The 111,808-nt window shown below is 38.2% G+C and overlaps 6 protein-coding genes and 1 long non-coding RNA gene across 12 annotated transcripts; 5 read left to right on the top strand and 2 right to left on the bottom strand.

Moving 5' to 3' along the window:
- Nucleotides 1–323: 323 nt before the first annotated feature.
- On the top strand, nucleotides 324–13,461 carry LOC103155855 (rho-related GTP-binding protein RhoE). Its single transcript, XM_007577730.2, has 5 exons — nucleotides 324–636; nucleotides 840–927; nucleotides 9,447–9,556; nucleotides 10,670–10,804; nucleotides 11,130–13,461. Exons 1-5 carry the CDS (start codon nucleotides 364–366, stop codon nucleotides 11,376–11,378), a joined length of 855 nt encoding a protein of 284 aa, XP_007577792.1. The 5' UTR covers nucleotides 324–363; the 3' UTR covers nucleotides 11,379–13,461.
- Nucleotides 13,462–15,978: 2,517 nt separating this feature from the next.
- LOC103155854 (uncharacterized) lies at nucleotides 15,979–21,454 on the top strand. Its single transcript, XR_001659544.1, has 3 exons — nucleotides 15,979–16,019; nucleotides 20,761–20,854; nucleotides 21,383–21,454. It is a non-coding gene; the product is annotated as an uncharacterized LOC103155854 (long non-coding RNA).
- A 26,893-nt stretch (nucleotides 21,455–48,347) lies between these two features.
- On the top strand, nucleotides 48,348–51,988 carry mmadhca (metabolism of cobalamin associated Da). Its single transcript, XM_007577729.2, has 8 exons — nucleotides 48,348–48,435; nucleotides 48,871–48,909; nucleotides 49,109–49,250; nucleotides 49,323–49,540; nucleotides 50,357–50,462; nucleotides 50,748–50,869; nucleotides 50,943–51,029; nucleotides 51,431–51,988. Exons 2-8 carry the CDS (start codon nucleotides 48,898–48,900, stop codon nucleotides 51,647–51,649), a joined length of 906 nt encoding a protein of 301 aa, XP_007577791.1. The 5' UTR covers nucleotides 48,348–48,435; nucleotides 48,871–48,897; the 3' UTR covers nucleotides 51,650–51,988.
- Nucleotides 51,989–52,469: 481 nt separating this feature from the next.
- Nucleotides 52,470–59,327, bottom strand: LOC103155851 (ly6/PLAUR domain-containing protein 6-like). 2 transcript variants are annotated; one of them, XM_016663865.1, is made up of 5 exons: nucleotides 59,209–59,327; nucleotides 54,588–54,742; nucleotides 53,807–53,929; nucleotides 53,542–53,672; nucleotides 52,470–53,003 (listed from the first exon to the last, which is right to left on the bottom strand). In XM_016663865.1, the coding sequence occupies exons 2-5, from the start codon at nucleotides 54,706–54,708 to the stop codon at nucleotides 52,815–52,817; spliced, it is 564 nt and encodes a 187-aa protein (XP_016519351.1). In that variant the 5' UTR covers nucleotides 54,709–54,742; nucleotides 59,209–59,327; the 3' UTR covers nucleotides 52,470–52,814. The 2 variants fall into 2 exon arrangements, with proteins under 2 accessions (XP_016519351.1, XP_007577789.1); XM_007577727.2 differs by having other exon boundaries at nucleotides 53,807–53,905; nucleotides 59,209–59,320.
- Nucleotides 59,328–61,268: 1,941 nt separating this feature from the next.
- On the top strand, nucleotides 61,269–77,086 carry LOC103155850 (paraspeckle component 1). 3 transcript variants are annotated; one of them, XM_007577724.2, is made up of 11 exons: nucleotides 61,269–61,770; nucleotides 62,612–62,761; nucleotides 62,860–63,011; nucleotides 63,834–63,929; nucleotides 64,013–64,209; nucleotides 64,290–64,374; nucleotides 64,616–64,736; nucleotides 67,594–67,651; nucleotides 70,106–70,242; nucleotides 75,358–75,400; nucleotides 76,456–77,086. In XM_007577724.2, exons 1-10 carry the CDS (start codon nucleotides 61,387–61,389, stop codon nucleotides 75,379–75,381), a joined length of 1,404 nt encoding a protein of 467 aa, XP_007577786.1. In that variant the 5' UTR covers nucleotides 61,269–61,386; the 3' UTR covers nucleotides 75,382–75,400; nucleotides 76,456–77,086. The 3 variants fall into 3 exon arrangements, with proteins under 3 accessions (XP_007577786.1, XP_007577788.1, XP_007577785.1); XM_007577723.2 differs by lacking the exons at nucleotides 75,358–75,400; nucleotides 76,456–77,086 and adding an exon at nucleotides 71,665–72,898 and having other exon boundaries at nucleotides 61,270–61,770; XM_007577726.2 differs by lacking the exons at nucleotides 67,594–67,651; nucleotides 70,106–70,242.
- Nucleotides 77,087–78,186: 1,100 nt separating this feature from the next.
- On the top strand, nucleotides 78,187–103,559 carry LOC103155848 (rho GTPase-activating protein 20). Of its 3 annotated transcripts, XM_007577721.2 has the most exons (17): nucleotides 84,607–85,783; nucleotides 88,743–88,927; nucleotides 92,298–92,383; nucleotides 94,615–94,788; nucleotides 94,869–95,018; nucleotides 96,115–96,156; nucleotides 96,247–96,331; nucleotides 96,409–96,486; nucleotides 96,622–96,688; nucleotides 97,399–97,596; nucleotides 97,677–97,849; nucleotides 98,500–98,664; nucleotides 98,976–99,088; nucleotides 99,156–99,348; nucleotides 99,585–99,699; nucleotides 100,586–101,136; nucleotides 102,231–103,559. In XM_007577721.2, exons 2-17 carry the CDS (start codon nucleotides 88,853–88,855, stop codon nucleotides 102,888–102,890), a joined length of 2,925 nt encoding a protein of 974 aa, XP_007577783.1. In that variant the 5' UTR covers nucleotides 84,607–85,783; nucleotides 88,743–88,852; the 3' UTR covers nucleotides 102,891–103,559. The 3 variants fall into 3 exon arrangements, with proteins under 3 accessions (XP_016519366.1, XP_007577783.1, XP_016519367.1); XM_016663880.1 differs by lacking the exons at nucleotides 84,607–85,783; nucleotides 88,743–88,927 and adding an exon at nucleotides 78,187–78,541; XM_016663881.1 differs by lacking the exons at nucleotides 84,607–85,783; nucleotides 88,743–88,927; nucleotides 92,298–92,383 and adding an exon at nucleotides 93,017–93,104.
- A 22-nt stretch (nucleotides 103,560–103,581) lies between these two features.
- Nucleotides 103,582–109,968, bottom strand: LOC103155849 (adrenodoxin). The gene is made up of 4 exons (XM_007577722.2): nucleotides 109,422–109,968; nucleotides 105,354–105,478; nucleotides 105,143–105,272; nucleotides 103,582–104,034 (listed from the first exon to the last, which is right to left on the bottom strand). The coding sequence occupies exons 1-4, from the start codon at nucleotides 109,553–109,555 to the stop codon at nucleotides 103,926–103,928; spliced, it is 498 nt and encodes a 165-aa protein (XP_007577784.1). The 5' UTR covers nucleotides 109,556–109,968; the 3' UTR covers nucleotides 103,582–103,925.
- Between the last annotated feature and the right edge of the window lie 1,840 nt (nucleotides 109,969–111,808).

Here is a 111,808-nt window from a genome sequence, read left to right as displayed (position 1 = left end):
GTTATTTATTAACTGATTAAGTCGTGGTTTAGATTGTTCTTGAAAAACTAATCAGTCACGGCTGATTAGTGGGTGAACTCACGGCTGCACAGTGAACCCATTGATTTTTTACAGCAGACAGCCGCTCCCCTCTCTTGCAGGTACTGCGTACCCCCGCTAGATCTTTTAGGGGTACGCAGTACCCTGCCGTTCCCCCTTACTTTCATCCCTGGATATTTTATTAGTTACCTTGTGTGATCCAAATGGGGGCGCTTTCCCGGCGGACTGCGGTGCGGAGGCAGCCGGCTGGAGGAGAAGGAGGAGGAGGAGGAGGAGGAGGAGAGCCCCTGCTATTGGCTCCTGCCTCCTTATAAATACAGCCAAATGGCATTTACCGGCACAGAGCAAGGCGGAGACAGCAGAGGAGACAGGGACAGCAGTACTGGGAGTCACCCACTCTACGTCTCAACAGTCAGGACTGGACTCGTTTTTGGACCTGGTCGATCAATGAAGGAGAGACGGCCGTGTCAGAAGTCCTCTCTGAAATCCGGCATGGATCCCAGTCAGAGTGTGAAGTGTAAGATCGTGGTGGTGGGGGACAGCCAGTGTGGGAAGACCGCGCTGCTTCACGTGTTCGCCAAGGACTGCTTCCCTGAGGTGAGACCCGCAGCAGCATGCGTGACCCCCGTTTAACACCGCACACAGGGCAAACTTAGCGCATTGTGTGTTGCATGCATCTGTAGTTTTAGTTTGACTTTAAAACATTGGAGTCAGTGAAGCGCTGGTTTTCTTTGAAGTCTAAATCCCAGCAGGCGTCCTCTCTCAAACATCCACTCTGCGTGTTTCTTCCCCCACTCTAGAGCTACGTCCCCACGGTGTTTGAAAACTACACGGCCAGTTTTGAGATCGAAACGCAGCGGATCGAGCTCAGCTTGTGGGACACGTCAGGTAATCGGCATCTGCTCTCTGTTTTGTCTCTGAGGACATGTCCCAACATGCCGGGGGACTTGAGCCCTGCTGTGTCTGTCCACCCACCCAAACGCCTGCGTGGATTAACGGGGAAGCGGGGGCGGGGTGTTTCCAGTAGATGTGGAGTGGTTACCGGCATCAAAGTATTTGATTTAAATAATGATAATAATGATAATAATAATAATAATAATAATGATGATAATAATAATAATAATAATAATAAATTACAGTTTCAAAACGCATTCTCAGTGAGAGACTCAGATTTTCTTATGGAGTGAAGAAAAAAAACAGTCCTGCCCCACCTGTTGCTGCCCACTGCTGGCCAGCTGTCTGAAAGAAGGCTAGTACACGTTCAGTTTCCATAAAAGGGGATAAAGATGACATTAGCTTTTGATCCATTTAAAAGCAGTTGCATATTGTTTCATTTGGAGGTGTCAACCATTCTTAATTATATTATGTGGCCCCCATTTCTAATGTTGCCCTGGGCAACTGCCACTGAGACTTAGAAGCTGAACTGTGGGTGACATAATCCAGTGGTTAGCTAGCTGTGTACTACAACTAAATAAGATTGATATTATTTTGTTTTTGTTTTTCTGGTAAATAGTTACAGTGTTTCTTTACAAACACAAAAATCTCTCTGTTGGGTCTGGAGTTGGGCCTTCCTTACCTTTTGCTGCACACTGCTGGTGAGCTGCCTGAAAGAAGGCGTTGGAGGAAAAATTGGACTGCTTGATAATATTTGCATCCATCACTCTTATCAAGCTAATACAGAGTAGCTAGCTTAGCTAAATAACCCACAAACATCTGCTTCCTTGTACGAAAATAAAAATAATTTATGACTGAAGTAAGAATAATTATTGCCCTTTTGATTTCCCAAATAGATTAATTTGGAAATGTTATACCAGCTATTATTTAAAAAATACATGTTTTTTAATTTTACACTGAAAAACATGAACGTTTTTTGCTTAAAAAATATTCATGTTTTCATGCATGACTCTTACTTGCATGTAAGAGTCATGCATTGTTTATGAGAAATTAAATGATGCTGACCCAGTTGTTTCAGTTTTACAAAGTCTTTTTAGTTTATAAACTAAATCCTTGAGTAAAACTGTCATGTTTCACAATATTGACACACATTTCAAATGCTAAAAAATGATCAAATTGCTTTATTTTAAAACAGATAAGCAATAATTATGCTATTGCTGCTAACATATTGTCGCTGAGATTAGCAAGGTAATGAGGATGATTATTTGCTCACTGTATACCTTGACTAAAAGAAACATTTTATGATGTTTACAGTGGCTAAACTGCAAATTTTTCTAAAGAAGTGTAGTTTCCACATCTTGGTTGTTTGGTGATACAGCTACATTGGCGTCCTTGTGAGTGTAGCAGCTGTGCTTCAGCCAGCTGACTGGTAGTGTGCAGCATCCCAAGGGAAATGTGGATCTACTCTCTGCCTCCATCGTCTGAGAGATGATGGGAATGCTGTGACGTCTGAATGGTTTAGCGGTTTTGAAACCTCTGCACTTTGATTCCAGAATCAGGAGGTGTTTGCACAATGTCAGATTAGAAACCTTCATACCAACCTCGCCTTTTATCTACCGGGAAACATCTGTGACTGTTTAATCCAGGGGAAATTTCTGGAAGATTCCCAGCTGAGCCACACTAAATCATAAACTTAAAAACACAAACTGAACAAGCCTCAAATTCATACATCTGGTGAACACATTCTGGAAATTCCTCCCACACTTCCCGTTTTTTTCTTCTTCTTTTTTTTTATTCGAGTTACACAATACATCCTCTCCACCCCTCAATCATCCTTTTTTATTCTCCTGTATAGTTGAACTTTGAGCGTGTAAACAAAACACTCTTTGCATCCATCGATGCGCGATTGGAGAAAACGGGCAAAGCGGGGAGGTGTGATTGAGGGCGTATGTTGAAAACGTCCAAGCATTTGGTCTGTGTGGGAGTGCTGGGCGGGGACAAGCAGACAGCCAGCTGTTGCGGGTCTCTGGGCCTGGAATTCCAAAGCGACGTCTGAATAACTTTAGAGAATTCAACTTGAAATGTTTTCATTTCCTGGAAAGAGGCAGAACCTGAAAAAACACCCGTAGACCCTGACTGTGTACATCTGGGAAGCAAAAGCAGCATCTCAAGTCGACTTTTTTGCTTTTCTGCCTGTTGCTTTATTAGAGACAAAAAATGAGAGACTTTAATTTTGGATGAGAAACCAGGAAATCAAGCTTGTGTGCGCGCTGTGGAAGTAAAAAGGGTGAAGAAATGAGATCCGTCCAGAGCAAGAGTTTTGGTTTATTACACTGTTGGCCGGCTGCCCCGAGTCATTTCTCTTTTTCTCTCTGCTTCATAAAACAGAAAGGAGTGAAGGAGGAAGGAGGGGGTATGTTTCCTATTAGATCAGTGGGGTTTAGATGGAGCAAGATACCTCTACCCTGCCCCCCTACATTCAGCCCTAGCCCCCACCCAACACCCAACGCGCGCACTTCCAGTGACCGATTGATGGAGCTTTCAGCTTGACTGGTCCCTTTGTAGAGACACCCATAGGCCACAGCCAATCCAATCGATCTCTTATCTCCTGAGGTGAGCTGGGAAGGGAGGATGGGGACGGGTTGGTGTTGGTGTGGTGCAGCCCCCTAAACCCCCGATCACGCTCTCCGACAAAGCCCAGCATGCAGACACGAGGACTAAGTCATATAAACACACCTCCACATGCGAAGACGCTCTTTGTTCTGTGAGTGGCTTAATGAGCTGCCTGGAGTGTGTTTTAGTGCGAGTGTTTGAAAAGGGAGGGTGATGGGTGTAATTTGGGTCATTAAGGTAAATTCCTGCCAGTTGCGCAGCTTTCCATTTGCCCCCCTTCGCATCCCAACCTCCTCCTTAACACACCCACCCAGCTTGTCTGAGCTAGCTTTGGCTTTCCACTCCCAGGGTGAGGTCTGTAGGGTTTCGGCGGACGCTTTGATGCTTCTCATTTCTTTCAGCGGCTGAGGAAGTGGTTTACATTGTCTGTCTGCCAGTGGGTCTGAATGAGCAGCAGAGGTGTTTGAGAGGATGAAATAGACGGTGGGGGGAACCTGGGAGGCCTGAGGTCTGACTTCAGTTTATGAAGGAGAAATGATCAAAGGTAGCATCCCAGAACAATCTGCAGCTCCCATAAAGAGCGACAATTACCCTTGACTGCACAATGTTTGGGTTAGAAAGTTTCTGAAAATGACAACTTGACGCACCTTGGAACAATTTGAGAATCATAGCAGGTGGCTACGATTACGGTTTGTGATCCGCCAATCAAAAGTTTTACTTTATTGAACGTAGTGAAAGTAAAGTTTAGGATCAATCAGAAAGGTCAGCTATATGTTTGCAACAACTTGGGTGTTTCCTGCTAGCCTTCCTGTTACCTCCTGAAAGTCTAGTTCTCTCTTGCAGCCTGAATGAACTGCAACACGTTACTGAAAAAACACTTGACCGATGATGAAATAAAGTAATTTGAACAAGCTACAAGTTACAAATCAGTTTCTGTATTTCTATCAGGGCGGCTGCACAATATGGCTGCTAAATATGGTAATAACAATGTCTGTTACAATAAACGTAAATGTTTTCCTTAATCTCTTCTTGTTTCCATCATTAACTTTCTGTTTGAAATAAACTTGCAGACAAGAGGGATTGGATACAAAGAAAACCTCAGTTAAACATGAAGTCTGCTAAGAAAATTGCTGTCAGACTCGGAAGCCCAATTGGAGCATCTTTGATCATTTTTGTTTGAAATTCTTGCGATGTCGCCAGTGTTGCAATATGATAAACAAACTCATGGCTTAGCTCTGTTTACGCTGAATTCACTAGTAGCCTGGTCTATTTTGCCATTTGCTGAGAGTAATCAGGGTGTTTGCTTTGAAAGCAGCTGCTTGTTTCATTTGGCGACGACAAACTGACTGAACACTTTGTAGCTGCAGACGGCAAAATCCAAAGAACCAGTTTCAAAATGTGTTTACATTACTACAGTTACTACTCATTAACAGTTTTTGGGTGGAAAGTGTCAAAATAATTGACTGAAAGTTACTGTTGTATTTTTTTTAAATCTAGTGTTTGTGTGTCCCTTTTCTAAAGCCTCCCTGGGCATCTGCCCACATGCCCAATCTCATAAATCATATCAAGTCATGTGACTTATTATTTATAAGACGACGTTGATGAAAGCAGCTTTATGTTGTATTTAAGAGAAACTATAAAGTATCTTAAGTTTACAGGAATCAGATGAACACAACACTGAAGAGGTGACGTTCATGCTGTCATGTCAGCAAATCAAACGGAGTCTATTTGTAGCGTTTGGTGCATCTGTTGCCCGGACAGCTTAGTGTGGGACTGTTTCTTGCCCCTGTTAAGCTCCTCGCTGCACGCTGCCACCTCCTTTCCTCCCGCCAGCCACCGTTGGTTCTCCTCACATTTCTGGGCTCAGCAAATTGGAGCCGCATGTCTGGCATTCCTGAGACTAAAGGTTTCTACTTCCTCCTCTACAAAGGCGGCTATTGTACCCGGCCAGTGAAAGAGAAGTGCCATGGATCACTAAAAGCCCCACCTCGTTTCCAGGGAGGAGGGGGAAATTGAATCATGGTGGAATCTGGCTGACCGGTGATGTGATGGGGGGGATAGTGTGTCAGCTGAAACGCGGGGATCCTAGGAGAGATTACTCCACTTCCTGTCGGCTAATGTCACGGAAAGATTCTCTGTGTGATGTTACACCTTGACATTAAAATCTGTCGGGTCTTTGGATTCTTGGCTCTGGGTGTCTGTGAATCCTGCCAGTGCAGTAATAAGAAACACAGGACTGCCTTGCAGGCTGTTTCTTCTTTTCCTACTTCTTTCTTGAAAGCATTTGTCATGAAACATTCACATGTTGTTAATTTGGTGCAATGCCAGAATACGATGGTATTTTTGGCACACTAGGGATTAAAAACAGTTCTATAAGAACACCTATTTGGGTTTTGGAATAGAAAAAGGAGGTTCTCATGTCATAGATTGGGATTGAAACTAATAAATTATTTAGTAATCGAATATTTTTGATTAATCAGCTAAATAAATCTGCATATTCTACATATTTTTCATTTAACCACTTCAGCTTTTTTTATGCAATGTTTGCCTAAATTGCAATAACACAGCAGTACTCTAGTGTACTGCTCTAGTGATCATTTGTACATTAAATGACAATTTTCCTGGATTAAACAATTAATAACTGGACTGCAAAGGTGCTAAATAAGAGTTTTGTTTTTTGCAGAATTTAAACCAGATTAAACTAAAACTTGAATTCTGAGTAAAACGTACTTAAAAGTTGTTTTTAGTAACACAAAATGTATATAATTAATGTCGTAATTACAGCTTTGTTCTTCCAGCAAAAAAATATTTTTGATCCAGGTAGTGATTAATTGATTACTAAATTAATTGACAATTATTTCAATATTTGATTAATATGAGTCCTAATCTTAAAAAGCCCATAGAGAAATTAACCCTAAACATACCACATCTATGGTAATGTACGGTGGTGGCAGCATCATGTGGTGTGGATTTTTTTGTTCAGCTGGAACAGTGAAGCTGGTTAGATTTGATGTGAACTGGAAGAAAACATATTGGCTGAGAAAACAGAAACAAGACAAAATGTTCCAGGGGTGCACATACTTCTGGAAAGCACCAAGTGAACTAAACTTGATGAAAGATGCATTAAAATCCCCAAGTGTTGCTTTTAGACGCTGTGCATTAGAGCCATACCTGCTCACACTGAGCACCTCCCTCAATGGCTGCATTTACGGCGGCAGATGTCTCCGTAACCACAGCAACCGCACAAGGTACTGGCTGAGGTTACGCCAGTTTAATTTGCTTCTTGTCCTTGGTGTGTTAGTTAGCGAGGAGCTACGTGTGCGCGCTGCAGCAATACGAGTTGGGCCGCTGTTTGCTGTTTCCACAGGTGGCCCCACAGGGCTCAGCGCCTTTTTCCAATCACCATCCTGTCAGTTCTGCACAGCTATGTTAGCTATGCGCTAAAATGGCAGACCTGCTGCCAGACTTCCAGCCTGTCGGCTGCATCTGGCTTGTTTCACATCTGTATGTGAGATAAAGCAAAAATGTAATCTGAAAGATGAGTATTTAAAAGAAAAGCCTCATCCTGAAGAACATGTGAGTTTGAATATTGCATGAAGAGACTCTGGTTTGCTTTGCAGCATTAGGTGGAGCCTCTTGTCCCCGCCGCTGTGGAAAACAGTCGGCTCCTAATGAGGACCACAGTGGAAGTTTGGCCACCTAGCATCTGTTTTCTCTTGTGTGGTTAGTTGTGCACAACAGGATTGCGTTGCTGTGAGGAAAACGTGTGGAAAAGGACCGAATGGGGGAAGAGGGTTAGGGTCCTCGTCACCCTTCCAGATTTAGAGATCCTGTGGGAGAACAATGACAGGAGCTAATTACGCTGCGACGGTCACCAGGTTGCGGTGCGTCGTCAGTGGGATTGCCTTTTATCTTCCCAGCTGGCAGAAAGATGACCCCAAACTAGTTTATGATGCCGCGCTGCATACTTCAGCATTCCACATGTTTTTCCGCTCATGTTGTGCTGCACTTAAAATGTTTTAATAGAGTAATCTGGAGTTTAATGTGCAGACATATTCACAGAAACCCACTCGGATGCCTCAGGACCTCACGCTCTGCACCCGGCAGCTTTGATATGCGACTCCTTTATGTGGCCTGATGAGAAATATTCAAATCATTGTAAAATGTCAGCTGACTCCACAGCTTACCCTTTGGTTGGAAGGTCTTTATTTTTCCACTGATTTTGTCCGAGACTGAGAGAAAAAAAGACTCAATGCAGTCTGGTTCTGATTGTCAGTGATGGCTGATGGGTTCTAGTTGGGACAATTTAGGTTTCTCATGAAGAAAAATGGAAAATAAAGATATGTGTTTTTTTGTCTGTAGTACCCAATTGCTGTTAAAAAATACAGAACTTGTTTGTAAATTTTAATCCATAATGTCAATTAGCAAATGTTTGCTAATAAGTGTGGACCCGTGGAAAGAAATTTAGCTTTAAATTTAAAAATCTCAACCACACTGTCTGCTTTTGGAGTTTATGAATGCCTTCATTTAACATTACAAACACAGAATAACAAATTTTAAAAATCTTGAATATCCCTACTGACCTGCTGGTAAAACTGTTAACCGTTACCTTGTTGTTTCTACTCCCATTTCTAGCTTTTAAAAACAGTAATTTTGTGAAATACTGTATATAAACTGAAGTATTTTTGTGTTTGCATGACTGGTGCAGAATAACTATTTTTATCCTGGAGTTTGGTTCTTGCTTTTTGCCATTGATGATGCATTTTAGCATCTGTAGTGTTCAAACTGTTTGTTAGCAAACAGGCTAATGCTTAATTTGACAATCTGACTCCAGAACTAGAGTATTACTACTTCAATGACTACTTCATTGACTACATAATAACTTTATTTATTGTGAATGTTGTTCAGAAGCTAGCACAAATGAGTTTTGGTGAAATGCTAAATATCTGTTTTAGATACATTTGTGATGCATTTGCTAACTTTCAGGTTAGCGTTGACAAAAAAGTTAGCAAGCCTAGATGGATTTTTGTTGATTTATTTCTTGTTTGCTGTTTTGTTTTTCTTTCTTGGGCTTACTGCGCTTGTAATATTAAAAAGGCTAAAACGCTCAAGTCTTAGCCCTTTTAAAATCTGTTCTTTAGAAAGGTCCAGTAAAGACATACATAAATAAATCAGTGTCAAGTCCAGGTTATACACAAGAAGTGGAAGCAGAAACAGAATATCCGTGTTTTTGCACACATCAGCTTTATTTGAAAGCGTTGTTTGAAACGGTGTCTCCCCTTATCCCACTGTTTAGATTCGGGACCGTATCCCTCCCAGAATGCAGAAGTTTGTTTTTCTGCATTTGATGGAGCATTCCTGCCGTTTCCTCACAGCAATATTCAGGAAGAAAAAAAGATCCCAGGGGAATCTTGAGTTACCAAAAACAAAATTCCCAGGATTCTTGGCAGCTTGGTGCCTGTGGTCATCTCTTGTTGTCATGTGATCTTGACCCACCTTAACTTCTCGGTCGTCCCTCCTCCCGTCCTCGCTCTTCCTCGCCAGAAATGTTTCAGTCTGGCTGAGAGATGGGCGTCTCCTTACACATGGTTTTAATTTAACAAAGACATTTCCTCACTCCAAACTTCTCAGTTTCTATACCTCTTTTTTTCTTTTCATCTGGTACTCAGCACATTTTTCTACTAATGCACTATTTGTTTTTCTCCTTGTTGCTATGGATTATGGCTGAATTGCAATTATGACATGGTGTCAAGTTTTTATGCAGAGATTTCGCCTTGTTTGTACACATATCTGCAGATTTTGTTAAAGCCTTTAAGTGTTTTAAGACCACAACATCTAAACTACTCATAATCTAAAGAGTATTTGAGAAATGACAAATCAGATTTGTCCTTGTGTTTCAGGATCTCCGTACTACGACAACGTGAGGCCCTTGTCCTACCCAGACTCGGACGCAGTCCTCATCTGTTTCGACATCAGCCGTCCCGAAACCCTCGACAGCGTATTAAAAAAGGTACGCCGCCGCTTTCCTCAAACTTAACCTGAAGAGTCTGGGTGTAATAAACCGGTCTTACGATGAGGCTCAACAAAACCAAGCGTCTGCATTCACAAGGCATTACTTCACATCATGAGATCAGATGTGGCTACAAATAAAGACAAGGTGAAGTCTCTCAAGAGACTCAAATGTTGCTTAAACACCAGCAGCTCCCAAGAGGTTGCTTAGTGGTCAACCTCTGACTCTTTTCCCTGCTGACTACCATGTGTCGTCTGGTCCGATCTTCTGGAAAGCAACTTTGTCCGGTCTGGTCTGGTGCAAAGCCAGTCACATTTTTCTAAAATTGTTAACATTGCATGACAAAACCGAGACACAGCTTGATGCTTCCCAGTCATCTGTGCGCTTCCACTGATGGCAAGCTCATTTTGAATAATTGAGGTCACGCGTCAAGGTCCGCCAGTGTTCCACGTCTTGTTTATTTGGCTTAAAGTAAGAATGTGGAATGTAATCCCCCCCTGAGGGGATGAAAACCGAAAAGCAAAACCTCAGTTCTCAGTGCTAGTTTAGGGTCTAAAAATGCAGATTAAAATCTCTTATCTCAACATAAAATAGCTTTAAAAAAAAGCAAAAAAACAACAACAATTTATGGGACTTGTTTGTCAGATGTTGTACCTCAAGACTTCAGCATTTAGTCAAGTGATGATTGCATTGTGTAAAACAACTTCCTCTTCACGTGTTAATGAACTTGATCCTCTGACCCTCTGGTCAGTCGGCCCTGAAGCACATTAGCCCCAGATTACGACCCAAACCGATCAGAGCATTTATTGTTCAGGAGGAAACGTGGGGATTATTTGTAGCTCCGTTCCCAGGTTCAAAGCATTGGGGGCTCCAGGAAGTGCCGGTTTTAACCTTCGTACCAGAGAGACCAGCTGACTGTGGGGCTTGAACTCATGGGATTTCTAGTCAGGACGTTCTGACCTGCATGAGCAAAGGTGTTTTTATACTCAAGTTGACCACAGTTGTGGTTAAATCACAAGTTTTAAACTTGAGACTACAGAGGAAATCGGTCAAGTGATCTGGGGGGAGATTGATTAAAATACTCTGTGATCTCAAAGTGTTTGTCTTCTGCAGTGGAAAGGGGAGATCCAGGAGTTTTGTCCCAACACGAAGATGCTGTTAGTTGGCTGCAAGTCGGACCTGCGCACCGACCTTGGTACCCTAGTAGAGCTGTCCAACCATCGACAAACCCCAGTTTCCTATGACCAGGTATTCAGCGTTTTATTATCTTTCCTATTCCTGCACTAGATGAAAACCATACAGGAGTTTTTACCAGCCTTTCTGCCGTATTTGATTGTTAAATATTAATAATACTATAATTAGAGGTGATGTCACACAGTGAGAGAGAGACAGTCTCTGTTACACAGCTCTGCAGTTTAACAGAATATTACTGTTATTTGAAAAGACGGACAAAATTATTTCAGAATTGACACTACTAGCATTTAGCATGGTTAGCATTGCTAGCAAGTCGGACCTGCTAGCAATGCTAACCACATGCTGGGAGAGGTCATGCTGAAACCTTTTTTCTTCCCAGGGCTCCAACATGGCCAAGCAGATCTCAGCGCCTTACATCGAGTGTTCGGCCCAGCAGTCGGAAAACAGCGTCAGGGACATTTTCCACGTAGCCACGCTGGCCTGCATCAACAAGAACAGCAAAAACGCCAAACGAAGCAAGACTGTGCGTGCCAACAAGAGGATTTCACACATGCCCAGTCGGCCTGACCTGGCAGCCGTCTCCACGGATCTCCGGAAGGACAAAGCCAAAAGTTGCTCGGTCATGTGACTTGTCAGACTGCGGTGGGAGGGGGGTATCAGACTAAAGAAAATGAGGACAGCGCATTAGTGCAAGCAGGGAGCTTAGGGGCAAAGCCCTGTCCTGCATGCTAAAAAACCCCTATTTGTCTGGAAAGGGGTTTTTTATAAGCTTCAATTCGTATAAGTGTTACTGGAATATTCTGCTCCAATGAGAACTCGTTGAGTAATTGCGTCCCAGTCGATGTACCCCCACCTCAGCTACCACCAGTCCCACCAGAGGAGGAAGCTATCAGTCAGCTGGCTATCAGTTCTGGGAGGAGACCCGCTTCCTCTGAGGACAGAGCGGATGCAGTCAAGGCTTTCCTCACCAACAGGAAATGAGCAGGAGGAGTGATGTCATTAAGAGACCATCACATTTAAAGGGTTTTAGAACATGCAATCTTTCGACTGGGAGCCAAAGCTACGGCAAGCTGTGGCCTATGAAGGTAAAGAAAAAAAAAAGTGCAGGGTCAAAGACTTAAGGCTTTCAACTCATCACTGTGGTTTGGAACTGATTCACTTTTACCTCTGCTCCTGTTACTGTCTGTGTGTGTGCAGAGGAGTCCCTGTTTCTGATACTGTTGTTGGTTAAATGTGAAGTTGTTGGTGTGCAACTGCATCTTTGTTTCTATTCTGATTCTGTTGGTTTCATCCTCACTCTTCCGATGGTTGCATTCAGTCACCTCAACCAACAGTTTCTGAAGTAAGACTGAAGATTTTAAACCTTTGAACCATAGGTTCACCACTATGTAGCAAGAGAAAACTGAAAGTATTGTGCAAAAATCTCAACTTCCTGGAGTTTAGCTTAACCCACAGGTTCTACATGTTCAAAACTTTGAAATTGCTAATGGGTTCAAACTGTTCATAATCAGCAAATCTCAAACTGTAAAATCCAAACAGGAATTTCTTTGTGGATTTTATTCCAGGCTTAAATTTGTAAGCAGTAAAATTTTCTCAGCCTTTTAGTCATTAAGCTAATGTGTTTTAACTCACTCATTAGCTAATTTAGGCTTCATGACAATATGGGTGCTGCAGCCAACAGTCTGCCGAGTTGGTTAGCATCTTATTTCAGATTGTTTTCCCAGTATAATCTACTTGACCATTGCTCAAAAATAAAATATTCTTGTCTGTATATTTGAATCTAGAACTGCATTATCTAATTAGCTCATTTGATTTTACTCCAAACTCGAATTCAGACAAAAAAAAAAACTACAAGCCAAAATGGAGGAAGGAGTTGTAGCCATGTAGATGTGTTGAACCGCTGAACCTTAATCCAAAAATATAAAGGTGAGCCCAACAATTCTTGAGTGGCAAAAGTCCATTAGCATGTTTACCAATGAGTTAATTAGCTAGTTAGCTGACTTGTTAGCTACAGTTGAATTTCAGCAAACTGTTCATGTGCCTGAGGGATTCCTCTAAATGGCATAATGCAAATAATGGCTCCTGATTACAACTGATAGGATTTTGGAGTGTTAGCCGTTAGCTAGCATCTGCCAATGTTCATCAGTTAGCCACTGTGAGTTAAGTTTTTTTATTTTGAATATATTTTGCAATATGTTTCATTTGGAACTAGGAAGGTTAGACTGTTTCCAGGCAGTAACAACCTGTTAGCCTTTAAGCTAATTAGCTAGTTGGCTCACTCATTAGCCAACTAGTCCATTTCAGCAGTTCTCCACTGTAAGTGTACAGCCAAATCTGTTGGGATGTTAGCTGCCTAGCTAACATTTATTAGCTGGTATCATTTCCTACTCAAACATGACTCAAATAATTTGATAATTTGTACTTTTTTTGTTTGGATGGTCTGAAATATTTGCTGTCAATTATTGTTAAAGGCATTGATGCACTTTTAATTGAAGTCACTGCCATAAAAATTAGCTTTTTCTCATCAGTGCTGTCTCATTCTGCAGCACTTTGCCCAAACTCTTATCCTCATGTTCCAGCCTGTCCTATCTGTGTACGCTCATGTTTTCTTGAATGTTGTCACCTTCAAAATGTCTTTTGCCAATGTTGTTGCCACGATATTTATTGAATTATATATTTTCCCTTTTAGAATAAATAAAATGAATTAAAATTCTCTCTTGTGTTTATTTGGAAGTAACTGAAATGGTAATGGACTTGTCTAGATTGATGGTGTTTTAATATCAACAGATGTACGTAAAGTACATTGATTTTTCTTGTGTATGTACATAGTAGAAAGTGTTGTGTAATGGAAAAAAAATGCATTTGTATTCAGTGGATTTGACATTGAGAGAGACAAGCCTGTCTCTTTTTATTGTTCTGTTTATTTCAGAGGATTTCATTTAGAACAAGCTGTTTAAAAATTATCGGTTTTGTGAGCTGAAAGAAAACTAAACACCAAGCTTTGACTTGAATTCATGGCAAAGCTAGATTGGCTGTAAATCAGATGGCATAACAAATCTGAAGCAAAGTACTTGAATTGGTTTATACAGCGCTCTATTTTGCTCGTCAGTGTTAACATAAACCTCTTCAGAGTGACAACTGTTTCCTTTCAGAAAAACAAGCTGAACTTGAGTCCTTGACGGTCAAGACGTCACTGTGAAAAGCAGGTTTTGTCGCTGCTGCTTGGAACAAATAGTTCTCTGTGAGTGAGACTGAATAGTCTTGTCTACTTATAAGGCTAAAGTATCACTAGACGCAGACGGTTTCGTACAAGTCCTGGTAAATTCCCGGGGGCTACCGAGCATGGAAACTGCTTTTGCTCACCCAGCAATCCTATAAATCACTCAGTGACTTCATCACATGCATAAGGAGTGAGATGCATTGGCTTGTCAGTGGCAGGAAAACAGGTCTGTCAGGTGAAAAATAAACGTGGGTAATAAAAGACACACAACTCTTCACCTTATGACGGCAAGCATGAAGCATTTATCCAGGTAATTTGCACTAGGTTGTGATTCTAGTCATGTTGGCAAAGTTTTCCCTACTTTTCAAAGTGATGTCATTCCACTGAACTGATCTTGGTACAGCTTAAAGAAAAAGTTTATTATTGTGAAAAATATGCCTTCAAATCAAAACTCCTATATTTCTTGACTGAAATGAAGCCCATTAGCATAAACTTGTTGAAAGGTAATAAAGTATACTTTTCACCACTATAAAGTGTGGGTGAGGGTGAAGTAGAAACATCTGGCAGAGGGCCCAGTTCAAGGGATCTTCAACTCACACCTCCAGGAGAGTTTGCCTCATGTACCAAGGGAGTTTGGAGACATGGAGTCTGTATGGCCAGGACTACAGACCCATGCAATAGAAGAAATACTTTCTGGATATCCTTAAGTTGCTCCCATATTCTCAGTTAAGGAGGCAGAGTCTGAAAATTCTGGGAATGGGAGTCCATTAGCAAACCAAGGTACTCCCCAATGGCAGAGCTTAAGAAATGAACAGGATTCGACTGGAGAGGAGGTGTATTGGCTAACTCTTTGGTAACATATGAGGGACTGTGTGTGAGCCACTACCTGGAAATGTCAGTGTCTTCTAGTGTCTCAACCTCCCTGGGTGCTGGAAGAGGCTCCAATTGATTGCTTAATCTCAATGCAGAGTAAGTTTGGTTGTCTATCCTACAAGTGTTTCGTAAATCTGAAGGTTTACTACTGGATCCCCTGAAGCATTTGCAGTTCCAAGGTTACTGTAAGGATTGTTAAGTTCTTGCATAACCAATGAACTCTAGGAAAAACATTGGAGTTGCGTGTCAATCAGTGTCTGGATTGCCCTTGGGTGTGTACAGTTCATCAATGTCAAGGATGATAGTCATTATTTTAGTATCTTCAGTCCATGACCTTCAGTGTGGCATGAAGCAAGTTTGACGTGATCAGGATGGGAAAATGAAGAAAAGAGCAGCTGCTTACGTCGTTTGGGCCTCCTGGACTCCACACTTTTGAGGTTTTCTTGCCACATTCCACTGGGTTTCAATTAGTTATTTTAAGATTTTGCTCAAAATTGTATGTGTCAAAATGTTTTCCATTTTGGTAAACCCTTAAGAAAGGATCACACTTTTCGACCAACTCATGCAGATGATTTGTTTTCCTGTCTTTCCTAAAGAAATGTTTTTATCCTACGCATCTATATATAGACTTTTTGTGATTCTTGCAAAGGAAAATAGCCATGCAGCAATAAAGTCTTCAGTTTTGCCCTGACTTTATTAGTTTTTAACCTGATCCAGATAATGTAACAAGTAAGGAATGTTCCAAAAGCACAGTTCCTGAGCACAGCTCTAATCCCACAAACTCCCCACGGGTGGACGGGGCTGGCAGAAAATCAGCGTATATCAACTCTGCAGTCCGCCCTGTCCGGTTCTCTATATGTCCCATAACTCCTCGTTTTGCTCAGACATTTCGTATACATATGAGAGGGGGGTGAAATGAGCTAATGCTCCGTCTGCAGATGTGCTGTGGGTAATTTCAACTGTTCTCCTAAGGTTGTCCTTTAATACATTGCAGGTGTTTGGTGTGTTTTTCAGCAGATGACAGCGTTGGAAGGCAGTTTTAACTAGATATGCTTCTTTACCGTTGGAAGAAAAACTATATAAAAAATGTAGAACTTTTTATTGTAATATTTTCAACTTTTCAACTACGTCACTGAATCATTCGAGGCGCCATGATGGACGCTGGAAGTGAGGGAGGTGAGTACTGAACAGAGCGACTGAAATTGTCTTCCAAAGTTGTTTTTGTCAGTTTATTCATGACTTCTACTTGTTCGAGTCGAGATAATTTGTCTGTGAACGTAACACACCTGGTTGGGGCTCATATAAACGCGGTATTTACCAAAGTTGGAAGCAGCTAGTTTAGCAACCGACCCATTCCTGCTCTGACGTGTTTGTCAAATTACAGACTTTGCCTGAATTCACACCACATGATTTATGTCACTGTGTCATAAACAGCGTTTCCCCTTACACAAGAGCAGCCTTAAAAAGACGAGATGCTAACCAGTTATTTCTATTTTATGCTAGGCTACATCACGGTGCGGCCTTGTCTCCATGGTTACGGTTAGAGGTATGGCGCGATTCTTCTCCATGATGCGATATTTGATATCTTTCTGATCATAATTACATATAAACTGTATGTCAATCTTTTTACCTTGTAAAAAGCATTAGATTACACCGAGGGCTGGCAGTCATTATGATTGACTGCTGCTGTCCATTATCTCTCCAAAAATAAAAAGACAAGTTTGGTTTGCATCCTTGTCTGTTTATGGAGCCGACTGCAGAAACTATGACTATTTTTAAAGTGAAATCAACTAAATAGAAACATTAAGTTACAGATATCTGATTTTAGATTTCCTTTAAATCGGTTGTTTTGACAGCATAGGTCACCTGCAAAGGGTGAATATTTGACATAAACTGGTCATCAGGATCAAGTTAAAAAGTCACCACAACAAAAACTCATTCAGCTCCAACAGACTTTTGTAAAAATGTAATTAAATCCTCCCTCATTGCTCATTGCTGACAGCCATGGAGAAAAGGACAGGTCTCATTAACCTTTGACCTTCAAAACCTAATTAGCTCACATCTAGAGTCAGCAGCCTGGGATTTACTATCAAGCTATTTATAGTTGTTTTAATTTTTAAAGCTAACTATTGTTATCCACGGTAGATTGAACAGGACTGTTAAAAGCTTGGGAAATTGTTTTACAGGCTTTACAAACGTATCGTTCCCCTAATTCACATTTATGCACCGATTTGTATAAGTTTAATACACAAAATCCCAATAAAATACATTAAAGTTGAAACAGTAACTCTTATGCAACACTCTTGTTTCTTCCTCCATAGCAATCATCTGCCTGGATAAATTTATTACAGCGTCACAGAGCTGCTGGAACGGCTGTGCACTTTCGGTGTTGTTTAATTTAAACTCCAAGTGTGAAACTGGGTGTTGCAGTCATGACTCAGAGACGAACACAGCGGTGACATTTATGCGTGAGAAATGTGACAAGAAGCCACTCCCATTTGGGGCTCGTGAAAAGGTTGAGTTTTCATGGAGCTTCAGGCTTTGGCAGCTCATCCCCATAATGCAGAAATAATTTGAAGGGAATCTCGTTTTTATTTTTCTTTGTTTTCACCTGCCTGCCTGTAATCTGACAAGTGGATGCTATAGAGTGTGGCTGGAAGGCTCTTAACTTTATTTTTTTTACTATAAGCTGCTAAAATCACAAGTTTTAGTCATTTGGAAGCCTTATTTAACAGCATTTTAAACCGTTTTTGGTTTTTGATAAATAGTTTTAATATTAAACCAAAGATTTTCTACTGCAAAGCAGAATAAATTTCCTAATCTGTCAGCGGTAACCAGCTTACAGAGGGAAGGCGTTATCCATCACCATCGTTCCAGGGCAACAAAGTTGCTTTTTTCATCTTGTTTAAGAAATAAATTTCTTTTTAAATGAACCGTTAAGGCAGAACCAGCAACTCCATGTAGCCCGAATGACAATCTATCAACAGCATATTGCTTTTTATGTTCGCAATCCACTCTCCGATATTAGACCGGGTGAAGCAGAGGTCGAGGTGGAAGTGAGTTCAGCTCAATGAATCAGAAGATTCTCACACTTTTTAGGGAGCAGAGTCTAAATCTGGCGACCTCCTCCTTCCCTTCCTTCCTTCCCCCCAATCTTCCTGCATGACCAACTGGGACGGACATAAACTGGGAGTGTAAGATCAATAGGTCTAAGCTGGTGGCTCATTGTTTCCTCCTCTGTCCTCCTGCCTCAGACAATCAGTCATGCTCAGCTGTAACATACAGACAGACTCAATGTGAAACAATAGAGGGTTTTTTTCTCGTCTTTGGGGAAAAAAACAGCATTGGACTGAAGCCGAAGGTCTTGAGAAAAGAGGATGAAGAGAGCGGACGGCTTGGTTTTAATTCATTTTGAACATAAAAGAGGTTAAATGCAAAACAAAGAACACAGAAGAGATTAAAACTGTAGCATTGCCACTTTTTGATATGATGGCATTCTGCCCAGGGTGGCATGGCCTTGGGGGTATCACATGGCAAAAAAAAGTTAAATATCTAGATAGATGATGCTACACTGAACAGAAATTTGCTTGGAAATCTTGAGAACTAGTGCTAACTCTTACTCAGATAGTATGCCATTTTTAAAGAAATGAGAACTTCAGCTAAACTGACACTATGATGCAAAATAAAACTTGGTTACCACTGGCAACAGCTTTGATTTTCTGATTTTCTTTGGCTCAAAACTAAACTTTGAAACACTTTTCTACACTATTTTGGATGCCAAATTAGATAAGCTCTTCCAGTCCATCTTTCATGACGAGTAAATAAATGTTTACATGCAGGATCAGCTGAGAGAGCCCGACTTCGACTCCTCACAAACACTGCAGATGTATTGCAGGCTAATGCGGATAGCATGAGTTATTTTAACCCTTTCTTGGTCAATCTGGCGGTCGATTCTTTAGCTTGACCTCGAATCAAATGGATGCTCCAACAGTGATCCCGAACACATCCAAGCTAGTTTTGGACTGGATAAAGCATTTGTGAGGAAGGGAAGGCAGTCTATTCCACTCAGTTTGGGAACATTGTGTTGTCTAAAAGTAATTATCTGAAAAGTGGAAATCTTAAGACAGATTTGAGTAGCTCTGGCTGACAGTTCTTCCTTTTTTTTCCCCTCCATCTTGCAGTTATTAAAACTTTCCATCCTGAACCTTTCATGGCTGAATGAAGCTGGAATCTGAACATCAATAAGATTTTTCTCATAGAAATGCATTTACATGCAGGACTTTGTAGTCTATTCTAGGTCATTAAGCCTTATATTTTTTTGTTTTTGGTGGGTGGGGGGTTAATTCAGTAAGGCTTGGCTCCTTCCACTGCCGTCAGCTCATATTTCAACAAAACCGTAAACTTGTTGGTCCGGTGCCTCACTCCATTGGGTATTGTGTTTGGAGCGGGAGTGTGAGAGCAGAAAAAAGCGCTTTTCATTTCGCTCCTTGGTGGAATTTTTCTGTGGTGAAAGTTCCTGACTCATGTTTTAATGGGTGCAGAGTTAGCCAACGAGATGAAGAGCGCCAGGGTTTCTGCTTTTGCAGCTTTGGCTTTACTATCACAATCATTTTGAGTTTCTTTTACATTTCAGGGAAGCGAGATTCCTTTAGTTTGTTTGGTTATTTCCACTTTCCACTTTCTTTCTGTTCTGGTTTGCCATATGGCCTTTCCAGACCCCCGACCTCCAGCATTTCTCCTCTCCTTTCCATCTGCTCCCAGCCTTGCTCTTGTTGGTTTGGGGCCTAACGTTGACTGATTTGGCATATGTTTTAACATGTCAGGAGAGTCCCAGTCGCCTGCTTCAGCTACATCTGCTTAATAGCAGCCACATTTTGCAATGGTCTTCGGGAAACACGGATGAGTTCATTTTTGTGGTCCGTCGACAGTAAATAAGCTTGTCAGTTACCCTCCAACAGATGTGGCTGGAACCAAAAGAAGAGTTTATTTATACTTTTTGGTTGTGAATAAATCTAATGCTTACAATTACAAAGAGATTTTTTATTGCTGTGTTTGACTTGCGCAGTGCGCTAAAGCAAAATATGACAGTTCATTGAAAGACGTAATATATGTTAGGCTGACGTGGACAAGTTGTAACAACAACATCTCTTTCTCATGACAGAAATATATAACCGTTTGAAAATTTTTCATGATTTTCTGTTTTGACACAGTGAAGAGTGAGAGCTCCAGTTGGAGCTGCAGAAATGCAAATGTCTATTAAAATGTCTATCAAAAATACTAAACTATCCCAATATAGGGACATCTAGCCCAATTAAGTAAAAAAACAAACAAAAAAAACTTTTAAGCATGGTGATGGACAGATCGAGGACACCCTGTAAGAATAATCTCCTTTGATAATAATAATAATTAATAAAATAGGCCAACTTGGTAGGATAAAAAAAAACACCTTTTGAGAATGATAGTATTTTTTCCAAATCAGTTTCTTTCACTAAAAAGCTTTTAAAACTTCAACAAAAACTGCAGGTTTGTGTCTGTGTCTGGTGAAGGTTTTGGTTAAAACATGTTTGTTCTTCATTCAGTTGGTAGAAAATCCAGAATTTTTATTCAAGTGAGAGTAGAGATACTTCTTAATAAAATGATGCAGGTAAAAGTAAAAAGTAATTTTTTCAAAAAAGTTACTCAAGTAAATGTAATTGAGTAAATGCAACTAGTTACTACACAACTCTGTAGTCTATTAGTGCTTAAATGTCCTGAAGCAGTGAATGCCTCAGGTGTTGCCTTAATTAGGCTAATGAGCTTCACCTGTGGAGCTGCTGGGTGATACAGAGAAAGACAGAGTAGAGGAACTGGTCCACACTCCACACCAGCTGGTGGCAGTAATGCACCATTTTTTATTTTTTATTTTTTTTGTCAACAGCCATAAAACATCAAAGAAGAAGAATAGGATGGAGGAAAGTAGCGTCTACCGAGAGATCCCTGAACTGGAAACCGCAGCCTTTGCGCTGCACTCGGTGGGTAATTTAACAGAGCTGTTTATTTATGGGGGAATTTTTCTGCCATAATTCGAGAGCACACTTATTCAGTCAGCATTAAAACGATGCTTCATTAACCAGACTACCAACACACAAAAAATCACAATCAAAGCCGTCATAACTTTATTACCCTGTGAAAATAAGTCAGAAATAATCCAAATAGTTTTAATGTATTTATTTCTTTTCTTTCTTTCCTTATGGCTTAGACGGGATGGAAAGCCCATGTTTTGCTTTTGTATTTTGCACATAAGTTTGTGATTCCAAAGAAAAAGATATAAAACTTCAGATATCTCACAAATGAGATATTAACATACATGGAAAAACCTTATGTAGTAGCAGGAAGACTTTCAGTTCTCAATTATGCAGCTTGAACTGACTAGTACGTTATTAAGAGGTAATGCAAAATCAACGTGTCCTCTAGGGGGCTCTGTTCACTTCAAATAAAATGTTATATAAGGTTATGAAATTAATATTAAATGCATAAATGCAACTATATTTCTCAATTAGGTGAAGTCTTGGTGGACTGGTACGTTAACTTTGGATCAGAGAGCCTTCACTAATCATGAATGCTAAGGTGAGTTGTTTTTTTCTTTTTTACAGTTAACAATGTAGCTCTATGTGTTACCATAAAATATGAAAAAAGGTAATTCTTGAGTTGCCAATAAAACGTTTGAATCAATAGTCTGCCGACTTTGGTGTAGAAAAAACAGTGAACGTATCAAGATGTTAACAATTAACTAACCAATAGCCGCTAACAATGCTACAATTGGCCTCCGCTTTAGAGCTTCAAGGGCTTTAAATTAAAATGCTGCTTTCAAGTGGGCCAATTTTGCCAACTCTGTTGCTATGGGTAGTTAGGTATCTGCTATTAGAGGAGATAATGGATGTAAAAGCACATAATGTTCGCTATTCTTAACTAGCAGAGTGCTGCTGTTGGCCTCTGACTCATCCTTAAGTACTCACAGGATGCCCAGTCCTGGAAGAAAAGTCACTCCCAGCTGCAGTACAAACTCTTTCCTTGAATTTGCTTGGTTGTTGTATTAAACTTAACTAAAAATAACTTAAAATGCATTTAGATTCATAAAACTTGTATCAGTTTGGGCAGAGCTTTTGTTTTTCCTCGAATACTGTAGAAAATCTTCCTGTCTCAGTTTTGTAAATCTCTCATGATGACGGTAAGACTTAAGAAAACCATACGGTGGCATCTAAACATGCAGCACTGACTGAATGGCCAATTGGAGAAACTAAAAGATGCAAATTTGGCACAGCAGGACCAATTTGTGGTGTTTGACTCACCACCGCTTTCCCCTCATCTGACCGTCTTTTAACAGCAGTTTCTCCTCCAGGCTTTACCCTCATTAACCTCAGTCATCACTGCTTCCTGTCAGCCAGCCCCAGACTTGGCTCTGGCACACACACTTGGGTCACAGCTAATCCAAATTCCACCCAATCTTAGCAAAATCTGCACAGCGGAGCCCACTGAATGCAAAACACAAGAGAAACTAGAGCACCAAAAAAAAAATCATTTCTCTTTATGTGTGTTTGTGTGAGAAGGAGACACAAAATGCGACTCCCCCTCCTGCTGAGTGTGTTTACTTCACCAGTAACAAAAAAGCACCCAGGACTCCCACCTGCCCTGATTATCATGAATCAGCTCTGGATGAGCCTGGCATCCCTCCCACCGTGGCACTGATGCTGCGATGAGCCAAAGACTCTTATCACTTACCAGCCGCCGCCGTGGCGCATTTGTTTTGCTAAACCACAACTTCATTTGCATTGAAATTAATTAAAAGATAGTACTTTGAACCGTTTGCATTGTTGTCCTCCAAAGAGTTGGATTTTCCTCCGGAGGAATGAAAGTTATTTGTAAATGTAAGGAATTTCTCAGTTTTTTCAAGTCTGGATAAGAAGGGAAAAGTAAAACGGTATAAAACCGGGCTTCATTCTTTCTGATTCCTGTAACTATTTACCAAAACTTCCTTCCATCTGTTGGTCCTTCCATCACTTTTATTTTCTATTTATTAACCAATTTATTCACCTTTCTTATCTTTCTGTTGGTCTATCCATTAGTTTTTCCATTGACTCACTAGTCATTAATCAGTTCATCCATTTCAAAATCTGTTGTTTCTGTTGATCATATTGGATAAAATAAACTGAGTTAATGTTTTTGTCACAGCATCGTCTTATAAATGCACATTTATAAGGTTTCTCACACCTAATAATTACCTCCTTAACCAAACTTTCATTTGGTACCTCTCCTGTTTCAAGCAATTAAACTGCAATTACAACCCTGCAGTGCCTGTCTGGTAATGGACTGTGATGCATTCAGAGAAATTAGCTCAGCAGAGAGTCTTCCAAAGATTGATTGTGTGTGAAGGTGGAGGAGCAAAGAAGTGAAGGATAAATCTTTTTTAATCAAAACTGAGCAGACTTAGAAGCATATATTAGTATAATTTCACTGGCTTGTTACTAATAAATCTTAATATGCTCACTTTGTCTTATTTTACATCGATTTTGTGAGATTGTGTGAAAATTTGGAAACTTTTGTTTTTAAATTTGGGATTGCCTTATTTCAAAAATAATTAAAACTCTACTAACTTCAGTAAGTCTGTGGTGAACATGTCCCAAGGTGAAACTGCGTTTTTACTGCGATCAGAGGTCTGGTTTCCATCAGATGAAAAATCAAAATGGCGATTGAAAAATCCAAATTTAAGCAAAAATAAAAACCCATGTAGCCAAATCTTGACCTTTCATTGAACTCTGAGCCACCACCAAAGAAGAAAAGTCAGCTGTTAACATCACTGCCAAGAGACGATCATGTATGATTTTAGCTGCAAGAAATAATGACTAATGTAGTAAGGTTGTTTTATGATGGGTAATATCTTCTTATTACAGTAATTACTGCTTACAATGGTCAAATACACAATTATTGTCCTTCCAGTACATTTAAAAGCTTAGAAAAAGTCAAATCAACATGAAATAATTTTTTTACCTATATAATGTTGCAGCTCTGCTGCTGTAACATCAACATTTATCCACAATACTGGAGGAGAAATGAAACCAGTTGAATGTTAAAGTTTTGACTTGTTTCCACGTCTGCTCTACTAAGTCAACCCTAATAATTATTATATTGTTTAGAGCTTCTATAAATATTTGTAATCAGATCGTGCTGCCAGTGTTTGAAAGATGTAGCAGCTTTGATTATATTATTCCTTATTAATAATAACAGTGGATTTTTCCACTTGTTTTCATCTGTATTTGTTCTGCAATAAACATTTAACTAATAAAACTCCTTCATTGGTGAGACGGAGAACAGGCACAAGGGGAGGAGCAAAGCAGAGTTGATGTGTAAATATTGGATGACATCATTGCATTTGCCTTCATCTTAGTCTTGATGAAAGGAGTGACAGTGGTGAGATTGGCTTTTTTTGATGTGAGATTGACTCAAAAAGAATAAAGATAATAGAAAATGTACCAATGTTCAACAGATTTTTCTGTTTAAAAAGGATACGGGAAAGAAAAATATTTTATTCATATATAGGTCCTATAATTTGCATCACTATTTAGCCAGACAAAATATATTAAACAGTTTTAACACTAGATAAGAACACCTTTAAATAATCTAATCTGTAATCATGGATTGTAGGGTTAGGGTTAGATTTAGCACACTATTTGATTAAAAACATCTTAGTAAATGAAGAATAACTGTTTACTTTATAATTGGACATGATGGTGAATAAAATGTAATTGAACATCTGGAGCAAACGGCTGTCTCAGACTTGCTACTTAAACTAAATAAAGGTCATTGTTGGTGGCAAGCTGCAGACAAAAATCTTAAAAATCCCCCATTTTTCCAGTGTAAAGATGAGAGTTGGGTTCATCAGGTTGTGCAGACTTGTCTTATCAGCTGCATGCAGCCTGCATGCTCTTTACCTATCAGTCATCTCCGAGCAATGCCACAGATCGAGGACGGATCACAGATGGAAGACGGCGCAGCAGCACTATTATTAGAAGCCTCCTCGGAAACATTCACTAGAGAGCAGCCAGCAGCGTGCTGAGTTCAGAGTGCATGTTTTACCTTAGCTTCCCCCAGACCCGATAAAATCAGTCTGCTGTGAAAGGATTTATTCATTTCAAGGTGAAATCACAAGAATGCTGCACTCCTTCCTGAGTGCGAGCGTACGCCTCAGTCGATGTACAGAGACAAAAGTGTAAAAGCCACTGGGAGGGGAAAGAAACAAGGTTCTTCTTTTAAGTGGCAACACAAAGGAGCGAAGCCGCCGCAGCAGCAGCGTGAAAAGATTTCTTTACTTTAAAGCCAGTCGAATGGCTTTACAGCTTTTAAAACGTAATTTATTTTATGAGCAGAAATCCTTGCCATTAAATTGTAGAAATATACAGGAGAAAACCGAGTTTGCTTAGAAACCTTGGTCTTTATTTATGAGGGAATGAAGTTCTAAAACTGTGAAAAAGTGAGTCTGAGTCCCGCCTAGCGCAGGAATCCTACACAGCCGCCAGTTTTCTCCCTAAAGGGCTCCGCAGCCAAAAGCAATTAAATCTCAATGAGGTTACGAACAACTCAAAGTCCCAACGAGGTGGGGGCCCAAAAAGTGAAACTAAATTGAACGAGAGGGGGAGACTTACCCCCACTGCCAATCTCCCGGGATTTCCCCAACCATCTGGAAAATTTTAAAATGCTTCAGCCAACATCATTTAATCAGGTTTTTCTTCTAAAGCAAAAATGTAGCACTAAAAAAAGATCTTCCACAAACAGTGGATGGCAACTGAAAAGTACATTTCAGGTTTGAAAGCTTACATTTGGGCGTTTAATCTTAAATTTCTCGGATTTTGAAGCCACGCTGAGTCTGACAGAAATACAGGGGAAGGAGAATGCCATTTCCAGCTCTTGAGTCACTCTGTACACAGAATTTGCCTTAATTCCTACATTTCTTGCGACTGCACTCATTAAAATTTAAGTAGTTATTTCTCTGTTCCATTTGTGGCTGCCAGCATTTTAATGGTGTTATATTGTCACACAGTAAAAAGGCCCCTGAAGAGCTTCTTGGTCTAGTGCCAGTGAAGTAGAAACGCATGAACATAAAGTAACCTGCTTTTATTAGCAAATAATCATGCGGTTGAAGTGCTCTGGCAGGGCATAATGCAAAGAAAGTAGTGGAGCAAGCCATAAGTTACTTACTGACTGTTTAAGTTGACTTTAATTTGCAACCAGTATGACTTTACTTGGAAAATTACCATTGGGAAAACCCATCAGTATTTGTAAAATGTGCATTTTGGGCAGAGGAAGAAATAAAGTAATGCTTCTTTGGACCCTAAATCGTTGACCCAACCTGAAACTAAATAAGTTTGAAAACTTTCTTCTGGTTCGTCCTACAATATGAGGTCTGCAGCTCCAGATGGTTAGTTATGTCGATCACCTCGACGCCTGGTAAATCCTCAAGATTTTATGACAAGTCTTTTCTTACTGAGACAATATGGATCATAAATATGCGCACATTTCTTTTTAGATAAATTGTTTGTTCCAGCCCATGTAGAGCATTAGCTACTCACTGTGATCCATTTTGACCCGGAGAAATCTACTTCCGGATCTCCATCTGAATTTCGCGCGTCATCCAGGTCACGTGTCTGCAACCCAACACTAGTCTTTGTTTTTGTGTTTTAACACTCTTTTGTAAAATCTAGCAGTTTTGTTTGCTCACATGTTTAAAATATTCCCTCAGAATACAAAAGGTTTGCTGACACCTTTTGTTTTTGTATCCAAGCAACACAAAAGCTTGTGGCTATAGACGGAGAGCAATACCTTGGGCATTGTTTACTAAAATGATTGATTCACTGAAATGTGTTTACCTGCTTTTCCTTTTTGTCTGTATCGGTGAGACATCAATAGATAAATGACAAAGACTTAATAACCGGCAATATTCAAGATGACAAACATTCAAAACAAGAAATATTTTCCTAAGAGATTTGTCAAGGGCAAATTTGTATTGCTTCACTATTCTTTGTGCACAGAAAAAAAAAACTTTTCACAGGTCCAACTGCATAAAACACCAAAAAGCTGCACCTCTAGATAATTAATAATGGATCAAAGTGTACCATGTAACCCGGCAGCCATCCATGTTGGCTCCACATTGATCTCTGCTGACATTGTGTACAAGAGGAGCACTGACTCATGACCTTGAGGTTGGGATCAAACAAAATAAAATCTCTTTCAGCCGCTCGCTCTGTTGTGTTGGACAGGGATGGATGGATTTTAATGGTTACATCTCACCTGTAATTGATTCATGTCAACAACAGAGTCCAACAAACAGGTGAAGATAAAACCAAGAGGTCACATTGGACGGCAAGGCAAATTAATCGGCTTAGGAGACATTAAGGCACAGGAAAGGTTTGCATTAATTGAAATATCACAGCAAAAGATGAGACATCTGCACTGAATCCCTTTGAAAATCTGATGGTTATTCCACCAAATATTGATTTCTGAACTCTTCCTGAGTTAAAACGTTAGTATTGTTCTTTCTAAATAAATATGAACTTGTTTGAGGTATGAAATCATTATATCTGCTTCCTTATTATTTTGACCATTTCTCATTTTCTGCAAATACTACATTTTTGCTTTGAATTTCGGAGACATGTTGTCAGTAGTTCATAGAATAAAAGAACGATGTTCATTTTATTCAAACATAAACCTATAAAAAGTAAAATCAGAGAAACTAATCTTAATTTTTTGCAGAGCTGTATTGATAACTAAGTTCTGCAAGAATAAACTGATAAGTCTAGGATGATCATTGTTTCTCATCTTTATCCAAAAAAAAAAAAAAAAACTAAGAGATTTAAAGCATAAAAGTTAAATTTAATATTTAAGTCTGCTCCTGGCCAACCACAAAATATATTTAAGTCTTAATTAAACTCATGGCTTTATTTGCAAAATGTACGCTTTTACAAGAAGTTAATTTATGGATTCAATGACTGCTGGAATGTATGTCATATAGCATGATCCTATTAGGGAATTATGCTGCAGAGTTGTGAACTGAGCTGGAACAGCTGGACGCAGGAAGTCCTGTTCCGCTCCTCTCTTTCCGTACGTCTTTCCTCTCAGCTTGGCGTGACGCTGCTGGGGTTCAAAAGAGAAGCAGAGGAAGAGGAAGAAGTAAGGAAATACAAGAGATACTTACTGGGGGCAAGAGGAGGGCTGAGCTCTCTAAACATCCTGGAAACCAGTTTCCTTTCAGGATTCAGTTGACATCTGCTTCACAATCTCAGATTTCAAGATATTTAATGCACCATGGGACACGTTAAAGCACTTTCCTCACTGAGGCTGAACAATGCTTTTTATTAGTGGTTATATCTCTGTTTATTTAAAAAAAGAAGAAATAATGAAACCCAGAGTATATATCCCAGTCGGATCATGAAGTATTGATCAGGTGGGTTGAGTCTGGAGATAAAAGAATAATGCTATATGCTTAGATTTGACAGGCAGAACGCCGATCAATATTAGCTTTTCATTTCTTCTCCTTTTCATCTTTTTTACAGTGAGAATTGAAGCCTCAGTTTGAAAGGTAATGACTAGGACAGAGTTTAAAAACTCCTAGGGATAAACGCACGATTATACAATTTCAACAAAGTAATTTTTTTAAAAATTTGGCAAATAGTTTGCACCTGTTGAACAATAAGTTACATTTTCACAAAACTAGGCTGGTTTAGGAATCTGTTTCTTTTCTCAGTTAATGAAATCATAATTTAAAGCAACATTTTTATTCACTCTGGTTTTCTTTGGGTGACATAAATGCAGAAATGAATAAGATTTGTTAGCTTATTTACTTCAAGACTCCAAACAAAAACAATTTGATTTGTCTTGACACAAATCAACCTTTTTTAAAAATTATTTAACGCTGTCACTTGTTTTAAAACAATAAAAAAAGAAATTACTGTATAATGTTACCAACATGCGACAGATTTATAGAGTCAAGCTAGGGAAATAAAAAAAGTAATATTTCAACTTTATTCTCGTAACACTATGATTTTATTTTTGTAATTTTATTTCCTTAGCACAGCTTTAATATGCCATCGTACCAGAAGATGTTGAAGCATGCCATTTTTACTTGAAGATGACTTTAGGATAATCAAGTTAAATCCAACTTAAGCATTTCCTTGTGAACATTTAGAGCACAAACAAGATGGCAGCTGCCTTATGTAACATTTTAATTCATCTCCTGGTTAAGAAGCCTCCTTGTCAGCTTGGATGCTTTGATATCAGTCCAGCTTGATGCGTTGGTTCTTATCTCCTGTGTTTTCTTTCTGCTGGCTTCCTACTCGCTCTGAAAGCCGGGGGACAGCATCGGGAGTCTATTTAGAGGCTTGCAGCAAGCACAGCGGCAGTCAGATGCTTCTTTCAAGTGATTCCCGATGGAATGGCAGCGTGCAAACTCGCTGACATGTTGGGAAAAGTGTGCTATAGCAGGGATGAATAAGCGAAACGTCACAAGTTTGGCTTGAGTTCATGCGTTTCATGTGTTTATGAACTTGTGTGAAGCTGCTTCTTATTACACTGCTTTTATTTGCATCATCTATACCCAGCTTTCATAGGTTAGGTATACTGGGCTAAGAATAACCCAGTATTGTTCTTACTGTTCATAAATTACGCCTCTGCCTTAATGTTGACTGCCAGAGGTCACTCTGATGGAATCAGCAGCTATGAAGCGATGCAATAAGCCGGAGTCTGCTTTGGACCGCTGACCAGAATTGTTCTTACTCAGCACATAAAATATAATACTCTGTTCTCACAACCATGAAAGAAAATCAATGTTAATATCGCATGCACTTTAAACAGCTGCTTACTTCACAGTTCAGCTGCACAAGGCAGTGAAGTTTGTCATAATTTCAGTTGAACTATTGAGGATGCAAAGTTTGTTGTCTTTCTCCTGGTGTGATGTTTTTATGCAGTCTCCTTAAATACGTTTTAGTAAAAGCACTTCATAACTTTTCAGAGATTTAAAAAAAAATCTCTCTTTTTGCAGCTCTATTAAAACCCAAACAACCCAAATATGTCAACATTTTTATTCTCAAACCTTCTGCATACAATGTGTTGCAGGAATGTCAGTGGCGCTTGTATAATGAAGAGCAACAATAAAGGCCTACAAATAGTCAGAATGTGTATTTGAGGAAGAATCCCATACAACTTGAGCAAACTGGCTGATTTAAACCTGAAATCCTTAACACAAGTGACTCACTGACAGTAGCACAAAATGCAAAAATCACTGCGAGTTGCTGCGGCTTCACTTTTTCGAGTGTAAGACAATTTTTCCACGCTGGTAGAGACCCAGAAATGTCACATCTGGGACGGGGTTTATAGACGACTTATCTTTTCAAATACCGAGGCTGAAGACTTCAGTGGTTGTTTTTTTTTTTTCTTTTTCTTCCACTACAATATAGATTTGCTTGTCACATTGTGTAAACATGACGTGCTCCTCTCCGCGAACAGAGACAGCGATGCACACGCAGTCTTGTTTGCACTCTGCACACGTGGAAACACACACGCACACTTTGCCCTCTGGTTGTTGCAGGCAATGTCACTGGAAGGACCCGAGGTGTTTGTGTATGTGTTTGTATGTGTGAGAAGATGAACTGTTTTTCTTCACGTGACACTGGATGACAGTGAAAAACATGTTTGGAGCCGCATATTCTGATGCATTTATGTTTGTGTGAATAACCAGGGCAAGGAAGGATGTTGGGGCCCATTTTTAGACTGTAGGATTAGAAAATGGATGTCAAGGTTGAGCAAAATGGAAAGAGCAAATGTAGAAACATAAATTGACAATTTATTTTCTCACACGATCCACCTTTCAAAAGAAAATCACCAGAAACGGTTTAAACCCTCAGAGCCCTAAGTTTCAAATCTTGGATATTTTTGTTTATTTTAATTGTACGCAGTTCGTTAAATGTTCTGTGAGTAAATATATATTTGCCAATTTCTCCATAACTACTGGAACCTGTAATATCTAGCAGTTATTTTCACAATTTACCATCTATTAAGAGTGTTTCATCAGATTAAACCAAAGAAACACATGCTCCCTGCAATGGCGCCAGTGAAATTACCGTAATAACCCGATATTGGCTGGAAAGCGCAACGTCTTCCCTTTTGGAAACCGTTGGAATTTTTTCAAAGTGTGGCAGAGTTACGGTACTGCAAATTTGGCTTGTAAAACTTGTCGCTGCCGATATGTTTGGTCTAGATCTTCCCACAACCTGGAAAGGGTGAATATTAATGCAATAGTTGGTGTTCTAGAAAACAAAATGGCGAATACTTTTTATAAGCTCTTTAAAAACCATTTGTCCTTGACAACTCCAAAATTCACTTTGGAGATCAATGAAGACAATAACAAAAACTTGTCATTTAATATAATATCCAAATTGAACATGATCCTCTGGCTTCACTCTCTTTCTGTTCATGATAAAAGCAAACAGATTGACGCTTCTGGCTCTTTGTGGTTTCGTTATTTACTTCCAGGCTGTCAAAAAGGAAATCAGCTTTTCTTGTTCCAGGCAAAGAGTAGTGGCTTAACAAAGGCAAGCTGCATATCTCTCAAATGCAGAATTGTCTGGATTAAATCAGAGAGCAGGGTTTGCCTCAGTGTGTGTGTGTGCGTGCGTGCGTGCGTGCGTGCGTGCGTGCGTGCGTGTGTGTGTCAGCCTTAAGCACCTTTATGGATCCTGACATAGAGCATGTCAGCTAATGTAACTGAGCCAGCAGATTGGCTGAGTCACCGGTGGAACAGGTGCTGTGGAGGAGTGGATCGTTTTACATTACGATGGTTTTTACTTCCAGAGTTTAGACATCTGCAGCTCTTTATTAATGCTCTGCTCTGCTTTATGTAAACCCAATACGTCGATGAAACACAGGTCTTTTAATTGGCTTACAAGAGTTTTTACGGGGAAATAGTTTTCAGGAAGTTTTACAAATAAGAAAAAATTGGAGCGACCTTTTCCACCAGTTAACACTGCAAGTTTTCTGTGGTGTATCAGCTTTCCACTTCTGAGTGAAAGTTTTAACTATTTGTACTCAAACACAATCAGATTGAATGGAAAGTGTCCAGTGTTCGGTGTTTGGGCACTAGGGCAGTCACTCATCCAGCGGCCCATCGTATTTATGAGTTAAAAAATGTTTCAAGTTGACAGGAAATTTGAAACTATCACTTGATAACTGGGTGTCATTAAAACACCAACTATAAAGTATTAAAAAAAGCAAACATTTCTTAAAAATAAGCAATGCTTAGCAATGCATAGGCAAACATATTTGCGAAAATGAGTGGTTCAATATTTAAAGAGAGCACAAACTTTATTTTTTTGGACCAGGAATGCAGAAAAATGCCAAATGTGATGCCAGAGTTAGCTTAGCTTGCATTAGCTTAGCCTAGCTTAACCGTACTAGTCGAATTTTTGGTGGCTCTTTTGTAAGATTTATGCAGATGTTTGTTTTTATTTAGTTTTACATCAATACCAGAGTTGAGCAAGTGTTTCTTATATAAATTATTATTTTTTTAAACTCTTAAGGCAAGAATTTGTTAGCCTTTTATATGAAATACAGCATTTATTTTTTTCCCAGACACGACTCAACGACGTGAATTAACACCTTTTGCAAAGCGATATTGCTGTACCACCAGCCTGTGAGCTATCTGAATGTAACCATCAGAAAAATAAGCAGCCGCCCTCTGGTGACCCATAAAGCAGTGACTGGGTAGCTGCGAAGGTGCCAGATGTGGACAGGTGTTGCCATGGCTGTTTATTTCCCCCCCGAGCAGGTGGTTGAAGGCAGCGCGGTGACAGGCCCCAGTAGGGGCCGATACTGTTGATGCGAGTGGACAGAGTGTCACTGCAAGGCACTGTGGTCTCTACAGCCTGCTGTCACATCCTGTGACACTCACGCTGCAAAGCAGAGATGTCTTTGAGAGATTGTGAAAACAACATGCATAGCATAGCAGTATTTCCTCCCAGTGAAGCTAGCGCCCAAAGTTAGCAGAAGGATGATCGATTATTTATTGTTTACAGTGCAGTATTCACAACCATAAATGAATTTAGAGGCATTTAATCAGATAGAGCAACACAAAATAGTGCTGAATTGTGAGATATAAGGAAATAGTTTTCAACGCTATCAAAATTTGAGAAATGTGCCAAATTATTTTAGTTAGCCTCCTCATTCATTGTAGAACACTCTTTAGTCTTTTGAGCATGTATTCTTCTAGTTTGTTGTGTCTGCTAAATTATATTCTGCCCACTTTTCTCTGCAGAATTGTTCAATTTCAGTTAGACTGAATGTAGAGCAAGTGAACTCTTTACTATTTAAATGACGTCTGAGGGCAACTTCTAACACTTATTTCTGGGTGTGAACATTAAGGTGAACTCGGAGTTTCACACAACACTGTAAAAATGTCCAAGAAGTTGAAATATAATCTTTTTTATGTCAAATATTTTTTTTACATTCTTGCAAATTTCTACACATTTGTTAGCTGCTATCTAGTTCCTTTCAAAAAATTACAGTACTGTTTACAGAGCTGCTTTTTAGCCCCGTGTGGCTTTTAAGCAATAAGACTGAATATGTACAAAATGACACTGAATATTCATGACTGACTGGATTCATATGTGCATAAAAACCCCGACAATGGCTTTCACTCATATGTCGTATAATGCTTTTAATTTACCATGTCTTCTTCGATTTCTATGTCTGTGGATAAGAAAATGGCAAAGTCGCCTTGAGCAATTGATTGCTTTTTGGCTTCCCACTGATTTAATGAAACATGAGTTGTGTTTCTCTCTCTCAGCCTCCTTTGTTTCCGCCCCTTTAAGGAGAAGTGTCGCAGGGAGCCAGAGATTAAATGAACAGTGGCATATTCCCCCAGGAAGCTGAAAATGATATCTCACTGAGCCGCTCTGCAGACTCTGTAAAACCCCGATAGGGCTTCTTTTTCTCTAAATTAATTTCATCCGTTCAGATATAATTTAGGGAAACATGCTGGTTTATTGCACCACAAGAACCTGAAGCAATCCCTTTTATGTTATTGGTTTATAAATTAATTAATGGCGTTTCATTTGCATTGGTAAGGTAAATTTGCTGCTCCGTTGTCACTCTATGCAGGAGTTGCACAAAGGCCTCAGGGTGTCACCATAGCACTGTCAACAAAATAGCTTCAGCCACTGTGTTAAGCGACATCTCAAAAAATCAAACTCACAATGACAAATTCTGAGCCGACATGTTAGATATTGAACCAATCTGCACTAATTAGGTAGTTTGTAGCAATGAATCCCAGTGTTCATGCTACTACCAGTCAGCGGTTTCTATAGGAGTGTGTCAAGGAGGTGTGTTTAAGAAAGACAATTTCTGGTCACTGTCGTCACTAATCAACGGATTATGGTTTAATGTCAGCGATGCCTGAAGCTATTTGAGGCACTGCAATATGAGGAAGAGGCCAAGGAGCAATGCACAGCGCTAATGAGGTCTGACTGAGAAAACCCATTTGGCAAGTGATAATGAACAAAACTGTAATCATCAAAGATGTAGGAACATCATTTTCATAAAAAAAAGAAACTGTTGTTGAACAAGATGCAAATGGATAGAAATATAATTAATTTGCTTCAAACAAATTAACTCTTTCTGTCAATCTACAACAAACTTATAGCAGTAGAGTGATTTAAGGATCTTGACATCATACAGATGTAGGCAGACGTTGCCTGCCTGAGTGGAGAGACTCATCAGTGGACGCCTGGTGTTTGAGCCTTGGCTCAAAAATCAATGCAAAAAAAAGCAAAGCAGTCTTCTCCAGTTGGATTAACCACCTGCAATATCACAAATGTCAAGTGAAATTTTGAACCAGACAATTCATTGCATCATAGTCACTAATTTATCACTGGAACTGGTGGCAAAATAACAGGAGCTGGTGTATGAGGTTAAGGGATCGGGCATCTCTAGTCCAATCTCTAGGGCTATCTCTCATACTAAGGCTAATTCTAATCCCCAGGGCTATCTCTAGTCCAATTCCTAGGGCTAATCCCAATCTGTGGGGCTATGTCAAGTTCTGGTGCTAATCTCAATCCCGAGGGATATCTCTAGCCCAATCCCCAGGGCTAATCCCAACACCTAGAACAATATCTTAGGTTTTGAGATTCTGAATACCTTCTCTCTGAAACAGAACACATAAAAACATTTAAAATTAGAAATACAACATTTCTCCCAACACAGGCTAACCCAGTAGGTGCTGAAATGGAGACTTAGGAATGGATTTGTTGTTGTCCTTATATAGTTGAAATGAGGTCATCCACCCAAGGCATCAATCAGCTTCTGCTGTGATATAAGCTTGCCATACCCTTTAAAAGAGAGGAGGAAAAAAATAAATACAAGAGCTCAGCAGCATGGAGAGGTCATTACTGTCTTGTGCAAGGTCACCAAAATGCCACTGGGTAATTGAGTGAAGCCCGTCTGGAAAAGGAGCTTCACCTCCATCTGTCGAGGGGACAGTGACTCAGAGCTATTTTATATCTGTGCTGGGTTTAGTTAGCAGGGAACAGTCCTACTTTTCTCACCCCTTATTTTGGGCGCTCAGCAAAAACACACATGCCAACAGCGGGGCGACACAAATGGAAGTTATCTGCTGTGAGGGACGGTGCGACCAGATGCAGCTGCTTCTCTCACTTACCCTCGTTGCCCTGCCAGGCTACAAAGGAAAGCACTCTCGCAGGAATCACAGCGCCTTCGCTGTCGCACTAAGTGCATCTGCAGGAAAATGAATTCACGTTATTTGCTCGTTACCTGAAGGCACAGAACTGCTGATGGCAGGCCTTTCTACTCTGGTGGAGCCTTTCAATTCCATCAGTGCCTTGTCACAGCCAATCCAGCTGCTTCTTCTGATAGCTTTCTTTCATTTCTGTCTCTGCGCATTGGTTTGTTTTCAAAAAGCCGTTGGCTCTCGACTGTCTTGTTAGTCCCGTGCGTCCTTGACCCTCATTTCCAGCTGCTGATGCGTTGTGTACGCATGTGAACAAGCTACTAGGGGTGACTTTGTGCGTTCAGAGTAAAAGGTTAGTTGGTTTTTTATTAGCTTTACTGAGCTCTGGAAGAAAGCAGCTGAGTTCTGGTTGGCTGGGAGCAACTTCAGAGGATGAAGGAGCGGTGGAGTGAATTCCTACATTTGTGGCAACAATCATTCAAGGTTTCTCAGATAATTGCACAGATTCGTCACATCGAGAAGCTTGGGTTGCTTTACTCAGAGGAGGGGAGGTATTCACTGTCTCTAATAAAGCAAACGTCTCCAGAGGGAAGAAAAAGAGAAAATGTCTGGTTTCTGCTTAGTTTTCTTTCTGCCAGTTGGAGGAAAATCTTGGCGTTTGCTAAATTATTATTTGAATAGTTTATTTTGAGACAGGACAGCTGATAGCAATCACTTTTATTTAATTTTTGCCAAGTACACAATTTTAAATTCGTTTAAGGCAGGCAAAAAAGTCAAAAGATCCCATTTAAAATGAAAATAGTTGTGGTCAAAATTATTCAAACCCTAATTAGGCTTATTGGCTAAATATACAAACATTGTTTTATAAGGTTAGGTGACAATCGCTATAAACTTCAAATGTTTTATTAATTTCTTTAAACCTTTTGGGGGGACATGCTAATGTTTTTTGGATCATTAATCTGCTCGTTAACCTGTGTGCCCTTTTAGGCTTAAGGTCACCGACTGACGGTCAGACGTTCTCCTTCAGGCTGTTTTGATAGAAAACATGATTTATGTTTCCTTCCTTGTCTGATTTATGATGTTTTTGTAAATGCTGTACGCACACATTCACAAATATTTATTCTTTTAGCTTTAATGCTCTAAGTGACTTTGCTGGTCAACGTTTTCTCCATGAAAACATTTTAAACTGCTTTTTAAAATATACTCTTAAGTTATTTTTGCCTAATATTAAAGGTGGTTGTGTTATCTGAATCAGGGGCGTCAAAACTCATTTTTGTTTTGGGTCAAATCAAGATCATGAATCCTCTTAAAGGGCCAGTTGTTCAAGGATGTATTGATCAAATCTGTTCACAAACTATTTAACTATCAATGAATCCTTAAAATTAAATAATATTATTGAACATCTTTTCAGTCCCTCCAGGATTTTGGGATTTTTTGCAATAAAAATCAAAGTGTTTGTGGTACTAATTTGGAAATATTTGCGCTTATTTATGACGATAAATGCAACTTTTTATATAGATTATGGATTATAATCTGACATGGCTGAGGCAGCTGTTTAGTACAAGTAAGAAAGTTTTTGACAATTTTTACTCCCAATTATGTATTAGCATAAAAAATTTGTTGATTTCAGGTTAATTTACACCATAATTGAACTGAATAACTGAAGGGACTGAACGATGTAATTTGGCAGTAAACAGATAAAAACTGCAGTGATTTGATTGAAAACATAATATTTAAGCACACTGACACATTAATGAGTGACAAAAAAGTAAAGCAGACCAGATTTGACTGGTTTCATTGGATATTTTGAACAGTTTGAAAAGCTGGCTGCCTTGCAGAAAGCTTTGCCTCACATGTGGATAATAAAGGAAACCTGAAGGCTTGTGTTGCGTTTTTGTCCTTCACCCTCTCCACCCTTCAGCACCCAGAGCCCGGCCCGGCCTAAAGGCTTTGTAATGTGCTGTCAGAACCTATTCATCTTTGTCAAGATGCCCCCCACTCCTGCAGCATCAGCGCACATAAAGACGGCTGGGTTTGGTTCTGTTCGACTTGATTTCTTCCATCCTTCTTCTTGAATTGTGTTTTGTCTTGCATATTTTTCATTTATATTGAAAAATTTGTTGACCTTCTGCCAAGATCCAGAAGGTGTTTTTTAAAAGTTAAAGTAGATATAAATATTCCATAAAACATCTTTACAGATGCAAGAAAAAATATTCTTGAGTTAAGAAACTGCAATCTCAAACATAAGCTTGTAGTGAGTGAAATTCAACAAATATATCAGAAATCCTGTTTATCTTTATTATCTATATATATTTTCTTCATTTCCAGAAAACATGTGTTGCAGCCTGTTTCTAAATCTACATCACAATCCTCCCAGAAAATGTAAAAATGCCATTGGAGGTTAACCTTTGACCTACTTCCCTTTTGCAACCAAATAGGTCTGCGTTCCCAACGGCAACAAAAGAAACCAGGATACAAAAGCAGGACTGTCTGTGGAGCATATTACTGAATGAAGAGATGGATATTTAATCTCAGCTTTTGTTCAAACACAAAACTCTCAAAGATGAGAAAAACCTGGATTTGTTGAGTGGAAACTCCAAATGAGATTTTATGTGACACAGCAGTGCGTCGCTGAAACAGAAGGGAAGACGTAAAATTAAACTTAAATTAAACCACCAGGATTTCAATGGGTTAATTTATAAGTTAGCAGCTCTTACAGGGAAGAGGTTGTTTACCTTCCTCACCCTTCAAGGATTTTTGCTTCCCTTGGGAATTGAAAAAAGCCCAACAGACCTTCAGGTCACCATGGTTCAGTCGTCTCTATTCACTTATTTGGTCCTTTTATGGCAGATATGAAACAATAAAGCGTGATTAAGCAGTTCGCTGCATCTCTTAACCGAATGTTCAGAGTTCTGCACTTTCCTGCTTTTCTATGATAAAATAGATTTTATCAGGGCGATGACTGCATCCACCTTGAGATTACGATCAGCTGGCGCCTTTTCACGGTAACGATTTGGATCTTCCTGTCCAATTTGGACTCAGCTATGAGATTATTGCAGCTTGAGAGAAAGCAGAGGATGGAAGAGATTGGTGAGGAAAGATTAAAGGTATTGATTGGCAGATAGGCAGTGGTGAGGTGGCGATTGATTGAGCAAACAGCCGATTTCTGACCTAGAGGTAGATTGACCAGTGGATCAATAGCTGTAATCCATTGAGAGATATAAGATATTTAAATTACAACTCCAAATTTTTCTTTTTTTATAGATTAGATGTGTCTGTGTTTGAAGTCCATAAATATTTTTAAAACTTTTTCTTATTGTTTGGGATAGTTTATATTTTTTTTAACAAAGGCACAAAAACTGAGAGAAAATCATCTGTAAATGTAAAAATCACTGTAAAACAATACATTTAATACAGTTGCAAACCTAAACCTTTGTTGCAAACATAAACTCATTCCTCAACCTTGATTGTTTCCTTCTGTTTTTGATTTGTGTTGCTAAATCTTTTTCTTCTCCTATTTAATTTAGCAACTTTCACCCTCTTCTGATATACGAGGATCTTGGTGGAGTAAGAATCCTCTCCACATCCTTATACTGTGTGAAACTAGAGCTACATTTGACATATTCCAGGTAGAAATGTGATTTCTTTTAAGGAAACTGTTTCAGCAAATCATAAGTTCTGCAGAGAGGATCATATCTGCAGACCCCACACATCCTGGATGTATATGTATATATAAGTACATGTTTGAGTAAAATGAACATTGTTCTTTTATTCTTTGAACTACTGACAGCATGTTTCTGAAATTCCAAGCTAAAATGTTATTTATTTGGTCAAAATAACGAAAAAGGTGAAGCGCTTTCAGGGCTCAAATAATGCAAAGAAAACAAGTTTATATTAAGAAACAACAATACTAATGTTTTAACTCAGGAAGAGTTCAGAATCAATATTTGGTGGAAAATCTCTCATTTTTGTCAGAGCTGTATTTGTTGCGGTTTTTCATTTTAGAAATGCTCCAAAGTGTCAGAGGCAGCTATCTGCTTTAAAACACAGCGAAAAGGTCAATAGTGATTTATTTATGTTCGCTGGTTTTGAGTTTTGTAGATTTTTTAACTGTAAAAGATGAAAACATGTTTCAGTAATGGAGAGGAGCTGCTACAGATGCAGATTGTTTTTATTGGCTCTCCTTCCTTTTACCAGTACACCTTTATTTTATTTGGTGATTGGGACACAGTGCCTATGGATTATTCTGACCTTTGAAATGGTGGGTGAATCAATACGGTAAAGGATATAGTGCATCTCCGTTTGTATTAATTAGCCTAGGGAAAAAACACCTCTACGTTAGCTTTATGTGGACTTACCAGAACATTTCTGAATCGTATGCAACCCATGATCAAACCAGACGACCTTCCTTACCTCTGCATGGCTAACAGCTGCAGGGATTTTAAACGGAAGCATGCTTTGCTGACAGTAACATGACCAGATCAGGGATAACCCACCAAATTAGGTCAGTCCTGGTCGGATCATCGCCCACGTCTGATTGAACGAGGCCAGCACGCTCACCTTGTCCGGCGCAAACGATATAGAAACAATTCTGTTCGCTACGCCGGCACCCAGCCAGGAAATGAAACCAGGCGACACCAGAGGGGAAGAGCTGCAGGTTTTATGGAAAACACCAAACTCAGTGAAGTGTGGCCGTGTTTTGGTTTGTAGAACAAGTCATCAGACAAATTAAAAAAAAAATACATGATTGGACTTAATCATTCTGGTGAAAAATGTTTTGTGAAGGAAAATGTTTAATATTTTTTTAACAAAACTCTTAATTTTAATTGCACTAAGATGGAGAAAGATCCTTACAAAAGTCAAAGTTTGCACATAAACGCTGTTACCTAAATGCTTTTTGTTTAAACAGAAATGTACAATTATTACTTCTTCTGCAAAAATAATATATACTATTCTACTACTTATATATAATTATTCTGAAGAATATTTCTTCTTTTAAAAGTAGCAGAAAAACATCAAACCGGTGATTTAATCAGTCTGCTTTGGTAACTAGCCTGCAGCTAGATGCTGAACAGCTGCATCTCCTAACCTGATAATTAGTTTTAAGCTGTTTATTTCTTTTTCCTAACATGGTTACTGATAAAGGAGACCCTTCATGTCAGGTTTGAAAGAAAAAAAGTCAAATTAAAGAGAAAATATAAACATATTTCTGTCTTACCATGTGCTATATTTACAACAAAATGAGATAAAATGTATAGATAAATATCCATTAGATGTTTCCTTTGACCTGAAATTGCAAAGACGTTTTTTAAGCAGCAACCTTGTCCTTTGAGACAAATCTTGCCCTTTTGGTTCTGTATTTTGGTCGGCGGCATCAAGCCACATCTGCCCTGGGCTTCGTGATGTGTGTGTGTAAGTCACAGAAATACCTCCACATGTCTGTTCAGATAATCTGCTTTCTTGTTTAAGGATGGTGGGCACATTTACTGGGAGGGTCATCCAAAATGTTAATAGTTTTAACACTACCAGCTTGGTGTGTTAAAACTATTCCCTACCACATTTGTGGTAGGGAAACCTCAGATGTTATACATCGATAAAATCTGGATGCTAACGTGCTAGCCACATTATTTAGCATAAATTAGTGGGAAACTGCCTCTTGACCAAAGTGGTCTGTCTGTTACGCCTTTTTATAAAACATTCATTAGTTTATTATTTCAAAATGTTTGACATTCCATAGTGCAGATTAATTGCATTATCTATTTTGACCTAAAAAATGCAGAATTACGAGTGAAAAGATGTTAGTTTGTGTGTGCTAACACACTAGCACATGCTGGTGCTAGTTTGTGTTAGCATGTGTTAGCATCACAAACACATGCTAGTTTGTGTGGACTAACACAAACTAGCATGTGTTAGTTTGTGTTAGCCCATCACATAAAATTAAATCAAAATATGTTTTGTTTTACAAGCAAAAACTTGTAATGTTTTAGCTTGTAATGTAAATAAAATAAAGTCCAAGAGGTGTGAAAACTTTAGCATGACAGCTTTGATTGTTAAAGTAGGTCACAAAGCCGAAGAGGCAGCTTCATGAACAAATCGATACCAGTTAGGCTTCATACTATCAACCTGCCTTGAGCTCCCTGTTGTTTCCCCCAGAAAATGGTTTTTATTGGAGAACTTTAAGTGAGATTCATGTTTCATTCCACAGCGGCATTGTCCACTGAGATTAGCCAACACATTACCTTCAGGCTTTGAGTGTAAAAAAACCAAAAAAAAAACCTCTTAGATGTGACACTCCCTATAATTTTCCCCAGTTTTCCAGAGGAGAAATGGAAAATGAAAGCACAGGTTAGCGGGGCATTAAGAGCCGTGGCATCGCAATCTCTGCGCCACACAGCTGTCACCGCGCCGCCGCCGCCGCGTGTCGTTCGGCCCGAGGCTGTGGGAAACTGGGAGGAGATCATCTTGTTGCATCTGGCTGAAACAATGGTGCACATTCTCCTTTTGACAGACACTTTTCTGTGTCCATGTTTCCAAGATGTCTGTCTTTATTTTCACATAGCAGGGGGTGCAGATTTCTAATTCCACTCCTTTATTCCCTGACACGTTATTATGCAAATATATGCTAATTAGATTCGTCCCCTTCTTGTATATTTTCCAGGTTATCTACTGTCTTTCGGCCGGTTCCAGTCCATATCTGAACACAACATATTTTTGTTTAATAGAATATGATGCTATTTATGTTTTTTCCTCAGTAAGACAAAGCCAGACGTGGATTAAGTTTGCTCAATTAGAAAGGCATTTTCTTCTGTCAAATTAATCTCTCTTGTGGGAGTAAATCTTTAAAGTATTTAATAACATGACTAAATATTGTCTTATTTGATTGACATTTTAAAATATGCCTTAAAAATTTATTATTTTACAAGAGTGAATATTTTTTTCTGTATAAAGTTATTTTTTAAACCTGGTGTATTTAGAGCATGAAATAACTGAAATATAATTTTAGTTACATTTGAAGAACCTTATTGTCTTAATTTTTAGATGAATATTTGGTTTCTAAAAAAGTTTAAAAACAAAATAGTTTTTTTTTTTAACTACAAATTATTTGGTGTAATAAGAAATATTTTGTAAAATATTTTGGGTAACAAAGTAACATTTCAAGACAAAATATTAGTTTGAATAAATTAAAAAGTAACTCATAATCAAATATTCTCTAATCATTTTCTAGCATTTCTTATCATCTTCAAGTTTTTGGATATTAAGGTTCTATTGTAACTATTCCACCTAAAAATATATATAAGAAATATCTGTGAAAATCAAAAATGTTTTTTTATACTGATATTTTAATGTTATGTAAAACAAGTTATTGTTTTCTGTTGCTAATTCAAAAGGAGTGGTTATGCAGCCTAAGTTTTCTTTGATATTAAAATGTGTTTGATTTGAAACGTCAAAGTAATGAAGCAAGAAAATCATGAAAACAGAGTATTAAACATTTTTTAGGTTTTCGGAGAGCTGTCCTTGACTAAGCTGCACATTGTGCAGCTGCAAACTTTGGCAACGTTTTGCCTGAACTCAGAAATGTCACTCTAACTTCCCTCTGGTGGCTCAGAAGTGATGAATGCTGACTCACATACACAAAAATGTCCTTCCAGGGCTGCCATATGAACGTACAAGATGACACAGATTTTAATGGCACGAATATTTTTATAGGTTTACTGCAGCAATCTGTCAGCAGACAGGAGTGATGTTGGTGTTTTTTAAATGTTAAGCCTAATCCTGGAAAAGGCAAATATTCCCTTACAGAGCAAAATAGGTTATAAACGACCTTCTTGTTTTGCTTCCCTGACCTTCAGAATTTCATCTGGTGAGACAAAAAAAGCTAATTTTTGCTTTTTTACTTTGACTGTAGTTCATTTTCTATCTCTAGGGTAGCCTAATAATTGGTTTACTGTTTTTTATGTTGCATATATTGCCTTTTTTTTTTTTTTTTTTTTTAGAGAGGAGTTGAAATTCAAGATTTATATTTGGAGAAAAATTTCAAACAATTCCTCTTAAGAATTGTTTACATTTCTGTTAATCATAGGTTTCCCCCAGAAAACTTGCTAAGGTCAGTGGCTCATCGTGTTTTTGAGTTAAAAAATTAGAAATTATCACATGATAATTATGTGTTATTTGAATATTAGAAGATTAATAACTGAACACCAACTAAAAAGTCTTAAAAATGCAAACATTAAAAAAAAAACTTTAATAAATAAGCAATGCTTAGCCTGGTGGGGCACAAGTAAAGCCTGGTGGCCCGCCAGGCTTATAATACACTGGGTGAAACCCTGAAAAACCAAATAAAATACAAGTTTGACGGTTTGCAAAGACATTTTAGAAGCTTAGCTACTTGTTCTGAAACATTACAAAAGCCTTCAACCCAACTTCTGTAATGTTGAAATTGATTGCAAATAATAAAAAAAAGTTTTAGAAGAACATTTAAGTAGTTTTAGCAGGTTTTCTTTAGTGTTTTCTCCTTATTTAATAGTAAGGATTTGTCTCAGTGGTGCTGGTTTTCTTCTAGGCTATAAAGTTTTTTCGGATGAGCAGGCAATTAAGAGGAGAAAGCAAAGGAAAAATTGTCTCTCCCAGAAAGCATGCTGATTTTTTTAAATCTCTTGCTGGTATTGTGAGGAGTGGATGTGTAATTATATGTTTATTTATAGTTGCTGTTCCAGGACAAACAGCAATGAGAATAATTTCCAAAGAAGAATGCTTTTAGAGCACATTGTTCTCATGATGTGTGAAATGATGGGGACTCCACGTGTTGGAGTATTCTCTTCTTCTAACAATGTGGTAATTATCCGCCTCATAATTACATCTCTCTTGAATTTAAAAAAAGTTGCAGTTTTTCCAGCTCTGACGTCGGTCTGATCAAATGGAGACTAAATGTTAGACTTAACCACCAATCGCCGGCAGAGCATCGGTTGGTGCTGCGGCCCGATTCCCGGGGCGTTCTGCAGAATTTAATGCGCTGAGCGCATCAGCACGCTCCCTCACACACACACACACACACATCAACTGCTACCTCATTAGAGGCTGCAGCCCTGAGGCTGGCGGATGGGGAAAGGCCTAATTGCACAGCTCAGCAGCACCAACAGCGCTGGGAGCGTTTTGGAAAAGACATCAACAAATGAGCATCAGGTGCAAACACCTACACTGGTTTTCTGTCGTTTCTGACCCTCCCTGGGACTGCTGTTGACTCCATGGTTAGCAGATGGTAAATTTTAGGTGTTTCTTTAAAAAGTAGTTTATATCTCCTCACTTTGTATAAATCCTGATTTGTTGGTCCCAGAGGCTAAAGCTACTGACTAGTCTGTGAATCGCCACAACCAAAGTGAACTCCAGTCTCAAAAATGTTATCGCCTCATATGAAATGTTTTTTCTAAATTTTTAAACCGTCATCTTTGCGTTGGGAAGTTATTTCGACGGAAGTCAATGATTACTTACACAAGAAAATGAAAGTAGAAGGTTGTGTCTGTGTGTTCATGCAAACATTTCTGATTGGGGTGATGAACAAGTTTAGATAGTGTAAAAATCATACTGGCTGATTATCTCCTGCCATTGCTCTTGTAAATAATCTATAGGTGTGTTTCCATTGATCATGTAATTGTGCAAATTGGAACTACAGCAATAAATTTACCCAATGGAAAAAAACATGTTTTATGATAAACTTTTTGCGTTAGGTTGAGTTGGTTTTCTGACTGTATAAATTAGTGTATTTCACAAAACTGCAACAGAAACACATTTTTCGCATCACGTGTCATGTGATCTACAACTGGATGTTACTACTGGCAGAAATGACAAAGAAGACGACAGGAAGTATTAGAGAATAATGCTGCTGCAGGTTTTTTAATGACTTACTGTGCAAACAAACTGATTAGCATATGATACTTATTGCTAAAAGTTTGTTTACTTCAATACAGAGACAAAAAAGTAACCAACTGGATTTAGCCACATACTTGTGACTAAATCCAGTTAGTTACTTTTTTGTCTCAAAAAGTACAACCAAGACTGAAGGTATGTTGCATTTGTACTTGCAAGTTACATTAGTTACATTTCAGAGTATGTTTTTTTTATTTTTACCAACCTCAATGGCAAAATAAAATACTTTTGCTTGCACTCCAAATGGCTCTAAAATGATCTTTCTTTTGTTTTTTGTTTTTGCATTGTGGCAGCCTCCAAACTTCTCCACTTGGGCAAAAAGATAAATCTCCAACATCAATAAAAAACAAATTAAGGAAAAGTTTAGCATCGTCTTTGTTTTGTCCCAGGTTGAGAGGATGCATGGCTTTGTAAACATAAAAATCTGGTAAGAATGGTCTCTTGGATAACCCAGATGTGGTGAGGGGTGAGTAAAATCCCCACACCGGTTGAGTGGATGGAAAACAGACCCCTAATAGCCTTCAGACTGCCACTGGTCGGGACTGGAGAGCTGTTAACGGTGCGCTTGTGGTTCAAAATGTGTGAGATGTGAGGTTGGTTTTTCTGACAGAGGTTAAAATGGCAAAAGAAAATTGCTGATTCCCGGCCAAGAGTCTGTACGAGCTGACAGGGCAGCAATAAAAAGACCTCAACTGACTCGTGGTTTTGTCTGGAGGTCTCTCACAATAAACCCGACTCTGCTGTCCAGGGAGCCGGGCTTCACAGACACAATCAGAACCAGAGACTGGGCCATATTTTACACCAGACTCCATGTGAAATAGCAGAGAAGTTACATGTACTTGAGTAGGTTTTTTGAAAAAATTTACTTTCAGGAGTATCTTTATTACATTGTACTTTTTACTTTTTACTTGAGTAATTTTATCATGAAGTATTTCTACTTTTACTTGAGTAAAATTTCTGGAATTTCTTCCCTCTGAATGAAAAACAAACATGTTTAAACCTAAAATACACCACACATAGACACACACCTGCAGTTTTTGTTAGTTTTATAAGTTTTTATAGATTTAGAAAAACTTTCTTTTGCCTGATTTTATTTTTTGTTGCTTATATAAATTATTGTCATTTTCATCCTTAAAATATAAAAATTTCCACTTCCTTTCACTTCAAAATTACACATTTCCTTGTTTGATGAGCTCATAAAATCCCAATAAAACACATTAACCTTTGTAGTAAAGGTTTTATTCACCCACCAGAAAAGCCAGTCTGCCTCCAAACGTCTCTTTCTTGAGCCCCAGCTGGCTGGCACACATCAATTGAACTACATCCTCTCTCTCCTCCTGATCTGGTTAGTAAAAGGTGGACCATGAACCAACACTGTTGCACAGATTTCACATTTGGTTGTTTGGATGACGGGACTTTTTATGGCAAAACCAACTTGTCAAATCTCACCTTAAACTCTTAAGTCTCTACCTTCAAATTAGCCCACAGCCTGAGGTAAAGAGATGATTTTCCAGCTCCTTATGTCTGCTTGTACACATCCATCTCTGTGTGTGTGTTTTTGTGTGTGTGTGTGTGTGTGTGTTATGTACGTCCCACAGGGGCTCCATCCAGGGTGGATGCTTTAACAAATGATCCTGTGGGAGTCTTACTGACAGCCAAGTTCTCCACTCGTACGGTTTGCTACCATGTGAGTGAAGCATTTTGGTTTGGGGTGAGCTCCAAATGCATATCCTGTTAGCTGAGAGAAAGTGTCAATCAGTCTGTCTGGGTCAGTTAAAGGCTTCTGTTGACGTCAGCAACTAACTAGCTTTGCTTGTCCTTCAGCGGCCCTGACAGAAAACAGGAGGGATGTTTCTGTTTCTTTTTCTGTTTTTGTTCTGTTTGTCAGGATGATTCCTTCATTATTATAGTTTCCCAGTAAGTCAAATGTGGCAGTAATATACGAATACCTACAATTTAAAGTTTACTAGTGTTACAAAAGAGAATATTTAGTATGACTTTTCTCAAAATGACCTTTCTGTTTGAATATAATTGCACTTAATTAAAAGGGGATGAAGATACTTCCTGTTTTCTGGTTAAACTATTAAGAGATTTTAAAAAGGGCAAAGCTGCAGCTCAGATGATGTCCTCATCGATATTAAGTAATAATTTGCTGCCATCTTGTGGCGAGATTTGAGTTTAACGTTGTTTATTCATTCATTATCACTGCTGTTTGTAATCAGATTTAGGATGAACTCTGGGATTACAGAGACAAATATAACTGCAAGATAACAGTAAATAGTAACATAAAATGTTTTTTTATTTCCATTTAATGTGCCTATTTAATTCTATTTATTTTTAGGATTGATTTTTTTTTCTTACTTTTTGGATGGTCTATAACCCAAGGAATATAAAAAGAATCAATTTATAGTTAAGAGTTGAATTGAACACAAGATATTTTAGACGAGAAGAAAACAATATTATAGAGCTGTTTATTAATTTGTTAAATTTGACATGCTATCTTCCTCTTTTTATTGAGGGAAGATAGCGTGTCAATATAGCTTATTTTTAGACTTAAACTAAAAGGTACTTTTCACCTTTGTAGAGAATACAAAAATTTACAAATAATTTGCTGAAGATTTAAGTGTGTAGCCTGAAAAAAAAATCTGACGTCTCTTTTTCTCCAGAAGAGGTTAATTAATTTTTCGGTTAATTAGTACATTTTGTCCAAAAAAAAGGTGTTTTTGAAACGTCTGCGTTGTGTTCATGTGCCATTCACAATATGGCGACAACGTTGACGTATGAACCCCGTCACGCGCTCTTTGACGACCACTGTTTTGGTTACACAAACGTAAGTTGGTTTTGACCCTTGGCAGCTTCCGTCGTTGTTTTGTCAAAGCAGTCGCTCAAGTTGATAGGGAATCCTAAGAAGTATGTACTCCTTTAATCGCGTTTAGTTTGCATAACTAACGTTATGAAGTGTTTGTTGTACATAATAACGAGGTTTTGTGTTGATGTTTTGAGCATAAAAACAGGAAACTGACAGAACAAATTAGCAGCCTGTCAGCTAACCGCAGCTAACAGCTAGTCGTGTCGGTCTTAGCTACTTCTCTTGGCTGTTTTTCGAGGCTGACTGATTTTATTTTAAAATATTAAAACAATCTTAAATATGTTCGTGATCAAATTCATAGTAAGTAGTGGCATTATGTTTGCTGTTAACCTGTCTTTTGGCTAACAGACTCTTATTGCATCAGACTTCGCTATGGTTGCTAGTTAGCCATGTTAGCACGTTGAAGGTGATGGCAATCTCATCCCATCTGAAGGTCTGTTTTATGTATAATTTGTTTTTTTTTAACTGTATAACAGGTTGAAAGGTGAAGGCGGCGAGCCACAATGTCAAGCAATGTAAGTAACTTACTTGCATCTTAATTATGTCTTAAATATCTTAACTGTGTATTACAGAGTTATGAGTGATATCAAGAGATCTACAAAGAATACAATAAAACGATTAAATATATTTGAAATAATTCCAGGACATAGCAGCGTGTTTATTTCAGAAAATATTTCAGATTATTTGCCTTTAGACGATGTTGTTCTGTTGCAGGTGCTGTGTGGTCGAAGCAGGTTGATCCTGTCTCAAACCGCCGGCCGACATGCTTTGACTTCTCTCAGAGTTGGAAGAAGCAGGACGTTCTCAGCCGCCAGCTCTGACGAGCCGTACATCACCGTGTCACCCACACACTCAGGTGAGACATGGTGAGTCAAATAGGATGTGGGTCCGTGAGTTGGTTTCTGAACAATTCTGTCTGTGATTGCAGGGCCCAGGACTGTGTGGCCTGATGAGAGCATGGGACCATTTGGACCTCAGGACCAGCGATTTCAGCTGCCAGGTAATGTCGGGTTTGACTCCCACCTGGAAGGCATGGGGAACCAAAAGAAGGTTCCGGTTCACAAGACGGTGCCTGACGTTCTCACGACTCCAAACAGCATGGACAGACACCAGTTTATTCTGGCCCAGTTTGTCAACGAGTTTCATGTGAGTAGTTTAGTAATCGTTGTGCCTCTTGCACTGACAACACAGTCAGGGTGGTCTATGACTAAAAAGGTAGTTATGCTAACCCTAGAGCTTTACTCAAACCTACATTTTTGCTTCCTGGTTTGTTTAATTTGTTTGTTGTGTGCTTGCCATTTGCTCAATAAAGTTTCTTGTGCAAAAAGAAACGTTATTGAGAGGAAATGGAACTTCTCTTTAAATAGTCTTCACCCCTTCACAATAAGAGCGTGAATATAAATGTCTAACTATTTGTAGAAATTTTAAGTCGATAACCAAAACTTCAACACAAATGTTGAACTTTATTCAACTGGAAATTTATTTAACGGCTAAGTAAATTAACGCTTTAGAATTTATTTGCAAAATTTAAATTAGTGGAGGTTAAGTTTGCTAAATGTCTTCAAAGTTAGCAAAATACTAAAGTGCTAAGCGAAAAGTTAGCTCTGCTATTAGCAATTAGTGAAAGAGTGCCAACCGCTTCTAAATATGCTGCTTCATATAAAGAGTGAACATCAGAAATAATTAGCATAATAAGTATTATGTAAAGTAATTGTAGTTCTGTTTTTCCTCAATCTACAAACTTTACATTAGTTAAAAGTTTTCACATCTACAAATGCAGATTTGACTGCAGGAAAAGTCGATGTTACAAAGAATTGACTCAGGAGGTCTGAATAAAGATGGAAGCCACACTTTTAATATTTTTATTTGTAAAAACACATAAAATTCCATTAGCTGTAACTTTTTAGACATTAATGTCTTTACATTCAGCTCTGATATTTTGTACAATTTGTTTGTTTTCAGGAAAAATTGGGCCCTGAAAACATAAGAGTCCACAAAGCCGAGCAGTACTTCAACCAGACAGACACTGACTGCTCTGTGAGCTCCTGCCCTGAGCTGCTAAAGAAAGGTAAGAGAACATTAAGCTGGTCACAACAAGCAATAAATCAATTAATCGCATGATAGTTTTTGGTTACAGAGACTTCATAATCCTTTTTCATCATTTATTTTGGATATTTAAAATGTTTTCCAGTTCCAGTGTTAAATATTCTTCAGAAATTAAAGTCTGAGGGGCTGTACTTGAATCAATTATTACTATATTTGTTGAAAATGGTCTCAAAATTACAATATAATTATTTATTTTGACAGGCCTACAGCTGCCTTTGAATTTCAGTAACTAATCCGTCTGTCTCAGAACTGGAGCTGATGTTCCCCTCGGCACCAACGGCCTCCATCACGGTCGTGACGGTAACCCAGAGAAGAGGTCGTCAAGACGACGGAGCAGCAGAACCAGACAGAGACCAGCTGCTTCATAAAGTGAGTCTTTGTTTCGCTTTGTTTTGGGAAATTGAGGAAGTGGCTGTAGACTGAGAATATGTCGTCACTGCAGTTTGTGAGCGGGGCGAAGGAGATGTGCTTCGCCCTGTGGACGGCGGGATACTGGGCCGACTTTATCAACCCGACAACAGGAGAAGCTGTAAGTATTGAATCACACAAAGGCTTGTATATTGACTGTGCCTTTTGGTTATTTTGTTCAGAAATCTGGGAAATGTAAGTAAAACAACCATTGATATATTAAAGTTGCAACAAAAAAAAGCTATTAGGCTTATCAATAAAGTTGATATCGTGAACCAACTAATAAACTCTTTATTCAAAGCAATACTTTAAAGATATTGTACATATAAAATGTATAAAGAATTGAACAAAAGTTTTCCTTCTGAAATTCAGAAATTATTTTAGTTAAGAGAGAATAAATCTAATTTGAGCCAGGTAAAGTCTAGATGCGTTTCAGTTTTTGGCATGAAACTGTTGATGTATACATGTTGATAATTTACCAAAATGAACTGACTATGATCTTCTAAATGCGTTCTCCCACAGTTCTTTGCGTCTCCATTGGCTGCGTCGGCTCTGCGGCCGGAGGAGCAGCTCAGACATTTGGGTTTTCACATCGAAGTGTCGGGCTCCTGCACCGTCATTCGCCACATCCTCAGGGGAACGCCTTTGTTCGTGGGGACCGTTTTCACCGACGCACCTGCCAACAGCGATGCTGTAACGAGACTTCAAGGACTATCGAATGGATTTGATGAAGAAGAGTAGGCTTGTTTTTAAAATTAAACACCAGGAGATTTGCACAAGAATGCCTCTAATCGTGGTGTGAGATGTTTTGATTTTGGCTCGGCTGTGTGATAAAACTCTGTAAGGACATGTTGGTGTTAACGACTCCACACCCTTCACTACATCCGGGGCAAACCCCCGCGCTCAAGACGTCAACTTTGCAATATGTTCAATCTGTAGAAAGTGTTGATATTTTTAGAGAATATTTGTATTTATGAAATTACCAGGTGAGGAACGACAACAAGCCTCGAAACGACATGAACACGTTCGCCGGAACGACATCGGGTCGTAACGCACTGCTAATAAAATGTTTTCCTGTCAGGCTGGACTCACTTTATTTCCAGGAAGCAACTGTTTAATCCACTGCTGGTTTTATAAGTTTACTCACAGAGAAATGAGTCAAAATTTTAACCAAAATGCATAAAAACATGAAATAAGCATTTAATTAAGAGTTTCAGAATAATGCTTCCACTACTGTTCTTGTTTTCTTCCTGCACGGTGATTTTAGTTCATCAAAACGTCTTAAATATGTTAATATTTTCAGTCACAGATCTAAAATAGCACTTAGTTCTGGCTTCCTCATATCTGTTGATCAATATGATTTGTAAACTTGTAAAATGAGGCATGTGAGTGAAGATGATCTTTTCCTAAATTGTCCTGGAATTAGATTAAAGTTGAACGACTTTAATGGTTCAAGATTTTACTCACAAGCTTTGTTTTGATTTCTGATAATACATGTTGCCTTGGAAAATAATTCAAACCCCTTTCAATCATTTTTTTTTTTATTAAATTTTGTTTTACAAAAACACTTTAAAATTAATGTTTTAGAGATTTCATGCTATGAACAAAAGTAGAAAATCATAAAATTTTCTCGCTCCTGCCTGAAAAGCAAATGTATTCCACACTTTACTCAAATTTAATTTATAAATAAAAATAGCAAAGTACAAATTTACCTGAAACATTTATACAATATTTTGTGTTGATCTATCAGAAAATCCTGTAGAGCTTCTCCACTGGGTAAAACATCCAAATCACGTTTACAGTTTATTTTATTTAAAAATAAAAACCTGCATAGAAAATAAATAACGGTTAAAAAAACACTACATAGTCGTCTGTAAGCTTGATAAAAGGAAGGAAGTTTTGTGTGTTAAGCGATTCGACTTCTTAGATGTGTCCAGCAGCTGCTGGCAGTGATGAGGGTGATGTAACGTAGTGCAGCAGGACGCAGCCTGCAGCCCGTGCCGACCAGAGGCCCGGCCGAGGAGAACACAGCGCCGCTGTCGTTTATCGGCACCAGCATGTTGCAGATGTTTCCGTGGCAACAGGACGTGCACACCTGCAGCAGGTGAGAGGAGAGTTGGATCATCCACAAAGCTGTAACTGGTAACCAGAGTTGCATTTACCTGAATAACTTATTTTGAAAATAATGTACTTTTAGGAGTATTTTTCCTATGCTGTACTTTGAGTTATTTTATTATGATGTATTTCTGTTCTTACTTGAGTAAAACTTCTGGATTCTCTGCCCACTGGATGAAAAACAAACATGTTTTAGCTAAAAATTCACCAGACTCAGACACACACCTGCAGTTTTTAAAGTTTTTTATTGACTGATTTGAAAGAATTTCTCTTACCTGATTTTTTAAAAAGATTTTTGTCATTTTCATTCTTAAAATACCAAAATTTCCACTTAACTTTATAGTTTATAGTTTGGTCCGGCTGATGTAATTTTTAAATATTAAATGATAACTTGATCAGTTACTCAGCACGTTTTACCAAATATTTTTTACTCTCAAGTAACTTCTTCGACAGCTACTTTTTACTTTTACTTGAGTACATTTTTGGGTCCTGTGCCTGTAACTGGGTCCGTATTTCACCTGGAAGCCGTTGTGGGTGATGTTGACGCAGCCGGCGAAGCGACAGTGCTCCCAGGTCGCACAGCGCTTCGTCACAGAAACGCTGTCGCCATGGTTATCCATCATGTGGAGCGTGTAGCAATAACTTGTATCTAGAAGAAAACTCTTCTGATTATTACAAGTAGTACTTAATAAATACAGAAAATAAACTTAGTTTAGCTGGTCAGCTTCAGGTTAACTTCCTGTTGGCTTATTTTACGAATATTAAAAGAAGAAGCTGATTTACCTTTTGGACAGTAAACATCTGGAGCCCAGCGGTTACAGTCGTAGTTATCTGCAGCGTCCTGACATGTGAAACATTTGAAACCACCTGGATGAGGTGTGGCTGCAGAGGACAGGCAGACAAAATCTATTTATCAGGAAGAAAATACTGCATTCTATACTTGCATTCATATTAAAAAAAACTATTTTAGTACTATAATAGAAATATTTAAAGCCCTGAATGACTGAAGATGGTTGGTAAGGTGGATTTTATTTAGGGGTAGCGTGGTAAAATTAGCTGAAAACAAAGGAAAGCAACACTTAAACTGTTTGTAGTTTTGTTACAAAACATGAAAAAGGAATTTAAGTACTTTAAGAAGTTGCATTTCAGCTCTTCTGCGGTTTCTGCAACATTCCTGCTGCTAATTTAAACATGATTATGCAGACTGTACACAACCATTTTCATACTGAAAAATTAGCTAAAATCAGTCATGAATTTAGTCATAATGTGGGATTGAAACATGTGTAGCTTTAAATTTTTAAAAAACTTTAAAGAATAGATTTCTTGCAACTAATTAACAGATTTCTAGTTACAAAAACTGCTAGCAAGTAAAAAAAAAAAATGTTTTCAAGATAGGTAACATCACAACTCTGCACAAACTGAACTGTAACATTTACCACGTGAGCTAAAAAAACCACCTAAGCAAAAATAAAGTTATAATTGTTAAGAGTATCTGAGTAAATAGGAAGCTTGGATACGTGATGTAACTGCAGCTGATCTGCAGGATTCAACGCCGCGGTCGTACTGGAAGGATGCAGCTGAATTATGTCCTTCATGGTGAAATCCCGTGACTCTGCGGTTTCTGTCCACTCAGAAACTGACACCAGCATCAGGATCCAGGCCACAGCTGGCCAGGCGTCCATCATGGGTCTGCATCAACGCTACGCACCGTGTCAAACGCTAGAACAGAGAAACGTGTCATTAAGCAGCAGCCACACGAGTTCAATGCCTTGATTTTATTAGCCTTGGTAGCTAAATGATGGATTTCCACCCATATTGTGACAAAACCTTTAAATATTTGCTTTAGATTTTCATAAAATGCTACATTTAATAACATCTGATCCAAAACAAGAGGCTTTGTGAGGATAATAAAGGGAATTTAGAGATATTTTGCAAAACATTTACTGAAAAAAGCGCATCATAATTAATGTGCCTGATTAAAACACCATATTAATTCATTTATCTCTGGGATCAGTAAAATATTTTTTATGTGAATAATTCAACCTCTTGTGTTAGCAGTATGTATTTATAATTCAGTGGTATGTTTTAAAAAGAAAAATTCACAAATGTGCAACATGAAATAAATGCATTTATTAAAATTTAAAAACGGTAATCCCTTCTGTTGCTATAATACAATAACAGCTTGTGATACACCGATGTAAGCAAAAGAATATAGAAAAAACACTAAATTTAGTTCCAGAGTGAATTCTCATTTCAAACAACTGCTGAGATTTAAATGAGGTACAACTCTAATTTAAAAACTCTTCTCCAAGCAGAAAAAAGGATAGAGTAATAAGATTCAGATATTTTTACTGCAGGAGACCCTCTACTGGTTTCAACCATGAACTGACTGGTTGAAAACATTTTTAAAAATGTACCTGAATAATACTGGGGGGAAAATTACCAGATAAATATGTTCATTTTTATTTTTTTTCACAGTAACATTTAAAACTACCAGATAAATATGTTCATTTTTATTTATTTTTTCACAGTAACATTTAAAAGAATTACAGTTTTCTTTCAGCTTTACCCAAAGCGGCTCTCCAAGGATCCTCTGAGACGTCAGTCACTGAATTAAACACCAGCTGACCTGGTTTTACCCCCTTTTACTCAGATTAGCAGATTTGTGTAAGATCAGCTCTGAGCTCAGATGCCTCTAACTCCACTTTGTTCTTTATCCCCAGGCTCTGTGCCAGGCTGGGTGGTTATAAATGCTTGTTTTCTTTGCATTAAACATGCTCCAGTAAGACTGATCCACGCTTTAGCTGAACGCTGTTCTATCCTGCACACATTTATTCATATCTGATCCACTTTAACCACCGATGTACTCATTTTAAAGCCAAATAAACAAATTATGCAATACGGATAATATTTCTTGCATAATAATTACATCCTAAAACATAAATGGCAGCACAACTGGATCTGAAAATCTGTAATTTTGTCACCAACGGTATTAAACAGTAGCTTCTTTCTTTTTTACTTCCTTGACATCTGCTAAAGGATGTTTACATAAACTTTTCACAATAAAATATAAATATTCAACAAACACAATTCTACTTTTTAATATAAAAAATATGCAAAAAAAATGTATAGAAGAGGAGAGAAGTAAAAATGAAACTAATTAAAGTGTATTGCCACTTTATGTCAACGTACAAGCTAATATTAGCATGCTAGCTAGCTAGCTCCATCGGGAATTCAGAAATAATATATTTTTTAATTCTTGTTATTGGATTTTTGTAGAATATTGTAGAAAATAAGTTTCTTAGTTTAGTTCAGCATTGTTTTTTTAATAAGCTAATGCTAATAATGCTAACCCGATAAAGCAAACAGATCCACCATGTTTGCTACCAGACCGGACACACAGCCTACAATTAAACTGCTTTATTTTAGTAATATTTTAGGAAGCTCTAGCTGCTCTTTTATTATCACATCTTCCTATAATTACTCCTGCTTTTCCACGTGTAACAAACCAAAAGCATGCTTGGCTGCAGAGTAGCTTCACCTCTGTCCTTTTAAAGTTGAGCCCTAGAAACCAGGATTAATTAAATAATTACTTGAAAGTTTTATTTGAGGTCTCCTGCTCTAAGTGCTTCCATTCATTTGTCACGCTCCTCAGGCCACAGTGTTACAGTACGGCTCATAACGAGATGCTTTACTGCTGAAGATTCGGTCTCCAGCTTTGAGCGCCGTGGTCGGTGCCAGAAATCTGGTTTAAGTTGCAGCGAACAGAGCAGAAGATCAATAATATCGACCAAGAATCAGCCGCTGAATGAATTGATGAATCTTTACATCAGGGAATAAAGATGTGTGTAAATGCAGAGTTAGTAAAGCCAAGCTGTCGCCTTTAAGTCAATTATACTGTGATTTGCTGCATTTATCTTCAAACATGAATGTTGCAATGTGTTTTATAAGGAGTTAACAGCTTTTGTACTAAAATATAATTATTAAAATCCCACCAATTCACACTTAGTGGACAATCTGCGTCTTATAAAAGTATCCATCCAGACTGTTTTCACGCTTTCTCACGTCAATAACCACAAAGTTCTGCTTCATAGGGATTTTATACGAATCCTGTTTGACGCTACAAGATTTGAGATGTTAGAATGGCCTAGTCAAAGTCCAGACTTAAATCCTATAAGGAATTTATGACAAGATGAAAAGTGTTGATCTGAGGTGATCTCCATCCAGTCTAATTTAAGTTTGGAGAAACAGGTAAGTCTCTAATTGTCAAAAAGCCGTAACTGCAGCAAAGTATTGACACTGGGGGGAAAAATGTTGGAAAACGTGTATCTGTTCTCCAATTTTTGGTTAAAATGTTACAAAATCTGGAGGAATTTTAAGGGTTTAAAGTGGAAATTGGACTCTGAAATCTGTGTATTAATTTGTAATATTATCAAATGTTGAAGCTTGCAGAGGAATGTGTTGAAAATGAGATTAATATGTGGAGCAGAAGATGTTTAATAAAAAAAGGACTGACTAAATATCCAGAGGATATGATGCATTCACTGTGTCTAAATGTTTTAGGACGAATGTTAATGAATTTTCTTCCTACTGAAAGTTTTGTGATCTTTTCACAACAAAATAAAATAGATACTAGATACAGTTTTACATTTATTCTAGTGATTTTTTTTTTATAAAAATGTGCAATTTATTTCTCCATTTGAACCTTTCATTTTGTTTGGAAAATCATTTAAATAATCTAGAAGTGGATGCAAAAAAGATTCCTAGATCAAATGTTGGTTAAAAATAATTGTAGTTCCTTAATTTCACATGGTATTTAAAACTGTAACCTCCATCAAGAAACACATTTTTGTCCTTTTGTGGTTTTTATTTGCAACATTTAACTACTCCTGCAGAAGAATCGGTGCAGATTTTCATTCTTCCTTAACTTTTTAACAATAAATAATAATTTTGTGTGTATTTAGTTAAAGGATTGAGACCCAAATGCCCGTCTTCCTGCTTCACTGACCCAATACAGCCAGTCAACACGGTCCGTCGCTGAAGCTGACATCGACCCGTGTGTCAAGTGTGAATGAACAAATTCGTTAGATGAAGGCTCGGTGATTTGTGTCAGGAGTAAACTCCATCAAAACCTCGACCACCGGGTCTGGCTTTGAAGCACGCCGGCTTTGCTCTGCAGACCAGACACACATGGCACGAGCTTAACACTCCACCCATACTGCTGCTTTTGTTTGCTTTTTGATCTCAGCCCAGCATCGAGAAGGAAAAAGGTTAGTGCGTCGAGCAAATTCTTGTGCAAAAGAACACACAGAAGTGAGATTTGTTGCCTCGGCTGCTTTGTGTGGGCATTGCTGACTCATTTCTCGACTGTAACACTTTTTATGGGATCCTCAGGAGGCTCTGTGCCTCTTAAAATGTTCCACATCTTAATGAAATAGTAACAGCAAACCAGTGGATGAATCACATCCTGTTGGAAGCTGGATCAGTAAACGGTAAGGTAACCTCAGCTGAAGGGTTATGAGAACGGGAACAAAAGCTCCTGGAAGAGCCTGGCTCGAACGCATGCTGGGAATGTCTGGGTCACAATGTTTCTAACTGGTTTCCATTTCAAGAAAGAAAAGCATCCCCACACCATGATGCTGCCACCACCATGCATCACTGAGGGAATGGAGAGTTTATGACAGGAAGGCTTTGTTTACTTGTATAAGAGTAATTATTTGTAATCCCTTTTTATCAAGTTTTATCACCTAAAATCTCAATAATATACATTGTTAAAGTCTGCAACACAAAAGAGGATGTGAACAATTTAGCAAGTTTAAATTCAAGACGACTTTATACAAATCCGCTGTTACTAATTTGCGAGAAAAGTTGAAAGCTGGCCGTTTTTTCCTTCTTTTCTTACGTTTTTAAACTAACTTCACGCTTTACGATTGAACGTAACTTACCTCCACTGGTCTATTTAAACAAAACAAAACAAAAAAGAATGCGGATTGTGAAAATCTAAAATAAACGCACTCCATTCAATGTTGACAATAGCAGCAGCGCTCGTTTCAATTCACTCACGTAAATGCGTCCTAACCCATCGCGGATTGGATTTACGCGAAGTTTATCGAAAAAAAAACACGACCTTTACAGTGCCTGATGGTTTAGAACAGGAACAAACTAGATTTGGAGATGAAACTTACCAGCTTCAGTTCCTCTGAACCTACAGCAGATTCAACGGGACGGAGATGGGGGATAGAAACTGCCGCTCTGTGTGGATGTTGGAGCTTTTTGGGTTGGGAGGGCTGCGGCGTCACGGAAACGTAAAAGATGTTAACTCCCCCCTGTCAAGGGGAGCTAATGCTGCTGCTTTGTCTGTTTTTTCGCTGCGTTTTTAGCGAAATAACGCGCTTCTTTATGTCCTTAGTGCAGCAGTATTATATTTGTATAGACGGAAACTGATAACTGCGGGCGAATGTTAATAGGGGCCCATAATGACAAATAAATGGATGTTGTTTTTAAAGAGAAAAAGGTATATTTACAAAAAAGAAAAAAAAGTCTTTCATGCAGCCATACAATATGAAAACAATTACAATAAAAATACAAATGTGTAAACACTAAGTATTTAGGAATATTTTACTTTTTAAAGTAAATTTCTGCATCTTTTCTATTGTTTATACATACAATTAGACACATGCAACAAATACATAACCTAACACAATACTTTATAATATGAAAAAAGTTTAATTTTGGTTAAATATCATAACAGTATTTTTGTTGTATTTTGTTAAAAGTATCATTTTCCATTACATAATATGACAGGATTTGAAGGAAGGTAAAATTGTATATTTTTTCCAGCATCTTTGTTGTCTGTTCCCCAAAAATAAAAGTACTTTTCAAGAAATAACAAAAGTTCATGATGTGGAAATATATCTAAGATATAGATATCTTAAACAAGAGTTTGTCTGTTTCAAAATAAAGCTTCACATCATCTGTTAAAGCAAATAGAAGAAGACACACCCTGTGTTGCTCGCTTATTCGCATTCCTTGGCTGAAACACACGAAGCCAAGTCATCATGTTCAGCTCCCATCAGATAAATGTGAAGGAGTGCATGTCTGAAAGGGGCCATACAAGAAGTCATCAGTGACAGGCTGCAGCCCTCTGACCCTGCTGGATATGCGATCCTTCGCAGGAAAGACAAGGAAGAAGACTGCAAGGTCCTCCAAGTCGAGTCAGACAGAGGAACGTCAGTGGGCTGACCGCATAGATGTGCATTAATATAGACATATGGTCTGACCTGGGCGGAAACACTTTAACTATGCTGCAAACATGATACACAAACAAAAACCTTCTGCTGAGAGAAGATTTCAGCTATGAAATTTAAAAATCTAACTGCAACTTCTGCAGAATATTTGAGCTAAAAGGGCTTGTGAAACCTGATTCAAGGAGATAAAATGTTTGTTTTTGTGGTTTACATAAAGTTTGTCCACTTTTTAATGTTTTTTTCCACATTCTAATCCCAAACTTCAATGTATTTTGTCAGGATTTTATGTGACACACCAACACAAAATGATTCAGAACTTTCAAGTGGAAGTTTAATGATAAATGTTTTTTGTTTTGTTTTGTTTAATTTTTTTGTAAGATGAAAACTGAAACATGTGGTGTACTTTTGTATTCACCTCACTTGAACCAGTTCTTTGAAATTACAGAAACTGTAATAGAAAAGAATCTCCACAGTATAAAGCTGTTGGACAAATTATATTAACGCATAAAAATGCTTTTTATTTTAACTCAGGTTGTGTGTTTGGGTTTGTTTTATCTCTGGCTTGTCTATGGTTTTTGTGATGTAGCTTCTCATTAAGTTTCTTGAATGCAATTGATTTGAGGGGATGTATTTCAGATTAATTAGGCAGACAAATCACCAAACCCACGTCATAATTAGTTAAAGTTCTTAAAAATTTAAATTTTGACTTTGAAATTATAAGTCTTAATGTTATGTTTGTGCCTTCATATCTCATAATTCTGATATTAAAAATCAAAGCTATTGGTTTGATTACTCTCATAATTATGACTGTCACAAAAAAATTATGTCTATAATTATATTTTGAAGGTTAAGACTTTCCGTGCAGCGTCATAAAAGTCGCCTGAAAGTGTTTATGTATTTTTTTTATGTGCAAAATCGTCTAATCGTAATTTTCTGTTGAATTCAACACATGGCCTGTAGAGGGCAGCAGCTCCCGTTCCCTGCCCAACATCGACCGCAAATCTCCCAAGAACAAAGCAGAAGAAGGTCGCCATCTTTGAAATTCGCAGCAGGTTTGTTGCAGCGCAATATTTGAATTAAGTCTGGTTTAATTTACATAACAGTGAAATAAGCTGCATGGCCAGCCGAAATATGCACCAAGCGAGGATGCTTGGTGCCAACTCTCCTCAGCCGGGGAGGCGAGGGACGGACTCTCCGGCCTCGTCGGAGCCGACACCGGCGAACAAAGGCAGCCCGGCCCCGCCGCAGCAACAGTCTCCCGCGGCCGAGCAGAGCGAAGGAGCCGCGGAGGAAACGGGGGAAGGCCCGTCGAAAATGACTCTGGATATAGCAAGTTTTCGGAAGCCCGGAGAGAAGACGTTCACCCAGCGCTCCCGCCTCTTTGTCGGCAGTTTGCCGCTGGATATCACGGAGGAGGAGTTCAAAAACCTGTTCGCTAAATATGGGAACATTAACGAGGTGTTCATCAACAGGGAGCGGGGATTTGGATTCGTTTGCTTGGTATGTTCATAACTGCACCTAGGTGTTTCAATTTGCCTTTGTTTTTAATAAGTATTTTTGTTTAAATTAATTTGTATGTGTTTCTCAGCCTTTTATGGGTTATTGGGATTTGATCTCAAAATACCAGGAGAATATTATTCACTATCCAGTATGAATTTAGTTCCCACAAGTTTGACCCGGAAGTGATCCGCGCCATCTTAGTAGGCAAGTGCATGTGCCATACATAGCAGACCCATAAGTTTCAACGAACAAAAGATGTAAAAAATAATGTTTTGATGGGAACCAGGCCAGAGCTAGTTATAAGCTTGTGGCTAGTTTGTTGCTGTCATAGCAACTCCATCGCTACTGTCTGCCAAAATGGCTGCCGGTTACGAAGTTCACAGAAGAGTGAGATCACATGAGAACTGTGTATTTTAGTATTTATTATTGAACATTCATTTTATGGTTAATGCATATTATTTAGCTATGTTGTTGCTAAATGTATAACTTTTTAAATGATAGTTATTATATGTTACAATTTTTACAAAATATTTTTGAGTTTTAAACAAGATTTTTAAATGTTGAATCCATATATCACTTTAATTTCACAATTTATTTGTGTTGGTCTTCCACAATAATTTGAAAATAAATTATGTATTATTATAAGTAGCAGACATTTATTAAAGTGAAGTTACTCATAAAAACAAACTTGTTTTAAAAATATTCAAAAACTGTTGGACATTATTTTTGGTTTTAGTTAAAAACATCTGTTATAAATAGTTGATTACAGCTTTAAAAAGTTGAGTTGGAGGTTCAGTTTATTATTGGTTACCCTGAATGCTAATCCACCATTGTTTTGCAGGAAACCCGAACTCTGGCGGAGATCGCTAAAGTTGAGCTGGACGGGTCGGTTCTGAACAACAGAGCACTAAAAGTCCGCTTTGCGACACATGGAGCTGCACTCAAAGTCCGCAATCTGCTGCCAGTAGTGACAAACGAACTACTTGAAGAAGTAGGTTAGAGGTGAAACTGAACACTAAATAAGGGCGGACCTCTATGCAACCACAGTTGATTAAAAAAGAAACGCCAAAAACCTGTGTGTATCCTCAGGCGTTTTCTCAGTTTGGACCTGTGGAGCGGGCCGTCGTTGTGACGGACGACCGCGGCCGTTCCACTGGGAGAGGCATCGTTGAGTTTGCAAGCAAAGTCGCCGCCCGTAAAGCCCTGGAGCGCTGCAACGAGGGAGCGATGCTGCTGACGACGTAAGCGTTAACAGACTGAAAACTCTTGATGTCTCTTTCAGTTTCAGATTCGCACAGCGTATAAATGGATGAACTTTAGAGAAATAAAACGCAGGATTCGTACGGGTGCTTGAATATCAATTAGGTGTCTTAAAGGTTTGGAAACAGCTCAGTTTTGAAACAAAGTACAAGCTAATGTTTGATTAAAAGCTTAAATCTGGAAAACCAGATATTGAAACCAGATATTTTGATACCCCTAATAAAACCTTTTATTTCTCGCTGTTTGAAGTTAATCAGATTCAACTTTTCTTGTTTTAGGTCAGTTAGAATCACCAAAATTATTTCTTTTTGCAAAATGTGAAAAAACTTAGCATGGAAATATTTTAGAACCTTATTTTGTACATTTCTTTCCTTCTGTGTGTTTGCATTTAATTTGAGCAGGAAGGTAATTTCCCTTAACACGATTTGTTTGGGTTGTTCAAATGTAATAATGATCTATTATTGAATTTGGGGCATTTTTTTTATTAAATGTTTTGTTCTTGGTACAAGGTGTGGTGAGAGAAACATTTCAAAACATAAAAATGTAGTTATATTTTAGTTTACTTTGCCCCTGCTTTACAATGTAGAATAATGTCACAAGACATTATTAATAACAGTAATAAATTATATGCTATGGTGAATTGAAATAGTCTTTTTTTTTAGTTCTTTGGTGGTGTTTTTATCTCCAAAGTGTGGTGCGTGAAAAGTTTGAAAACTAATCTTGAAAATGCTTGAAAAGTGCTTGAATTTTACTGTGGGAAAAGTGAAAATGGAGGCTAAAATATGTCATGTTGACGATCTCAGTACTCCATGTCCCACCATCGTGGAGCCAATGGAGCATCTGGACGATGAAGATGGTCTCCCTGAAAAGATTCTGCCAAAAACTCCAAAGTATTACAAGTAAGCAATATTTATTCATCTATTTATTGATTTCTTTTGGTTTGTGTTGCGTCTGCGATTGCATCACTTTCTTATTCCGCCAGAGAGCGGGAGCAGCCGCCCCGATTCGCCCAGCCCGGCACGTTCGAGTTCGAATACGCGTCTCGCTGGAAAGCGCTGGACGAGATGGAGAAGCAGCAGCGAGAGCAGGTCGACCGAAACATCAAGGAGGCCAGAGAGAAACTGGAGGCGGAGCTGGAGGCCGCCAAGAACGAACATCAGCTCATGTTGATGAGACAAGGTGCGAAGCGATGGCTGTTCGTCTGTTTCTCTGTAGGGTGTAACGTTTTAAAACGTCCCCCCTTTTCTTCTTCTCATTAGATCTAATGAGACGTCAGGAGGAACTGCGGCGGCTGGAGGAGCTGCGCAACCAGGAGCTGCAAAGACGAAAGCAGATAGAAATGAGGTGAAGAAGAATCTCAAGGAAGAAATTAGCATCTAATCCTACTGGATAATCCCATTATTTAATTGAATATAAATTTAGTTAAAGCTAATGCTGCAGAAAAGTCTTTCTATTAGCGATGTTTAAGATCAGCTGGTGATAGAAAGCTATATTAGGAAAACGAAGCTAGTGAGGGGATTCTCATGCTGCTGCGTCGTTTTTATCGGATTAGTTTGGTTTCCGTCTGAACGCTGTGTGTCGTTAGGCATGAGGAGGAGCGACGGAGGAGAGAGGAGGAGATGATGAGGCACAGGGAGCAGGACGAGCTGAGACGCCAGCCTGACGGCGGCGGTGGCAGCGGCTTCGTTCCAAACTACCATGAAAACGTGAGTACAAACGTTTGGTCTTCACCAACTCATTCAGAAGAGATGAAACGAAGACAAAGTCAGTGTCGTATTTTCTTTTTATTATGACCTGAGTTGGTCATACTGCACAACAAAAGCACTTTTTATTTGGTTTGTTTATTTTTGTTGAGTCAGTTATTGATGTTAAATAAAAAAACTGACCGAATATGATCAGAATTTTTTATTTTTTTTACTATTTTCTCCACTTATTGTTCCTTCAGAGCATAAATAAGTATCAATAAATTCAAAAATATAACTAAATGCAGATACTCTGTGCAATTTAGTAATATAAGTCGCATTTTTTTAAGTGAATATTTATGATTGTGACGCATGAATGCTCTGCCATGCAGACACCGTCCTGCAAAACTATTTATTACCTTAAAATAAGTAACAATGTTTATTTATCTTCATCGTTATCACAATAGTGCTGCAAAATTTGGAAGTAAAAATGTTTAACATGACCAAATGTCTTTAATAAAATATAATTTATTAATGTTATTTGACCCATAATGTTATTTGTAAAGTTTGGGTTCCTGCTGTATGAACTGTGCATAATTTCATTTGGTAATGAAGCACATTCTTAAACACATTCTTAGAACAAAGATTATCAGATTTATTTTCTCTTTTGCCTTTGATGAAAGAGGCAATAGTTTGTGACCCAGCTTCTGTCGGATCAGTTGTGTGGCGGTGCACAGCTTTCCCACACATATTCAGAGTATTTATCTATTTTTCATAAAATGTAGGAAAGAGGAGTTTGTTTCCTACTTTGTCTTTAAACAGAAATGAGTCTGGTATCATTTGCTGAAAGGCAGATCTTGAACAAACTGTTCTGGTTGGACAAATAAAAACACCTAAATGAGCACTTATTACTCCAGTGGAGACGCTGACCACTTCCTGTCTGTGTTTGTGTTCTGTTGTTACTTTTTGTCTCAATGTCTATGAGGAAATGAATTCACAACTCTTGAACATCTCTGAACAGTGTAAAAACTCTGATGATTTTTGCTGTTCTTTTATGTCTTTGTAGCACTTTTCAGACACTTTTGTTTGTTGCACATCACCCTTTCTCCATAAGAGAGTAAAGCAACAAGTCCATTTAATTCAGTGTGTAAATCTCAGTAGTAATTAGCGGTAATGTCTAGAACAACCACTAGAGGGCGTAAGTGGCGACCAGAAACTTTCCATTTTTGCTCGTCCTCTGACTCTTTGACAAGGTAAACATGCTTAAGCATTGGAGTTATGTAAAATAAATAATAATCTGCTCATATTTCCTGCTTCTTAACATTAGATTTTGTTGCTCTGGGTTTCTAATTCTTGATTTATACTTTGTGTATTTATCCTTATGTAACTTTTCATCAGGGTTTAATTTGATTTTCCACTAGATTTTTTTGTTTTGGTATTAAAGTTTTTCTTCCGACTCAGATATTATTTGTGTGATTTTTGTACATGAGTTATTCTGAGCATTTCATTCACACATATAAGTGATAAAATTCATTTTATGTCTTTAACTCTAGCTTTTTTTAGTTAATTTTAAAACACATCTAACTATACTGATACTTTACACTTGAATGTGTGAAATACAAGTTATGTAGTTAAATTACTCTAATTACTAGGTGTAGTTTTTCATAATTTTAACAATTTGAACTGGAGAATACTTGGTTTTGTTAAGAATTTTCTTATAGCTCCCTAACTTTCTAATATTAATACTTTGACATTGCTATCAGAAAGTGTTGCTGCTGTCTTATTTCTTCATTTTGCTTCACTGTTGACTGCATTAGGTAAGGTATGAATTAAAGATATTCTCAAGTTGTTGTAAGAGATTAATTATCAAGTTATTTTCAGTTATAAAATCTCTTATTTTTGCATTTAGAAGCTTCCTCTAAAATCAGACATTATTGACAATTCTGCGTTCCAGCTGGGGAAAAAATATTGAATCCCCTGCTGATTGGATAAGTCTCCTAAGCTGTAGATATGTAAACCCTCCTTAGTTTTTATATTTCTTATACATTAGTGTAAAGAGACTAATGTATAAGTCTCTTTACACTAATAAAACCAGATAAATACATGACACCAGGTAAAAAACAGATTTTAGATTATTTTCTCAAAGTAACAGCCGGTGTTGTGGCTCCCAGATATTTCTGACTTTACAATCTGCACATCCTGGACTGGTTGCAAGACCATCAGTAAGAAATTTGATGAGAAGCAGAAAACTGCTGCATTTAGAAATGGAAGAACTATGAGTATAAGATGCCCTCTATCTGGAACTGCATGCAAGAGCTGGACCCCAGTTCGTCTGCTTTCGGTGGGTGACGGCTTCAAATCATCGTATTGGGCGTTCTTCAATCAGCCAGATGAGCAGAAGATCAGACCTGCTGAGTCTTAAAGAAAATTATCAGCTGAGGATTTGAGCTACGAAGGAACAAAACAAAATCCCTCCTGTGATGTTTCCAAACCTGCTGACCAGCTGAACATTTTGTCACCAACAAAAGTCGCCCAACACTTTCTGTTTTCTCCTCTTTGTTTTTCTCACCATCCTCTAGTTGGTTATTTTTTTTGCATCAGAACAGAATACGGCTACTGTTTGTCTAATTATTTAATTATCTGCCTAATTAGTTTGAACATGAAAATTAAGATTTCCTCTAGAAGAGGAAGTTTTAACTGCATAGTGACTGAATTTCTTTGATAAAGTTTCTACATTTATTTGATCAGTTTGGTTCTTCAAAAACTTCATGTTTTTTGTCAGTTATGCATTAAAAGAAATGCTACAGCCAAGATTAATTTGCAGGAGTTTGTTCAATAATGCTTCAGTTTTATTCTGAAGACTTTTCTTCACTTTTTTCAGAGGGAACAGGAAATGAGAGTGGGTGAGCTGGGCCCTCGTGGAGCCGGTAATATGGGAGGTACGGGCATGACTGTGCAGAGAAAATATCTTTGTGTTTCAATTTTTCTTCATAGAGTTACAGCAGGAACATGAATGTACAGTATTTGATATACTTTGTAAATGAGGGAGCAAAAGATTAGAAAGCAAAGTTATTAGCAAAGATGTGGACAGTCATAATTCCAGTGAAGTAAAAGCTTAAGACATCTTTGCATTTAATTGGTTTTGGATTAATTAGATGCACAATAACATCTTGCTAAGTGGAGAATGAAGGACAGAGACCAAGTATAATCTTTTTTTATTTTATTTTTTAAATAAATTAGTCAAAAGATGACATAAAAACGCAGGATTGCACATCACCTTTATAAATACTTTTTTTTTTTTATCAAAGTCTACGGGCGCATCAAGGTTTATCTTGTTTGAAATGTGTTTGTCATTTTCTTGTCATTCTGTGCTTCACATTTTTATGCTTTTATTGTTTGACACATCTTCATCTGTCAGCATATTTTTACACATCACCTAAAACCCTCACATGTATAGAAAAGGGTTTCTTGTTGTTTCAATACAAGAAAATGGATGTTTGTATGTTTAAGAGTGATTAGCAGCTACTTTAATTGACGAGTTGGGACTGAAAAAGCTGTGGTTTCACATCTACAGTATCAGCTCTGGCTATGAAACTGGTATAATTATACTAACTCTACTAAATTACTACATTAAAGACATAAGCCTGGTTGACATTTTCTCCTTTCATATTTGTAATGAAAATGAATCGCATTCCTGTTTTAAATCTGTGCTGTTTTGTTACCGAACTTATGCATAAAGAGAATCATCGTTTCATTGGGTTTTGGAAAACCTCTTCTCCACTATCAAGTGGTTCTTGTCCGGTTCGATTCTGGGGAAGTTGGGTACATCTCTGTTGGCAGTGTGTTCCTGGGCCTTGAGCCAGATATTTGCATTAACCTTGGGCAGCTAGTTTAGTTGTGGATTTCCCTGTCCAGTTGACGTTGTCTGCTCTCTTCTCCCACAATTGGTGAAAAGATTGGACCTCAAGGTTTGACCATAGAAATATCAGCTTCCATCCCGCCAAGAGCTTTGATCTCATCATCGATTGAAAATCGTACTTAAGATGTTTGAGGAGTCTACAAGTACCGCTTTTGTTCATCCACTGATGGATGATTGATCAAATGGGGTATTTTGAAAATCAAATCGCTTGTGTGCAATGCCCTTCTTGGCCAACAAAAGGGAGGAACTGCACAGCTTTGTTTTTGGTGTGATGAACTGCAGAGTGTCAGGCCTGGCAGTGGTTCTAATGTATAAAAAAATAATGCAGGTTTGTGTCTCCCGACTCGGGAGGGATCCACCTCTCATCCTCTGAGAATTTTTTTCTGGGTGGGAGAAGTTTTAAATCTGATTCAGGAGGAGCAGCGTTGTTTTGAAACAGTACACCAACTATTAACCATCAAAGGAATCCAGAGTTGGTCGTGGGACTTAATTGTCAAGTCTACTTATTGTGTTAGGAAATTATTTCAAGAGTTGTCTGGTCCTTGTATGAAGAAAGCATGGGCTGTGTACTTGTCCAAAGATGAGCTTGTTAAAAGTTTCTTTCCAATGTTTTGATACGTAAAATGAAGCAGGAGGTGGATTGGCAGATGGGGACTTCATCAGCGGTTAAATGCAGCATCCATGTGCATGGCGCCACATTGTATTGTTTTGGTCCAATCTAGAAACCAAAAGTGGCTAAAACGAACTTCCATACAAGGTTGACGTAACCTGCTAATGCTCTTCGTGGATGAGAGAAATCTTCATTGGACTGTAGTACAACAGGAGGCCATTTTTAAGGGGTTCAGTGAGTTGTTTTTGAGGAACATTTTTGGATTTTGTCACAAACTGCCATTGAAGAAAGAAAGCCTTCTGGTTGGTGCTGCCAAAATGAACCAAATCGGCTTTTGAAAACCGTTGGTGAAAGTACGTCAATAATATAATCTGGAACTGTAGTAGAGTAATTATATTACATTTGCTTCTTTATCTTACTGTTGGTTTGCTTTGATACCTTTAAACCATTTTGTTACTCTTGCGTTGAATCCTCCTCGGATGTTACTCGTCTTGCCACCTCTTGTTACTGCTCTCCTTTTCTCTATTCCCTGTGGCTACTGTGATGTGCAATCCAGCGGTTAAATGCAGCATCCATGTGCATGGCGTCACATTTTATTGTTTTAAAGAACAGTTCACTCTCACTCTGTTTAATAATGTAGCTGAAGTCAACAATATAGCGTAGTTTATCAAATGTTTTATTTCCAATTATAGGATTGACTTGATGCAGAGTTTTTAATACCTATAATCTTTTACAGTTTTACTCTGCACAAAGCGTTTTAGTTTGATCAAATTGTAACAGAAACTAGTTTTAATTTGCAGTATACATGAAGTAGTTCCAGACGAAACAGACTGATGAACCAATAATCCGTTGTTTTGCGTGTAGATGGGTTTAACCAGGCCTCTGGAGGGCCCACTGGTAACCAGGGGCAAATGATGGGCGTGAGTGGAAGGGGAGGAGCCATTGCCCCAGAGGGAACATCAAATATGGGGACACCTATGATGTCAGAGAATGGAGCCATGGTAACGTATCTAAAAAAAACGCTTGTCTGTTCATTAATATGATCGGGTTCAAAAACAGCACGAGGTTTCTTTGCATTGTGTTGAGAAAACTTTAGTGGAGCTCTCAAATATCGGAACCAAAACGGATATTAGTATCTTTACCACTTTCTCTCATAATCCACAAATCTAACCTTTGTGGAATAGATGCAAGAAGAAGTCTATTGCTAAAAAAGCCACATAGGGGACAAAGCAAACATGTAGAAGAAGGTGATCTGGCCAGAGGAGACCAAAAGTGACAGCTGGCCAAAGTTGGTGGGAAGATGGATGGAGCTAAAAACAGGGCAGACCTTGAAAAACACCTGCAAAGGACATGAAACTGGGACAGAGGCTCACCATGATCCCAAACACCCAGGCAGAGCTACGGGAGCATTTCCTGTTAGAATGGCTCAGCCAAAACTAAATCTAGTTGGAGAATTTCTGATATTCAGAAAGTGTCCATATAAAAACCTCACGCAGTCTGAGATATTTTGCAAAAACTTCCATCTGTAAAAATGGAAAGTTTTTGGAGATCCTAAAAGACTTACAGCAAACTGTGATTGGATGAAGACTTGAGTCAGTTAGGCCTGACACCATTACAAATTTTCCAGAAGTTATCACGATAAACTATTCCTTTAATATTGTTCTTTTAAGACCATTTTTAAGTAATATAATGGTAATGACAAAACAATAATGCAAGAACGCATTCTCCAAGATCATGAACATTTCACATGGCAACTGGAAGACATTTTACATACCCAAAATAAATAAAACAGCAAATAAAATAAATTAAGAAGTCTTTGTAAACAAAATTGACCTTCAAAATATGCGCTGGTTGAGACCAAAACACCAAACTGAAGACTTTTGTCATCCAGTTTTTGGTAGAAAGAGAGAAAAAAGATAAATGATTGAGTTTGTTTGTTAATCAAGCCATTAATTAATTTATTGATTATTGTGACAGGCCTAGTTAGAATACTGAATATAAATTATATATGATGAACATAAATCCATCACCTTTGCAGTTACATGCTACTTTTTTTAAAAAACATCTTACACTAAAGTTTCTGCTGGTAAATGTGAAATGTTTGAGGTAAATATAGTTCTGCAAAGCACTGTTGATTAAAAAGTAGAAGCTGTTTTTCAAAAATAAAAGTCTCGAAGGAAATGTTAAGTTTCTTTCACTAATGGTCGTTTTTTTTTTCCTTTCCCCTTCACCTTTGGGGGTCACCTTTCTTTTTCCCCCTTTTCACTTGGATGGTGACAATTGGATCAAACTCAACCTTGACTGAACTTTGACCTCGATTTATAAAATACCTCTACGACCCTCACCACTATTTGGATCAACTGGATCCATGACTCCTTACAACTGCTCCTTGATTCTCGTTAACCAACCCCTGTTGCCCTCAGCGTAACGATAGGTACCCTCAGGGCGGATCAATGGGCGGTCGATCGGAGGTCGAGTCCCCAAAGCAACAGCAGCAGCCATTGGGGCCGCAGGGTGGACCAGCTCCAGGATATAGCAGAGGCAGTCCAAGTCCGGGAGTCTTTGACGGCCCAAATAGCAAACGCCGCCGATACTGACGTCTAACGGTTCTCATGTGGATCAGCAGCCAGTGCAATTTCTTCTTTTTCTACACAAGACCTCGAGGTTACCCGTCACCATCATGACTCCAATTTTCTGGACAACAGAGCGGCATGTTTTTGTCCTTTTGTGGATTGACTTTTGGATTGTTCTACCAGTTTTTAGAAGATTTGGATTAAAGTCTTCGACCTTGTCATTGCAAACACACATATTGGAAATTAAATTTTTTTTTTTTTTATTTTTTCATTTTGTGGATATGCAAACAGGTTTGGGTCGGAATATAGCCTCCATTGCTTTCTAAGGTGGATTATATTAAAGGTTCAGACTTTCTGCTCCATCGTTCTCCACCTGTCAAATAGATGTTTGCTAAGCAAAAACATAGGAGGTTGATTAACTCACGGTCATTATTGCTTTTTGAGTGTTTTACTAGTTTCTCCTGTAAGTCTGGCCAATATTTGTCCAGACCCATCTGCTAGTAAACTTTGATCATGTGATTAAAAAGGAAACTAAACGAGGTCCAAGAAAAAAGTGGTTAAAAGAACCAGATGCTGGTCATTTCACCCCTTTGCCATTTTTTTTATATTAAGCAGCTACATTATGTTTCCAAGCCCCGTTGGCAAGTCTGTCCATGTCCACATCGTCTCTGGCACTTGTAGTCTCACTTCCTGGCAAAAATATTATTGCTCTCAAGTTGATATGCACTGATTAAAACAATGTTTAAAGGTTTATATTTCAAAATATGGACCATAGGTTTCATTTGAAGTCTATGTCAACACTTTGCCTTGAATGTTGGCACTAGGCTTAAGTGTGGATTTGTTTTTTAGACGAACTTTTCTATATTTAGCATCCATTTTAATTTGCAAATGTGTGCATATCCTTGTCTTGATGTTTGGAATATAAATTTTATCCAAGAAGCTTTTACTGTGTCAGATTTACAAATTAGTTTTTTGCCTTCTAGTTTTATGCATAATTTACAAAATCTAAAAAAAAAAAGTAAAATGAAATCATGAGTAAAATTAAAGGATTTTAGCGGTATTTGCTTTCAGATTAAAAAAAAAACTTTAAAGAAATTAACAGCTTCCACAGTGCAAAATGGAAGTAGAATGAGCAATCTGGCAAAGAGGTGAATCAGTACCTTAAGAATTTATTGCCATGTTCAGAATATTCTGTTACAACCTATTTAGTTAATTTTATGAACATTTCTTATCAGTTTTTGGACAGCAACACTTTTAAACTTGAATTAAAATGTTTTTCATTTAAAACGGAGCGTATAGTTGGTGCTTTTTTGTGTTGGTGTACATAATGTAGAGTCTGCAAGATCCTTTTATCGGTCAACTTTACACTTCCTGCTGTTTGTATAGATTTTTAAAAGAAGTGATTATTCTTAACTATAGATGCGAATAATCAATTGTGCTTTTGTTATGGGGATTGTACAGTTGTACAATGACAAAGCAAGAGCATATTTGCATTATGAATGAAAGAAGCCACACCTACAGTCACTGAGTCGTCACAGGCTTTATTTACCTTCAGTGATTTTGTTTATCCAGTGCAATGATTGCGACATCTTGAACTCATCAGAGAAGTTGCTGTGGGTTCGAAATCTTGCAATTAAAAGGTTTTAAAGATTTTTTTTTTTTTTTTTTTTAGTGTTTGTTACTTTCTGAAACTTTTCCATGACAATGAGTACTGTGAAATCCTCCTTTTATTCATTTTGGGGATTTTATTTCTCATTTTTTGCTCAGAACTACAGAAAATGTTCTGTAGGTTTTGTGCATCTTGTATTTGATGGTCAAGAGAAATAAAATGTTTTTTTTGTCTTTATTTAAACAAACTGTTTTTGTTTTTCAAACCTGATGAACAATAAATATCATATCCATCCTTTACATGTTTGATTACAAAGCATCACTTCTAGTATTTTCATCTTGTTTTGTGTAAGTATTATAGTGAAGTGCGAGGATGGATAGCGAGACTCCTGCAAAGCTATTTTCTTTGGTTTCCTGGTTTCGTTATTTATTTTTTGGGGGGAGGGAGGACGTCAAGGAAATTTTTTGTTTAGAAAAATTGGAAAAGTTGAGCAAAGGGTGAGATTCAAACATCCTCTAAATGCAACTTCTTTCAACTAATCATAGTTTGTTGAAGATCTGCTAAGTTTCAAGACAAAAGTGTTCAGAACATGTAAGTTTTGGGCCTGCAGGAAGGAAATGCCCCCTAATTTAAACGAGTTAGGTAAGCTAGTGGATAAATCTTGAGTGAGCCCTGATCTTAAAGTCAAAGTTAATTTTTATAGCATATACCGGTTGACAAAACTTTTACTTGAAGGATAAAACGATTCTTAACTTCATAAATTGCAATTAAACACGACTAGATAGCTTTAAAAGTGAATAAAAAGACAAGTTGGGTATTAAAAACTGAAATACTGAGTTGGTGGAAGCAGCCATGAAGGTGTTGTTGAACAATTTGATTGTTTTATCTCCAAAAGGTAACAAAATAAGAACCTAAATGCATTTTAAAAGTATTTATTTTAACATTAACATGCTGGTTGCAATGATATGAAGTATCGCTAATAAATCTTTCAAACTTATTGAAATATTTTCTATTTTTTTCTGTTGACATTCATGATATTAAACCTGAAAATCAGTGAAGACCCAATAATTTAAAGTACTTGATGTTCCCTCACCTGCTCATCGGGACATGAAGCTGTTTAGACTGAAAACGGGACGTTGGCCGACTCTCCGCTTTGGTTTTTAGTGTATTAACATCCAGACCGGGAAGAGGATTTAGCTTTTTAATGTCTGGAACGTTTTTATTTTTTCCATCCAGCTTAAATATATCTGAACATCTGGTGACTGGATCTCTCTTTCCTGCTCTTAAAAAAAAAGCTTTCTCTGTGTTTTGGGTCATTTTGTATCATCGCTTTGAATCACCTGATAATACAAATTCTCTAGTTGCTCTCATTTGTAAACTGGCTCTGCGTCTTTAAGAGGTTTTGCCTTCAAAGTATTGAATATTATCGTTTGAACTGGTTTAACTGGCCACCAGAGATTATTGTGTGGATTTCAAATTATTAAGATCATCCAGTCAGACTCCTTTTAATCAGATATTTGCATATATTAAAACACATTTATTATTTAATGTTTTGCACCAAGATTTTGGGGATTTTGAGTATGTGAGCAGTTTTATTCATACTTTAAGCTTTTGTTTGACTTTGTTTAGGGTTTAAAGTATAAATTTTTGAACTATTTCAGCTGAAATGTTTCAGTTACTGAACATATTAAAAGTTTCTTACCAAGGAAAATAAATAATTTGGTGTTTTGTAAAGCATTAATTTCAGCTGAACCAGAACTTTCTGAAATATGTTTTTTCTTGGTGACAGGAGATTGTTTTATTTCATGTTTTGAATGTAACATTGTGATTTCACCCACTGTTTTCTTTTCACTTGTTTCTGCACACATATACCAATGCTCTGTTAAACTGGTGATCGGTTTTTATTAAGTTGTAATTTTCCTTGTTTGCTGCAGGTCCTGTGTGCCAGATGCCACTAGTAGTGCAGCCATGGAACTGGTAAATTTTTGCTTACACACACATTAATATTTTTTTAGACTGGATTTTACTAGTACAGAACATTAATGTTGAAGTTTGTAACTTCCAAGTCTATAAAAATCAAATTTAGAAGGTTAAGGAGTTTAGTTGCACTTCTGTTGCTCCAATAATCACCAAAACCACAAAGATTTCCTAAAAGGAAACATACAAGTGTTAAAGAATGTTTATTTTTTATTTTATTTATTTCAAACTGGTTTTTAAAAACCAAGAACAAAATAATTGGCTTACTTTTCTGTTTAAAAAAGGAGTAGGAAGAAGTGAACACTTATTTAATCCTATCGCTTATCTCGATTTAATTCAATATATCACTTTCTGACTCATTATCAAAAATATGTAGTTAAAACCATGTTCTAATATTTATGTGCCTGTTTAATATACTGTCTGTTACACAGACAAGATGGTTACAAACTAACTCATAACAAGACAAGAAAATCTACGGATGGTAATAATGAGAATTGTAAGAAAATGGTTGTGTTGATTTTAACTTCTATTAGCCTACTTCATGTCGTGTGACAGGTTCTGGTTAAAATACTTCTACAGATCTGGCAGCTAAGACGGGATAATTTTTTATCCTGTAAAAAATGAAGTGATTTTCTGCTGATAATATCTTTAATATTAGAATTAATTTAATCTGAAACATTTAAATGTGGCAGAAACAAATAAAAACAAATAAAAACGAACAAATTGGTTTGGGGGAAAATGCTTTTTTCTGCAGATGCAGGTAAGGTTTATTTTTTACTGGTTTCATTTGACACCAGAAAGCCGTCTGGACCAAGCAGGACTTGGGACATCGATGTTGAGCTGTTTTGTTGTCACTTTAATAATTTATAAATTAATTGTATTGTTTCTCTGCTGAATAAAATGGATTAAAACATTATTTATTGTACTGCTTATTTTTTGTATTAAATCTTAATTCTTTTTCTAGCCGATCTTTGGGTTATTTACACAAAGGGCTAATTCATGTTACGAAGCAGCAGCTACATGTGAAACATCACATTTCCTTCTGACCTTTAAAGAACCTCTTGGGTCAAACTGATGCGTCAAAGGAGAAGAAGAAGAAGACGGAGGGATGTTTGGAGACATGAAGGGGGACGTGTTACTTTTCTTCGCCATGCCCAAGGCTGTTCATTACCAACAGGAGGGGAGCTAATCATTGAAGTGATCCAGTTTAACGTGGGGAATGAATACTTCTCTGTTCTTCACTTTGTGGCCTCGTTCTTCTTTAGCCCACTTTCTGGCCCACTTGTGTTTATGAAAGAAGATTGGTTTGTTTTTGTTGTTCAACCAAAGTGCAAAGCAGCTGTTTGTATTATTTTAAAACGCTTTCCGGAATATTCTAGCCATTTTAAAATGGAAACTTTTCTGATGTTGCCTTTTTACAGACTTGATCGAGTGGCCTACATTAAACGACTATAGCCTACTTCCTAATTAGTGCTGTTCATAACAGTTCCCAGAAATTTCACATTTTGTCATATTTTATCATTCAGTTCTCAGTCCAGTGGATTTTTTGTTGTCTGTACATTTCCCGTATCAAACCAGCGCTACAAGACATTGATAAATATAATCCCAGAGATTAAAATGCTGCTCTGCTCGGCAACATAAGATAATCGATTATTAATATGATTGACATTAAAGTGACTTACAGAATTATTCTTCCTTGAGTTTTTTTTAACGCTTTTTTGTGTAAATGAGCAACATGAAATATAGGAAAGGTTGTAAAGTGAAATGAAAAGATAACGGCGTGGTAGAGCCATTGTAGATGGCAAAAAATACATTTTTAGATCAATCTCAGAAAAGAAGTAAAACTAGGACATTTCTGAGGTTTAAAAGTTGAAAATTTGCCAGAAGAAACTCAGAAACTTTGAGATTAATCTCTGGGGGGGGGGAATTGGAGATTGAGAAAAAAAATGTAAATTTGAGAAATATTCTTAAAAAACTTGCAAATGTATGACCTTACTTAGAAAAAATTGCCACTTGTGGTAATATGAGTTTCAAAATTAGAAATGAAACTCAGAAATTTCCAAGTTTTTTTCTGTAAAGGTCTGAGATTAATCTAAAAAAATTTTTAGTTTTATGGAGGTTAACTCTTTTTTTCTATCTTCTATAATGCGCCTTGGTATAAAAAATATTTGTGTTATTCTTGTTTACTTTTTGACAGTCCAGGGTCTCTTCTGGCCTTTTGGCTACTTCTGATTAGGTGAACTGCCTTGTCAGTAGGTTTGTACTTTTTCTCCCTCGGACGACAGAAATTTTTAAGCTTTAAGATGTTTAATGTTTGAGAAATTGTTTTAACCTGCTTTAAATTTCTCCACAACGTTTTCCCTGACCGGTCTATGAGCACCAGAGTCCCTACAGTTATCCCTAATTTTTCCGTTTTTATTTGTAAAAATGTTGGAAAAACGCCTGATCTTTGTTCCGTGTCTATATTTTGTGTTTGTTTCACATGAAATCAAAATAAAAACATTGAAGTTTACAGTGGTAAAGTGACGCAATGGGAACATCTTGGGTCGTTTTAATGACATGTTCGCGACTTTTCCTCATTACTTTAATAGTTTTTTCATGTACCAGTGCAGATTTAGACCGTTGTTCGTAAAGATGTCCAGACCCAGTAGCTCCAATCTGATTATCGGCTATTTGAATGGGCCGGTTTAGGTAAAAATAGTGGAGACCTATTTTTTGCAGCGCCACGGCGCCGCCTCCGCGCCGTGCGTAAAGACGCATTAAGAATTGGCACAGCGGCTGTTAATCCAAACAGCAGTTGCTTGTGGTTACAGCTCAGCCTCTCACTGATGGCGCTCTGGGAGAAAGGACGTCAGCTGTGTTGCTTTTGCCTTTAACTTTATTTATAAAGTTGATCAGATTCTCTCCTGACGCCACGTTTTTGTTTTTGTCTTTTTTTTGTTTGTTTTTGTTTCAGTTGGTTTTTGCTGAAATGTCTCGCGTGTTGACGACACGGAGGTTATTAATGGGATTTCTCTCCCCGCTGCGTCACCTATGGACAGCTGGACACTGAGGCGTTGGGACTGAATGGATAACATGTCTCCGCAGCAGCAGCAACAGCAGGACGGCCTGAGCCGCGCCGGACAGCAGGACAACAAACGGGTGAGATTTCCAGCCTGGGGAGTTTAAAATTGAAATGTTGTGTTTGATATTGTTGGTTGTGGCGCCACTTGGCTTCCACATGAATGAGTTGTATCTGTGTGTTGGGACAGAAGGTAGGTTAGAGTTCAGGACTTTCACTAAAGTGATACCGGCATCTTCTAGGAATTGCGTTAGGGTCGACCTGGGGGGGGTAATTAGAGGTGTCAGGGTATTTGTACTTCCTGAATCTGGGTCTGACTGTTCAACAGTTTCACATTTTGTCGCCACAAACTTTAATCTATTTGATCGTGAACAAAAAATATACAATGGACCTCCTAGAGAGCACAACTGGAATAAAAATAAAATCCGAACCTTCTAAAAATGTTTATAGCTGCCTATTTTAATAGTTCAAACGCCAAATATACCGTAGTAAGCTGTCTTAGCATTAGAAGCTAATATTCACAGTCTTCCTTACAGAGCTCGGTATTTATCGTATCGTTTATCGAGATTAATTTCTTATGATGGTAATAATTTTGATTTATCGTTGTCATTATAAATTCCAAGATGTTTAAAATCCCAAAAACTCCCTATAGGGAATTGTTTTACTATTTTCTTCACTGTATGTTCAATGAAAGCACCAATAATTGAGAAAAAAGGATAAAATACAGTTACAATTTACAATTAAAATCATTAAACTGCTTCTTTAGATAATTGGTGTTTTACAAATAGGAATGTTTTTCAAGAGCAGTATTTGTGGTTTGGGGGCTCTAATTGCTGTGACACATAAAAAGAAGTAATAGTGTTGTTGCTATTTTAATCATTATTACAATAGTACCACAAAATATTGTGATAAAACTTTAAGTCCATATCGCCCACCGCTACTTTCTTGATTCCAGTTTTGGGGTTGCAGCCAATTGGCACCAAAGACAAACATCGGATGTATCAACTACTTACGTATTTTTGTTTTCCAGGTGTATGTTTTTTTTTTGTCAAATAATTGAGATAAATATGGAAAAAAAATATATTTTATTGAATAATTTGGAGTCACATCCAAGAGAAAATTCTGGGATCCACAATAGGCAGGTGTCCACTGTGACATACTTGTGAGGTGGAACCAAAACAATGCACCATTTTTCCAATTAAAATCCAATTGTTGGCATCATTTTGTTTCCTATAATAGGATGCAGATGTTGCCTCGTTATTAAAGACTTCAGAGGTTTGAGCTGTAATGAGAAAACCACATGAAAATCAGAATTTAGAGACTGATTTGAATTATATGAGTTTAATTCAGTTTTATTTAAATGTTAAATACAGTTTCAAAGCAATTTGCTTAAAAATAGGCTCAGTTTAGATCCATTTATGTAAGATCCGGTTCTGACCAATCAGAATCAGTGTCAAAAACAACTTCCTTACAGTTCAATCAGAACTTATTGATACATTTTAATAAAGTTTAAAGGTTTGCAGTGAATCCTTCCCTGTTAGTGTCAAACCTTTTTGGTTTTTCTTCCATGAGCGGCGTGATGTTTGGATAACAAACACGTTTCCTCTGAGAACTTTTCACCTTTTCCATTTCTCAGAGCATCAGGATATGTGAACTACACATAATAAATAAAGGCTTTCTATAGGATTCTACCCTGGTTGCTAAAAAGACCATTTTGGCTTCATTTGTGTTTAAATGAGAAACCATTTCAGTTTCCTGGTAGATGACATCATATTTTTATTGAAAACATTTAAAAAATTTAAATATCTTTTAGATGTTTTACTTCCTGACAGATTGATATCCAGGCCCACAGCATCATAGATCCTCTACTGTACCTTAGCTGCTTTTAAACATATCCATCCTTTGTTTCACCTAAACCCACCTGAAGTGTTTGCTGTTAAATAAAAACTGATCTAGAATCAGTTAATGTTTCTGTAGCAGAGCATCATCTACATACTGGGATATTTTTGGCTATATTTAGTTGTGAAAGCGAACATTGTGATGCTGTGGCTGGAGCGTTAGGAATGTTTCACTGCTCTGCGACCGAGTGAAACGACAGAAACGTGTGGATGTGACTGTCAGTTCAGACGATTTAGAGTTTACCCTGTATTTTCTCTGCTGATGGACTTTTTAACTCTAGAGTCATTTTTTAACTTAGAGCTCAAAAAGAGAGTCTTAACTTTATGTTTCCATGGAGACGTTTACAGCTGTGGGCAAACAAATCTGCAAATGCGTCCATTCGTCTTGTCTTACTCCTGCTTATTGAGTACTAACATGAATCCAAACTTGCAGAACTGACTCCATATTTGCAGGGTAGTTAAATTTTTTTCCTCTCTAAAACAATCAGAAATGTCACTGCTATGCTAAGGAATGTATTCATCTTTTCCACATTTTTTCACTTTAAAACTTACATGTGTTTTATTTGGATTTTACATGTTAGGCCAACACAAAGTGGTTTATGGCTGCAGAGTGTAAGAAAAAAAAAAAAATCATGGTTTATGAAAAGTGGGGCAAGTATTAGTTTTAACCATTTACATTGTGTTTATTTGTGACATAAAATCTCAATAAGACTCTTAGTGGTCATAATGTGACAAAATGTGGAAACGCTCCAGGGGGTGAACAGTTTCCCATTTCGCTGTGCATCAGTTCTGCATCAGGCGATCACCAGTAAGTGGGTTAATCTGATGTACAATGAAAGAAACTATGGTTACGTAATGGCTGTTTGTTCCCCCTGCATTAGTCTCCCAAAGCCTTTCACAATTAGATTAAATGAAACTTATTGATCCCTGTAAGGACACAAAGATAATAGGATACCAGTATGGCTGCCAGCCGCAGCTGCCGGGCTTCAGTGCAACAACGATCTGGAAATATGTAAAAGTTCAGTCAGATGACCGGATGTTTTGTCTTGCTTTTTAACTTGCTGCTGCTGTGTGAGAATTGAATTTCATGCATTATATGAAAAAAAAAAAAAAACAACAAACAATTACATAACTAATTTAACATCAAAGCGCTTAACAAAACAAACAGATACAATTTTTGTGCTATTATACTGAACCAAACCAGGTCCAATTTGAATGGAATCAATTTAATCTTCGTTGGTACGGTGCAATTGTGTCGTATTTACATCCTGTTATGCAATAATACAAATTCAGTCGATCACCTAATGCTAAGCAAATATTTCCTTTAAAGAAATCCAGCTGAGTTGTTGTCGTAGCGACAGCACCTGATCCTGGGGCGACAGTGGAGAGAAACAACAGAGTTGTTGGGAGGAGTAGCTACAGGAGAAACAGCCAAACACTGGGGCTGGCATACCTTCAATGGGAAGGAAAATGCCAATATTTCTATCAACATGTATTTATTTCAAAACCATTCCTCTCTGTTTGACTCCTGTGTTTGTTTGTTTGTCTTTAGCAGACAAAGTTTCAGAGTTACCGGCGTCAGTCCGCCCCGTCGCTGGTCATCACCAAGGCTCTCACCAGGTCCAAAACTCTGTCCAGGTACAGTCAAAGTTACCATTTCTGTCGTTTGGTTCACTTAGGCTACGTTCACTCTGCAGCCTGAAGTGACTCAATTCCGATATTTTGTCAAATCGGATTATTTTACCTTGGTCGTTCACACTTCCAACATATGCAATCTGTATTCAGATCAGCATACCTGTGGAATAGCAAACATGCAGGGATGCATGCTTATTAAGACGTGCGCAAAATTTAGAGGAGCTGTCAGTTCAGCATATGCCACAAGACAAGACAAAAAAAATAAATCAATAAATTATTTTCAGTGATAACTAGATGGACATATATGCTCTGTCAGTTTCAGTGTTTTTAAAGCAGGGGCTAGCTTTAGCTACAGTCAACTACAAACCAAGCCCCGTATAAAATTCGCCTTAATGTTATTTGATGATGGTCTGACAAGCTAACCGCTAAGTCGGGATGTCATACAGTTGTTAATACAGTGTATGAAGATTTAACTTCTACGTCATGATATGTTGGTGATTAAATAAAAGCATGTGGTATTGCCATTGTATGACAGATAACGCCGTCAGTTTTTGCTACGCATATGACGTTCTGACGGCGTAAGCTGATCTCACAAAACGGCAAACGAACTGACAGTCTTGCACATGCGCAGTAGAGGGCGCGATGACGTCACACATAGAGCACGTGCTCAGTGTTTTACCAACCGCCTTAAAGAGGGGCCCAGTGTTAGCGTAAGTAAACGTAGATGCTAGCGGTGGAGCATATGATTTTAAAGTTGTTCTCCGACCAGAGCCATCATATCCTCGTTATCGTCCGCCATTGTTGTTGTTTTTCTACCCGCTTGAGCGTATCACGACACGGGGTAGTGATGAGTATAAATGACGTTCAGGTCGGAATAATGCCGTACAGAGTCGGGTCATATTTGAAAAGATAAAATGGGTCGCATTCGAAAAAAGTACTGCCTGTGTTCAGACTGTCATGAAAAGCTCAGATCGCATTAAGAGGAAAAAAATCGGAATTGGGTCACTTCCGGCTGCAGTGTGAACGCAGCTGTAGCGTATTTGGAGGAATAAATTGCTTTCCTCTAGTAAAGGCTGCCTACAGATGTGAATTGATGTAATACGCCTTCGCTCTGATTAACACAAACACGTGCGGAGTTTGAAATGACTCATACCTTTGAGTAAAGTGTTTAAGATCCACTCTAATTGATAATCCTGCTGTTGACAAACTTATCCAAGGATCAGGCGCCTATTAATAGAGAGCAGCTTTGGACATATGGAGTGTGAAAGTGAAGAATAAGTAACCTAATTAAAATGCTCCTGCAGGGGGAGGGACACACTGCTGAACTAACCAATCAGTTAGTTCAGCAGGTTTAGAAATCTTCAGTGAAACTCTCATTATCTCCTAATTTATTATGTGAATGAGTTTAATATTAATAACAATGCTTCAAACTAATTCCTTAAACCCTATTACATATTTTTGCCTTGAACCAAAGTGCTACTAGACAATTCAGTTTATAGGTAAAGCATCAGCGTTGTTAGGACAAATAAGACCAAAGTGGATGGTTACCCATAATGCACAGCAGCAAACCTTATATTATAACATCTTGGCAAGTGTGAAGCCCGGGAGTGGAGTAGTAAGCAAAGTATTTTAGACTCCAATTCACACCACTGTTGATTAATCATAGGGTGTACTTAGTTTTGAACACATTGCTTTTCCATTTTTGCTTCATAGATTTGATTCAATTTCAAACAATTTAAGAACCTATGAAAGACCAGACTACAGTTATTTTCTGTCTTCAGATCAGAGTCGGTGGCTGCAGTATTGATTTTAAAGAGCTGATCAGAGGAGGGATTTATATGAGAAACTGAAGCAGCAGGAAGTAGGGATGCNAGTGTTTGTTACTTTCTGAAACTTTTCCATGACAATGAGTACTGTGAAATCCTCCTTTTATTCATTTTGGGGATTTTATTTCTCATTTTTTGCTCAGAACTACAGAAAATGTTCTGTAGGTTTTGTGCATCTTGTATTTGATGGTCAAGAGAAATAAAATGTTTTTTTTTTGTCTTTATTTAAACAAACTGTTTTTGTTTTTCAAACCTGATGAACAATAAATATCATATCCATCCTTTACATGTTTGATTACAAAGCATCACTTCTAGTATTTTCATCTTGTTTTGTGTAAGTATTATAGTGAAGTGCGAGGATGGATAGCGAGACTCCTGCAAAGCTATTTTCTTTGGTTTCCTGGTTTCGTTATTTATTTTTTGGGGGGAGGGAGGACGTCAAGGAAATTTTTTGTTTAGAAAAATTGGAAAAGTTGAGCAAAGGGTGAGATTCAAACATCCTCTAAATGCAACTTCTTTCAACTAATCATAGTTTGTTGAAGATCTGCTAAGTTTCAAGACAAAAGTGTTCAGAACATGTAAGTTTTGGGCCTGCAGGAAGGAAATGCCCCCTAATTTAAACGAGTTAGGTAAGCTAGTGGATAAATCTTGAGTGAGCCCTGATCTTAAAGTCAAAGTTAATTTTTATAGCATATACCGGTTGACAAAACTTTTACTTGAAGGATAAAACGATTCTTAACTTCATAAATTACAATTAAACACGACTAGACAGCTTTAAAAGTGAATAAAAAGACAAGTTGGGTATTAAAAACTGAAATACTGAGTTGGTGGAAGCAGCCATGAAGGTGTTGTTGAACAATTTGATTGTTTTATCTCCAAAAGGTAACAAAATAAGAACCTAAATGCATTTTTAAAGTCTTTATTTTAACATTAACATGCTGGTTGCAATGATATGAAGTACCGCTAATAAATCTTTCAAACTTATTGAAATATTTTCTATTTTTTTCTGTTGACATTCATGATATTAAACCTGAAAATCAGTGAAGACCCAATAATTTAAAGTACTTGATGTTCCCTCACCTGCTCATCGGGACATGAAGCTGTTTAGACTGAAAACGGGACGTTGGCCGACTCTCCGCTTTGGTTTTTAGTGTATTAACATCCAGACCGGGAAGAGGATTTAGCTTTTTAATGTCTGGAACGTTTTTATTTTTTCCATCCAGCTTAAATATATCTGAACATCTGGTGACTGGATCTCTCTTTCCTGCTCTTAAAAAAAGGCTTTCTCTGTGTTTTGGGTCATTTTGTATCATTGCTTTGAATCACCTGATAATACAAATTCTCTAGTTGCTCTCATTTGTAAACTGGCTCTGCGTCTTTAAGAGGTTTTGCCTTCAAAGTATTGAATATTATCGTTTGAACTGGTTTAACTGGCCACCAGAGATTATTGTGTGGATTTCAAATTATTAAGATCATCCAGTCAGACTCCTTTTAATCAGATATTTGCATATATTAAAACACATTTATTATTTAATGTTTTGCACCAAGATTTTGGGGATTTTGAGTATGTGAGCAGTTTTATTCATACTTTAAGCTTTTGTTTGACTTTGTTTAGGGTTTAAAGTATAAATTTTTGAACTATTTCAGCTGAAATGTTTCAGTTACTGAACATATTAAAAGTTTCTTACCAAGAAAAATAAATAATTTGGTTTTTTGTAAAGCATTAATTTCAGCTGAACCAGAACTTTCTGAAATATGTTTTTTCTTGGTGACAGGAGATTGTTTTATTTCATGTTTTGAATGTAACATTGTGATTTCACCCACTGTTTTCTTTTCACTTGTTTTTGCACACATATACCAATGCTCTGTTAAACTGGTGATCGGTTTTTATTAAGTTGTAATTTTCCTTGTTTGCTGCAGGTCCTGTGTGCCAGATGCCACTAGTAGTGCAGCCATGGAACTGGTAAATTTTTGCTTACACACACATTTATATTTTTTTTTTAGACTGGATTTTACTAGTACAGAACATTAATGTTGAAGTTTGTAACTTCCAAGTCTATAAACATCAAATTTAGAAGGTTAAGGAGTTTAGTTGCACTTCTGTTGCTCCAGTAATCACCAAAACCACAAAGATTTCCTAAAAGGAAACATACAAGTGTTAAAGAATGTTTATTTTTTATTTTATTTATTTCGAACTGGTTTTTAAAAACCAAGAACAAAATAATTGGCTTACTTTTCTGTTTAAAAAAGGAGTAGGAAGAAGTGAACACTTATTTAATCCTATCGCTTATCTCGATTTAATTCAATATATCACTTTCTGACTCATTATCAAAAATATGTAGTTAAAACCATGTTCTAATATTTATGTGCCTGTTTAATATACTGTCTGTTACACAGACAAGATGGTTACAAACTAACTCATAACAAGACAAGAAAATCTACGGATGGTAATAATGAGAATTGTAAGAAAATGGTTGTGTTGATTTTAACTTCTATTAGCCTACTTCATGTCGTGTGACAGGTTCTGGTTAAAATACTTCTACAGATCTGGCAGCTAAGACGGGATAATTTTTTATCCTGTAAAAAATGAAGTGATTTTCTGCTGATAATATCTTTAATATTAGAATTAATTTAATCTGAAACATTTAAATGTGGCAGAAACAAATAAAAACAAATAAAAACGAACAAATTGGTTTGGGGGAAAATGCTTTTTTCTGCAGATGCAGGTAAGGTTTATTTTTTACTGGTTTCATTTGACACCAGAAAGCCGTCTGGACCAAGCAGGACTTGGGACATCGATGTTGAGCTGTTTTGTTGTCACTTTAATAATTTATAAATTAATTGTATTGTTTCTCTGCTGAATAAAATGGATTAAAACATTATTTATTGTACTGCTTATTTTTTGTATTAAATCTTAATTCTTTTTCTAGCCGATCTTTGGGTTATTTACACAAAGGGCTAATTCATGTTACGAAGCAGCAGCTACATGTGAAACATCACATTTCCTTCTGACCTTTAAAGAACCTCTTGGGTCAAACTGATGCGTCAAAGGAGAAGAAGAAGAAGACGGAGGGATGTTTGGAGACATGAAGGGGGACGTGTTACTTTTCTTCGCCATGCCCAAGGCTGTTCATTACCAACAGGAGGGGAGCTAATCATTGAAGTGATCCAGTTTAACGTGGGGAATGAATACTTCTCTGTTCTTCACTTTGTGGCCTCGTTCTTCTTTAGCCCACTTTCTGGCCCACTTGTGTTTATGAAAGAAGATTGGTTTGTTTTTGTTGTTCAACCAAAGTGCAAAGCAGCTGTTTGTATTATTTTAAAACGCTTTCCGGAATATTCTAGCCATTTTAAAATGGAAACTTTTCTGATGTTGCCTTTTTACAGACTTGATCGAGTGGCCTACATTAAACGACTATAGCCTACTTCCTAATTAGTGCTGTTCATAACAGTTCCCAGAAATTTCACATTTTGTCATATTTTATCATTCAGTTCTCAGTCCAGTGGATTTTTTGTTGTCTGTACATTTCCCGTATCAAACCAGCGCTACAAGACATTGATAAATATAATCCCAGAGATTAAAATGCTGCTCTGCTCGGCAACATAAGATAATCGATTATTAATATGATTGACATTAAAGTGACTTACAGAATTATTCTTCCTTGAGTTTTTTTTAACGCTTTTTTGTGTAAATGAGCAACATGAAATATAGGAAAGGTTGTAAAGTGAAATGAAAAGATAACGGCGTGGTAGAGCCATTGTAGATGGCAAAAAATACATTTTTAGATCAATCTCAGAAAAGAAGTAAAACTAGGACATTTCTGAGGTTTAAAAGTTGAAAATTTGCCAGAAGAAACTCAGAAACTTTGAGATTAATCTCTGGGGGGGGGGAATTGGAGATTGAGAAAAAAAATGTAAATTTGAGAAATATTCTTAAAAAACTTGCAAATGTATGACCTTACTTAGAAAAAATTGCCACTTGTGGTAATATGAGTTTCAAAATTAGAAATGAAACTCAGAAATTTCCAAGTTTTTTTCTGTAAAGGTCTGAGATTAATCTAAAAAAATTTTTAGTTTTATGGAGGTTAACTCTTTTTTTCTATCTTCTATAATGCGCCTTGGTATAAAAAATATTTGTGTTATTCTTGTTTACTTTTTGACAGTCCAGGGTCTCTTCTGGCCTTTTGGCTACTTCTGATTAGGTGAACTGCCTTGTCAGTAGGTTTGTACTTTTTCTCCCTCGGACGACAGAAATTTTTAAGCTTTAAGATGTTTAATGTTTGAGAAATTGTTTTAACCTGCTTTAAATTTCTCCACAACGTTTTCCCTGACCGGTCTATGAGCACCAGAGTCCCTACAGTTATCCCTAATTTTTCCGTTTTTATTTGTAAAAATGTTGGAAAAACGCCTGATCTTTGTTCCGTGTCTATATTTTGTGTTTGTTTCACATGAAATCAAAATAAAAACATTGAAGTTTACAGTGGTAAAGTGACGCAATGGGAACATCTTGGGTCGTTTTAATGACATGTTCGCGACTTTTCCTCATTACTTTAATAGTTTTTTCATGTACCAGTGCAGATTTAGACCGTTGTTCGTAAAGATGTCCAGACCCAGTAGCTCCAATCTGATTATCGGCTATTTGAATGGGCCGGTTTAGGTAAAAATAGTGGAGACCTATTTTTTGCAGCGCCACGGCGCCGCCTCCGCGCCGTGCGTAAAGACGCATTAAGAATTGGCACAGCGGCTGTTAATCCAAACAGCAGTTGCTTGTGGTTACAGCTCAGCCTCTCACTGATGGCGCTCTGGGAGAAAGGACGTCAGCTGTGTTGCTTTTGCCTTTAACTTTATTTATAAAGTTGATCAGATTCTCTCCTGACGCCACGTTTTTGTTTTTGTCTTTTTTTTGTTTGTTTTTGTTTCAGTTGGTTTTTGCTGAAATGTCTCGCGTGTTGACGACACGGAGGTTATTAATGGGATTTCTCTCCCCGCTGCGTCACCTATGGACAGCTGGACACTGAGGCGTTGGGACTGAATGGATAACATGTCTCCGCAGCAGCAGCAGCAGCAGGACGGCCTGAGCTGCGCCGGACAGCAGGACAACAAACGGGTGAGATTTCCAGCCTGGGGAGTTTAAAATTGAAATGTTGTGTTTGATATTGTTGGTTGTGGCGCCACTTGGCTTCCACATGAATGAGTTGTATCTGTGTGTTGGGACAGAAGGTAGGTTAGAGTTCAGGACTTTCACTAAAGTGATACCGGCATCTTCTAGGAATTGCGTTAGGGTCGACCTGGGGGGGGTAATTAGAGGTGTCAGGGTATTTGTACTTCCTGAATCTGGGTCTGACTGTTCAACAGTTTCACATTTTGTCGCCACAAACTTTAATCTATTTGATCGTGAACAAAAAATATACAATGGACCTCCTAGAGAGCACAACTGGAATAAAAATAAAATCCGAACCTTCTAAAAATGTTTATAGCTGCCTATTTTAATAGTTCAAACGCCAAATATACCGTAGTAAGCTGTCTTAGCATTAGAAGCTAATATTCACAGTCTTCCTTACAGAGCTCGGTATTTATCGTATCGTTTATCGAGATTAATTTCTTATGATGGTAATAATTTTGATTTATCGTTGTCATTATAAATTCCAAGATGTTTAAAATCCCAAAAACTCCCTATAGGGAATTGTTTTACTATTTTCTTCACTGTATGTTCAATGAAAGCACCAATAATTGAGAAAAAAGGATAAAATACAGTTACAATTTACAATTAAAATCATTAAACTGCTTCTTTAGATAATTGGTGTTTTACAAATAGGAATGTTTTTCAAGAGCAGTATTTGTGGTTTGGGGGCTCTAATTGCTGTGACACATAAAAAGAAGTAATAGTGTTGTTGCTATTTTAATCATTATTACAATAGTACCACAAAATATTGTGATAAAACTTTAAGTCCATATCGCCCACCGCTACTTTCTTGATTCCAGTTTTGGGGTTGCAGCCAATTGGCACCAAAGACAAACATCGGATGTATCAACTACTTACGTATTTTTGTTTTCCAGGTGTATGTTTTTTTTTTGTCAAATAATTGAGATAAATATGGAAAAAAAATATATTTTATTGAATAATTTGGAGTCACATCCAAGAGAAAATTCTGGGATCCACAATAGGCAGGTGTCCACTGTGACATACTTGTGAGGTGGAACCAAAACAATGCACCATTTTTCCAATTAAAATCCAATTGTTGGCATCATTTTGTTTCCTATAATAGGATGCAGATGTTGCCTCGTTATTAAAGACTTCAGAGGTTTGAGCTGTAATGAGAAAACCACATGAAAATCAGAATTTAGAGACTGATTTGAATTATATGAGTTTAATTCAGTTTTATTTAAATGTTAAATACAGTTTCAAAGCAATTTGCTTAAAAATAGGCTCAGTTTAGATCCATTTATGTAAGATCCGGTTCTGACCAATCAGAATCAGTGTCAAAAACAACTTCCTTACAGTTCAATCAGAACTTATTGATACATTTTAATAAAGTTTAAAGGTTTGCAGTGAATCCTTCCCTGTTAGTGTCAAACCTTTTTGGTTTTTCTTCCATGAGCGGCGTGATGTTTGGATAACAAACACGTTTCCTCTGAGAACTTTTCACCTTTTCCATTTCTCAGAGCATCAGGATATGTGAACTACACATAATAAATAAAGGCTTTCTATAGGATTCTACCCTGGTTGCTAAAAAGACCATTTTGGCTTCATTTGTGTTTAAATGAGAAACCATTTCAGTTTCCTGGTAGATGACATCATATTTTTATTGAAAACATTTAAAAAATTTAAATATCTTTTAGATGTTTTACTTCCTGACAGATTGATATCCAGGCCCACAGCATCATAGATCCTCTACTGTACCTTAGCTGCTTTTAAACATATCCATCCTTTGTTTCACCTAAACCCACCTGAAGTGTTTGCTGTTAAATAAAAACTGATCTAGAATCAGTTAATGTTTCTGTAGCAGAGCATCATCTACATACTGGGATATTTTTGGCTATATTTAGTTGTGAAAGCGAACATTGTGATGCTGTGGCTGGAGCGTTAGGAATGTTTCACTGCTCTGCGACCGAGTGAAACGACAGAAACGTGTGGATGTGACTGTCAGTTCAGACGATTTAGAGTTTACCCTGTATTTTCTCTGCTGATGGACTTTTTAACTCTAGAGTCATTTTTTAACTTAGAGCTCAAAAAGAGAGTCTTAACTTTATGTTTCCATGGAGACGTTTACAGCTGTGGGCAAACAAATCTGCAAATGCGTCCATTCGTCTTGTCTTACTCCTGCTTATTGAGTACTAACATGAATCCAAACTTGCAGAACTGACTCCATATTTGCAGGGTAGTTAAATTTTTTTCCTCTCTAAAACAATCAGAAATGTCACTGCTATGCTAAGGAATGTATTCATCTTTTCCACATTTTTTCACTTTAAAACTTACATGTGTTTTATTTGGATTTTACATGTTAGGCCAACACAAAGTGGTTTATGGCTGCAGAGTGTAAGAAAAAAAAAAAAATCATGGTTTATGAAAAGTGGGGCAAGTATTAGTTTTAACCATTTACATTGTGTTTATTTGTGACATAAAATCTCAATAAGACTCTTAGTGGTCATAATGTGACAAAATGTGGAAACGCTCCAGGGGGTGAACAGTTTCCCATTTCGCTGTGCATCAGTTCTGCATCAGGCGATCACCAGTAAGTGGGTTAATCTGATGTACAATGAAAGAAACTATGGTTACGTAATGGCTGTTTGTTCCCCCTGCATTAGTCTCCCAAAGCCTTTCACAATTAGATTAAATGAAACTTATTGATCCCTGTAAGGACACAAAGATAATAGGATACCAGTATGGCTGCCAGCTGCAGCTGCCGGGCTTCAGTGCAGCAACGATCTGGAAATATGTAAAAGTTCAGTCAGATGACCGGATGTTTTGTCTTGCTTTTTAACTTGCTGCTGCTGTGTGAGAATTGAATTTCATGCATTATATGAAAAAAAAAACATCACAACAAGCCATTGCATGAGTAATTTAACATCAAAGCGCTTAACAAAACAAACAGATACAATTTTTGTGCTATTATATGGAACCAAACCAGGTCCAATTTGAATGGAATCAGTTTAATCTTCGTTGGTATGGTGCAATTGTGTCGTATTTACATTCTGTTATGTAATAATACAAATTCAGTCGATCACCTAATGCTAAACAAATATTTCCTTTAAAGAAATCCAGCTGAGTTGTTGTCGTAGCGACAGCACCTGATCCTGGGGCGACAGTAGAGAGAAACAACAGAGTTGTTGGGAGGAGTAGCTACAGGAGAAACAGCCAAACACTGGGGCTGGCATACCTTCAATGGGAAGAAAAATGCCAATATTTCTATCAACATGTATTTATTTCAAAACCATTCCTCTCTGTTTGACTCCTGTGTTTGTTTGTTTGTTTTTAGCGGACAAAGTTTCAGAGTTACCGGCGTCAGTCCGCCCCGTCGCTGGTCATCACCAAGGCTCTCACCAGGTCCAAAACTCTGTCCAGGTACCGTCAAAGTTACCATTTCTGTCGTTTGGTTCACTTAGGCTACGTTCACTCTGCATCCTGAAGTGACTCAATTCCGATATTTTGTCAAATCGGATTATTTTGCCTTGGTCGTTCACACTTCCAACATATGCGATCTGTATTCAGATCAGCATACCTGTGGAATAGCAAACATGCAGGGATGCATGCTTATTAAGACGTGCGCAAAATTTAGAGGAGCTGTCAGTTCAGCATATGCCACAAGACACGACAAAAAAAATAAGTCAATAAATTATTTTCAGTGATAACTAGATGGACATATATGCTCTGTCGTAGTTTCAGTGTTTTTAAACCAAGGGCTAGCTTTAGCTACAGTCAACTACAAACCAAGCCCCGTATAAAACTCGCCTTAATGTTATTTGATGATGGTCTGACAAGCTAACCGCTAAGTCGGGATGTCATACAGTTGTTAATACAGTGTATGACATCCCGAGTGACGGTTTAACTTCTACGTCATGATATGTTGGTGATTAAATAAAAGCATGTGGTATTGCCATTGTATGACGGATAACGCCGTCAGTTTTTGCTACGCATATGACGTTCTGACGGCGTAAGCTGATCTCACAAAACGGCAAACGAACTGACAGTCTTGCACATGTGCAGTAGAGGGCGCGATGACGTCACACATAGAGCGCGTGCTCAGTGTTTTTCCAACCGCCTTAAAGGGGTGCCCAGTGTTAGCGTAAGTAAACGTAGATGCTAGCGGTGGAGCATATGATTTTAAAGTTGTTCTCCGACCAGAGCCATCATATCCTCGTTATCGTCCGCCATTGTTGTTGTTTTTCTACCCGCTTGAGCGTATCACGACACGGGGTAGTGATGAGTATAAATGACGTTCAGGTCGGAAGAGTGCCGTACAGAGTCGGGTCATATTTGAAAAGATAAAATGGGTCGCATTCGAAAAAAGTACTGCCTGTGTTCAGACTGTCATGAAAAGCTCAGATCGCATTAAGAGGGAAAAAATCGGAATTGGGTCACTTCCGGCTGCAGTGTGAACGCAGCTGTAGCGTATTTGGAGGAATAAATTGCTTTCCTCTAGTAAAGGCTGCCTACAGATGTGAATTGATGTAATACGCCTTCGCTCTGATTAACACAAACACGTGCGGAGTTTGAAATGACTCATACCTTTGAGTAAAGTGTTTAAGATCCACTCTAATTGATAATCCTGCTGTTGACAAACTTATCCAAGGATCAGGCGCCTATTAATAGAGAGCAGCTTTGGACATATGGAGTGTGAAAGTGAAGAATAAGTAACCTAATTAAAATGCTCCTGCAGGGGGAGGGACACACCAATCAGTTAGTTCAGCAGGTTTAGAAATCTTCAATGAAACTCTCATTATATCCTAATTTATTATGTGAATGAGTTTAATATTAATAACAATGCTTCAGACTAATTCCTTAAACCCTATTACATATTTTTGCCTTGAACCAAAGTGCTACTAGACAATTCAGTTTATAGGTAAGGCATCAGCGTTGTTAGGACAAATAAGACCAAAGTGGATGGTTACCCATAATGCACAGCAGCAAACCTTATATTATAACATCTTGGCAAGTGTGAAGCCCGGGAGTGGAGTAGTAAGCAAAGTATTTTAGACTCCAATTCACATCACTGTTGATTAATCATAGGGTGTACTTAGTTTTGAACACATTGCTTTTCCATTTTTGCGTCGTAAATTTGATTCAGTTTCAAATAATTTAAGAACCTATGAAAGACCAGACTACAGTTATTTTCTGTCTTCGGATCAGAGTCGGTGGCTGCAGTATTGATTTTAAAGAGCTGATCAGAGGAGGGATTTATATGAGAAACTGAAGCAGCAGGAAGTAGGGATGCAACGATTTATCGGCGCCGATGTTCTTCATTTTGGGAGATCGTTATCGGCTGATACTCACACATGAAGATAAGAATGTACCTCGGCAAAGGTCTTGAAATCAACCACCTTCCTCTTTTGCTCTCTAGTGAGAGGTTTGACCTCTAACCCCGCCCACCAGGACACGCCTGCACATTGTTACCAACTCAGTGACTATCTGGTTATATTTAGCAAAATTTCAGACAAAAAAAAAAAGGTTTTGGGCAAAATCGGAATCGGCAGGTCAGGTTAAAGATCGGTGATTGGTGAACGGTTCACCTCCAGCAGGAAGAACTCACTTTCTCCACAGTTCATGAGGGGACTTCCTGTTTGTTCTCATTCCAGAGAGAGCGTCTCGGTCCCCGTGTGCCCAGAAACCTGTCCACTGGTCCAGTCCTTCCTGACCAGCTCCGAAAGGTTCTTCCTTCTCTATGGACACGCTCAGCTGAAGACGGGCATGCAGACCCAGGACCGGCACCTCTTCCTCTTCAGCGACATTCTGGTGATCGCCAAAGCCAAGTGAGCACCAGTAACTAGTGTGCCTTTTTCATGTGTTTTGTGGCATCGATCATCAGCATGTGTGATATCTGCGTCTCCAGGTCAGCCAACAACTTCAAGCAGAAAGTCCAGGTGCGCGTGTGTGAGACGTGGACGGCGGGCTGTATGGACGAGGTGTGTGAGGGAAGCACAAACCCGGAGCGGAGCTTCGTCATGGGCTGGCCCACCTGGAACTGCGTGGCTCTGTTTAGGTAACACACATTTACAGCGAAAACCAAAAATCCAAACGTTTATGGTGTCAACACGGATTCCGTAGACGATGACAAACAGAGGAGCTCATCAGAATTTGGGCCTGAGCTGCACAGGTCAGAGGAGGCTGTGTTTACATTTCAACAGATGAAATATGCTGGCGATGCTGCAAAGCGCACCTTAAATGTCGATGAAACACAGAGCAGACAGGATGAAGAATGAACACATTGCAGCCTATTAAACTACAAATAACCCAGCTGGGAAGAGAACCGCCTGTTCTGATGACAGAACAGAACCGGACTGCTGTCCAGAACGGTCCATAAAGGTCCTGTTAGGGTTACAAACGCCTCACAACAGCCCTCAAAATCAGACGTGCTTGTGGCATCATGTTTCTGTTCTTTATGTCACAATTTTTCTTCCGTAGATGAGGCCCTAATCTTTAGAATTCTAATTTGATCTCAATCTATGTCAAAGTTCAAATAAATGTTATTTGACTGTCCAGACTGTCCCAAAAAGTTTTGGTAGTTTTAAGATTAGATTTATCTGATTATGTTTAAACAATTTAAGCAATTTTGCTTCTAAGAAGAAAGTCTGAATTGTGGCCCAAACTCTCTTCTGTAGGAAGGTAAACAGCATCACAATAAAAAATGTTAACATGATGTAAAAAGAGCAAAGATTTTACTTTTTTTTAAGTTCAATGACAGGCGGTTTTTCTGTATGAACATTTCTGTTCATGTGGAATTAAATGTTTCACATGTTTTATTCTTAATTTTTCTATTGAGAAACTGAAGAAATTCCTGTTTTTTTACATTTTATAAATCTGAGAAAAATCACAATTTTCTGTTTATTCAGCTGACATATTTTTAAAATTCAGCATATTATGAAAAATGTAACTTGATGTTATTTTCTCTTTTCTCTTTGTGATAAAAGAGAACATCCCATTTATATTGACTCGTTAATCGAGGACTAACATTCCTGGTTAATGCGGTTCTTAATTATCACCTGAATGTCAAGTTTATTTTGAGCTCTTCATAATTTTCAACAGGGTTTGTTAATATTTGTGTTTAAGCTGTTAATGCTCTTCATGCTTCCTTCTAGCTCAGCTGAACAGAAGGAGAGATGGCTTTCCCTCCTCAAGAGGTGAAATACTTTTACTGAGCATTGATTGAGCTTTTATATATCAGCAGGTTTGATCAGGTTTTTAATTGATTTGTTTTTTTGCCTCTGCAGTCGGATAAAAGAAGAGAAAGAGAAGGAGGAGCCGAAGACGATTCCTCTGAGAGTTTACGGGAAGGGGCTGAACACTTTTGCCGTCGTGAGTTTGAACGTAACGCCTCAACGATCCTGTCTCAGTACGCTGATCCTCTCCTGACCTCTGACCCCTCTGATCAGACCAAGACACTTCCTGTCAGCAACTGGGACTCGGCCAATGAGGTGATCCGCCTGGCACTGCAGCAGTTCGGCATCATAGTGAGTAAAGTTAGAGATGCTGATCAGCCCAATCCTTCTGTCTGTCTGTCTGGCTGCAGACAGACAGAAGGATTTTTTTTTTTTGTTTGTTGTTGTTGGACCTTAAACCTCTCACTGTTTATGTGTCGTTGTCAGGGAAACGTCAAAGACTTCCAGCTGTGGGTCGTCTCCAAGAGGGACAACACACCGTACCCTCTGATTGGTGAGCTACACACTCATTCAGCTCCTTTACTCTGCAACAGATTTCAGGTTTCAATAACTCCATCATAAATCATTTTTAAAGCCACCATGAAACATAACAAAAAATGATATATTTTATAGAGTTGTAGAGCTAAATTAAGCCAATGGTCCAGATAACTGCTGATAATTTACAACTGGCGATTATGGATGCAAAATCTGGCTGGCTCACCAGCGACGGCTGTATTAGCAGGTTTTTAGCAGCATCGTTGAGTCAAAACGTAATGACGTCTTCGTGCCACTCAAACTGTTTCCTGACAGAAAAGTCAAGCAAGATTCAAGAAAATTAAAAAACTGTGATCAGCATATTAGTTACACTACAAAAACATAAAATCTTAAGAGTATTTTTTTTTCTCGTTTCTAGTGCAAATTTCTTAGTACACTTGAAATAAGACAAAACTAACGTATAGATAACCTTTCACCAAGATATAGGAGTTTGTTTTAAGTAAATAATTTCTTAAAATGGATGATAAAGTGTGAATTATTTCACTTATAACATGGGAAAAATATCTTGAGTAATTTTTCATCAATACGAAGGATTTAGAGTTAAAATAAGCTCCTATATCTTTTTGAAATGTTACTTGTAAGTTGTTTTGTCTTATTTCAAGTGTACTAAGGAATGTGCATTAAGTTTGGTAAGATTCAGTTTTGCAGTGTAGTTTGTCGTCTCCTCAGGTCATGAGTTTCCCTTCAGCATCCAGATGAGTCACGTGAAAAGCTCAGCGGTTCAGGGAGGAGGCTGCCGGGACGCCGCAGCGCCCCCTGCTGACCGACAGATGGCCATGCAGGTGGAGCAGATGCAGGTGTACAAGCAGTGTCAGTTCATCCTGAAGCCCCGCCCTGCAGAACCCCCTCAGCACCACCCGCCCACAGGTACGCCGTGTTTCTCCACTTCCTCCCGGCGTTTTGTAGAAACCAGAACAACGTTGAGGATCCTCTCTGGAACGTTTCAGATTTCTCCCAGAAGTCGTTCAGAAGGCGGCGTTCGCTCGTGGGTTGGGCCTTCTGGAGAGGATCGGCGTCTCACCTGAACGAGCCAGCGCCCGCCGGAGACGCTCCGGGTCGCCTGTTTGGCCGGCCGCTCAGCTCCGTCTGCGTGGACAACGCTCTGCCCAAGCCAGTCATGGTGAGCGGAGGCCAACACACACACACAGTGGAAAACTCCTCCTATAGCACTGAAGAATGTTTAGACATCCAACCTTTAAGTTGAGCTAATTTTATTCACTAATAGGACCAAAGTTGTTTCACACATTCATCACATTGAGTAGTGGGTGATTGGAGGCTTTTTTTCCTCTTCAATTCAACAAGAATGATTATATTTAGTGAAACATGTCTTTGTATTTGGTTATAAAATGTAAAGTTCATCTTGTAAAGTAAAGTTTTGCTTTATTTCTCACATTGAACATTGACCGACGTCTCTTCTTATACTCATTCAGGTGCTGGTCATGAAATTGGAATATTATGGAAAAGTTGATTTCTGTCAGTAATTCCAATTAATCATTACACATATTTCAAATATTTATTTATTGTAAGGTTGATTAGAATGAAAACCCTAAATATAACTTGCAGAACTAAACTGAGACCATTTAACTAAAGATGTTTGCTAATTAGTTAATTAGCTTATTAAATTCCTAAAATGTGTATTTTTGTTAGACTTCATAATGAATATTTTTATTTAATTTGAAATATTTGATGTTGCAAACCTCTATGTGCAACATATTTGTTGTTGTAAATCAGATTTTTATGAACAGTAATCAAAGTTGTGGCTGTTTTCAGGACATGCTGCTGTTCCTGTACCATGAGGGCTGCTGGACCCGCGGGATATTCCGCAGGTCGGCCGGGGCGCGGGCCGTCAGAGAGCTCCGGGAGTCTCTGGACGGCGGAGACTCTGAGCTTCCTCTCACCAAAGAGCACGTCTTCATCATCGCCGGAGTCTTCAAGGTACAGAAATACTCACAACTCTTTCACTAACAACAACAAACCTGGATTTGTTAGATAGAAATTATAGGAGGTAGATTTGTGTCGTATCTCAATTGTTTTTAAACACAATCCTTCGGTAAGCTAGGATTACCGAAGCACAAAGCATCACGCTTTGTGCTCATTTCAAAGGAAATAAATGGTTGTTTACATGCAGTACCTTACGGACCACTAGGGGGCGCCTATGGACCAAAGTTAGAGAAAGACTGGTTTGGTGTGTGCATGGGAGAGTCTACACTAGTTGTCATTCCTCTGAGTAATACTTTGTTTTTCAGGATTTCCTGCGCAGAATCCCAGGCAGCTTATTGGGCTGTGAAGTCTATGAGGAATGGATGGATGTGTTGGAGGAAGAGGATGATGAGGAAGAACAGGTCCAAGACGTGAAGAGGTAACTGCTCCTCCATGTTTGAACTGAGACTCAAACTCAGAGTGACGGTTTTATCTGCTCTCTGCAGGATGATCAGTCGGCTGGCTAAGGAGAACGCGTTGCTGCTGCGCCACCTGCTGGCTGTGCTCCACGCCGTCCAGACCAACGCTCAGGAGAACCAGATGACGTCCTTCAATCTGTCCGTGTGCATCGCCCCCAGTTTGCTGTGGCCCCCCGGAGAGCCCTGCAGTCCGGAGACGGAGGGACAAAAAACTAAAAAGGTGAGATCTGGATTTTATGAGAATTTGGACTAACAATGCAGCTAGTTTGGTTTGTGGAGCTGCAATCTGGAGAAACTTTGAGTTTTCTAAACCACAGCAGGCTTTCAGAGGCTGAAAGGTTTAAATGTAGAAGTTTGACTTTTTCAAATGTAGGTTAATCTTCTTAAAAATGTCAGAAATGCCTTTTATCCATTGTTGGTTTCAAAGGTTTTATTTTCTCTCCTCCTGTGCTGCAGGTGTGTGAGCTGGTCAGGTTCATGATCGATCACTGTGAGCAGATCCTGGGGCAGGAGCCGTCCGCCATGTTCGGGGGGTTGCCACGGAGACACAGCAGCGAGGAGAGCGCCTCAGGTAGAAACGTTTTAAATTAACTGTGACGTAAGCTGAAAGTGTGATTCATAGTTAGCTTACCGTGTTTAGAAATAATGGCTTAAAACTGGGCCAATAAATAGAAAACAACTTATATGATCAGAGGAAGCAAAGTGTCAAGTTTATGAGTGATTTGATTCTTTTGAACGGCTTTTGTTCAAAAGAATCAAATCACTTATGAACGATCTAAACCTGTCCAATTTGTTACAAGTCATTGTCAACATTTTTTCCAAGGTTCTCTTCAGCTGTCTGACCGTCTAACAGGCAGCTTGGTTGGTGCAGTCAGTGAAGTGCTGAGCTTTGAATCCGGTGATTGTGGGTTCAAACCTGGTTTTTTGCAAAAATCAGAGAAAATTAAAAATCAGCAGTATCAGCAAAAAACTCTGAAATCGGTGCATTTCTGGAGTAAAAATAGATTGATTAAAAAAAACAGTTAAACAGGAAAAGCATATTTTTACACCAAGACATTTACCACAACCAGGGTTTGAACCCACAATCACTGGATTCAAAGCTCAGCACTTCACTGACTGCACCAGCCCATCTGCTCTACAGACACCGGTTTGTCTCTTCAGACTGTCAGAAAGAGAAAAGGTTGATGATTTGTAATAAGTTGGACAGGTTCTACTTCAGTACACCTCAGATAATTATATACTTGTTGCACATAATCTAATTAAACCAGTCATCCCAGATGTGATTGTGCAGGTCGTCACACCTGTAGACTGAGAACCATTAATTAAACTTTGCTATCATATCTGACACATATCTGCTTTCAGGCTGAAAATATGTTTTCTCAAATTATGGCAGAAAAATTCCCCCATAAATATCATGTTTCCTGAGTTATTTACTCCCAGCTCTCTTGTGGTTGCAGAGTCCTGGGTTTACCCTCTGACCGATTCGTCCTACGACAGTTTGGAGAACGAGTTGGACGACAGCAGCGGAGGTTCTCCGGGTTTCTGCAGACGGCCTCTTCGACCCAAAGCCCTGCAGAGCAGCCTGGACTCCATCTTGACGTTCAGCGACTACGACCAGGACGCAGAAACCCCGGCTGCTGAGACGTCGCCCTCCCTGGAAGCTTGTCGCTCCCAGAGGCGCCGCCGCTCCGAGCCAGCTATAGCTTACGCTGCCAGGTTCTGTCCCTACATGTCTGCTGGTGAGGAGGAAGAGGAGGAGCTGGGTGGAAGGTCAAACAGAGGTGGCGACATGACGGGTGTAGTCAGTTTGTCCACTCTGTCGTCTCCGGATCCCACCAACTCAAACCTGGCCAAACCGACGCATCTTCAGGCTGTGTCTTCTAAAGAGGCTCTCCACAAGGGGGCGCTGAAAGGCTGCATGGGCCTCCACCCTAACTCCTGGCTGAAGAAGGACAGGAGGCTTTCGCTGACTCAGCAAGAGAGTTTGGAGGAGGAGGAGAAGCGGGCGGTGAGGAGAAACTGAGCATCAATGTCTTCAGCTTCATTTCCATCAACACACCTGAACCTCATGATGCGTTTCAGGTGGAGTTACGGATATTTTAGTGCATCATAAGAGTATTGTGAATATGTGGGATGGCTCTTAGGATGCACTCAAATATCCGAGACCCTCCCTAAGGTGGCACGCCACCTGAAACGCATCATGAGATTCAAGTGTGTTGATTCAAAGGAAACAAGCCTGACAACAAACTAAAACTGCCCTAATAAATTGAGTCTGCATTTACTAAACTTGACTGTTTGATTTACCACTTAGAAAGCAGAAACACACAAGAGAACATGCCAGATGTTTGTTAATCAATCAGAAAATACTACAAAATCATACATACTAGCCTAAACTCACACAAACCAATAATGAAAACATCTTAAGGTTCACATGACAACCAATTCTACTTAGTTTGGTGACACACAAAACATAAACATGGAGAAAAGCAGATTAGATTTACAATCTCTGATGCTGCACTTTGCACTGCAAAAACAAAATCTAATCAAGGATTTTGATTTTACTTTCAAATGTCACACAGACAAACAACTGGTTCACTTCAAACTACTGAAAAGTTTCCTCCAATTCAAACATAAATTATCCAACAATCATTAATCATCTAAAGACAACAATGCTACCAATTGAGCCGCTCTGTCTAATTCAGATTTCTCTCTCAACTTGTAACAAACTGGAAATATAAACTACACCAACACTTTTCATTTGTATCAACCTTCTTACTAATCAAAAGCTACCAAAGTCACCAAAGAAAATACAAACTCTTCCATTAAATTTGAAAACCAAAGCGCTACACGAAGCCACATCTACGTTAACCACAGTTTGCTAACTCTAAACCCTACAAATGGCATGTTCTCTTGTCTTACCTGCTTTGAAGAATGACTAAGAGAAACTGCCCTCTGTCTCATTTTTACACCTGAGGAAGACAAAAAACATGAACCACTATTTCAGTCAAATAATTACTCTCCTCTCTACTATGAAAAATAAAAGATGCTTTTATTTGAAACATCCTGAAAGCCTGTGAATGATTAACCTCCCTCTGCCTACAGGGTGGAGCAACTAAACCAACCTGCAACAGCCAAGCTAAACCCAAAACGTCCCGCCGAGGCTCAAAGGACGCAGGAGACAAAGGGAACATCCAAAACCCGCAGCAGGACTCGCCCTCCACCCCGTCCCTGCTCCACCGGACCCCAGGCGGCCTTCGCTTTCCCAAACCCGCCAGGCCGCCAGAATCTTCGCTGACGGTTCAGATGGGCAACATGCTCAGCAACCCTGGAGGCAACGTCAACGTAAAGAGGAGCGAAGCTCCGTTCTTCTACAAGCCCGGCAGACCCGCTCTGTCCCTGTTCAGACAGCCCAAAACTCCAACGGCAGAGGACTGCAGCAGCCGGCTGACTCGGCGCCGAGGTTCAGAACCAGAGCGACGGATCGCCGATCAGGCCTCCGCCTTGACCCGGACCAGGCTGCCCAGCGACCCGGGTCTGAAGCCGACCCATGCAGATCAGCACGCCCGTTTCTGCCTGTCGCCCTGCGCCACCAAGGCAGTGAGGGACTACTACTCCTCCCACCCGCTCAGCAACCCTCAGAGCAGCCAGGAGGTGGCGCTGGCGCTGGCGGAGGGCCAGCGGGAGTGGCTGAAGAGGTGCAGCGACGGCACGGCGGAGCCCGATCTGGAGCAGCTTCTGTTTGCTGAAGAGTCTTACGTTTGAAATTCATCAACAGCATCTGCCGTACATTATTCATCTAAATAAACATTAGAATTAGTCTAATCATCTTCTGCTAACAAGTAAGACAAGTTTCAGCTCTTAGTTTCGGTTGCTTAGTGCCTTTGAGTTTAAGATTGTGATACCAGTGGGTAGTTTTCCATCTTTATAGATGACTTTAAAAATACCTGCTGTTGCCTTCCTTTATCAAAAACTAAACTTATAATTGGACTGAAAAGTAGTTTTACACATTGGACTGATAACTTTAGCAGCAAGGTTTCATTTTTTGCCAAATTACAACCATAAACTAGAAATATTTTAGTTCTCTCATTTAAAAATTATTACACTGACGTTAAGACTGAGTTGAATATTTCTACATAAGGGCAACATTATGAAATACTTAAAAAAGATTTTTGCTGTGGATACATGTCCAGTTCGTGACGGCCATTTCTCCTTACATGCTCTATGTTGCCAATGTTGCAGTTTTAAAACTAAGCACAGTAAAAACGTTAAATTAGCTAAGCTAAAAGGAAAACTCTGATTCAGAAATTGCTTGTTAGAAAGGTGATTTTTTTATTTCAGTTTTTATACATGGTGTGTTCTAGTCCTGTACAGTCTGATAAAATAGATCTATTTAGGACTAATTTAATATTAAGGCAATTTTTTTTTTTTTTTTTTTTTTTTTTTTTTTTTTAAATTTTTTTTTTTTTTTTTTTTTTTTTTTTTTTACAATATTTTCTGTTGACTTTGTATTTTCTCCTGCAGACGTGACAAAGTTTGGTTTGAGGAGCATTTCTTGGTGATTAAAATTATTACGCCAGATTATAAACATTCAACTAAGCTAGACAGCAGCTTATAACTCATAAATACAGTTGATTTTATACTAGAGACAACTTTCTGTAAAATCTCTGGTTACAGTTTGCATTTTACTCTAGAAAAACGGTTTTATAAAAACAAAATAAAAACTGGACGGTGGTTCTGCGGCAGTCTGCGGCGAGGCTGATTTCCACCCACCGTTGTGTGTTCGCGTCGCGTCCCGGTCTAAGCGGAGCCGTCTTTGGTTTGCCGGATGTCTGCGACGCTCTCTGGGACTCTGGCCACCATGCCCTCCAGAGACTTGGTCAGGCAGATCTGGCAACCCAGACGAGATCTGCAGCAGAGCAATAAATACACAATATTCAACTTCAGCTTCCACATTTCACCAAACAACAACAACTAGCTTTGGAGCAGGATTTACACCCAGGTCCTGTTTTCTTTGTCCAAAATTTCTCATTTTCTCACAATAGAAAATGTAAAGTACAAGACACAGTGTTTGTCTTCTTTTAACCAACCTTTAACAAAAGGTAAAATTATGTTTATTCAGAAACGTTTACTGAAATGTTTCACTCTATTAAACTTGACTAAATATAGGAAACAGTTTAAAAGAATCTGGTTATTATTACTGGAAAGAATAAACCCAAGAAAAAATAAAAATTAGATGCTTTTCTCTTAAAAGAGCAAACGTGCAAAATCAACAACATCTTAGGACAACAAAAAAATGAAAAGTAGAAAATTTCAGCCCAAAAACTTCAAAATTTTAGTTTCACACACTGACAATTTTCACCTTTTGCAACTCAGAAATTTACTAAACTAAAAATGATTTGACATTTTTTCCTACATTTGTGAATTCAACTCGGAGGTTTTTTTTGGCAGAAATTTCCAACTTTTTAATCAAATTTAACTACTTTATTTGCTTAATTTACTAAACTAGACAAAGTCAATTTCAAATACACACTTTTCTATTTCTATGGAGTGAATTCTTCTATAACTGCATATTTAAAATAGACCAAAAACATCCATAATAAACACTATTTAAATTTATGCTTTCATCAACAAATATGGATTTCTGAACTCTTCCTGAGTTAAAACATTAATATTGTTATTTCTAAATTAATATAAACTTGTTTGAGGTCTGAAAGCGCTGCGTCTGTTTTGTGATTTTTCTGCAAATAAAAACTTAATTTTTGCTTTGAATTTCAGAGACATGTTGTCAGTAATTCATAGAATAAAAGAATAATGTTCATTTTATTCAAACATAAACCTATAAAAAGTAAAACCAGAGAAAATGATCATTTGGTTTCTTAATTTCTTCCAGAGCTGACGGTGAAGTTGATCCACTATTTTATCCACAGCAGAAGTATAATTGATTCTTGTGTTAAAATGTGTTTTATGAAGTGATGAAATAAAACATTCCCGTTGCGTCTCGTGTGCTTCCTTACGTATCGGTCAGGCCGTAAGCCAAGTCCAGCATGTCCATCTCCTCGTCTGTGACTGGCCCCAGCTTCTTGTACACCTCTTCGTCGAAGATCAGGTGACACGTGGAGCAGGCCAGGGTTCCCTCACACGCTCCTGAAACCCAGAGAGCAGCTCCTTCATCCCGCCGTCTGCTCGCCATGACATCATCAATATTCATCTGTGGTGTTTTCCTACCAAACCCGTCAAAGTCCAGGTCTTCGTTGATGACGACGTCCAGCAGAGAGTCGCCAGGCGAGGCCTTCACTGTGATCTTCTCCCCGTCCCGGTTGATGAAGTGGACCGTCACCTTGCTGTCCGACCTGAAAATTTCACATAATTATCTAAACACATGACACCGAGCGGTTTTTTTATTTTACTCAAATATTTTCAACAATTTCCTACATTAACTAAGCATGCTAGCTGGAGCCAAACAACAAAGTATCGAGCTCTGCTGAAGGTTAATAAACAAACCTAAGCAAGTATGGTGCAAAAACACAAGAAAGACAAAATGAGAGGAAAAAAAAACAGGGGAAAACTCTCCTAAATCTACATTTCTGTTTGTGTATACAAACATAAATACTAAGGAGACAGCTAACAATTATCTATTTTATTACAATTAAAATCAGGAAAATAATTGCCATATTATTTTGATTTTTGACATAATACAATAAAACATGTAAACAAAAAAATAATTCAATTCCTTTTTATAGTCAAAATGTACATTTTATTCCCTAAAATGTGATAATCCTGTACTAATCTTTATTAGTAACTGTATAGAAAAAGGTTCTTAATATGAGATTTTATTTTACATAGTTTGAACAAGGTGAAGCTGAAACTGCCACTTGTTTACGTATATAAGGTTCTCCATCTTAAATGCAAAATATGTATATTTATTCATATAGTTCAGATTTAATTACTACTCTGTTGTTTTTTCATCAAGTTACCGCATTTAGCGTCTGTATACGTTAGTTAATAATTAGTCGATTACTAATTGACAATTAGTTGAATAATAGATTAATCGGCTCTAAAACTTCATCAAAACAAAAATCCTTTAAACGCAGACTTGGACAAAGCATGCATTCACAAGTGTGTTGCACCAAACATGCAGTTTCTTCTGCAACCAGCAAAGTGCAGCAAGCAAATTACACAAATATTATCCTTGAACCTTTTTGGACGAAGCTATGAGGTCAAGAAAAAGTAAAAGAACTGAAGCCAACCAAGGAAAACAGCCGGCTTCCATCAAATCACTGCAAAGAGGAGCGCTTCTGAGAAACACCAGCTGAGCAACAAGTCCCAATTAGTGTAAATGCATTAAAATAATTAAGCAGAGGATCTGAACGACTGACGTGTGATCAGGACCAACAGCTCAGAAACAGGCTGGAGACTCTCCATACAGTTTGCTTCTTTCACATTTGAATGCTGAGAAATGTACATTCCCTCCTCATTAGCATGAATGTTCTCAATTTGGTTGAATTTAGATTTTAGCTAAATGCAAAAAAAATCCAAACGTTTTAGCTGACAGTTTCAGCCATCATTTTAGCTCAATATTTAAATACTCTTCTAAACTAAATTGGCAGAGTTCAAATTTTCATATTTGTACATCAATTCAATAACTTTTCTGTAGTTTAGAAAATTAATCTGCAACAATAATAGTTCACTTTTTAAGTTAGCCTGCACAAAAATTACACAAAATATGAACTTGTATTCAATTTAATAAATTAGCCTTAGAAAAATGAACATGCTTTGCAAAATAATTTTCCTTGACACTTATTTCTTTGCAATTAGTTATCACATAGTTAAACACATAACACATCTTTACAAACTTCTGCTAGTGTGGAGTAAATCTGTTCCAGTTTAACCTGGCAGTATGCCTGTAAGATAAAACACAGGGCAAAGCTGATCCACCGCTACCAGCGGCCTGCCTGTCAGACACTGAGAAGGGCAAATTAACCTGCGAACGTGCACTGCGCTACCGAGAGGGGCGTAGCGAAACACTCTTTTGAACGTAAAAAACTGTTTATAAATGACATTATGCCTCTTTCTCCAACATCCGCACAGCTTGAATACACTTTCAGCGAACATTTTTGAGTTTTTAGTTGACCACTAACCTGTAAAAATACAGAAAAAGCGCAGCGGCAATGAACATCGTGTATCGTTTGTCGTCCATATTGGGTCTGACGTAAAGACGCAATATGGACTTTCACAAAGGTTCCGTAGGCATAATGCTGGCATTTATAGTTGGTTTTTTTTTCCTCCGAGCATTTAAAATAAGGTGTACAATCTATCAGAAATAATAGAAAATTACGACAATTTTGCTACTCATAAAAAAGTGGTCACACAATTATTTTACAATTTTTATATTACAATTATGTCGATGTGTGTCTGTCCCCATCAAATAAAGTTAATAATAATAATAAATCACTACAATAGTTCAAATGCGGACTTAGTTTGGATATTTTGGACGAATTTAAACTTGTGCATTTATTTGTTGCTTAAATATTTTTTTATATTGTTTCATAATTTAAATTTAGAAAAACAAGGCTTTAACAGTAGCATCCTAGAGACTATTTTCTCCTCCTATCCTTTTAGTAAAGTGAATTTAAAATCCTTGTTAAGTGATCCCATTTGTGAATGAGTGATGCCCTCAGATGCCTCCTCTGAACCTTTAAACTTGATGACTTGCTCCAGGTCTCAAGACCAGGGAGAACCCCGACTAATCAGCTTAAAAAAACAGAAACCCTGGTTATAAGTCTGCAGCCAGCTTTGCCCTGCACTGCGTGACCTTTACAGGCCAAACACGTGCAACCGAGTGAAATGTTCAACTTTGGACAACAGCATGGATTCCTTGACATGTTATCCGCAGGATGGTCACAACCGGACATTCTGATCTGACATGTGTGTCAGAGCGGCCTGCTGGGGAGGGCCAAACCTTTACCCTGAGCGCCTTCTCGCCTCTCATTATACAATTAAACTCGCTGTTTGTCCCTGTGGAGCTCAGCTCTGGACGCAGCCTTCACACGAGCACGAACCTGGATCAGTGCAGCCTTGTGGCAGATGGAGGCTTTCTAACGACGCCGCCAATCAACTAAAATCCAAACTATTTGCTGTTTCAGTGTGTAGAGTCAGCATCTTTTGAAATTAGAAATTTATTTCGAACATGATACAAATATAAAAAGTAATATAGTACACAATAATAAAAGTGAATAGAAAAGAAGAAAAGAAGGAAAAAAATACAGATATCTGTTTCAGTTAACATATCATGCTCTTAACTTATCAACTAAATAAACAGTTTTTAGAGTCCATTTTTTTCCTGCACTGCAGGTTTCAGGACGCCATTTTGGATTTCCACTAAAGTGCCATTTCATTTTTACAACTTTTTCTTGATATTTTAAAAAGATTACAAGTTAAATTTACCAGCAGGTTTCTAATCTTGTTGCGCTGAAACGATTAATTGGATTAATCGATTGTTGAAACAATCGTCAACTAATTTAATTATCGATTAATTGCATATGGACTCAAAAAAGGTAATTTGATGAAAGAACAACATGCTCCAGGGCAGAAATTAAGCCAAAACTGAAAAAATACATATATTTAGCATTTAAGATAAAGGAAAGAAACAGTTTACCTTTTGCTATCTAATTTGAATGTATTTTTTTAGCTGCATATGCATCTTTTGTTACAAATCATCAAGCATTTTTGTTTATCATTTTAAAAAGGAATTGATTTGTCTATTTGCATATTTTAATAAATTTCACATATTGTATTAAAAAGGCTTAAGTGGCTTGAAGAAAAATCGGCAGGGAAAATCTAACTTTACTTCATTCCCAACAAACTGCTGCCGACATGAGACACAGTAGTGGCAGGATCATTCTGTGGGTCTTTCACAGTGAAAATTTGAGAGGAATTTCTCTGGAATGCTATTGGAAACTTGGTGGTTTTGGAAACTTGGTGGTTTTGAAAAGGCGACTTTTTCAAACTTTACACGCCTAAAAAAACACCAGTCAAGCTCTGACATGTCTTCATAAGTGCCCGACTTGACGTCACACACACATTAAATGTTTCACACAAAACCAGCAGTTTTGTAAAAATAATTCACTCAATGTTTTGTATTCAAATTAAGCTGAATCAAACACCAACTTCATCCACCCCTTACAATAGAGATTAATATGAGTCTACAGCAAAGATACAGGAACATTTCCTCCGTTTTTCGCTCTAAGCGGCTCACGTCGTTCCCGTTAGTAAATATTTAAGTGAATAACTCACCTGAGTGGCCGTGTTCCGGTGGTGAAACTCCGCTCCGCCGGCTGCCAGGCTCCCCGCGGCACCGCCGAGCTCCTCCGCGAATATTCCCGTAAACTAACCTGAGCGAGCCGCCTCGCCGCCGTGACTAAAGCCATTGGAAGAGGAGACAGGAGGCTGTAAAATAAAGTGTTAAATATGCGAGCAGAGGCAGGTTCGGAGTCTGCTGTCCGGCGACCGACTAGCAAATGAGACCTCAAACTTTGGTGTGGAGAGAAGCTAGGCTAGCAGCCGGGCTAGCTTGTTTTAGCAGCGAGAAGTCACTCTGTCACTGTCGTCTTCATTGCGTAACATGTAACATATGGCCGCTGCTGGCTGTATCTGGCTCAAAATCAATTGGCTGATTAACTTGCCGGCCAACAATGCCTGGGTTAGCGATAAAAACTCAAAGTAAGCAGACGCTATCTACTATAATCACACAGTGCCCTGGGTTATGCAGTCAATTTTCAGTTGCTAAAGGTTTCCGTAGCTAGTTCCCCTTCAAAAAACAACAGAGAAATAGCACCGGCCGTCACCATCGCCGCCATATTGTGACGGGCACTATTTTTAAAAAGGCCTAGGAATTGCGGTTCTTGCATCTGGGGTTGTAGTTGATTTCCAATAAATTATATAATAAAGTTGTATTTTGTCGGTGACTAACACCAAAGTCTTAACAATATTTATCCATTGCCTCTTTTCTAACTCATTTGCCTTATTATTTGGTCTTTATCCAAATTTATGCCAAAAGTTACACCGGTTATTTTAATATTTATTATTTTCACATTATATTCACATTTTTCTGCCACCCTCGCAGAGTGTTTGAAAATACACCCACATTTAATTCACAATTATTTGGCGGGACCGGATTGTTTTCGCTAAAAATGATAATAGAACAAAAGCAATTCCCTTTAAATGTACTGTATAAGTATTTTTGTTTTCCAAAGTTATTGCAAGAGATATTTATAATTTGTTGAATATGGAGCTAAATTTTATTGAATACAGTACAGTGAAACAAAGATTATTTGAATAATTTGAAGGATACAAGAGTGGAAGTGCCATAGCGTATGTTAATCTCTGACTTCAAAACATATAAATAATCTGAAAAAGTATTATTCTGGCATTTAGCAAAATATAAATATTTGCGTAATCCCAACTGACCTTCAACATGAAGGATGCACATTATGCATCCATTTATGATTTTTGCACAAATGCTCCAAAAATTTGACCTGAAATCACAATTAATAAAACAAAATAATAATATTTTGCACATAACAAATTACAGATATACTATAAATACTACTTCTTTCTACATAAATAACATGTCTACAAGAATAGTTGCATTTATTTCAGAGAGCTTGCCACTCACAATATGGCGGGCCTAAGAAACCTAAACTTTTCCATGTCTGTTAAAAGCTGACTAAAAGCTTTAACAACAAATATTGCGGCCTTAGTCTATTTGCTGTTATAATTGCATGCTTTCAAAATGAAACAAAATAGCAAACACATACATACAAACTAGTTTGGGTTTAATTAAATAATTTTATTTCACTTTAATTTTGAAAGTAATATCGGGCTGCTTCCTGTTGATCTTTGATAACTTTATCTTGCCTACAGATAACCATCAACGCCTCTTTACTCACATGCACACATTTTGCAATCCGGGGTTTAGATAATATTTAACAATGTCATGTCACGAACTAACGTGTCAACTGGGACTGACATTATTCATCAGTGCAAGCATGTTGCCAGGTTTTCAAGTATTTAAACAGTTGGCAAGCATCTTTGGGAACAGACAAACCAGAAAGTTAAAGTCGAGCCACACGTCCTATTCAATGGCCCCGCCCTTTCGTCTGCCAGCCAATGGGATTTGCTTATGGGGCGCAAACACAGACGTCACATCTTATAGGTAACCTTGAACTTTTGAACCGTTTGAAATGAGGACTCGACTTGTTATTGGCATCTGCGTCAACCAGGAGAGTTAAATGTCAGGGAATTTATGAATGGCTATTGCTTAATTGATTAAAATGATTAATTATATGATTTGTAATTTAACTTAATGTAAATACAGGAAACTGAGCATGATCATAAGGATAAGAATGCAAAAATGTTCATACCCCCTATGCTTATTGTAATTTTGCAAACCCCAGACTTTTAAAGCTGCAGTCTGTAACTCATTTTCATTTTGGGTCATATCAAAAATTTGGATGCTCTTAAAGGGCCGGTTGTGTCAGAATATACTGACAAAACCAATTAAACTGCTAAAATATAATTAAACAGCTGTTCCTCCAAGATTTTGTAATTGTTTCAGTGGTTTTCTGTAATCAAAATAACAGATTTTGTGGTGCCAATATAGAAATGTTTGTAAAGAATTT

Source organism: Poecilia formosa, unplaced genomic scaffold (genome assembly GCF_000485575.1).
Source record: "Poecilia formosa unplaced genomic scaffold, Poecilia_formosa-5.1.2 Scaffold451, whole genome shotgun sequence".
Taxonomy (NCBI): Eukaryota; Metazoa; Chordata; class Actinopteri; order Cyprinodontiformes; family Poeciliidae; genus Poecilia; species Poecilia formosa.
The sequence above is the reverse complement of the archived record's forward strand: the minus strand, read 5'-3'. Positions and strand labels throughout refer to the sequence as shown.

Coding starts and splice junctions, on each gene's coding strand:
- LOC103155855 (XM_007577730.2), top strand. CDS start 364: ATGGCATTTACCGGCACAGAGCAAGGCGGAGACAGCAGAGGAGACAGG. Junction 637..839: donor CCAAGGACTGCTTCCCTGAG/GTGAGACCCGCA, acceptor CCCCCACTCTAG/AGCTACGTCCCCACGGTGTT. Junction 10,805..11,129: donor CCCCAGTTTCCTATGACCAG/GTATTCAGCGTT, acceptor TTTTCTTCCCAG/GGCTCCAACATGGCCAAGCA.
- LOC103155848 (XM_016663880.1), top strand. CDS start 78,467: ATGGATAACATGTCTCCGCAGCAGCAGCAACAGCAGGACGGCCTGAGC. Junction 96,332..96,408: donor GGCTGAACACTTTTGCCGTC/GTGAGTTTGAAC, acceptor CCCTCTGATCAG/ACCAAGACACTTCCTGTCAG. Junction 99,349..99,584: donor AGGGACAAAAAACTAAAAAG/GTGAGATCTGGA, acceptor CCTGTGCTGCAG/GTGTGTGAGCTGGTCAGGTT.
- LOC103155849 (XM_007577722.2), bottom strand. CDS start 109,555: ATGGCTTTAGTCACGGCGGCGAGGCGGCTCGCTCAGGTTAGTTTACGG. Junction 105,479..109,421: donor ACCGGAACACGGCCACTCAG/GTGAGTTATTCA, acceptor TGAAATTTTCAG/GTCGGACAGCAAGGTGACGG. Junction 104,035..105,142: donor GCTTACGGCCTGACCGATAC/GTAAGGAAGCAC, acceptor GCTCTGCTGCAG/ATCTCGTCTGGGTTGCCAGA.
- mmadhca (XM_007577729.2), top strand. Junction 50,463..50,747: donor CCCTGAGCTGCTAAAGAAAG/GTAAGAGAACAT, acceptor CGTCTGTCTCAG/AACTGGAGCTGATGTTCCCC. Junction 51,030..51,430: donor ACCCGACAACAGGAGAAGCT/GTAAGTATTGAA, acceptor GTTCTCCCACAG/TTCTTTGCGTCTCCATTGGC.
- LOC103155850 (XM_007577723.2), top strand. CDS start 61,387: ATGGCCAGCCGAAATATGCACCAAGCGAGGATGCTTGGTGCCAACTCT. Junction 63,930..64,012: donor AAAACTCCAAAGTATTACAA/GTAAGCAATATT, acceptor TTATTCCGCCAG/AGAGCGGGAGCAGCCGCCCC. Junction 64,375..64,615: donor CGAAAGCAGATAGAAATGAG/GTGAAGAAGAAT, acceptor GTGTGTCGTTAG/GCATGAGGAGGAGCGACGGA.
- LOC103155851 (XM_016663865.1), bottom strand. CDS start 54,708: ATGATGGACGCCTGGCCAGCTGTGGCCTGGATCCTGATGCTGGTGTCA. Junction 53,673..53,806: donor AGATGTTTACTGTCCAAAAG/GTAAATCAGCTT, acceptor GTTTTCTTCTAG/ATACAAGTTATTGCTACACG. Junction 53,004..53,541: donor TCACCCACAACGGCTTCCAG/GTGAAATACGGA, acceptor CACCTGCTGCAG/GTGTGCACGTCCTGTTGCCA.